Source organism: Pogoniulus pusillus, chromosome 12 (assembly GCF_015220805.1).
Source record: "Pogoniulus pusillus isolate bPogPus1 chromosome 12, bPogPus1.pri, whole genome shotgun sequence".
Classification (NCBI taxonomy): Eukaryota; Metazoa; Chordata; class Aves; order Piciformes; family Lybiidae; genus Pogoniulus; species Pogoniulus pusillus.
Window position 1 is genome coordinate 15,420,122 of NC_087275.1, and position 144,179 is coordinate 15,564,300.

Consider the following 144,179-nt stretch of genomic DNA (forward strand, 5'->3'; position numbering starts at 1 on the left):
GTACATTTTACACTAGACAACTGCCAGACGTTTATTTCTGTTAATGACATATCTATCTAGTAATTGCTTATTGTTTGAAACGCTTGTTTGTTTCTGTTAACATCAGATAGCTGTAAACAGCAGAAGTTACATCACAGCTAGAATAAATGGCTTTTCTGGAATGCATCCACATCAATTGTGAGAGGTTCAGTAGCGCCCTACCTACATGGCAGCCCTATGCATTCCTCCCTTGCACTCTGCTGGGAGCTACAACTGCATCAGCAAGAATCTCTCTAGCACAGGTTCGCTGCATCCCTTGTCCACTCCTTCTCCGAAGGCTGCACTGCTTTTCTCAAAGGCAATAAATGTATTCCATAACTTGATTCAGAGCCTCTCATACCTGGTTAAGGCTAGAATAGGAGTAAGCTGCTCACACCAGTTTATCTAGTGTTGAGAGCCCAGAAGAAAGCAAGGAGGATCATCCTGTCTACAGCCATCACTTTTTACACTTTTTGTTTGCATCTTGTTTGTGAAATTTCTACCAGCATCATTAAGGCATTTGAATGGCTGCCATTTTAGGAAGTGTGTGTGTGAGAGATGTTTTGTCAGATACCTTTCTGTGGTCAGTTGTCAGTGTGGCCCTTCTCAAATTATAGATGTCCTCATGCACAAAACCTGTACTCAGGAAAGCAATGCTAGATGTTTGGGCTTTTTTCAGGCAGCAAATTGTAGCAGAGCAGGTTAAATCCTAACAGCAAAATGGGTCTCTCTTCTTGCTATCCTATCCATTCCAAGTTATTAATTTGTCTGAATTATGCGTGGCTTTTGGTTGCATAATGCATCTTTTCAGTTATGTTTATGGTACATTTTGTTTATGCCTCTAGTATAGCATTTCTGAAGTACCATTCTCTTTCCACTGGGTACATTCAAAACAGGGCATTGTTATATACAAGTTTTCTGGATCCTTGTTACATTGATCATAACAAATATCACTGTGAATTAACTGGATTGGAGGAAGGTTGTTTGTTTGTTGTGAGTTTTTTCACTTCTCAGGAAGCAAATATATTATAGATGTTTATGAAAAGTATGAACCAGAGCATACCAAGGATGGTTCTGACTGCTTGTTACAGTTTAAATTGAGGGAAAGGACATGATAAAAATGCAAATTATTCCCTCATATATGTACACCTGCATAGAAATGCTGCTTCTCAAACCCTGACTGGCACACAGTATCTGTACACAGGACCCAGTGATTTTACCAGTCTTCACAGACCCAGCCTAAATTTTTCTGTTGTTCAGAGCATGCCTCAGACACATTCACTTACGGCTTTGAATCAGCTAAGAAAAGATTATGGTTGTGGGTTTCTGAAGTTGCTTTCTCCATGAGATACTAATGATGGGCTATTTGCTCTGCCCTTTTATTTTGAGCAGCTTATGTGAATTGTCATGCACTTTCTTGATGCTGCACAGCTCTACAAAAATATGAAATCCTAACTCAAAGGAGATTAAATGAGATTTGAGAGATGAGAACTCCCCCAGAAAAGAAAAGAAAACAAAACCCCTAATCAGTGTATTGTGATCATGGAAGTAAGTCTAAAGATATTTAACACCATGTAATACATATTTAAAAGGCAGCTTTTTACAGGCATACATTTTTTCCTGTTTGCTTATGCATGGTAACAAGTAGCACTGAGACGCAAAATGCATTAGAAGCCACTGCACAGCACAGCCACTTGCAAAAATGGCAAGTTAATTTAGCATCAGCTTCTTGTGGTTTTAGACAGAGATGCAAATGGCAGATCCTAGTAATAGCAGCCTGATGCAGCTGGTTGCCCTGTATCTTTTCTCTTATTCCATTGAGAAATCACCCTTGCAGCTGCTCTGCTTGGTTGTCACACTGATGCATTACTTAGCTATCTGAACTTTTCTTTCTTTATGCTGAGAAAATAACTGTTGTTATAGAACCTGTATTCTGAGATAAGCCGACCATTGGGATGTGAAGGTAGTTTCTTCCATGACTCGGGGAACTCTTTCAGTTCATGGCTAAGAGAGGACTGGACCAAGAGTTAGACCAACTGAAGGATGCTGGCAAAAGAATTTTGCTGTGGCTGACCTGGTCTCACAGGTGTCTGCCTTGGTCAATGACCTCACAGCCCACAATGAGTCAGAGGAGCATCCTCCTATTCAGCCTCAGAGAAAGAAGTACATTGCACTTGGATCTGTGGACATGCTTCCTAACAAAGGGTCAGGCTTAGCACTATGATGCATTCCAGGATTGCAACTAAGGTACTTGATAGATGTTCATCAGTTCATGGGGCCTGAATCAAATTAACCTGGTGTAGCCCTTCCAAGATGCACAGCACCAAGTGTTTTCAGTTGCACATCTGTTTCCACTGGACCACAATACTCGGTCATGATAATTCAAGTTGTTCAGGCACATTATCCTCCCTCTAAGATTCAGAAACTCTCAGATCCTGCTAGGGCATAGATCCCTCCAGGCAGGTTTGCCCTGGCTCTCCTCCTCCTCCTCCTCCTGTCATGCTGGGGTCCGGGAGTGAGCAGATGAGCAAAGCCTTAAGGCAGGGGTCCTCAAACTTTTTAAACAGGGGGCTATTGTTTGTCGGGGGCCGGACTATAGTTTGGTTCCAGCCCAGTGCCGGCGAGTGCTTGGGGGCTGCGGAGGCCGGCGAGCGGATTCAGAGGCAGGAAGGGGCTGCTTGGCCCGGCGGGGGGTTCCGCGGGCCGTAGTCTGAGGACCCCTGCCTTAAGCCTTAGCACCTCGTGTCAGGTGTCTTGTGCTGCCCTCACCGTGCCTGCGTGGCCGGCATGAAGCTTTGAATTCCTTGGCCAGAGCAGTGGTGCTAGCGGCTATGGGCTAGTTTGATTTTCAAATCAAGTATATAACGGGGGGTGATTCTGCACATTCCCCACCTCCCCTGTATTTAGCGTTTGTGCACCCTGCCTTGCTGCACTCAGCACGGAGCCTGCCCGTCTCTCCTCGGCTGCAGCTCGTTAAGGGCCGGCACGTGTTGCAGCTGGGGCCGGCCGGTGCGGCAGCCTCCGTTCCCTCTGCCTCAAATACCCGTGTTTCACCCTGGGGTCATCGCGAGTGTGAAAGCGGCTTCCACAGAGGACACTTGCTCCGGGACCAGAGAGTCGTGAGTACATATGTTTATTCACTCCAGCACAGTTAGAATTTTTCCTGTTCTCGCGGTACTGTTTTCCAAGTTCTGACTGTTCGAAGTGTTTAATTCTGTGCAATTGCTTCCCGCCAACCGAAAATCCAAACAACCTCAGGGAATTTTCCCGCCTTGTGGATATTAATAATAATGTTCACACTGAAATTTATAGTCATAATTCATAAATGTTATTGATTTCTGATACACCTGCCCCCATGGTGACCTTTACATGTTATCACTGGCATAGAGATGGGAAACAGATGGAAATTTTACACCATCTTTATCCTAAACACCCCATTGAAAGGACTGGTACACAGAAATGTCTGTCTCCTCTCAAAAGATGAGCAAGGGTTTTTAAGAATTATTTTTATCGATTTGTGGATCTGCTTCCATTACGATAGTCCCTTCTCTCTCCAAAATGAGCTTTCCCTTCTGTTTCTTAGTATCACTGCTTCACGTTAAGTTCTGGGAGATGTTAAAACTCTCAAGCACAAGAGCATTCCGCTCACAGTAAACAGTATGTCCAGAGGAAGTTCAGCCTGTTTCCAAACCTGGGCTTGAATAGGATGGAAGTTTATACATTGAATTGCAGTGTATTCTGCCTGTGCAGAGGTTTGCCTCAAAATGGGTAAAAGACTATGCTAGAAAGCAGTTACAGTCTTGTACATTCACTGTCAGTAAGAGCCATGAAAGTCACGGTTTTGCAATTTTGAGGACTTCTATCAAATCACTTACCGCTGCCAAATGCAACTTTATTAACATTTAAACAAAGCAAACAAAAAAAAGGGCACATCATATGCGATCAGGATCCTATTACGGCAAGAGGAAGCCATTGCTCCAGTGACCTTACACCCTTGAGAAGAAGGCACAAAATGGTTTCTGCAGGTAGATGGAAAAAGTCTCTTTAATGAGTCGCTTTTTGACCATAAAGAACGAAACCTATCTGGATTTCAAGAATACTGATTTTTCTTTTAAAAGTGGTTTAGTTTAAGACTTACACACGTTTCACATCGTAGCTTGTGAAAGCAACAGACTGGAGCTGAACAACTAGGTGTGGCAGTACATCCAGAGCCCCTCCTCACTCTGCAGAACTGGCATGGGGGGCGGTGGAGAAGCTGGGACAGAGGGAGCCGGGGGGGAACTCCACGGGCCCTTCCCCCAAGCCGTGTGCCCTGGCAGGCGCGGTGAGACACAGAGCCCATGCTGGGGCAAGTCTGGGCAAAGAACAGATGTTTGTATGTGTGGTAGTTTCAGGAGTTCTAGGTCCCCCTTAAGGAAGCCATTAGGGATGCAAGCCTATGCCGGGGGGATGGGCCTGGTCGTCCTAGGGTATTGTAATATTGTTACTCTGTTCCATCTTCCAGTATCGTAGCTTACAGGGCAGAGCCTGGCTGATAGTCTTTTCCGTCTCCTCCCTGCCTCTTCTCCCGTCTTTGCTTTGGGAGCAGCGTTCGTTCCTCCTTACGGGTTGTGGGGGAGTTGGCTGCTAGCGGGCAGGGAATTAGGAGCTGCGTCATGCTGCCTGCTGAGGCCTCCGCTGCGCGGGGCGGTTTTAGCCTGCCCTCAGGCGGACTGCGGAGGAAAGAGGTGGAAGATTCTAGAAGGCCTGTTTAGGCCCGATGGGGTTTGGTCTGGTGGACATGGCCGAGCTTGTGAATGTGCCTATTCTGTTCGATTGTATATGTGCTATTGGAAACAGAATCTCTCTTTAAACTTCCAGTCGGTGTGCAGTATCCTCATTCTTAGTCTTGGAATGGGGTTAAGAGCCCTCTAATCCCAGGTAGCTCTTGGCTTGAAATTGAGACAGTCTGTTCCTGGTGCCCACTGCTATTGTCTGTGCTTTGAACATGCTCTCCTGGTGACATGTGACAAAAAATTAGACGTGCTTTCATAAAACCGGGTCAGTTGCATAGCAAGAGAACTCTTTCCCTCGGGTTTTCCCTCACCACACTAGTGGAGTGAGCTGCAGCAGCTTAGGAGAATTCTCCAATAAAAAGAGATGCTCAGAAGAGCTGCCACGGTCAGCAAACAGCTTTGTGAGTATCTCATATATTCCTAAAGTCTGGGAGGTTTCTTGCCTTTGTAAGTAGAGTAATGGTACTGCTTTTGGATCTATCTTTTCCAAATACTACTCTCAAACTACCTGCAAACGTTCCTATTGTGATGCTGACCCCCAGATGAACTTGTGAACCTTTATGAGGGAGGCAGAGACAACCAAATTAATTTTCAATTCTCACCATGTTCCCCCTTATTTACCACTAGCCTACTGTTACGAATAAGGTTCTGCAACACCTGTCCTGGCTAATTTCAAGAAGACTTGGCTTTTTTTGTTACAGAGAGACTGCAGCCAGAATAGACTGTTACATTTTACTCTGAAAATGTAAAAGGGCAATAAATCAGAAGATGTGTCATCAGATATTAAATCAGATTTCATCAAGCAAATTATTAGCCTTAGTTATTCACTTAAGAACCCCTCAGTAAATGTGTTGATGTGAAAATACAAAACCCAGACATTTTATTAGCTGTTAAGGTATGAGATAAATCTTTCTATTTATCCTTAACTAAAGCAAGAACTGCTTCAGTATGTGTTGGCTTTGTCTCTTGTCCTGTTTTATATGTCTGTGTTGCATGGAGGAAACAGTGTGGCAAGCTGAGCTCGTAACAGTGCTCTTGTTCCCTGTTTAAACTCTGGTTTTCCTTTCCTTGTGGACTGACAATATGCACAGCAATAAGTAAAATCAATGATTTCTGAAGAATCATCACATCCATCTGCCTGTCTTAACAGTTTCCTCAGCCCCTCCTAAACAAGTGCTAGTTCTTAGCCGATTGCAATGACAAGTCTCAGGAGGAGCATCTGAGGAAGCTAGGTTTGTTTGGAGAAAAGAAGGCTGAACAGAGAGACCTTGTCTCTCTCCACAACTATCTGAAACCTTATAGCAAGGCAGGTGTTGCTTTCTTCTCCACAGTAAAAAATGACAAGACGAGAAAATAGCTTCAAGTTGCGCCAACAGATGTTTATATAGTACAGTGGGAAAATTTTCTTCACTAAAAGTTGTCAAGCTCATCCCTGGAGGTATTTAAAAGTGGTGTAGATAAGGCATTCAGGGACATGGTGTAGTTAGTGGTGGACTTGACAGTGTTAGGTTAATGGTTGGACTTGATGGTCGTAAAGGTATTTTCCAACTTCAACAGTTCTATGATTCTGCAGAGAACAGAGGTTATTGTTGCAAGGAAAGGTCTTAAGGACACAAACCTACAAGAAACGTTATTAATGGAGCTGGAGTTCTGCAACTCATGGGACAACCTCCCTCTCATTTAGGTGGTGGCTGCAGCTAAAAGCCCCTTTTCTGTACTAGACTCCAATTTCTCAGCATTGTACAAATAGAGGATACAAAGACAGTCTCTCCTTCCTCCTGCCAAATCCTTACTCATTCTTGTGACACTTTCTCTCTCTTGATTGTGTGTTAAAAAAACCCCAACAATAAAGACAACAAATTGGGGAATATAAGATAAAGTGATAGGGCAGATGCATATTAAAAATAGGTAAAGTGGCCAGACTGTTGCTAGCGTAAAGTCTTGAGTATGATTAGTAACTTGGTACACGTCACTAGATTTACTTTGTGTCTTCACTGTGCGTGCTGCTGACGATACCTTTCAGAGGGCCTCACTTCTGAGGTGTAGTTTTTCAGTTCTGTGAAATAAAGTAAAATCTCTGTTTGGGGTTCATGCAGCTGCTGATCCAATGTGAATGGCTGAATTTATTGTTCCCACAGCCAGAAGTTCCCTCCTCGTAGCTGAGAGAACTGCCCATATGCATGCTCTAAACCTGTTATGTGAAATAGAATAGGTAGCTTTTATCACACTTGATCTATTTCTGGCTCTAGTAAATGAAAATAAGTCTGTCCTGTCACCTTAGTAGGCATGACTTGCCCTCTCTCTCATGGACACTAAGAGCTTTTGACAAGAAAAATACCTTTTATATGAAGAAACAAGGGGGAAGCAAAAATAAACATAATGCAATGTCTCAAAAAATCAGTCAGCTGTGCAATTCCAAATTAACCAGGGAGCAGCAAAGCCCTTCACCCCTAGCCAACTCAAAATCCTTCCCAGGGCTTTGTGAAACACAGGGAAACCAGAAGGGTGCCGACATGATGAGTTACCTCCATCCAGCTTACATCACTCTAGGTGGCCATCCAAGCTTGGCAAATTTTTCACCTCTCTAAACCTAACCATGATTCTTCTCAAAGTCAGTCTGATACTGTTTTTGCCTCCAGCCCCACCTGGTCTGTGCTAGCCCAGTTCCAAGAGAGACTCCCAGAGATCACCAAAATCCCTTGTTAGGTGCTGGGCAGATTTCTCTCTTCAAAGCACCCCACAAACTGAAGACAGCCTGCATAAGATAGGTCCCCTCCTGCCTGATTTCTGTACAGCTGGAGCTGAATGAAAGAGGAAGCCACACAGGCATTAAAAACAACAGAAGGCTCTGGGTGAAGTACTGGAAACCTTTTCAAAGGACTACAGCAGCTCACTACTGGATAACTTCAGCTGTTTCTGATACGAAATACAACCAATTCCAAAGAATTAACAACAAAACCAAAAAAAGCACTGGATAAAGAAGGCTGTGTTTCACATAAAATAAATTAAGGTCATGAAAGCTGGGTCCCCTCAAATTATTCCATAATAAAATTGAGAAAGTAATCTGCAAATCCAGTGGTTACAGGGTTTTCAGTTACACAGACTAATCTGGTCTCAGAGAATGAAACTCCTCCAAAAGTGCTTTCTTGGGTTTTAATTTTTCTACCTCCTTTTTCTGTTCTCTGGGTTCAAGCTATCACATAGGAAGTAAGATAAAGCTCTATTTTACAGCAGGCTAAATTTACAAGCATATATACAAAATATATTTACATGTATTTACAGCTATATATCCTTTAGAAATAATACAAAAATCAGTTCTTCCCCCACCCCCGGACAAATAAAGCCCAGAAGGGGCCAACACCACCTTCTCCCAGATAGAAAACCAGCAAGATCTCACATGTTAACTAGTCAGTCAAGGTCAGTATTCAGCCATGCATGGAGGAGCAGTGGAGGAGGTGGAAAGCAGGAGGCAAAAGGAGCAAAGAGTGAGAAATTGTTTATACATTGCCATTTTATCCCTCTTAGCAAACCAATGAGTGATACAGACTTTATTTTCCTTTTACATCCAATGCTCTAATTTATTTACATTCTGCACTGAACTTCTGGGAAAGTCACTATTTCTCTTAATGGAATTTTTCCAAGCCTTAAACTACAGCACCTATCCACAAATAAAATGAGAACGACTTTGAGATATCTTTGACCTCTCTGCTAAGGAAGAGCATTGTCTTCATCAAGTCATACAGTGGCGTCATGCCAATGACTCTCTTTTAAGGAAGAAGAAAATTTCATAATCCTGGTCTTATTCACAGTTTCTGCCAAAACTATTTGAAGGCTCTTTTTGTGGTGAAAATGAAGAATGCTTTCATCTACATGTGGTTACTTTGGCTTAATTTCCTTCAATTCATTCTATCAGCTGCTATAATTATTTCTCTTCACAGGAACCCTTTGCTGTCAGTTATCAAATTCCCCGCACTGTGTGGCCAAGTACCCGTAGCAATATTTACCACCAGTGTCAGTGCTGGAGCTGAGTGTTTCTTCTTCTGAAGGGCAGATTAGTAAATGAGCTCTGTTTATATCTGACAGTTCCACTCCCCTGAGCAATAGCACAAATGAGTCTGACTGGAAAACAAAGGAAACACCACTCACGCATGTACGCTTTATTTTGAAAGGAATTTTCAGGGGGAAAAAATTAAAAATTAAAAAAAAAGAAAGGGAAGAAAAGACATCCAGTACAGAGGAAAAGAAACAGGAGTTCCCACCACTCGCTTTTGGCTGCAAAAACATCTTCTGTTACTGCATTTATCCAGTGTACTATTCTGCTATTCTGGGGTGTATTAGAAGGGGTATGGCTAGCAGGTCGAGGGAGGTCCTCCTGCCCCTCTCCTCTGCCCTGATGAGGCCACATCTGGAGTACTGTGTTCAGTTCTGGGCCCCCAGTTCAAGAGGGACATGGAACTGCTTGAGGTAGTCCAGCGCAGAGCCACAAAGATGATTAAGGGAATGGAACATCTCTTTTACAAGGAGAGACTGAGGGAGCTGAGGCTCTTTAGCCTGGAGGAGACTGAGAGAAGACTTCATCAATGTTTATAAGTAGGTAAAGGGTGAGTGCCAGGATGATGAAGCCAGGCTCTTCTCGGTGATGCCTGATGACAGGACAAGGGGTGGAAGCTGAGGTGTAGGAAGTTTTGTGTAAACATGAGGAGGATTTTTTTCCCTGTGAGGGTGGCGGAACACTGGAACAGGCTGCCCAGGGGAGCTGTGGAGTCTCCTTCTCTGGAAATATTCAGAACCCACCTGGATGCATTCCTCTGTGATCCAGTATAGGTGATCCTGCTCTGGCAGCCGGGGGCTGGACTAGATGATCTTTTGAGGTCACTTCCAGCCCCTGACATTCTGTGATTCTGTGATTTTCAAATTAGTAATGTCACATGTTGTGGCAACGTACATCAAGTAGCAGAAAATACTTGGTTAATGCAAGTCAGCCCATTATCAGCCTTAGTCATCTGTCTGGCAGTTGATCCAACTACTGCAGGACTGGAGCACTGCAGCTGTGTCAGAAACCACACTCTCTCCAGAAAGATAAACTCCATTTCACATTATTTCTGTGACTTCCATCTTTTTGTATGTCTGAATATGTGTGATTCTTTCGGTCAGTGCTGGTTCACTGTCATACACCCACAGAGAACCTTTTCTACTGCAGCTCCCTTACAGCTTCACTACATGGCCCAATTAATGAGTTACTTTTTACCCCCATCTGGCAGCTGTTTTTGCTTTGAATGCTCAGCTTCTGAGACAGTTCACCTACTTAACAAGGTTTGTTTGCATTGATGCAGCACGTTCTCCAACAACGATACCATTCCTCAGCAGGTAGTCTGAACTAGCTCAGGAGCAGCCAGCAGCAGGCCGTTTGGCCTCTCGTGCAGCTGCATTTACATTGTTTGTACACAAGGTGTTTAGGGACTACTGCAAAACTGTTCTGCACTACCTAGTTTCCTTTAAAGGAAACTGAACTCTAACAAGTTTTATGCATAAAGAAAAATAAGATACTCAATTTCTTAGCATTTCAAGATATTAACTTAGATCTGATCAAATGGACAATGGCTTTTTGCTTTCTCTTTTTTTTTTCTTTCACCTTTATGTCTCTGTCTTTTTCTTATCTTTTCTTCCCTTTGTGTTCTTCCCTTGCATTTGGCTTCCTTGGTCCTGCATGTTACTGATGCCTGCCACCAGCCTGGTTCCATTAAGAGCCTGGAGCTGACAGGAGCCCAGAACTGTGCCAGAAGAGTTCAGGGCGGGGCAAAGTTGGCACAGACAGGCAGTGCCCTGCATTGCTTAGCTCATAAACACAACTCATCCTCATCTTGGCCATAAGTGAAAAGTCTGAGGAGTGCTACCTAAAAGGCTACAGCCTGTCTGATTTTTGTATAGGCAGGTTTCATGTCCTGCCCCTGAAGAAATCCTCTTCATTGCACATATTGTGCTTCTCAGATGGATTCTGCAGGGTGTTCACCACCAACAAAGTCTACTGTTCTCTGCGCTAGGGACATACAGAAAGGTGGCCTGCAGCAGCAAGGCTGCTGTTGGCTCAGACTAAGTGCTTCTCTGCTCATAAATCCTTACTGTAGGCAGGTCTGACAAGTTTCTGGGAAGAGATTTCACCTTTGCAAGCAGAGGTCTGTGAGAGCATATGGTCTTTATCAGCAGCACCTTGCTCATCATAAAAAGCCACAGGAACTGTAAAACTTAATACAATTTTTGTGTACTTCTTATGAGCACTAATGCCTCTGGGCTATTGACTCTTTGTTTTCTTTCATGTTCTCTTTTACACTAGTGGCCTTTTATCAGCTTGATAACTCAGCTATATAAGAATCCCCTGGTATCAGCATTAGCTTTGTCAAACTGTGTGAAAATAGATAGGCATTTTGTTGAAACAATAAATCCATTATGTCAACACAATTAATTCTGTTCACTGACTAAAACATTGTCAAGGAACAAAAAGCATTAACCTAATATCTTTATCTAGTTGACAAAACCCAAATTAGTGCTGAGTCTTTGATGTCATTGTGGTTTACACCAAGTAAAATCCTTGTCGACATACCATTTTATCATCATTTTGAGAGGAGCTGGGGCACATGGGTTTTACCAGGGCTCTGCCAAGTGACACAGAGAAAGTTACTGCAGCTGCTTGTGCCTGTCATTCCCTCTCTCTCTCTGGACCAAAGTTTCTGTAGAAAACTATTTTCCATTATGGGCTTGTACCATGGCATTTTGTTTCTTGGGTCAGAGACCACTGTTTCTCTGTGTGCTTATTTTTATGACACAGAAAGGACTGGGTTCCCTCTGTGCTCTTGCAGCACCAACAGTAAGCGCTTGATTTCTCTTGGCACTTGTTAATGCTATTATAGACCAATTCACTTTCAAAGTCACTGGTGAACACAAGGGGTTTCGTAGCTCCACGTTTCTAAATGAGATCAGCTATCCATGCATGCCTCCGAGTGCCTTAAGGAAAGTCCCCCTCTTCCCACATGCATGTTGTTTTTCCTGCAGTCACTGAAAGTTAGAGGTTTAAAATTCACGAGTTTTTTTCTTCAGGGAATTATTTCATTACAGAGTCCTCAGGTTTCACTGAAGCCTTTAATAGTGGGCTGCATATGCACAGAAGAAAGAAGCTTTACACTGGGGTAAAGTTATTTTTCTCCCTCCTTCTCCTCAAATGAGATCAATAACATTGAAAGATGAGTTTTTAAATCAACAAAGTAGTCAGTCCTGCCTCCTTGGAAGCCAAGGTATAGCAGCAGTTTCCCTCGGCTCCTCCTTGCGCTGTGGTGGCTCCCCTAAAGCATGCCTGAGACTGGAAAGTATGAAAGCAAACCATGCAGAAATCCCCAGTCAGTTATAGAGGAGGGCTTCCATGTGCCCAGACAGGGCAGGACCACCACTGACACCACCTCACCAATTCTTTTATGAGTGTATATATGAGGACAACAGCCCTTCTGGCCACAGGAGCAACCCGTGTGCAGAAGTTCAGATTTGCTTTTCCATGGGCACAGGATTTGTTCAGCATCTTCAGCATCCCATTCAGCCATGATGGATAAAATCAGGGTCTCCTCTGATCTTATTACTGTCTACAACTACCTGAAGGGACATTGTAGCCAGGTGGGGGGTGGCCTCTTCTCCCAGGCAACCAGCAATAGAACAAGGGGACACAGTCTCAAGTTGTGCCGGGGTAGGTATAGGCTGGATGTTAGGAGGAAGTTCTTCACAGAGAGAGTGATTTCCCATTGGAATGGGCTGCCCAGGGAGGTGGTGGAGGCACCGTCCCTGGAGGTCTTCAAGAAAAGACTGGATGAGGCACTTAGTGCCATGGTCTAGTTGACTGGATAGAGCTGGGTGATGGGTTGGACTGGATGATCTTGGAGGTCTCTTCCAACCTGGTTGATTCTATGATTCTTTGTGGAAGGTCTTCCTTTAAAGATGCCTGGTTTATTTTGTGCTCACAGCACTATACACAAGCATGCAGATCAGCACTGTCTTTTTGCTGAGTGTAAAGGCTGTTATGGAAAGGATTCTGGTTGAGATTTATCAGATCTAAGGTTTATTGAATCAAAGTTAAATCTCTGCTCTGCCAGAGAAAACCTGTACGTTCTAGGTTTCTTTTTCTTCAGTGTCCATCTGGAAATGGCCATAGAGGCACTTCCTCTGCTCACAGTGACAATAAAGATATCCCCTGAAGGCAAAGAGCGTTGAGGAGTGCTGCTGCATGCAGTAATCCTAGTTAGAACTGAGCACAAATACACTTTTAGAAGACAGACATTACACAGTGACCACTTGTAAGCCTGTTTAAGCTTCCTTCTGTAACAAGAAAGTAGCAGGAAGTCATCAGTATTTGAAGTATGGTAGGTCCCACACACAAGACTTCAAACACAGGACAGGGCATGGGGCTGCATGAGATTCATCACAGCTCCCTGCTTACTAGGAAGCTATACTTGCCATATCTGTGGGACTAACATTTAGCAGCAGATTTAAGAGGTTCATTTTAAAAGGAAAAAGGAAATCAATCAAACAAACCCAGAAATAATTAAAACAGACATCCAAGAAAAATCCTTAAATTACACCTCCTCATATCTACATTCCTCTCAGATGACTTGCCTGCATTTCTTCTTTGAGCTCCCAGTAGCTAGGTCTCTGTGTTTACATTTTCTAAAAGGCACTGCAGATAGAATGATTGTGAACTGAGTGGTTATCAATGGACTCCTGATTAGCAGTTTTTTTCTTCCATATGTGCCTGCAGCAATTAAGAAGTAGCCAGCTCCTTCTTTCACTTTTTAGGAAAACTTTATTTCTATTTCTGTTCTGCTGGGAAGTAGTGTTTCGGTTGATCTGTGATTTGGCCCTCTGCTATGGTCATACATTATTTTAGAGTAGCTTATGAGCCACAGTTGTGAGCTGAATGTCTAATGTACTTACGCATATACTTACCTTTAAGCTGACAAGTGATCCTTGCAAGATCAATAATGCTGTGTTTAAGCACACGCTCAGCGGCTTTGCTGGACTGAGTTTGAAGTGTTCAAAAGCCACGGTGCTGAATTCCTGCTGGATAACTGCTGTAACCTTCAGATTTGTTACAGTTTCAATTTAACAACAACGAGTTTTTCATTTATTAGGTAGCCTCTGTCCCCTGAGCATATTTGCTGTGACTTTTTTTGAGCGATCATTTCAATGTTCCCACACCCCTCATCTGATGTATCAGCTAAGGTAGTCTGCTCTCTGAACATCATAGGTAGTACAGACGTTATCAGGAGGATCAAATATGTGATAGCTGTTTTGCTAATGTGGTTAATGAGATGCTTTTCCAGTGTGAGGCAGATGTTGCCTATACACACAGGCATAGAGAGAAAACTAGATCTCTGGAAACAGAACTAGTGCCTTCAGGAAATGTTCTGGCCAGCATGCTTGCAAATGCTAGTGGGAAGGCTTCCTGTTTTACTTAGCTGAACTAAGATAACTGACCAGGGATTTTCTGTCTCTAGTTTTAAACTTTTCAAGTATTACCTCTCATGCTTCAATAAACAGTCTCTAAGGTTTTGCTGTGTCTTCTAAGCTATGCTTACTGAAATCAGCTGAAAAGGTATATTAAAACATGGCTTGAAACAGTTTCATGGTCAAAGCCAATCTGTCTAATGGACTGTCATAATGTTTAAGATAGCATCTGATTAGAGGTTCCTTAAAAAGAAATGGTCCTAATTGCATATTGGTGCTCTGCTAGGCTGTTCCATTTATTTACTCAGTGTATTAAATCTGTGACACACAAACATTCTTCCTAAACACTTCTTGCTTTGATGCAAATGAAATCTTAGAACATATCACAGAAGTTTGCAAATACTTACACTCTGGTAGGACTTGCTATTTATGTGTGGCTCTGGGAGAAGTACAGATTCATGGCATCACAGGCTGGAAGGGACCTCTGGAGACCGGCTAGTCCAACCCCCTGCTCAGAGCAAGGTCACACACAGCACTGTGTCCATCTGGGGTTTGATTATAGAATCATAGAATCATTTCAATTGGAACAGACCTTTAAAATCATTGAGTCCAACCATTGAAGGACTTCATACCTCTGAGAATGGAGACTACACAACCTTGCTGGGTTCCAGCACTGATCAACCCTAAAGTATAAAAAGAATCTTCCTGTTTTCTAAACAGAAATCTAGTTGCAGTCTTTCACAGAGGGCAATCAGAATTGCCCCCAGACCACAACCAAGCTGTAACTGCAGTGTCAAAAAAGGGTGACACTGACATCAGAGTAAAAGATACCCAAAAATTATAGTGAAATAAGATGGTGTTAGTAATTATTTTGATGTAGCTAAACACAATCACAGACACAAGCTACTGCCTTAGTATTAGTGCATGGCTCTGCTTCAGGTTCCCCTAGGCTCTGGCAGACCAGTTCTGGGAAAAAATCCTATCAGTAAATTAAGGTGCTCCTATGTGGCTTACACTAGAATGAATGGAGGAATGGCCTCAGACAAATACCCCCACTGCTGATTCTTTAGTGGTAGATGCAGCTGCTCATAGGAAGGAAGACCAAAGGGCTGACAACCAGTTATATTTGAAAGCCATTTAGCAAATATGATAAGGGCTTGCCTGTCAGCTCCCATATTTAAAAATGGCATCACAGATGAAAAATTACACAGTGAAGTCTCTGTAGGCTTCATGTAAGATAAGAAGTGGAAGAGCACTTGTGAAGTAAAAGTTTGGGGTTGGCAAGAGGTGCTGCTCCATATAAATGCATAATGTCAGGGAGAATGGAAAGAGGAATTGCTGACTGATGAGTGGTGCTGCAGGGCCAAGTCCCCAAACTCCCTTGCAACTCCAGTTTTGGTCACCAGCCCTATACATATCTCCTTGAGGTATAGGGCAGGTGTGCTAGTTTGAGGCTAATTGGAATATTTTAATGAGAAAATTAGATTATAGTCTGTGAAAAGAAAACAGTGGTGATGTCTACTTCACCCATAGGCTTGCTGAGATGTATAAAAGCAAGAACACAAACATAGGTAAGACAGTGAATCTCTATCTGTCAGAGCCAGTGCCTGTGTATTCTCCCTGGGCTTTTGTGGCTGTGTAACCCAACTAATCCTTCTAACGCCCCTTGCCAGTCCTCCAAACTCACCTTGCATGTAAGACAAACTGTGGGATAAGGTAGAGGGGTGGAAAGAAAATGGAAGAGTAGTTGTGAGCCCCTCCTGGAGACTCTGATTTCTGGGAGGGGTGTTGTGTTTCTGTATTACCTTTATCTTGTATATTTCTGTATATAGCTGTATAGAGTTGCAATGTATATATATATATATGCTTGTATACTGTGCTAAGCTGTGAATACAAAGCTTCATTCCTTAATCTCTAGATGGCTGAGTCTAGCCTGGGTGATTTTGTAAGAGTGGGAGGGCAGGTAACTCCCAAACCATCGCAGCAGGCTTAGTGGCTTACACATGGATAGGGCAGACACATCAGGATAGCCCATCAAGTAGCCTATCGCTGGTCTTTATGGGTGTTTTGATGGCTCAGAAGGAAAAAAGAGCAACGTTTGTTTGGGGGATCCTTGCACTGCCCTTTCAGTCAGGATAAAAAAGTTTGCCTTGGTTGATGAGAACTGGGTTAGAGATCAGTTAAGCAATCTGGACATCCATAAATCTATGGTTGTGGATGGAATACAACTGTGGGTGCTGGAGGAGCTAGTGGAAGTCATTGCTAGGCCATTTACCATCATCTTTGGTAAGTTGTGAGGAACAGGAGAGGTGCCTGAAGACTGAAGCAAAACAAATGTCACTCCAGTCTTCAGAAAGGGCAAGAAGGAGGACCTGGGTAACTATAGGTCGGTCAGCCTCACCTCCATCCCTGGAAGGGCGATGGATGAACTTAATCCTCTATGCTGTCTCTAGGCATATCAAGGATTACAAGGCCATTGGAAGCAGTCAACATGGTTTTACCAAAGGGAAGTCAAGTTTAACCAATGTGATAGCATTTTATAAGAGCATAACCAGGTGGATTTCCCTAATCCATTACACAGGTCACATGGTCATAGAAGGCGATGTGAGTAGTCAAGCAGGACCTACCTTTTATGAACGCATGTTGGCTGAGCCTAATCCTACCATTATCCTCTCACCTTGTAAGCACACCCAAGATGAACCACTCTGTAATCTTCCCCAGTACCAAGGTCAGGCTGACAGGCCTGTAGTTCCTTTTTGTAGATGGGTGCCATGTTGACAAGCCTCTAATCATCTGACACCTCCCCTGTTAACCAGGACTGCTGTTAGATAATGGACAGCAGCTTGGCAAGCTCCTCCACCAGCTTCCTCAATACACTTGGTTGAATCCCACCTGGCCTCATAGACTTGTGAATGTCCAGGTTGTTAACTGCTTCCTCCTGGATTATGGGGAGTTGATGTTGCTCTCCATCCCTATCAGGAGGCTGAATACCCTGAGGATAATGGATCTGACTATTAAAGACTGAGGCAAAGAAGTCATTAAATTTCTCAGCCTTTTCTCATCCTCTGTACCAAGGTTTCCCCCCCTACATGCACTAAAGGGTGCACATTTTCCTTGGCTTTCCTTTCATTGTTAATGTATTTGTAAAAACCTTTTTTGTTATACCTCAAGGCAGCAGCTAGGTTGAGTTCCAGCATATCTTACTGCTAAGGGCCTGTTGCCATATATCCTTGGAATAGGCTCTTCAGCTTCCTGTGGAAATAGAGAGTTGAGTCCCACAGCTCCAACTTGCCTGTATATATCATCCTGGGGTGAAGCTTCCCTGACCCAGCCACTGTTTTCAGAGAACATTAGCTGTGCAGTTTTTATCCCAGTACCCTCAGTTTTACTTTAGTTTTAACAACTCCTTAATTTACTTTTTAAAGGAAAGGCAGAGGAAAAAAAAGGGTCTTAAAAAAAAAATCACTTAAATATGAGCTGCTCATTTTCTCATGCTTTGTCAGGTTTCGAGGGGGCAGAGGAATGGATTTTCTTATCTTTTTAAGTTACTTTTTTTTTTTTTTCTGTCTTTATCTTCTTTTCCTGAAGTATTCCGTTGTGTAATTCTACTAATAGCTTGCTATAGCAGTGACCTCGGAGAAAGCTGACACTCTTCCTCTAGTTGGGTCTTTGAGTTTCGTACTGAAGATCTAAAGAGCCTTTTTAAATGCTGTGTAAGGAACTTGAGTAAAAGGATGGAGTAAATTGTTCTGGACTGCTTTTCTAACAAAGCAGGAAGACTCTAGGTACCAATGTGCAAATGGTCTTGGTGAATGGCTGCTGGCTCCCAAACTGCCTCGCAGATCCTGCAAAAGCAGCAGGAGAGGTGGGATCTGCACTTTGCAGACTTGAAAGCACAAAATCTGTTTATCCTTTATGCAATATTTTCCTAACACCTAAAGCACCAACATATGCCTCCTGACGGTGTTGAGCAGCTGGCCATGCATGACGCTTTTTCCCTGCTAGGAGTTGTTATACCCATCCCATCCCTCCTTCCTAAATTTCCTGTCGGGACACTTTGGGTCTCTTGGGAGAGCGAATACAAAACACCAGACGGAATTCAGGGAGAATGCACCCACTGATCAGGAGCGTTAGTCTCAGCATTATGAGTGCTTGAACAACTATGAAATACTAAACACTCTAGTACCCAGTGAGGAGTTAATTGAAGGGGTTTAATCTCCACTGAGAAGTGAATCTGAATCTGTCCCTGGAAATTACTTTCGCTAATGAGAAGCCATAAAAACTAGGTGGCATGCCACACCCGGTCGATGGCCGCCTCCCTAGCACGCCTGCCTCAAATCGATCTCCGGTTTGCTGGATTTCGCAGCCCGGCGCCGGGTTTTCAAGGAGCGGAGCAAGCAGGGCGCTGGGAAGCGAGCGGCACTGCCGCATTCGTGGGAGAAGAGTGACCCCCGCTGGCCGCCGCCCGAAAGGAGCCTACGTCCTGCCTGGCTCCGCTCCCGGAGAAGGGCAGCCCGACCCGAAGCTGTGCGAAGGAGGATGAGGAGGAAGACCGCCGTGTGGCGTAGCAGAGGCCTGCTCGGCTCTCTCCTCACGCTCCCTTACAGCAGCCGGGATTGCTGCCGTTCTGCGTCTGTCTGCGCGGCGACCCCATGTTCCACGGGCAGAGCAGTCCCGCCCGGGGTGGCCCCAGGGACTTTGGTCAGCAGTGAGCCCAGGAGTTTTACCCTGGCCATGCACTGAGTCTGCTGGTGCCTTTGCATCGTCCACAGAAGCTCCTCTCCAGGCCCTGCGCTTCCCTGCGGAGCGTGAGTAGCCCAGCAGACAGCAGCCCCTGCTGCCTGGGGCTCCGGCTCCACCGGAGCTGATGTGGCAATGAACTGCCTCCAGCCACTAAGCTCTGACTACCAGCCACAGACGAGGTCCCAAGCGCAGCAGTCACTCCAGCAAGCAGGCCATGGGCTCCTGCGCAGTCCCTGACTCTGTGATGCAGAGGGACGTGGTTTACTGGCAGTAGGGGTCGTATTGGAAGCTCTGAGTAGCTGCATTTGATGATCTCAAAGGCGTCTTCCAGTCTCAACAGTTCATTATTCTATGACTGTCATCCTGACTTCTCACAAGCTGCCTATCATGAAACATTTGAAGCATTGTTGGAAATTAAAATCTAATATTGTAGAACATTAGATTTAATTTTGTTATCACTTAAAATTGCAGTTGTTTTACTTTGAGATTTACTGACGCTGTAGGCCACAAGCAGTAAACTTAGGCTGAACTTATACACTGGGATGCCTTGATGACTGCCTTCTGAGAAGAATGAGGTAGCCCATCCATCAGCTGAATCCTGTGAAAAATAAGGTAGCCCCATTCTCAGCAGAAGGTGCATCCTCAAGATAAGAGAAAGAATGACCAGCCTGGAGACAGCAAAAAGATCTGGTGAAGAACAAGAAGACCTCAGATATAAATATTATTATTAGACCAAACTGTCACGTGAGGGGAGGGAAACTTAAAATGTAAGGACATAATTGCCCAGGGATTCTGCCGTTTTGAAGTCTTAGCTTCAGCTGAAATAAACTAACTCTGTGGCAGAACCTAGGATCTGAACTCTTCTTTGCCGTTGAGGGCTAAGGCTGGGATTCAGCTGCCCCTGGACTCCTCTTTGAGAGGATGTTTAGAAAGCAGGGGCATCCAGTCTGAACCTCATCACTTGATGGAAGGATCTTCTTGGACTCTCAAGCATGTGAGGCATGGCAGACATATCTAAGCTGAAAAAACGCCCTGGAGGACCAAGCAGGTCTGTGTAGCCTGAGTGGGGCAAAGCCTTCAGCAAGTCTGGAGAAATTACAAAGGGCTGCCTCCTTGCAGTGGAAGGAAAAGCTCCAAGCTCATTGTGAAAACCTGAGGAGTAATGACTCCTGACTCCCTGCTGGACTAACCCAGCAACTGTCCAAAGGTGTTTTTTTATTAGAATTTGAAGGAAAGCTACTGAACCTATGGCTGTGTGATGAGATTTTTAATGCAGCACCAGCACCTACGCTCTGATATGGACAACAGCTGCTGCAGAAGAGCCCTCATCTGTGCTATGGAGCTATCTGATTTTCCCTGGCACCGCGACCACAGGCAAAATGTTCCTGTGGCCACGTGCTACCCTGTGAATTAATTAGCATGGGGAAGCCTAGAGGGCCTGAGAAGGAGGAGAGCAAAGGACTTGGGAGTACTGATGGATGAGAAGCTGGATATGAGCAGACAGTGTGAGCTTGAGCCCAGATTACCCAATGCATCCTGGGCAACATCAAAAGCAGTGTTGCCAGCAGATCCAGAGAGATGATTCTGGCACTTTCCTCTGTTAAGACCTCACATGGAGCACTGTGGCCAGGTCTGGAGTCCTCAATATAGGAAGGACATGGACCTGATGGAGTGGGTCCAGAGGAGGGCCATGAAAATGATCAGAGGATTGGAACACCTCTGCTGTGATAACAGGCTAAGGGAGCTGGGGTTGTTCAGCCTGGAGAAGAGGAGGCTCCAGTGAGGCCTAATAATGACCTTCCAGTACCTGAAGAAGGTTTACAAGAAGGATGGAGAGAGATTGTTTACAACAGCCTGTAGCAACAGGCCAAGGGGCAATGGCTTCAAACTTTTAGATTGAATGTTAGGAACAAGTTCTTTACTGTGAGGGTGTTGGAGGACTGCAACAGGTTGCCCAGGGAGGTAGTTGAGGCCTCATCTCTGTGGAGATATTCAAGGTGAGGCTTGACAACCTTATCTACTCGAGAATGTCCCTGCTTACTGTAAAGGGGGTTGGACTAGATGACCTTTTGGAGGTCCCCTCCAATCCAAGCCATTCTATGATACTATGATTCATCTGGTGCAAGACAGTACCTAGAGCCAGTCTTGTAGGTACTGTGAGTGCAAAGGGTCATTCAGTGCTGCTTTAAAAACGGAGCTGCATGCTGGCCCTTGGTCATGATGCTAGGTTTTTCACTTGTAGCACATACTTAGTAATCTATTCATGCTTGTCTGCAGCTTTATTAATCTCAGTTTCTGGCTTTGATTCAGTTCCTGCAACATTAATTCATTTTCCCTCTTTTTAAAATATGCCATTTCTAATTATGTCTTACTTTGTCAGGTTACCTGTTTCAGACCATTTCCCTCTCCCCCAGGCAGATTCCTTGGCCACTGCAACACTGTGTGATTGTGTACAGGTGGCCAATTGCATAGATGTGACACAGGCATCCAGCACACCTCTCTAGCACTGTCTGATGGAGGCTATCCTAGCACTCAAAACCACCACTGGTATTTAATTCTCCAAACTGCACAAGGAACTGCAGGAGAAACTGTAGGAAGGAGTTTCCCTGTCTTCCTCTGTGCCAGAGATGGCTGGCTCGCAGCAGCAGAGAGTTTTGAAGCCAAAGAAGTGGGAAGGGTTTCAGATTTGGTATGCAGAAACGCACAGCAAGCTGGCATGCGCGAGCGATGCTTGCCACCACTTGTGTGCATGCTCTTCTACGTATGTACTGCTTTCTGCCCTCTTTCGCTACTTCAGACTTCCTCAAAGTTTTGGATCAGTCTGGCACTGCTCAGAGCTGAAAATAATCCTGTCTTAAGTAGCAAAATTTAACTTGCTGCAAGAGATTGCACTTCTGTAGGAGATGCTGCACATACCATACTCCATTTCCATGCCGTTTCCTTTCTGTGCTTTCTTTGTTACCCTCTCAAGAAACAGGGCGCTGTGCAAAGTTTAATCATTCTAGAAATCTCTGTTGGGCTTGCTGGCTACCTTCAAGATGTTTAATTTCTACTTCCTTTTCTTGTTGTACGTTCATAACTTTTAATTATCTTCTGGGGATGGGGAAAAAGTTCTGTGGCGTTAGTGAGTTGGATTAATTGCTCTCTGAGTACCTGAAAGCATTCAGTCTAGAAAAAAAACTACCATCTGGCTATGAGGAATGTGACAGGTTTCTAAAGTTATGGATGATGTGGAGAAAGGAAGTTGAGATTGACTCATTTGTAGTTTCTTCCAATGTAAAAAGTTAGCAGGTGTCAAATGAAACTAATGGAATCAAATTTCAGAATGAGACAAAAAAGGTGGCACATCGCTGACCTTTGAGATTCTTTGTTTAAGAATGCCTGGATGCAAAAAGTGTACTTGGATTCAAGGCACATTAGATAGCCTCCTGGAGCAAAGGCCCAGAAAAGCTACCAAACTCAGTGTGAGATTCAGTGACGTCCAGTGACAGCTGAGCTGCCCCAGCATTACCCACTGTACTCCGGCTGCTCTTCCAGGACAGCATAGCTCATCTGAAACACCTCTGTACTCTTGCACTCTTACACAGATAGATGTCTTGGACCTCTTAGACCACCTCTGAAGTGTGAGTACTGACTATATGTGGGCAGCTGAACTGATCTTGGGATCTTCTGAAGTGCCTTGAGATACTACACCATGAATCAGCACTAGGTGCCTGTGTTTAGGAACTGGGAGCATAGAAGTCAAAGTATCACAAATGTTTGAACTATTCTCCTTTCTCAGACATACACCTGTGAGTCTGTTTTAGGCAGAGCACTGAGCATGGCTGTAAGGGAGCCCCGAGGGATACCTTAATCTCCGCTGCCCCTTGCAGTCAAGCTTTTCCCAAGAGGTCCCTTCTTCGAAATAGCCTCATCTTGAATAGAATGCTGATGTCAAACACCTACTGAGCTCTCAGGGGAGAGGGAGTAGTACCTTTGCTTCTGATATGCCAAAGGAGTGACAAGGGGAGAGTTTTTCATTTCAAATGCTGTGCTTCAGCTGGGAAAAGATGCAGTTTTGATGGAAGTCTAGTGATGTTTTTGCAGCAAGGCCCCAAGGATTAGCACCAACCAGGCACTGTGGCTATTTACTGTGCTTAGTAGACCTGGGGTAGGAAATCATCTACATCTGCACCAAACACTTCTCCCTGGGAATGACAGGATCAGGTGAAGGTGACATACGGCCTCTTCAGTTGTCCTACTAGCACAGGAAATCTGTGCTCCTGCAATTTCCTTTGGCAGATTGTCACCAACCTTTATTTCCTGAGAGTTTGTCTCTGTGGTTCCATTGCAATATTTTCATCTTTTGATAAAAAATTCAGGATAAATTTTACAGTTTGTTCCTGACTGGAGGAAAAACAAACAACAGACCAAACTAGAACTTAACCTTTGTGACCAGGTATGGAGGGGTGTGGAGGTGGAGTCACAGCACCACAAGATAATGCAGGTGTGACAGCCCCTCAGAAAGGTCTCTGTTCTGACCTCTCTGTTCTGACCTCTTGCCCATAGAAAGACCCACTCCAGGATCAGACCTGTGGACTTTCTCCACATGGTTTCTGGAATGGGTTGGTGCCTAAACAAGCTGTTTTTCCAGGCACACTAAGGTGTATTCCACTGAGGTTCTGTGCTGTCAACATTACCTGTAAGATCAGTGCAAGGAGGGGAACAGCTACAGAAATGGTGGCTTTGTTTTGAAGGTCACATGGAAAGTACTTATACTCTCAGAATGTATAGGGTTGGAAGTGACTCTCTAAGGGACTAGATGAGGTTGCTCAGGGCCCCATCAAGTTTGACCTTGAATGTTTCCAGTGATGAGGCTTCCACCACATTTCTCAACAACCTGTTCCACTATTTCATTACCCTCATTGTGAAGAACTTCCTCCTAATGTCCAACTAAATCTACCCTGCTCCACTTCAACACCATTGCCTCTTATCCTGTCGCTACATAGCCACCTAAACAGGCCCTCCTGCTGCTCCCCTTCAGATACTGAAATTTTGCTTTAAGGCCTCCCTGGAGCCTTCTCTTCTCTCAGTGGTTCTCTTATTCCCTGACTCATCATCATCCCTGCTTCTCTTATTAAATGGATTGTAAACACAGAATTGAAAGGAGAACTGGGTAGCACAGATAGCACAGCTGCATGTAATGGACAAACAAATCCCCATTGCCTAGGCAGTCTGTATGATTTTTCTGATCACTTTATTACCCTGCCACAAGAAAGGATTCCTTACTATGGCTAATTACTTCTTTACAGCAACAGAAAGGAACCATTGTCCAGACTAATGGCTAAACAGCCTTCTGTAAGCTTTTCACCAGTATCACAGGCTCACTGCCTGACCTTGTGTGTACTTCTCCACCTGTCTTCATTTGTCAAGCTTAAAATGGGAACAGTTTACCCAGACCCTGAGGCTGTTATAACATTTCCCACTGCAGAAATCTACCCAAGCTCATGCCCATGTACAACACAGAGGGAGTATATGGTATTAACAGGATGTGGCTGAAAGAAAGAATAAACAGAGGAAATAATTTTTCAAAGGCTTTCTTTTCCCTTGACTTGCCCCCAGAATAAGGGAGAAACACAGCAAGCTTCCAGCATGCTGGACTGGATTCATTTGGTAAGCCTGACACACTGGCAGTCTTCAGTCAGCACACATGACAGGTCTTGTGATTGGAAGGATTTTTTAGACGTCCAGTGTTCAGCAGCAGTGCCTCAGCAACTGTGGAGAATAAAATTAACAGGAAAGCAAGTTGCTGAAGGCTCCAGGAGTGGGAGCATGAGCTGTGGGAAGCACTGTTTGCTGTCTCCACAATTATCAGGCCACATTTAAAATAGCTGCACACACGAGCGGGATCACATTCTAGATTTTGTTATTTGCAGAGACAATTGCCTCTGAAACAAAGTATTTCCTGTGTTGTCCTGAAGCTGTTGCAAGCGAAAAAGATCTGCTAGAGAAAACACAACAACAATAATAATAACAATGTCTTCCCGGTAAAACAAGAGTTAAGAAAAGCAATTTATAAGCCTCAATGCTACAGGGTGCCTGTGCAGAAGACAACTGCTATTCTGCTGCAGGCAAGACCAAGAGGCTAAGTAAGGCTCTTTTCATAGTTCTGGCCATAAATACCTTGCTTTCCAATAGTTCCCATATGTCCACCAGTTCACTTTTTAGGGACAAGCTACCAAAATCCACACATAGAATCCATCTGCCCCTGCATCACTAGTCCCAGTATCACTAGTCCTAGTTCCACTAAACAAAACTGGTACAGTCTCAAAGTGCTGGCCAGGAAAGCTCCTACTTGGGCTGCAAAACACCAGCCCACATTCCTTACACTTGGACTAAAATTCAGCATCCCAAAGGCAGGGAGTTTGGACAAATAACCAGCCATGGCAAGACCAGTGTTGGAATTCTTCTGGTCCTTGCTATTTTTTTCCCCTCTCTCTTTTGAAAATGCACATCTAAGGTTCCACATGACCAGCACAGAAAAAGAGAAACAGGCATTCCTAGTCACGGATGTAGTAAGGATAATGGCAACTCTCACTTCTGCAAAATAAGAGCTGAGCCTTACCCCGAGAGCTCTTTCCTAAGCTACAGTGGCAGATAGGTGAGAATAAAATAACTGCTCCATAGCTGGACACTTTCCAGCTGTCACAGCTTCTGTGTAAGGCTCAATATGTGATCAATGAGCTAGATAATGATTTTTTTAATACAAGCCATGATGTTATTGCAGTAGGACAAGCTCTTTAAGAAGCTTCATACAATCTGAAAATCGAAGCCAGGTGCCTGAAACATTGCAGTAGGTAGTGAAAACTAAACTCTAGAGAAGACAAACACATGCACCCATCTAAAGAAAGACTGTGGCATTTAAAATAGTTCTTACTTGTTCTAATTTGCTCTCTGCTGAACACACAAGCAAGTACTAACATGCTTTGTACTCGTGTTTCAGTAGAGGTTGATGCAATTTCAGGAATGTGGGGAACAGTGTTGCTGGTTACAGACCTGACCAAGCCATTTTGAAGTTAGTGGTTGCACCAAAAGAAAGCTTCAGTTCGTGCCAAGGTGCATGCCAAACAGGCACACTGGACAAATAGTGTTTGATCTCCTGTCTGTCTTGTTTTTCATTCTGTAACAGGCAAGGCTTCAGTCTTGGGCCTAAAAATGAGGTTTTAACAGGAGAGAAATGAGGTAAAAAATCTTGCCCCAGCCTCTCATGTAGAACAAGCTGAAGCTCAGCACATGCTAGCCAAGGCAGACATTCACCTCAGAGCTCAGACTTCACCAAAAAGTAGAGCCAAGACAGTCTGAACTCATTCTAAGAGAGTATCTGCATGTGATACAGGGCATACACTGCTAAGGGTGGAAACCTTGCTAATAAGACTCCTTAAGTTATGAGAGTGATTCCAACAGCTAGGAATTGTGCTGCGGTACTTGCTTCCTTGCTTACCTCTGCTGCCTGAGGTCCCTGTCTTGGAGCATAGGTACATACACCACTCTTGCATTATTTTTTTCCCAGTACTTTATTTCTGACAGGCATTTACAACGTTCCATTCATAGAACTAAAAACATAAAAATAGACCTTCTTTCAGCTTATAAAAGAAATATATAAGAACCTTTGACATAGACATGTCATGACATTATGTACAAGAACAATGGTACCTTCCCAGTACCAGCCTTCCAGAATTTCAGCGCTGACTGTATTCCGCTGGGTACAGCATAGGACAGCTAAAACCTCCACTTCTCTAATACGCTGGGACACAACTGACACGTAGATGATATAAAACAATGATGTGATAATACAAAGGGTATAGAAACCTTTCTAAAGCTTTTACGAAAAGAAATCGGAAGATAGCAAAAAGTTAATAGAGAAAGCTTTCATAAGATCAAGTATAGTGCACCAGAAACCAGAGAGGGGTGGGGGCAAGGGGAGAATGCTAGCTGAGACACAAAGACAGTGATGGATTTGGCGAGGGGGAATATTTTTTGTTATGTTTTAAAATATAGTCAGAGTGGATTTTATAAAATATAATCCTAAAGCTATTATAAAATTTCAGGTTTTCAGGGTACCTACTAATGTGTCAAACATCAATAGGTACCAACAAACAAACAAAAAAAACAAACCCCCAAACATTTCATAGTATTTTCTTTTTTTCCTTATAGGCAATATTGAAATGGGAAAAGGTATATAAATTAAAAAAAAAGTGCTATTCTGTGTTTTGTTTTTGGAAGTCTACTTAAAAATGACAAAATTTTAGCCATATTTTACCCTGTTTTAGGTGTTGAAAGTGTTAAAGAGGTTTGCTTGTGTAGACCTTGTTCATGCTCTATTGCAGTGGAAAAGCTTTAATAAAGGAATTAAAATACACTAGTTTCACCCACAGCAGGAGAGTGGATGAGGTCAGTTTTTGGCCATGATTTCCCTGTCCCCAAGCCCAAACTTTGTTAGACAGAGTGGACCAAAGGGATCCTGTGATGTTGCTGCACTGGCTCCAGCAAGGTTACACCATGAATCAGTTTGGTCCACTCCAATTCAGTCATGTCATTTTATTTTATTACTTTTATTATCTAACTAAACTCCAGTCTCAAACATATACAATAATCCTTTTCCTGAAGAAAGTTATACCTAAATAAGTTTCCAGTTTATACTTTAATATAAACACACCATTCCTAACCCTCTGCAAAAAGCTAGCCTCGTATCCTAGACGTGGAGCTATGCTAATGCTGCAAAATTCTTATCCCTTTGTGCCCCTGCATCTCAGGTAAAATACAAAAAAATATTTCTTCAAGTGTTAAATTTGGATCTCTTTTATGAGAGTTTGGCATCTTTATAATATTATGTAAAACTAGAGCTTCCAACATTGACATTAAATTAGACCAGCCACAGACCAAAAGGACGTAACACAACAAAAAATCCCAAACCTTTCCTCACACGTTCCTAAAATACATGTATATTCTCTTACATTTAAAGAGAGAAAAGTAATAAGAATACTGCAACTGTACATGTTAAAAAGGCAGTTTTCTCGTGAAGGAGATGAACCTACGACTGATGTTTTACGGCTATAAAACCCTCTGTTCGTTGTGCTATTGTTTTAAGCTAGTTTGCTGCACATAGGTTAAGACATCCAGAGTAATTTGATTTCCAGTGATGATATTTTCCCCATACTTAATCTCAGCCCCTGATTATTTTAGAATAAATAAAATAGTGTGAAAGCCCTTGGTAACATAAGACAGGACCTTAAGCTTATTCTGTTCCAGGTTTTCAGCGGTTTACAGTTGCCTAAAGTGTGGCCGCATGGCTTTGGACCAATTCAGCTGCCGAAATGGTGTGTGCAAGTGTGCAATCTATCTGGATCTGCTCTCCACAGTGTGTGGGGCCAGGAGGAAGGGACGGAGGGTGGGACGGGGAGATCTGCGCATCCATGTGGGGAAGGGGACCGGTTTAGAGCTCTGTGTTCAGTTTCCTGCTGGGGACAAAGTCTTCCCGTCTAACCCAGATGATCTCCTCACCGTGGCCCTCCACATCGCCATTGATGCCAGGGAAGGCTGCCTGCTTCTTCAGCTGGGTCATCCTGGAGGCGTGTGTGTCCATGGCCGGGCGCGGGCGGTCTCCTCGGCATGGCTGGCTGCTCGTGATGGAGGCCGCTTGCAGTCGCTCCTGCAGATCTCGGTCAGCCATGGCGCCTCTCATGGCCTCGCAGTACTCATCATCATCGCTGAGGATGTCCGTTTCCTTGATGTCCTCCTGCTCCTCATACTGAGCAAGGTCAAACTGTTCCTCTACCCAGCGGTCAGTGTCCCCACTGTGTGTGGGCTGCTGGGGCTCTTTTTCAGGGCTGCTTGTGTAGACGGCATCTGAGTCAATGGTAAACCTGTTTCGGGCCAGTCGCCGCCTCCTCCTCCCAAGAGACTTGCTTGGGGCTGACACTGCACACACACAAAGATAAAATCCCACAGGCTTTTTACACATGGTACAACTCTCTTTGAAAAGTTAAGTCTTCCAGAGGCCCTTTATTTAACGCTACTAGGCACAAAGCAGACAGACTCCCACAAATGACCTGGTCATTCCGCATCCTGCCTGCTGGCAAGTCACACTTCACTCAGCTCCTCAGTACAGGTCTCTCTCCAGATGAAAAAGGACTTTCTGCTACTAAGATCCACAGTTGGAATAATGGCCCACTATTAGTGTTCCTCCTAAGCGGTAGGCAGGCAGCCAGCCAGCACAAAGTGCATCTGCTCAGCTCAGCTTCTCACAGGTAGTGACCTGCTGTCAGCACACCATGAAAACCAACTGGCCTTACACCTCAGTACGGGAAATCGCTCTGTCTCAGGGAAGAGCAAAACTACAGCTTTCCTTACTGCTGAAGATGTTGCAACTGTTGTGTTATTTCTGGGTAGATAAGTTCCCTGACTAGGTTTTGCTATTCCCTTCCCCACTCCCACACTACTGGAGGCAAGAAGAAAATCCCCAAACCAGACAAACTTGCAGAAGTTCCTTACTCATCATCAGCTGGTCTAATAGCTTTTGCAACTGGCCCAATTAGCAAATTCACATCTTCTCTGTTGGAACTTCTTCATAAGAGGCTTGTGAGGCAAAGCATGGGACGAATCCTGCAGCTGAAGGATCTGCAGGCACTCCAGCGCTTTACGTGCACACAGGTAGGTCCATGGCAAGCAGGTGAACTCCGAGGTTACACTGTGTCCCCCTCTACTAAGCAGGACCTTAGCACTTGCAGTATGAATTTATTAAACTCGGCCTTAGGGGGAGGGTTACATTTTAATATCCCTGAGCCTCAAAACATGCATCAAGTGCAACAGCTCAGCAGTTGCAAATTTTAACAGTAGTGAGAGGTCTGGACTCTAAGTGGAGATTTTCAATCTCTGCAGAATTCACCATGCAAATGCATCAGTGAACCAAACTGAAAGGTTTGGCACCTATAGCAGGTTAGCCCCACAGGCTGACTGAAGCAGCCCTGTGATAAAAGAGTTGCATTTTGGCTCTCCTGTGACTCTTTTCCTTATGATTTTAAGTGTGTCTGAGGCAGATGGCTAGCAACACCCCAGGTGAGAAGCCATGCTGCAAATGTTACTTGGTCTGGCCTGCCCAGTACAGAAGAGGAACAGAAAGCCTGGTAGCCTGGTTGTCTACATTGCTGGATCTAGTGAGCAGAAAAAAAAAAAAAGGAAAGAAAACCAGACCAGAACAAAACATGCAGCAATTCTGTGTACTCTTAAGTAGAAAGCAGATGGTTCTTTGCTCCATCATCTCTTGTTCTGAAAATGAAAACCTGCTTTTCCCTTACATTTTCTCATTGCCCTTTTTTTTTTTTTTTTCCTGAAGCCAACTGAAAATAAAAATCCATGGCTTAGGACAGGCCATCACAAAAGCAAGTGTATCAAGTGCACGCCTCTCAAAATATGAGAAGTAGAAGTAGTGTCCATTATTCAGCAACAGAGCTGAAAAGGCTAAAATGGAGCACACAGAAAGCTGTCTCTTCAAACCTAAGCTGCTCGCTCGGGGGAGCAGATTTTTCTTGCCCATTTTAGTTTTAAAAGTGCTAGGGTTAGCTGGGAATTCTCTACAGGCTTTTAAGAAGTATGCAGCAGGCTTCGGCTTTGATCAGCTGAAACCCATTTTCAGGTAAAAGTGCACAGCCAATCGGCATTGATGGGAATCCCATTTCTTCCTTCCATGCCAGAAGGACCACTCTGAAGCTGAGCCTTGAGTGCAAAGCAAGGTAAATAGAGGCAATTTAAGGCTCTCAAGGAGGTGAAGCATGGAAAATCAGCAGTTTTTACATACACAGGAGAGAATGCTAATCCTAATATACAAGTAACAGACACCACCACATGTCCTACAACGGTGCTGGAGTTACTGGGATCTTGAAAGTCTGTAGCCCTACAGTACCTGCCCTGTTCATGGCTGGCCTTGCACCTTTTAGAGCACACAGTCTTTTTCCACCAAAAGGAACATATTGCTGGGATGAGGGCAAACTTTCGGTTTTAAGAAGCTGTCTTCTGTGTTTATCCCGCAGAATTGAGTGCACTGCCTTCAGAAAATCCTTCCTGTGCTCTGGTGAACTGAAAAATAGGCAAGAATACAAAAGGTGGTGTCATCTGGGAACTAGTAAAAGCTCGCTGTAAATAAGATAAATAATGCCCAGTTCTGTAGTCAGTGCAAACCAACTGGCAGGCATTTCCCCCCAGAGAAGGCTCAATCTAATAGTCTTTTCAAAACAAAGCTGTAGTTGTTGCAATGGACATCCAAGAAAACAAATACACTGTTCATTAACAACACATTTAGCCATTCACCTCTCTCGAGGCTTCCTTTCCTTCCAATACCAACCGTGCACTTCACTTTATCTGACACACATTAAGCTGACCTGTGGTGCCTAATTAATTCTCAGTTTGTCTCCTATAAACACCAAGCAGAAGTTCTGTAACTCTCTACTGCCTCATAGTAGTAATTGGCTTGGTACAAGCTGTGTTGGACTGTGATGAATTTGTGTATTAAACTTTTATTTGAACATCACAATGAAGACAGACATGGCTTACTTAAGGAACGGGCAATGCCCTAACGACAGAAGTTGGTACTTGGCGAAATGAAAAGTACCAGTTGAACATGTCGCAGTAGCAGCTATCTGGCATAAGGACCCAATGCTGGAATTTAACTGGATGTAATTTGTGAAAGACAAAATGTAGTAAGGACATTCCCATAAAGGTGCAAGACAGATCAAATATATGCCTTTATTTTAATCCATTTTACTTCTGAAAGGCAGGATTTTGTAAGGTTTTAACACCCTTTCCCCACTTTCCCTACTGGCTTGTTCCCAGACTGCCCTAAAGGAAGGACATAGGCAGGCTGGGATCCAGAGATGCAGCTGCCACTGAAAATACAGAAACACACTTACCTACAGCAAAGGTGAAAAGTTCTTTCTGGCCTGCCTTCAGACTCGGATTTAACATGGACAATCTCACATACAGAATTGGTCTCTGCATCTAAAGTGAAAAACAAGCAGAACTTCACATAACAGTGTCTCAAATTTAACCTGAATTAGAGAATCAAAGAATTGTTTTGGTTGAAAGAGACTTTTAAGATCATCAAGTTGACTGTTAACCCAGCACTACCAGATTTACCAATAAACCATGTCCTTAAACACCACATCTACACATCTCTGAAATACCTCCCAGCACAGTGATTCCATCACTTCTGTGGGCAGCATGTTCCAGTGCTCCACTTTTGGTGAAGGATTTTCTCCTAATATCCAGCCTAAACCTCCCCTGGTGCAACCTGAGGCCATTTCCTCTTGTCCTATCACCTGCTACTTCGAAGAAGAGACCGACAGCCACCTCGCTCTATTCAGGCAGTTTATTCTGTAATCCTGAAGAAATAGTTTAAGACCATCCAGGACAACAGATATAATACACTAGAAATAATATTAACTCATGGCCACAGCTGTGGGCAAGTGACTAATGAAACAACACTCTTAAACTTGGCAAAGTCTAGAAGTATTTCATATGCACTCAGTCCCATAAAAACATGAAAAAAAACCCCAACCCAACCCAACTCAGTTTTTCAGGTGTCCCATACAGCATCATTAACATTTTACAGCTGCCTCCTCTGGTCTTTCAACTTACGCATTAGGAAGGGAATAAAATGCTTAACACTTTGAATTTTTAAATAAAATAAGCCTCACATCAGGTTCTCAACCAAGCAATGTCTCTGCTTTGTTTTTCCAGAACCAAGCCTGGTTTCAGAAGACTACTGACAAGCTGGAGATACACAACTGAACATTCTGCCCCTTCATCTCTCTCCAGAGCTATTATGGATATTGAGGTTGTGTGTTCCTCTTTCAGGACTGCAAAACTGCGTAATACACATAACATACAAATACCGGTGAGTGAATCCCCCACCCCCACCCTGAGCAAACACATTACCTGCACTTGCCAGCGCCCGAACCTGTAGTGCTTCTAAAGGTATCATGTGGCGAAAGCGGAACGGATCCCAGTCTTCATAAATTGAAGCTCTATGTGATCCTCCCTGGAAGAAGTTCAAAGTACTGTTACGGAATAAGACACCTTGGGAGACAAAAGTATCCTGTGCTTTGCCCTGAGAATGTCCAGCTAGAGACTTGCTGCAATTCTTATTTTCACACTACAGCATCTTAGTAACCACTGAAGTGCTTATTTATGAAGATCTTGCTAAAACCTACACAAAGGCAACTGTTAGGCCAATCAATTCCTATCAATGCCTTCAGAAGCCACTGCAGACTAATGCTGCATTCTCTTCTTCAAGTGCACTTACACTTACCAACATTAGTTTTGCTTTAGTCACTCTAAAGTTATGTTGTGGCCAGTTGACCTCAACCTTACAAACATTTCAAATCACATTTTGGTTTACCCATGTATGTTTTCTTTAACACTGTAAACACTGTTCCCTATTATAGCAAGGCATGTGTTTGTTGTCAGTCTTAATCCCAAACTCCAGTAGGATCCTCTGATATGTACTGCAGGCACACCTAATTTAGCCAAGAGCAGCCAGCACTTGCTCGGTGGCATACAACAGCCAGAACAAGGGTGCTGTGTTTCACTAAGTAAGTTGACAGGTATCAGCTCTCATATTTGATTACAATCTCTTATACAGACCAAAGAGTCAAACACAAGACAGATGTTCCAAGTGACACCTTGTTTCATGACAGTCCAGTCCACAGTGTGGATGTGGCAGGTAACATGAATGACTGGCCTAGCAGACAGCAAAGAGTAAACTAAATTCTTGCAGCCTGCTGCACCCAGGCTGAACAACAGGCCACTCTGCACCACCCAGAACCTCAGCTGTGTGGCAGAGAACAAGGATCATATATGCAAAACACACACTCTAGCACAGAGGAAATCTGGATCATAACACCATAGATGCATATAGCATCATGCAACTTACAAGCTTCTTCTTCTGTTTGGAACCATCTTTGTACACAAGGACCACAGCAGTTTTGAACACTACAGAAGGAAGTTAGAAACAAAAGTCATGTAGTCAGTAAGGTTGGGAATGGTTCTCCTCTATGCCCAAGCACACAGACCTTTCAGCTCCTCTGACAGCCCTCACCTGAGCTGGGGAGGGAAGGTAGAAGTAAATCTGCCAGCCCTCTTGCATATTCCTCCCCCCCAAACCCAAGCTCAGCAGCTTTTACCATACCAAACCAGGCTACTTCAAAGTACTTGGAAATAAGTTGCCAGTTATCACACCAACTATTCAAATAGCAACAGTCCTATACAAAAAAAAAACAGAATACTTCAGTCTCCTTGGCTAATTTCACCTCAGGCATTTGAGCAGCATCCAGCTGCATGTGTCCACTCAGCAGATGGGACTCTGCTTGGACAGAATATCCACCCCTCCTAGGTGGGACACTGATCTATACTGAATTAAGAAGTTAACACCACTGACATGTAAACTTGTCATTTGATTACTCTTTCACCACATCTGCAGGAAGCTGGAACTTGTCTTTCAAGACCACTTTCCCTTGTGATCGCTTTCTTCAAGCCTCAAGCACAGTATGGTTTGCAGCCAAACTCGGTCACATTCAGCAAATATTTGCCAAGGCACAGTGGACAGTCATTTAGGCTTCCAAAATAAAATTACTAGGTACAAACCAAATGCTGCCAGCTCAGGTTCCTTCTTCCATTTACCCAGTGAAGAAGGAGGATTCAGCCATATCACTGTATTATGCAAAAGCAAGTCCCCCATTGACAGGTCTGCAACCTGCCAACACAAAGACAATGTGTAACAGTTCAAGAAAGATCACTTCAATTTCCCGTTCAAGAAAGCTTGCTGGAAGCTTATTCCTAAACAAGCACAAAATGCCCCACAAGTAAACTTCTTGAATGTTTTGACAGAAGACTGCACGTGTGTGTGAACAAACTAACAGCAATAGGTGCAGCTAAATTCTTAACTGGTGAGCATAAACGCCAAATCAGACTCAGAGGCCAGCTCTGTAATTTGATGGGAAGTAAGGACAAAATCCAGATTTATTTTTTTTTTTCCTTCCATGTCCATCTTTCTCCCTACCATTTTTTCTGTTGTGTTTGTAAGTAGTCCATATCAGATGCACAGTTTGGGGTAAAGCTTAGAGACTGCATGATGTGAAGCAGTCAAATCACTTCCTCCCCATAGCTGCCTTTTCATTTCACCCAGAGGCTGATCTGTGGAAACCACAGTTCTAGAAATGAACTAATAAAAGGAGTTCATAACAACTGTTGGGAGATGCTAGGATGTGCAAGACTGGATGTTTCACTTTGACTTACAGTCTTCCAGAGTGACAAACCCGAGGTCTAACCCCAGTCAAGGGGCTATGTTACCCCATTCCTCCACCCCTCTCTCTGTGAAGTCTGACTTTTGCCGAAAGACACCATAAATACCATCAGAACAACAACCTGAATTCTCCCCGAGAACAAAATCAACAGTAAGATATGTGTTTGTTGTCTCCTCTGCCAGGTTAACATCAAACCATGACTGTGCTCCTTGCTCTCTCAGGCCACTGCTGCTTGCTGTTACCAGCCCTACTCTCAGTCCTCTAGTCATCGTCTGATCCTCCCTCCCCATTGCTGCTGTCCAGCTCTCGCCCAAAGCTTCCCTAACACTGCTCTATTCCAGATTTTCTTTGCTTTATAGCCCAAGACCTCTTATATTTGTTCTTCATCTGGCTGCTGGCAAAATCTCATTAGCATGGTCAGCCTTCACCCACATCACTGCTCCCATCAACCCTTTAATATTTATGAGTCCCTCTAGACCTTATTCTATTCACCCCACTGCTTATTCTCCCTCGGATTAGGTCACTGCAAACTTCAGGCTCAAAAGGGCTCTGAGAAACCTGATCTAGTGGAGGATGTCCCTGCTCACTGCAGGGGGGTTGGACTAAATGACCTTTGGAGGTCCCTTCCAACTCTATTCTATGATTCTATAAAACCCTACATTTTATGGGTAAATGGAGAGTCCAGGTCTCAGTCTGAAACTTCAAGATTCCTTCCACAGGTTTCTGACATGGTCAGCCAGGCCTGAGCCACACTGGATCATCACATGTCTACATCTGCACCATATGAGATACCTAGACTAAAGCCTCAAGGGTCTCCCATGTTATCAAGCCCACTAACAGACTTTCTAGAAGAGAAAGTGCTGTTTTTCACACAGTGCAGCTCACCTTTTGATTTTCTAAAACCAGTGCAAGAGCTAACAGACTTGCATCAGCCTGCTAGTCCACTCAGACTGCTGGGCCAAAATTATTTATATGGACATTCAGCTTGGGGTATGATTTTGACCCAAGCCCAACAGTGAAGGTGAATTAACCCACTACTTCTTTACATTGGTCCCACTGATTGAGCCACACATGAAAAGTGGTTCTTGGACTGTGATTTATCTGTTTTCACCGGGATCCATTTAAATGACACTACATGCAAGGTAAATATTTGGTACAAACACCAAAATGAACAGCCTTTTTCTCTTATGTTTGATCATCTGTTACCTCTTTTTTCTCCCCTGTTTGTTCTGCTATGAGCTGGTCAAACACTGCCCCATATTCTTCATGGATTTTCTGCATTTCATTAATGTGGCTGGCAACTTTGTTCATGGTTTTTATGGCCACTAGAAGAAAGAGAGATAGGGGAAGAGGCAATTGGTATTTGTAAGGCTCTGAGCAGAAAGAGGGGGAGGAGGGTTCCAGATCAGAGGTTAAACAGGGAAGAGTAATGTAGGTCAGCTCCATACCATCAAGGTGATAATGTTCTTCACTGTCTACATCAGTCAGAGCAAAGAGCTCCTTCAGCAGGAGAGGGTACTTTAGTATCCGCTGGATAGGTTTGATGAGGTAAGACTCCAGTGTGGAGGAGTGCTGCCGTCGGGGATTCTGAGCATCCAGAAATGCTTTGAAAGCAGCGTCTGTCTTGGCTGGAACATTAAAATCAAGCAATTGGATTACATAAAAATCATAATGGCTGTTCTAATGAAGTGACTTTTCCAGATTTAACTTAATTTATCCAGAGACATTTTGTAAGGAAACGCATAGAGCAGCCAGGCAGAAAGAGACCTGAGGGTACCGGTAGATAGTAGCTGAACATGAGCCAGCAGTGTGCCCAGGTGGCCAAGAGAGCCAGTGGCATCCTGGCCTAGATCAGAAACAGTGTGGCCAGTAGGATAAGGGAGGTTATTCTGCCCCTGTATTCAGCACTGGTCAGGCCACACCTTGAGTACTGTGTCCAGTTCTGGGCCTCTCAATTCAAGAGAGGTGTTGAAGTCCTGAAATGTGTCCAGAGGAGGGTAACAAAGCTGGTGAGGGGCCTGGAGCACAGCCCTGTGAGGAGAGGCTGAGGGATCTGGGGTTGCTTAGTCTGGAAAAGAGGAGGTTCAGGGGTGACCTCATTGCTGTCCACAACTACTTGAAGGGACACTGTAGCCAGATGGGGGTCAGTCTCTTCTCCCAGGCAACCAGCAAGAGAACAAGGGGACACAGTCTCAAGTTGTGCCGGGGAGGTATAGGCTGGATGTTAGGGGGAAGTTCTTCACAGGGAGTGATTTGCCATTGGAATGGGCTGCCCAGGGAGGTAATGGAGGCACCGTCCCTGGAGGTGTTCAAGAAAAGACTGGATGGAGCACTTAGTACCATGGTCTAGTTGACTGGATAAGGCTGAATGATAGGTTGGGCTGGGTGATAGGTTGAACTAGGTGATCTTGGAGGTCTCTTCCAACCTAGTTGATTCTATGATTCTATTGTATTTAGACACTTCATGACTTCAGTCACTGATTCTTTTGTCACAGATGTGCTATTTATGATTCAGTAACAGGCATCCACCTACCCTACCAATATATGTATGTTTAATTTCACTATCTACAGTATTTCTGGCCTTGCAACTCTTAGAGTAGCATAACTATCTGTTTCCTTAGGAAAAGGCTCAGACTGGCTATTTGTTATAAGCTACTATTCACAAGTCTCATCTGACAGGCACACTTGTGTTATTGGCCAGTCTGGTTATTGTTAACTCATTAACCTTTAAAATGCAGTACTCAACAGCAACAACAATTAAGATCCATCAAAGAGGCAGGAAGCTGTAAACTTAAGACAGTACACCAGCTCTTGAGAGTACAGGCAGACTACACACCTGACTGCTACTCAATTTGAAAAGTTACCATTTTCTCTCATTTCCTCTACTAGAACATAGAGTCATACAGGGAGGGAGGTATGGGGAAGGTGCCATTTTTAGAGGCAGAAGTTTCTCAGTGCAGGAACAATTCCATATTTCCACACAATTGCTTTTATTAGAGTCATGTCCCTCACCAGGGTTGGGTGGGTTTTTTGCAGACTGTCACCTGACTTCAATAAAGCAACTTCAGTTTCAAATCCAAAAGCCTCAGCTGAGGGCATCAAACTACATTTGAAATACACTCTCAGGTTTTAAAGAGATGTCTCACTGGAATGAAATTTTGAATTCTGTTTGTGCCATAACTCAGGGACAACCACTTCTCATTTATAAATACAGGCATCAATGAAAAAAGCAGAACAAAACAATCAGATCTACCTAGTCTTTGGCCTTAACATTAAGGTCTAACAAAAATGGTACTAAGAGATAGCTTAAATGTGACTAACAACAAGCCCTTTATTCATGTATTCCACAGAGCTGCTAGGTATTCTTTGCAGCATGCTAAATAAGGAATTGCAAGTAGAAATGGATAAAAATGTACATAGAAAAAAAAAATCACAAAAATAAACAACAACCAAAAAAACCCAAACCAACCAACCAAAACAATACACAACAAATGTCCAAAACCAACAAACTCAAATCAACCAAGAAACAAAAACCTTCTGATTGCCAGGCATCCAAATATTGATTCTGTGGAAAATAACAGCTCCTCCCATAATGGCATTGCCTCCTACAACTGGAACCATTTGTTTATTTACTGTCTTTGCCAACAATTAATTGGATGAGGCACTGCTAACTCTTAAGAGATTAACACTTTCACTGGGGAAAAATCATTGCTCCAAGGCAAGGAGGCCCATAAGCATTTGTGGCCGTTTGAGCTGATTTTTCTAGCTCAGACATAGGAGAGAGGTGCACGTTCCAGGGATAGGCCATTTAATGGCAACAATAGATAAGTTAATATAATTTCACTGGAGCATCAAGAGCTTAATGTCTAGAAGCACAGTTTGTTCTCCCCCTTTTGCTGGCTTCTGCTGCTTGAGCTGTGCCTGCCTGTCTTCCCCAGCTGCTGTTTTGGCTGCTGCTCTTTTGCTGCTTCACCACCACTTGACCCCTCCCCCATCTCCCTTAAGGTTATTATATTTTGTTTTCTTCTCTACTAGTTTATCTCTCTTTATACTGTTATACCTACACTATAAGAAATACAATTTCATCTTTCCCTGACTTTCAACAAGAATCTGTGTTGTGGTGAGTTTATCCTCCTGGGGGGAGGGATCCACCCTAACTTGGGATAGCATTTATAAGATAGACCACAGTTCATTTATCTCCATCTCAGCAAGCCAAAGCTGATTAAGAATTCATACATGGAAGGTTCTCAGGCAAGTTGGAATGAAGGTGAGAGGAAGGAGAGAGAGAGAGGAAACAGCACAGTGAAGTTAAAATATTTAGACAGCTTCCATAAAACATTGTCCCAGGCTTGATTCCTTCCTTGTGGCTGTCGGTGTTCAACCACATTGGCCAGAGCTTCAGTGGGACTGTCACTAGCAAGGATTCACAGCACAAGCTCTAGAAGGATCCAGAGGTCATTACTGGCATCACCAGTATTTCCCAAGTACGCAGTGATCCATCAGCACACACCGCATCACCCAATTATGAAATCTTTCCATTCCCCACATGATTACAAAGAAACTCAGCATCTCAGGGAGAATAAATTGTGTGTGAACTACATGTGGGGTTAACCAATGCTTGTAATGAGCTCCTCGGGTATCATTACATTGATGGTGGTCCAAAAATATCCATGGCAGAGCTGTTTGTGAGCCTCTCAGGCCAGGCAAACTTTTCTACTGTCAATGCTCCTGCAAAGCCACCAGGCACATGTGTGCCTCTGTTCCTCCTACACAACATGCTCTGCTTCAGGGATCACCTCTCAGCATCCACAAAGACACCCTGTGCCAGCCCAAACCAATGTGTCACTGCAACATCTCTTCCCCTGCATGCCCAGGTTTGTTTGTCCAGCACACGGTTCTTACCTTTCACCAGCACTTTGGGGACTTTTGTGTGGCTGGCACAGAAGGCACTGTACAGCTTGAATCGGTCAGCGTAGTAAAGAAAGGATCCACCCAAGGAAAACAATACTTTCTATGGTTAAAAAAAAAAGGCATTAGAAAAAGCAGGCATGTGAAAGCCAGCTAGTTATTTCCCCTTCTGTCTGAACTGAACTTCACATTGTCTTGTGGACAGTGGGAGAGGGGAGGTAGGTAAGACAACACATAGGCAGCTCTAGAGTCTGCAGAGGGAAGCGAACTGCAGAACTGAAACCCCGAAGCAAAAAAAAGTGCTGAAGTCTCATTTTACATGCTGCTTTCAAATTATGCCTATAGGACAGAACTGAAAGTGAAGCTGATGCACATTTTATGTGAAGAGGAGTGGTCTCTATAAGGAGGTTTCTTCTGCACTCCTCAAAGTGTAGAGTATGCAGTGGTCACAGAGGCTTCGTCCACTAAAAAAGTGTCTGTGCTTTCCACTAAGGGCACATTTCCTACAAAACAAATCTGTGTTCTGGTTGTGTGAGGGCAGTGTTCACAACTGATGCTTATTCCAAATCCAGCCATATATGCACAAAAGACAAATTCTTTCAGTAGTACTTCCAGGGCTGTATGTTAGCTGAAGAGAAATCCCAGTGAAATTGTTATTATTCATCAAGACATCCTGTCCTCTATCAAGGTGAGGGAATTGCTTAAAGCAAGAGTAAAATTCCCCAAAGACAAAACATTGTATTAGCTACTTGCCATGTATCCAGTCAATGACTGCTTTTGAAATAAAACAGGATTTCTGTTTCCACATTTTTCCTTTTTAATGAAGTTTTAATATCTTCATTTTACCTTTCTGCCTTTGAGGCACATCTGCTGATAGCTGGATGTATTTACCATATAGCTCTGCTATGCACCAAAAGTAGAATTTAATACAGAATTTCATTTATAGTTTTAGTCTTTAGCCCTAGTAGGCTTCTGAACTACTGCATCAGGCTTGTCAGAACAAAGATTTTATGTAACTTTCCATTTCTAGCTTCTCCCAACAGCCTGAGACAACAAATCTGGCAGAAGTGCAAGAACAGCATCTAGAAGAACGTGGCGTTATAGATCTACAGTGCTCTATATGGCTAAATGTAGCATAAAGTGCAACTGCAGAAGGATGTTTTTCAAACCACTCTAGTGCTAGCTAAAAATTAATCTCAAGTGTAAGTAGATGAAGGTTTTTACTTGAACATTGACAGTAGTCAGACAAATCTGATGAAGAGTGTTAAAGGATAGTGAACTGATTGAGAGTCCATTGCACAGCCACAAAGATGACTAAGGGACTGGAACATCTCCCTTCTGAGGAAAGGCTGAGGGACCTTTAGATTGGAATAGATGAGACTGAAGGATGACCTCATTAATTGTTTATAAGTATGTGAAGGGGAAGTGTCAGGAAGACAGAGCCAGGCTCCTCTCAGTGATGTCCAAAGACAAGACAAGGGGCAGTGGGTGCAAGCTGGAGCATAGGCTCCATGCAAACACTAGGAAACACTTTTTTGCTGTGAGGGTGACAGAACAGTGGAACAGGCTGCCTAGAGAGGTTATGGAGTCTCTGTCTCTGAAGACATTCAAAATGCACCTGGATGTGTTCCTGTGTGACCTACTTTATGTGATCCTGCTCTGGCAGGGGAGTTGGACTAGGTGATCTTTGGAGATCCTTTCCAACTCCTAACCATCTGTGATTCTGTGACTACTCAGAACATAAGCAATGAGATTACCTTAAATTGCTCGACTTTTTCAAGCTTTTCCAGGTCTGGAACCAGCCTTACACCATCTTCCAGAGTTTTCAGGAACTCTACCTGGAATGCTACCATTTCGGTCAGATTCCCAAAAAGAACATCCAGCTAGTAAGAGAAAAAAATCCAAGATGCTGAAAATATTTCTTTGCAGAATTCCAGTATTTCTCAGCCCAATTGTATAATCAGTGTGATGACATGAAAAAATAGCCTATATGCTATTGAGTCACACCTTTATAATCTACTCAACCCATTCAAGGCATATAATTCAAAATTACTCTGCAGCTCTTGCTCAGACAAGCAAGTCAAGGAGGGGTGGGGCAGGTAGGGGAGGATACAGAGGAAGAGTGTTCATAAGCTATTTAGCAAAAAAGATAAACAAGATTTAACATACCTCATCTGGTGTGAGGAATGTTTCTTTTTGTAGAGGCTTCAGATATCTCTCCATTAGACAATTCAAGTCCTAGAAATTCAGAAAAAGATCACACGTTGGTTCCTCAAACTGCCTCTGAGTATTTCCTGAGGTGCCAAAGATCACCATTTACTCAGTCTATGAATTCTCCCCTTTCACACGTAGGACAAAACAGTTGGATTTACAGAATATAAGACAGAAGAAGGAAACGTACACAGTTTTACTTACAACATCAACACTAGATCTCATTAAGCAATGTTCCTCTGTGCACCAGCTAAGTAATTTCAAAATGACAGCACAAGAATTTGGAAAGCCTACTTACTTTAGAGGTTTCAGTTACTGCTCTGGGGACAGATCAGAGACTTGAATGTAAGTTAACTATGGGATACATGCAGGAAGCATAATTCTTTGAAGTATTAGTGAAGAAACTAACAAATCTTTCCAGAAGGAGGAGAAATATTTGTCCACTGAAACAACACATCAAGACCTCTTACTTTGACATAGGTGCGTTCTGTCTCCAGAAGTTCACAAATAACCTTTCGCAGTTTATCTGCATCTGTGAGCTGTCTCATTGTGGCCAGCTGGGGTCCTGTAAATTCCTGAGGATGAGCACTTGAATCAGAAGGGTTCATTTCATGCAGACTGCGACAGAAAGCAGCGACCTGCTCTGTACTCTTTAAAAAGAAGAGGAAAGACGAGTGGCAACGTTTTCAACAAGAGCTCCAAAATGATGCAGCTAAGCAGCCGTTGCAGTTAAGCAGCTCTAGCTTGGGTTCTTTTTCAACAAACACTAGCAACCAGAAGTGCACACACCATTTTATAAATCTGCCTACCCCTACCTCTCACTGGCCAGGAAAAAAAGCATTTGCACAATTCAACTGAATTGATGTTCTGTTCAGTAATTTTCCTGGTTTCAGATAAGCATGGACACTAATTAAATGGGCTTGTCCAGCGCTTCAGATTAAAAAACAAAGAAACAAAAAGGCCCAAGAATGATTGCACAAACATAAGAGACACCCCCAACTCTCTGCCAGTTCCCTAACCTAGTTTGCAGCCCTGTGAATAGCTGTGTCAACACAGCTAAAAAGACAATGTAGAGACAGAAACTGTTTAAGCTGTTTTTCAGGGAAATAAAGCCTCTCAGGGCTTCAAATACAAGCTCTCTGGAGACGTTAACTGCATAACTGCATATAGAAACATGCCTTGTTCCTCATAACTCAAGTTTTTCAAAGCTGGTTAATGTTTAATCAGCTATCTCTGTATAAAGACAGAGATATATCTGTCTTTATATATATATATCTCTGTATATGCTCTTCACCTCCTCATGCTAGATCATCCTCTTGCACCATTTCTTACACTGAAAAGTTTGGAGCAGGTATAGTCTGGTGTCAGTGATGACAGCCCAAGGCTTCTAGGTTACCAAAGCAGCATCGTGCCCTGTCTCCATCCCTCCCAGAGTCCTGGAGGAATCAAGGGAGGGAAAAGAGCTGCTGCACTTGATCACACCTCTAACCTCTGCGTCTAATCCTGCCATGGTATCTTAATCCAGATTTAGCGACTTTGCAGAACTACCTCTGCTGCCTTCCAGTTGATACTGAAACAATCAACCCAAAATTAGCCTGTTCAAACAGGCAAAATGCAAAGAGAAGAAGAAAAAAATAAAAAGGAGAAAAGCACATCACCAGCTTGCACTCTGGAGACAATACCCTGCGTCCCTAAGGAGATCACTTCACCCCTACCAGCTGGCAGCAACAACCTGATTGAGAGCCTGCACTACTCCACAGTGTCATGATGAGCCAGTGCTGAAAAAAATCTCTATTTTTTAAGTCAAGTAGTCTGCTCAAGACAGCTACTTTTTCCCTCTCAGTGCAACTACAATGCCATAAAGCCAAAAAAAGAGTATTATCCATGCTAGTAAATCCCAAGCAAGGGATTTCCTGCCATAATATGGTTTTCCTTAAAGGTATCTCATGACTGTAAATGCTCTCCTGAGTGTACCACTGCAAGGCATATTAGGTAAGATGCCTATTATGCAAAGGATCATTTTTGTCAGGACACAGGTGTAAGCAATGAACTAATTATAACTGACAGTCTATATAAAAATGCCTCTTGGACACAGTCTATTTCAGGAAAAATACTAATCTTCAGAATCTGAGGTTTAACTCTGATGAGGAAAAAAGGAAAAACATTGTTAAGTTGGGGTCAGGAGAAAGCAGTGAGTTGAACTAGTCTACTTCCAACTAACTCAGCTTCTGGTAATGACACATGTCACAGAGGGTTAAGGTTTATTAGTCCAAGAAATTCCTTTTATTTCTCAGTAAGGCTGTATCTATACTGACTGCACTCCTAAGTATAAAGCACACACACACTTTTTTCTCTAAGTTTGCATTAAGATTTCAATAGGCACAGTCTTGATCCCAACAGCTCCAAATCCACAAAGCACAGTAGGTGGAAGCTTGGCTTCAGTGTAGATGAAAAAAAAAACCAAAACAACCTGTCCAAGTTCTCTGCTCTGCTGGAAAAGGAGAATGAACTGGCCAATCAATGTCAGTCTGAGCCTGAAGAGACCCTGGGTACACATGGCTTTACTCTGAAATATTTAGCTAAGACTGTTTTGTGAAAGGATATTTGAGGAAGACATATTCAGTGGCATTTTGTTTCAAGAGCCAAATGTACAAATTAGTTACAACATATAAAATGACAGTATGTAATCAAACTCCAAAAATAAACTAAGTGTTTTCAGCAGTTCATTCTTGATACCCTGCAGACAGTGCACCATCCTGTGCATGCAAGTGCAGTAAGTTGCTGGAAAAGATGGGTCACTGAGAAAGAGCAAAAAAATCCACTTACACCATGAAACACCAGCTAAACACTAACAAGTAGTTGAAAATTGGATAACTGTCATACAGGCACACAGCCTGCTCCAGAAGGAATAGTTACACTCATATGCCAAAAAGGAAGTCTAAAAGACTTTTAAAAGCCTTATGTCTACTTGTGCACCCTTAGTAAACCCCTAACTGACTTCAGCCATGCCCAGCTTCAGCCAGCAGGAGCCAAGCTCTGCTTTGCCAATTCCCTGCCGCACATATTTTCAAGCATTTCCCAAGTATCACTCATCAATATTCCTTGAACAAACAAAGTCTCGAGCACAATAACGTTCACAAACCTTTTCTCTAGCCTGTTTGTTGAACAAACTGTTCAGTGAATGTAACCCTGTCTCCTTTACATTTACTTCACAAAAATCAATTTCTAGACAGAAAGCCGATGCACATTGCACCCAAGGAAGGTCAGAACACAGCTATTTTCCTGCAAACACTCCAACAGTATTAACTAAAGCATCTCTGTCCTGATTTTCTGAAAGTGGATAGAGTATGGAAGACCTGAAATGGAAACAGATCCTTTTATCTCTCAGTACCAGCTCTGCTCACCAGCTGTGACAGTGATAACAATGAATCAGGATTTCTCTAAGAGAATTATGGAATCACTCTTCAGGCACAATTCTATGAAGAATCCTATGTAGCAACCTTAAAACAAGATGAAGAGCTGGCACAACTGGGCTGTAAAGTTTACACTGCAAGTACATTAAACTCCCCTCTGCAGGGGGCTCAGCAGAGGAGCTAAACATCCTTCCTATGTGGAAGGAGCAAGTCCTTAGACTCATCAAGCATGTTAATGCTGCCCACCGTGGGGAGTTTTAGCTGCCTGCCTTACTGTTTTGAAATCAGAGTGCCATTTCCTCTTGCACTTACTGTATAAAGACATATGGATGCCTGGGCATCAAGAAAATTACCTCATTGAACACTACGCAGCTGTTCCACCACAGATGGCAAACTCTAAAGTAGTTTTGCTCTCCCAAACAAAATTCAGGCAAATCGCATCCTTCTGTGCATTGCCAAGCCTGCTAACAATACTGCACAACAATCAAAAGCCTCTACAGAGTATATACATTGCAGCTCAGCACCAAATTTGTAACCTGAAAATTAAACCAGCACGAAAATTCATTTGATTGCTTCCTACTTAGCCTAGTTGAGTTGCACAGGAGATCTGCTCACCAAATACAGCATACGGTACAGAGAGTCACCAGCTCGCCCAGCGCCTTCGCTCTTGAGTTTACGGTTAACTCTCCGAAGAGCCGACATCACTGCAAAGAGCTGTCACTCATCTAGGAGGAAAATCCCAGGTCTCCACATACTCAGCTGCTCCAAAAGGCTTTCCCACTCCAGACAGATACTATGTGCTGCTTATCTGGCATGCAACACAGAAGATGGCTGCATTTTAATAGGGCAGGGCAGTGACCATATTTCTCTAAGCAAGCCCTTGTGCATATGCCATTTGCAGTCAGTCTCCTTCGCTTACCACATCAGCTGGAGTTAAGAGCCTGCTACTAGTCAAAGCTGAGAATTCAATGCTGCTTTTTATAGATTGGTTAAGAGGAAAACTTCAGCAGAGAGGCTGAAATGCAGCAAAGCGGAGGTGAAGGCAGCCCAGGAATATAAATGTCTGTTGCCTGTGGCTGAGCAGGAGCCGATTGGCTATGGACTGCACTGCTGAAGAATATTAAACATCTGAAGGGGCAGAGGCACAGAATTAAAAGAACTTTAAAAAGCCAGTTACGCTACTGCAAAACCTACTCCTCAAATCCCCATTTTAATCCTTTCACACCTACTGCAACATGTTGAAGGTTTTGAGACTTAATTCTGATCTTGAATAATGCTGCAGAGAGAAGATGACCTATTTTCTCTGAAAAAAATACCTCTAAATGGTATAGGCACGTACACGCACGGCACATTACAGCACACTCCCCCAGGCACAAGTGCTGCAAGGTGATGAGCTTTCATTTCAAGGGGCAGATGCCTTTAATTACAAGCAGGGATAAATGAGTGTCCTGCAGTATTTAAATTGATGGCAGTTTTAAAAACACATCCTCAATTAAGTTCAGAGGACCATTACAGGAAAAAATATCCACAGAGACTGATCTTGAGATGCAATAGCACTTATCTGCACCACAGCACCTATCTCAGCCTTTGGTAACCTGTGACATGAACAAGTCACACATATACTCAGTTTTGAAGTTACTTTCTTTGCACTTCAATTTATTCTACAGCATTTAAAAGGCCAAAACAGTCGTGTCACCACAGGGACAAGTAATCATTTAAGAAATTCATCTGGTATGAAATATTCTGGATATTCCACTGAACTGGAGACTGACAGAGGGTTTCATAAACAGCCTGAAATTTGTTCATATGCTAGATAAAAACGAGCCTGAAGAGGTGGCAGAGAGCAGCTTTCCTTTCCCCCACTCTTCTCCCTCACAGTTCTCTTCTACTCTCAGCACCCACATGAAATATGGAGACAAATGAAAGGCAGAAGCCCACCCTGGAGCAGAAGCAACTGGGAGCACAACTCAGGACACTGCATGGCTTAAAGGAAAAGAGTTGCATCCAGAAAGTGTACCTGGTTGCTACAGTTTACAGATTTTAATCCGAGAGGGCTGGTTGACAGAGGGAAGGTATAATGAAATGAGACAGGGAGCAAGTCCAGACAACAACTGCTATCCCATACTACTGCACTATTAACACCTCAGCTCACTCTGGAAATGGGTTTCTGGTATTTCATCAGCATCATTTTATAAACATCTCATTTTTGCTTATTATTATAATGATTCATTTGACAATAGTGATGGAGAAGGAAACATGTTATCAGGTCTTTCAGACATACAGGAGAAAAGACTTTCAGAAAAGGGAGCAAACCTCAAATCCTTCACCACCACCAACACCTTGAAGGCTTTTGCAGATTAAGAAACAAATGCACCACTACTAAGGAAACACACACCCACACGCACACATGCTGGGCTGGGGGAAGGGGAAAAGACAGCTGGGAGGGAGGAGGAGAAGGAAAGACACATTCAAGCATCTCCTACGTTATACGTCCACCTCTCACCTACACAAGAAAGTTAGCAGTTAATCAGAAATCACCCAAGCCCAGTTTTTGGTAAGATTTTACACATCTTACCTTCATAAAAAGCCTACCTGGGCTGCGCAACAAGAGCGGATGAAGAAGAGCTGCAGCACTGCGTTCCTCTCCTTTTCCCATGAATTATTAACTCTCCCCTGGGATCGCTTTGCTGGCTGGAGAGCCAGCGAGTTTCCTCAAAGAACTAGGGGCTCTCCTTTTCTGCAGTGCTCTGTGAGCATCAGCAGACCCCCAGCACCACAGTGCAGAGCAGCAGTGTCGGCAGGATTAATCCCTGCCTCGGGATTGTGCTATTGCAAGTCAAAAGACAACCCAAACGCTATTTTCGGATCTTCAGCTGCTAACACTGCATCTGTGCTGAAAGAAGGGGAACTCGGCTTTAGATGGGAGGCTCCAGCATAGTTAAAATGGATTTCTTCTGCTGCTCAGTGGTGAATGGATAAGAGTACTCCTGCCCTTCGTATGCCAAGAAGGGCAGAAAATAGAATGTCTTCCCTGAACTCCACCATCTGAGTGAAACTGGAAGCTGTGGCAGTAATGGCAATACAAGGGAACATGCCCCTCGTGGTGGTGGAAAGGCAAAGTGTTTCACTTCCCACGTACAAAAATAACCTGTAAAAAAGAGAGCTGGGGACATCAGCTTAATCTTCTGTGCCATAATCCTAGGAGCATGGAAAGGTATGGCAGTGCATGGGCAGGAAAGCACCTTTGATTTTTAATCTCACTGCACCAGCTGAGAGGTGACTTCCCATGGAAAAACATACATTGCAGTCTCTTTACTCTCCACACAGCTTTTCCAAGCACACAAAAAGCAAAGCGATTAGGAAAACCTTCCTTTTGACTGAGGCTTTTTCCCCTCCCCTCTCCATCTACTGCATCCCCTCATCCATTCTCTGTAGGCACTGCAAAATACCACAAAGAAAGTTCCCTTAGTGCAGAACTTCTATCTGAAAGGGACAGCAGCATTCATGAATTCACCAGACTGAGCATGTTCTGCATATACTCTATGTACACATTGCTTTTTGTGGAAGCCCACTTCAAACACTGCAAAGTAAAACACCTCACTCTCCTCTGTATCACACAAACAAATCAAGACATATTTCTGAATTCCAGAAGGAAACACACACAGGTGTCAACATTTCATTTATGCAGGACTGACATTCCTCTCATTGGAAACTGAGACTTGAAAGAGTTACAAATTACTCTTTCACTACAGAAATATTATGCGTTAGAGCTGTTAATGCACATTTCTCAGTTTAACTAAATCTGCTGAGCCACAGGGCTAATCACGTAATCCTTACCCCTGCTTCAGGCAATTATGGATCTGAAGATCCAGGAAGAAAGATGCAAAATGGAACCCCACAGCCTGTCACACAGTTCAGAAATAGAAAGCAATGGAAAACAGAGAGAGAACATTTATTCCCCAAGCAGCTATGTGTTATGCTTGGTGTTCTTTCACAGCCTCAGCGTTTAACAGAAAAGAATCTTTTCAGGGCACACAAAAATCCCACATATTTACAGCTAAAAATCCCAAAGTATCAACAAACACTTCCACTTACTGAAAAAGAAATTCTATGTATGTAGATGAAAAAGTTCCATAATAAAACCTAGAAACAAACTGCACAAATAATCACCTTCTCTGCATATGTTTCATGCACAGGAATGTTTTCGCTTATCTGACTTCCATTGTCTGGCTGTCAAAGGCAAAACTACAGGCCAGTGTGACTTAAGAAATCAGGAAACAAGAGGCCAAGGTGCTTTCCTTCCTTTCACTACAATGACGAGTAGAATAGCACAGGGACCAGCTCAGAGCTCACTCTTAACAGATTTTATTTAAAATAAGAGCTGAGAAAAAACATGCCTGTACCTTAAGTACTTAACTGAGTGAGATCTGATTCTTATTAGATCATTAGTTCTGTAGAAAACAACTGTAAACTCTCACCATCACCTATGTATTAAACACCTAAAAGCAATCAGTGTCTTTAAAACAATCTCACTTGAATCTGCCTCAAAAAACACTAATCATCATGTCTAATGTTGTGTAAAGCTCCTCAGCACTAGAACAAGTGCAAACTACCAACCACTGTGAAACCCATCCCTTAATAGATGGCAATTAGAAATCCATTTGCACAACCTCTTAGCTATAATTGGGGAGTTTTGCTTCATTCTAAGGTAGATTTGCTATAATTAGTTTGCATTTAAAAACTAGCATGTGTGCTCTGCTATTGATTTAAGGAAAGACTCATGGTTTCTAGGCATAGGAGGAACATAAAAGAATAAGAAATCATAATACTCCACCTGATCTTTTGGTTTAGTTGACCTGCTCTGGTGAAGAAGATGGTAAACAACCCCATTTAAACCTATGTAGGAAGACTATCACAAGATACTGAAGATGTGAACCAACTCTGGAAAAAAGGCTTGCTTAAAAAGCACTACAATCAAAACTGTAATTTGTTCCGTTCATAGAATCCATAAACACCTTAGAAAGTAACATTAATATTTCCCCAGGAAAGACACTGTAGTTGTGTGCAGCTGTCAAGTCAGCACATCAGTTGTGACTGTACCCTGCTTTTGCACCTTGCCATGTGAAAAGGAACCTTTCTCACCTTGCTCATCTTATCGGCCTCATCAGATGACTCCAAGTCTTGCGCTTCTGCCTCCTCGGGAGCGGTCTCAACAGAGCTGTCCGGGTCGTCGCAAAGCAGGTGCCCTGCTGAAAACAAGAAGTACATGAAAACCCAGCCCAAACTCCCACAGATTCAAAGAGCTGGACACAACAGACGTGGAGCTCCCATAGAGGACTAGGCTCCATCCTGCACACAAGCACATGCCAGAAAGACGTTATGCCAGAGGCACTTAATGACCTCAAATGGCCACTTCAGTGTGCAGGAGGGACCATGTTTAACTGCAGCTGTAAAAATAAACAGGTTATGGCCAGACACACCATTTACTTGGAAACTGTGAGAGCTGATTCAGAGGTAAGGTTCAAATGCCACAATGAAATTCTTAAGTTTAGTGTTAACTTCTTGGCTGGCAAGCAATTGCCTACCTTTTATAGTTCAATGGTTCCAAATGGAAACTGTAGCGTGTGAATGGGCAGGCTGTGCCAGTAAACAAGTCCTGGTCAGCCCTTCCTCTCAGCAAATGATTTTAAATTGTTTGCAGCTTTGGTCTAACACACTCAAGTTTTAATCTTGATTTTTAAGGAAACAAATCCAGGTTTAGTAGTTTTTATGAGTTTATTAAATTAACTGAAACCTAAATTTCCATCAGTACATAGCAACAACTATGCATCCCTGTGCCTGAGCACTTTTCTGGAGACTGGATTGTTGATAGAGCTAACAGCTCCTTTGAAATTTCTCATAAGTAAATGGTGACACCGGCAAGTGGCAAAAAAAAAGAACTAATCCCAGCCTGAGAGCTCTGCACACTAATAACGTTTGAGGGGAACTCATCCTTTGATTCAAATAGCTGTCAGAAGCACTGGTAATAAACCGTAGTCAGTCTTCCCAGAAATCCAGATTTCATATGCATTTAATTTCCAGCTAGAGCAAACTGTAATGAGCAGGGATGGACTGAGCTCTGCCAAGTGCTGCAAGTGGCCTTCAAGCCAGCAAAAGAGATACTTTACAGCAGCAGTCAAGACACTGTTAACTTTTCCCTCTCCTCCTCTCAGCCTCGTAAAGAAAGGTTTTTTCTTTGCTGCCACTCTGGAGCTGGATGAGGAAGGGTGGCTTCTGAGTATGCCTCCCTCAAGAATCACAGAGTTATTGAGGCTGGAATAGACAATGAGATCCTTGAGTCCTGCCTGTGATGTAACACCACCACATCAACTAGACCATGTCACTTAGTGCCACATCCAATCCTTCCTTAAACACCTCTGGGGATGGTGACTCCACCACCCCCCTGGGCCAGTGAGAAAGTGCTTTCTAACATCCAACCTAAGCCTCCCCCTGGCCTGCAGCTTCAGCCCATGCCCTCTCACCTTGTCACAAGTTGCCTGAGAGAAGAGCCCAGGCCCTGCCTTACTCCAACTTCCCTTCAGGTAGCTGTGGAGTGTGATAAGGACTCCCCTCACTCTCCTTCAGAGTAAGCAACCCCAGCTCTCTCAGCCCCTCCTCAGAAGACTTTCCCCTCCAGCCCCTTCCCCAGTCTTGTTGCTCTCTCCTGGGCCCTCTCCAGCACCTCAGTGTCTTTCTCGCAGTGAGTGGCCCAGAACTGCACACAGTGCTGGAGGCGAGGCCTCGCCAGTGCTGAGCACAGGGGCAGAATGGCATCCCTGAGCCTGCTGGCCACACCATGCCCGATACAAGCCAGGATGCCATTGGCCTTCCGTGCCACCTGGGCACACTGCTGGCTCACGTTCAGTCAGCCAGCACTGCCAGGTGCCTCTCTGCCGGGCTGCTCTCCAGCCACTCACGCTCAGTCTGCATGGGGTCATTGTGGCCAAAGCGCAGGCCCTGCACTCAGCCTTGTTAAACCCCACCCTGTTGGCCTTGGCCCACTGACCCAGCCTGTCCAGCTCTCTCTGAAGTGTCTCTACCTTCCAGCATCAACAGCACACTAAATGTTCCCCTGAGGATTACACCTTTAATTCCATTACATTTTCTCTTTGGGCAATGCAGAAAAGCCTAATCAAAGCTCAAGGATGCAGCAGCAAAGAAAATTCCTGCTTTGTGAAGTCTAAGATCCAACAGAATACATTAACATCATTTGGGTTTGTGCTGTTAGCATGCAGCAGTCAAATAATTTGGTGAGAAAATGATGCTTGTCTACAGCAGAATACCATTCCTTTCAAAAGGTCTGTGTTTTTTGTCTGATAGCACTTGCAAACAGAAGGGGCCCAATAACACACTCTTGTACTACCAGTGCCATCCCCTCCTATTTACTGCTAGGGTGTAACATGGGTATTTTACCAACATTAGCAGTGACTGAGCACATCAGATGCAACACTATTTCTGTGTGGGTCCCATGCTGACTCTCATGTTACTTGCAATTTTTCAATTAGACATGTCCATTTAGGTAAGTCAGACACATATTTGTCTGTAAGGAGCAATGCTGTGCCCAAAAAGGCCACAGTGACGATAACACACATCTGGTATACTGACATACGTCAGTAAACACTGTGGGGTTTGGCCAAAAAGGCCATATAACAGCATGGGTGGGCTTTCTAATTCAGATAAAATGACAAGCTGCTTTAAAATTGCAGAATCATAGAATTATACAATGGCAGCAGCTGGAAATGACCTCCAGATGTTACTAAATTCAAGCCCCTTGCCAAAGCAGGATCATCTATAAGTCACTCAGGAACATGTCCATGCAGGTTTTGAAGATGTCTAGAGAAGGAGGCTCCACAACCACTCTGGCAGCCCATTCCAGCACTCCATCACCCTCACAGTAAAGAAGGTTTTCCTCATGTTGAGGTGGAACTTCCTGGTTCAAATTTGTGTCCATTGCCCCTTGTTCCATCACAGGGCACTGCTGAAAAGAGACTGGCCCCTTCTTGACACCTACCCTTCCAATATTTACAAACATTAACAAGATCCTCTCTCAGTCTTTTCCACACTAAACATCCTCAAGTCTTCAGCCTTTCCTCCTAAGACAGGTGTTCCAGTCCCTTAATCATCCTCATAGCCCTCCGCTGGATCCTCTCTGGTATTTCCCTGACGCAATACACAGTAATCCAAATGTGGTCTGACTAAGGCAAAGCAAAGGGGGAGGAGAACCTCTCTCAACCAGTTGGACACACTCTTCTTAATGCACCCCCGGATACCACTGGCCTTCTTGGCCACGAGGGCACATCGCTGTCCCGTGGATAGCTTAGTAAAACCAAGAGATTTTGAAAGAACAAACCCTGACTACACACACATGGAGTATATTTCCTCATGTTAATACTTCCACTGAAATGAATTATACTTCACTATATAGAAATGATAGCCTCTAAAAACTATGCTTCCTGAGTGACTGACAAAAACTATTCTGCCCCTTTGCTGCAAGTGAAAAGCCACTGCTCTTCTTCCAAGAAGTTTTATGTTAACGTACAATGTTGGTTTACAAACATATCCTAAGTAAAACTGAAGGCAGAGATCCAGGTCTGGCTTCCTTGGTACCCAGCTTTCAGTGGCTTTTCTTGCAAGCTTTCAACCATCATGGATGACGCACTTAGTGCCATGGTCTAGTTGACTGGATAGGGCTGAGTGCTAGGTTGGACTGGATGATCTTGGAGGTCTCTTCCAACCTGGTTGATTCTATGATTTCCAAACACTGTTTGCATGATTGTACAAGATTGTCACTGTGTGAAGTCTGGAAATAGTTCAGAAAATGTGGAATAGAGAAATCTGGAAATAAATTCAGGACATACTCTGCATACTGAGATTGGACATCAAACAAAATCAGAAGTTCATAGCTAAGCTTCTGGAAGACATAACTGTCTGCTGAAAAGATTTTGTGTCCTTTTAAAAAGACACAAAATCTATTTGAATAATTGTCTTTTTCTATAAGAAGTTAGGTTTTCTGAGCCTAATCCAGATTTTATCATTTTGGACTATCTGATTTTTGGTCACTCTGTTAAGGCATGTAAAAAAAACCCTTAAAACCTTTATGCTATCCATCAGCAACAAAAACCCAATCAAACAAACAAAAAAAGCTAGGTGTCATAATTTGTTTTGGACAGTCCATGTTTTTCACCGCAGTTCATTTCCTATTACAAGCTGTGTGAAGTAGAACTTAAAGCTGTTTCTCACCCCAGCCAAGGCAAATAATTTCTTTGGTGGTTTTGCATTTGCTTTTAAACTACCACTTTTTCTTTTCCTGTGTATGAAAACACTACTTAATCTGTTTCCTGCAGGATAAACAATTTTACCCAGCAGACAGCAATCTTTCACTTACGGCTTAATGAGCAGTCACACAGTACATGTGCTCAGGGTATTTCTAATGTCTTAAGCTGCCAAAGCCAATGTCAACTTTAGCAGGTTTATCTGCTCGTTGTTAAATGTGGGCAATCAGTTCAGTAATGTCGCACGTTCCTGCCTTTTAATACCTCCCAGTTACTGTCCCATTTCTGTCAGGTTCATTACATCACTTTATTTTTGCCCTGTAAATCTTCATTTAGCTCTGCAAGGAGCTCTGAGGACAATGTGCTCATTTCCTTCTGCAACACCTGAGCATTGCTCAGACGCCACCACTTGCTAGGGATGACAGTGCACAGGCATTACTTGATGTAAAGGAATTAAAATGGGAAATCTAAAAAGCAGCAAGAAAAGGGGGTCCAATCCATGTGGCCATCGGCAAGATGGAGGTCACAAGAGCTTCCAAGTTGCCTCTGCAGTGAAATATCTGTGACATTATGACTAATGCCCATTAAATAACTCTACTTATGGCTAGAACTAACAAAATAAAAGGAACCCTTATATCACAGAAGCAAAGGTGCTGGAGAATCACATAAAGCTTAAGCATCATACCAACACTTGGCTAAAATTTTCCATGGTTGCTGCTTCCACTTTGCAGAGTTGCTGCCACTCAGGATTTTAATAAGACTTCCACAATATTTGGCACTGCTCTTAAAGTCTGTTTCTTGGTGCCAGATCCTTTTTTTTTCCTTTTCTAATGCAGCAGAAATAAATATTCTTAGCCAAGCTCTGTCAGCTGCAGAGCAAAGCTCAGAAGTGTACATCCTACTAACAGAAAGCAGCACACAAATCAGAAGACCTTGCATCTTATTTCTGAGTAAGTGGAATGGGTGGGTAATGCTGAATTTAGCCCTCTCAGTGGCAGCAATGGGAAGTGCTGGCAAGGGCAGCCATCTGGCAGCATCTGACATGCTGTGGACCAGAAGCAACAACCGGCTTGGATGGTTGAAAACTTCCGTTTGTAACTTTAAGGTGCTTTAGTCTCCCAGGCAGGTTGGTTTACACATCTCACTGCTGCAAACGCCACCTTGCTGTGTGACTGAAAGATCTGGGACTGCTGCAGCCAGCCAGCAGGTGTCAGGGAACAAGGAGCTCAGTTTGGTGTCCTTCCCTGTCAGTCTGCCACCACTTGCTCCCTGCAAAAGGTGTGTCATGCTCCTCCATATTTCTTTGATCAATGAAACTCATCAATACCAGAAGTCGAATATAATGACTGCTTAATCACTTTCATCAGGAAATAAGAAGTGACCCCATCCAAGTCTGTACTGCAGTCCTGGTTTGAGTTATAACAGAAGTAATTCTGTTTGGTGATGTTATTTTCAGCTCAGTCTCTTCTAAGTAACTGCACTTCTGAAGTTAACAACATATTTTTGCAGTGTCTGCTTTTAGAAGTGATAACACTTGGTGTTTAAAGTTACTACTAAGAACTGGTAAGCAGGAAGGCTCTTGCTTATACTTGCTGTTATGAAGACCAAGGTCACTGCTAAATCTTGTGTATTCCTTTGTGGGTACAGAAAGTAAAGGCCATACCTTCATGGAGAAGCAGGCAGGAGACTCTTCAATATATTCATGAGTGACCTGGATGAGGGCACAGAGTGCACTGTCAGCAAGCTTGCTGATGACACAAAACTGGATGCAGTGACTGGTTGTGCTGCCATTCAGCAAGACTTAGCCAGGGGGGAGAGTTGGGCAGGGAGAAACTCAATGAAGTTCAAGAAGGGCAAGTGTAGAGCCTTGCTCCTGGGAAAGAACAGCCCCAGGTATCAGTGTAGGCTGACCTGTTGGAGAGCAGTGAAGGAGAGAAGGACTTGGGGGTCCTAGTGGATGGAAGGATGACCATGAGCCATCTTGGGCTTGGTGATCACAAAATGACAGAAAACTCAATTCTTTGTGAAGTAAGCAGAGTAAAACCACCACCATGGACTTCTAAAGGGCAGACTTCAGACTGTTCAGGACATTGCTTGAGAGTGTCCCTTGGGAGACAGTCCTGAGGAGCAAAGAGGTCGAGGAAGGCTGAATGTTCTTCAAGAAGCAAGCCTTAGAGGAGCAGGAGCAGGCACCTCCCTGGGCAGCCCATTCCAATGCCAATCACTCTTTCCATGTAGAACTTCTTCCTAACATCCAGTGTAAACCTGCCACAGTGCAGTTTGAGACTGTGCCCTCTTGTTCTGTCACTTGGTGCCTGGGTGAAGACACCAACCCCTGCCTGGCTACAGCCTCCTTTCAGGTAGGTGCGAGAGCAATAAGGTCTCCCCTGAGCCTGCTCTTCTCCAGGCTAAACAACCCCAGCTCTCTCAGCCGCTCCTGGTAGGTCTGTGCTCCAGCCCCCTCACCAGCCTTGTTGTCCTTCTCTGGACATGTTCAAGCACCTCAACATCTTTCTTAAATTGAGGGGCACAGAACTAGACTCAGTACTCAAGGTGTGGCCTGACCAGTGCTGAGTACGGAGGCAGAATGACCTCCCTGGTCCTGCTGGCCACACTATTCCTGATACAGGCCAGGATGCCATTTGCCTTCTTGGCCACCTGGGCACACTGCTGGTTCATGTGACCTGCTTAATGGATGAGGTAAAGGCTGTGGACATTGTTTTCCAGGACTGCAATAAAGCCTTTAACACAATCTCTCACAGCATTCTGCTTGAGAAATCTGCAGCCCAAGGCATACCCAGGTAGACTCTTTGCTGGATTAAAAACTGTCTGCACAGCTGAGACCAAAGAATTGTGATAAATGGAGTTAAATCCAGCTGGCTGCTGGTCACAAGCACTGTCCCACAGCACTCAGTACTGGTGCCAGTTCTGTCTACTGTCTTTGTTAATGATTTGTATGAGAGGATCGAGTGCATCATCAGCAAGTTTGCAGATGACACTAAATTGAGCAGGAGCATTGATCTGCCCAAGGGTAGGAAGGCAGTGCAGAGAGATCTAGAAAGGCTGAATTGATGGGCTGAGATCAACAGAACGAGGTTTAACAAGCCCAAGTGCTGGGTCCTGCACTGTGGTCATAACAATCCCAGGCAATGCTACATGCTTGGGGAATAGTGCCTGGAAAGCAGCTTGGTGCAAAAGGATCTGGGGCTGCTGACAGACAGCCAGCTGAACATGAGCCAGCAGTGTGACCAGGTGGCCCATAAGGCCAAGGGCATCCTGGCCTGTATCAAAAACATTGTGTCCAGAAGTAGAGAAATGAGTATGTCCCTGTACCCAGCCCTGGTAATGCCACAGCTTGAGTACTGTGTCCCATTCTGGGTGCTGCCACCATACAGAAAAGACATTGAGATCCTGGAGCACATCCAGAGAAGAGGAATGAGGCTGGTGAGTGGTTTGGTAGGCATATCATATGATGAGTGGCTGAGCGAGCTGGAGAAGAGAAAGCTGAGATCTTATTGCTCTGTACAACTACCTGAAAGAAGGTCATAGTGAGGCTGATGTTGGTCTCTTCTTCCAAATAACTAGTGATAGGATGAGAAGAAAAACTTCATTACTGAGAAAGTGGTGAGGCATTGGAACAGGCTGCCCCAGGAGGTGGTGGAGTCACCGTGCCTGGAAGTTTTCAAGAAGCACGTAGATGCAACACTTCAGGATACAGTTGAGTGGTCATGGTAGCTGAGTTACAGTTGGATTCCATGATCTTAAAGTCTTTTCCAACTTCAATGATTCTATGAGACCCTAAAGTGGCCAACAAGAGATTCCATTCCATATGCATAACATCCGGTATAAAGCTGAGGGATCGCAAGGGTCAATCTGTTTTCTTCACTTGTCAGTTTCTGAGGAGGACTTTGTCTGTTCTGCCTTTGATCTCAATCCATGTGTTCCTGAATCTAGTTCCTGAATTGAGCTGAGTCTAGTTTCTGTCTGCCTCTGAGTCCAGTCTGGGATTTTCTCAGTGCCTGCCCACAGCATCAATGATGATGTAACTGCCATTACCAGAGTTGGGTTCAATATTGGCTTTGCATATAGTTATATATATTTAATTTAATTGTTATTATTTTCATAAAGGCTGTGTTAGTTTTCTTTTTCAATCCCTCAGTCTCTCTTCCTTATTCCCTTTCTCTTTCCCTTTGTACAGGGAGAGGGGTTAATAGAGAGACGTCCAGGGGGCGGCCCAGTCCTAATCCCTGACAGCTTGTAATAGGCTTGAGCAGTCCCTCCGGAATAAAAAGGAGTTCTCATAAGTGTAAAAAGGAGGCATACGCCGAGGGTCCGTGGAAATGAGGGACACCGAGGTCAAGACCAAGCGGCTGCGAGCAGTGAGCTGGCGGTGCCGGCAGGGGGCGCGGCAGCCCCGCGGCAAGAGGCGAGCGCAGCTGGGAGGGCAGGGCGCAGGGACGGGCGCTGCGAGCGCGGCCCGACGGCACGGCGCGGGAGCCCAGCGCTGCGCTGCGCTGCGGGCACCCGGGGCCGCCAGGTGCCAACAGCTGCCGCCAGCCACGCTGCTCTCTCAGCAGCAGCTCAGTCCGCCTGCGGAAAAGTCCGGAATGAGCCCTCTGAAGGCGGTTCTCACTGAGGCCACCTCCTTGCACTTTGGCTTTTAAGCGTCAGAAAACCAATCTTGTGAACAACAGTTCTGCATATCTCTGATTAATTATTAATTGCTTGCAAGACCCTCAGACTGCTGCTGCAGCAAATGCTCCCAAAATTGTTAAATCAAGCACTGATTGATGGCAGTATCTTTTAGTGTGCTACAAAAGGTATGAAATTAGTTGTCTGCCTCAGGAAAATAACCCCAAAGAAATTAAGGTTGCTGCTAGTCTCAGGTTGTTCTGAAATGCCAATTACTTAGCCTAAGGGGACCCATGAGAGACAAGGATGGAATAAAAAATAGCGGCCATTCTTTTAGTGCAGTCAAAGTTGGTTTCAGTTTTATACCACAGTCTTTAGAGCACACACTGACTTCAGCCTCTGGTTCTCCCGATGAGAAAATGACAAAATAACAGGCTCCTCAGAAATAGCTAGCTGCTTCATGTCTAGAAGATTAATACACTCATTCAAAACAGGGGTATACTTTCTTCTTTTATCATTTGTACCTTCTGCATAGTGATTTACACGGCTTACAGTTATGCCTGCAAAGTCAGCCCTTATGCTAGAGGTCTCTGAAACACAGAAGCATGCAAAGACTAAACCTCAGAAACTCTACCATGGAATAAAGGTAGTGACTTGTAGGGAAACCACAAGCAAATAAGGATACTACTTCCATAGCCAAATCCCCTTCTAAAACCAAAGTTTTTTGGCGAGATGCAATGCTGCATTTCCAGCTTTCAGCTTCTCATTCCCCAGATTGAGTGGAGCAGAATGGGGAGACAAAGCACTTCTCATGGGGAAGGTAGACAGCTCTTACTGGTCCTTTCAGGCAATAAAGAAAGACAATGTGGCAGGGCTCTAGACAGAATGAGAGCTAGTCCTCCTCAACCAGACTTATCTAGACTGCTTTAGCAGGAAAGAAGAGTGAAAAGCAGGATAAAAAATAGACAAAATGAACAAAACTTGTGGCTCAGCAAGCCTGCTGCAGTGCTAATTCCTAGGGGCAAGTATATATCATACCCAAGATTATATTTTCCATATCAATTAGAGATACAAAATCCAAAGTAATTTCATGAATAGCCTGTTAGGTAAACGCAATGAAGTAATCATTGCCGCCAGGGAGCTGATCTGCAGCTCTAGCCCCAACCTAAGTACACACAAAGCAGTTCCAGATATTGAGCCAGCTCTGAGAGACGGCATATTTAACAGGAACACTGGCAGTCTGAGGTGGAATCCCAGAAACTCAGCCTGGCTTTGCTGTTGATAGACCTCACACTGAACAAGGTGTGAGGGAAGCTTCCTTAAAAAAAAAAATAACACAGCATCTTTCTGTTGAAAACAGGCAACATGATTTGCCTCACACAAAGAAATCTACCCTTAGCTGCCTTCACAGTCCATCAACGAAGAAAAGCTATTGAAAAAGATAATGATAGGACATCAGCATGATCTATCGACCAGACCCTGGATTTCTGGAGAAGGGATGTGCTTACAGGTGATTTATACCTCCTGGCATTCTGGCCCAGCAGCATTTCACCCTACTGCAATGGGGTGGCTACACTACTTCAGGACTGAAGAAAAAAATCTGCATGCTATAAATAAAGCATGAAACAGAAATCACTGAGCTGATTTGCCTAGCTAGCCAAACTTGCTGGTAATCAACAAGGACATAAATAAGTGGGTCAGTGGGTATTTCATACGTGACTGCTTTCTACAAGAAGCTGTGGAGCTGCATCTAAGATGCAGCCACAATCTCCCAAATAAAAGCATGTACTCCTTTTTAAAATTTCATGTGGATGCCAAATTAGGTAGCAAAACCCTGAAAATGCACAGGGCCAGGAGAAGAAAGGCTTCAGAAAAACTCTTGTGTTTTACAAACACCTAAATTGAGAGAAATTTACAGGGAAGATCAAATAACTTGCCTCTTAATTCACACACTTGGGTGCAGATCCTTGATTTCACTCCCACCTCGGGCTAAGTCATCCCAAACTAGAGCATCATCATTGTTTAGCTTTAAACACAGTATTAATGTTGTTCTTCATAAGGCAACTACAGGCACTTTCAGAAGCTGCCAGAGACACCTGCACATCTGTTGACGAGCTACTGTGCTGCTTCTGTTGGTTAAAGAAGTATTCCTTGCCCTTCGAGGAGGAATGAAGGCAATTCCCATCTGAATGTTTGCTCCATTTTGAGGGAAAGCAAATGTGAAGAGACAGGTTTGTTGCCTGAGAGAGAGAGGGAGTGAAGGAGCTGACTAGAGCATACCAAGTGTGAAGGGCAGCTGTACCAAGAGAAATCTGAAAGGAATAGGAAGCCATGAAGCTTAGCCCCCATCTGGGAGAGCTATTTAAGGAGGTGCTTTTGCCCACTCTATAGTTCACTTATTCACCACAGGGCATAGAAAATTAAGCAGCTGTTCCACACCTCTGTGGATAACCACAAAAAACAATCTCTGGAGAAGCTTAAAAAGAAGGACAGATGTGACTTGAGTTGAAAGCAGCACAAAGTTGTGTCTACAAAGCAGCACAGGTGGGAGGTCTGATTTTGCTTTGACAAGTCCATCAGCCATGGCCCATGTCTTCATTTCATATGGGGCATGGAGGCTTACTACTGGACAATTTTGAAAGGCAAATGCTAGACTCTTCAAACACGTTTGGCAAACCACATGCTATCTCATCTTCTGCAAGGAAAATGTCCCCTCAAAATAATGCTGCAGAGAGATGACGGTGGGAGAGAAACTGCTTGTTGATATCAACTGTTGAGACCCTGTGTTATGAAATGTTATCACTCTGCTTTAGAGATCACTATGTTGCATAAATACCAAAGTCCTAGTTCCCTTTTTTTTGCACTTAGGATGCACATTCCAGTGAAAAGCTGTAGGATGAGGACTGAACACTTCAGGTTTCAGTGAAAAAGCACAGGCAAGGAGCAAAGGCAGGGGCCTGCAAGGAGCAAAGGCAGGGGCCTGCAAGGAGCAAAGGCAGGGGCCTGCAAGGAGCAAAGGCAGGGGCCTGCAAGGAGCAAAGGCAGGGGCCTGCAAGGAGCAAAGGCAGGGGCCTGCAAGGAGCAAAGGCAGGGGCCTGCAAGGAGCAAAGGCAGGGGCCTGCAAGGAGCAAAGGCAGGGGCCTGCAAGGAGCAAAGGCAGGGGCCTGCAAGGAGCAAAGGCAGGGGCCTGCAAGGAGCAAAGGCAGGGGCCTGCAAGGAGCAAAGGCAGGGGCCTGCAAGGAGCAAAGGCAGGGAGCTGCATTAGCTTGCGTTAGGTGGGAAATGGCGACATCTTGTGGCCTGCTACGAAAATGCACAAGACGAGCTCGATTTTTCACCACAAAAGCCCGTCTGTGAAAAGCTGAATTAAAATGGGAAAACGTCATGAAAATGTTTAATTTTAACTGCCTTTGGGAGTTTATCCCATATCTTACATGAACTTGCTTTTATCAGTCCCCTCCGAGGGGGACTTTTGTAGGCTTTCCTCTTCATGCTGTTGCATTTCCCTTGAGCATCACACTCCCCAAAGTCAGACTAGGGGTCTGGCTTCACCTTTCCCCACTACACGTTCCCATCACCTGAACAACAGCATTTTTGGTAGATCACTTGAAGAAAATATTATAAGCAGAGCCTGACCAGCATCCAGATATGCTTAAAGGTGGATTGTACCTCCCTGACCCTTTGCAGGCAGACCTGAGTCATCTTGGTCCTGAGCCCAAGCAAAACTGTCTTTCACTGTATCTCTTTTCCTCCAGCTCAGCATCATGCTAATGTGCTCCCACTGCTCCTGGGTTAGCTCCAGTTTGCACAGACTCATCCCAGAAGCCCCTCGTGATTGCAGCAATCAGGTAGATGTGCTGAGAGAAGGCTGACTTCAACACTGGTGAAGTGCATTAATGACCTTTCTCCTACTCCAGCTTCTTATTCCAAGGGCCCCAAACAAAACCACTTCACAGCTGTGAAAACAACTATTTCGACATTTCTGAAACCTTGCTTTGAGGAGAAAACAAAGTATTTTGACATATTCAGACACCATTTGCTTTTAACTGAAAGTCAAAAACTATCTCATCTCTTGAATAGTTTTGATTTTCTAGAAACTACTTTTTTGCCATTCCATTAAATTTTTCCTGTATTTTATATTATTCAAAAAAACCTAAAGCAAGCAGGTACATCCAGTATCCTCTTCCATTTTTCAGTACAGGAGGGTACTTAGAAGCTGGCAAGTAACACTTGACTAAGTAGACAAGTAAGGGAGACATGGTGCAGGAGTTTTCCTGCTATCTCAGTGCAATTCCCAATTTCACTGTCTTACAGAGGTAAGTAATGGCTAACAGCCACCAAGGTCCTGCTCTTTGCAGCCATTTTTGTTTTCCCAGTATGGATGCTTGTCCTAGGCTGGTTCACGGACCAAAACTACTGGCAAACAATTCACATTTGCTAGGGGTTAATTTTCTGCTAGTTCAGTCCTTTGAACAGGGCAGTGTGGTGGGCAGCAACGCCCCTTCTCACCGCAGTGTGCTGTAGGACTGCCTTGTTACATATGACATAATGTCAGTCCCTACCCTCAGGGGTTTTGGATTGTCCTCATGAGTTTTTTATGCGTCTTCTCAGACACACAGGGCTCCTGTGCTCCTGGCTAATCCCAGAGAGGATGAATGCTTATTCCCTCTTCATTCCTTGCCATGCAGATATCCTATAGGCAAATTCGGAGGTAGAGGCACCTCCTGAGCAGCCCAGAAGTGTGGAATTAGTTGTGCGACTCACTGTAGGCACAGTGAGATGATGTGACATGCACTTGGTGAAGACACACGTTTCACAGCCTAAATGCACACAGCCAGCCTGCATTGCTACCGGAGATTACACGTTACAGCTTCCAGAGCTTCCACCTATTATCTGCCCAGTGCACTCAGACTGTAATTCCTCTCACTTCCAGCATGGAAGTTACATGCAGGGAGCACTGGGATTATACCACTACGTTTTAAGCATGAATGCCTCCACCTGGTAATTTCTACATTGAACTCAATACCTTGGTTGCTTCCAGTAAATGCCAACGTGCTGTCACTCAAATCAGATGGGTTTTCTAAGCGACGTGGTGGTGGCTGCGTCAGTTTCTGCCCTTCCTCTATCTCAGGATAGGTGCGCACAGTAAGACACAGTGAAGGTTGAACAAGGGCATCTTTCAGCAAAGCTGAATCCAGATCCTCAGCAGCTTTCTTGTTAATCTCCACAATTTCATCACCAGCTTTCAAGCCTACAACGCAGAAAGGAACAGGTAAGACTTGCATAGTAACGTTTCTGTTACCCACAGACATCAAGGAGCTCAGTGGGTGTTTATGAAGTGCCAGACAATGTTATGTCTAGACACAAAGTAAACATTTATGACTGCAAATGGCACTGAAATTTGATGGACTTTTACAAGATCTGCTGTCAGGGTGATACTTCAGTACCATTCTGAAGAGCATGGGGCTCTGGAAGTCCCTCACAGCATACTAGCAACAAGACAGTCCCCTTTTTCTTCACATCACTGCAAAGTAACAGCAGCTCTACAGAATGCCACATTACACAGCATGCTGCCTCTAAATAAAGGGCAGAGTTGGACTTCTGAGCTGATGCACACAGGACAGGGGAAGGATGGAGCAGAGTAACTGGGATGACTTGAACTCTGCTTTTAACTTGCCATACCAGTGAATGCTTTTATTGGAAGTGGTCACTTACTCATACACCTAGAAGGAAAGAAAATATTTCCCACTCAGCCAGGGCACATGATGTAGGACTTCAGATGGTCTCCTCTCTGTCCCTGTCTGAATCACATCTTAGCATAAAGATCTTCAAAAGGCAAATTTTAGCTCTTGGTAAATTAGCCATGGGTTTTCTTCAATCTGATCTCAGGAGCTATTTATAGCACCAATGCCCAAGGGAAAAGGGGATCTTCAGAAGAAACATCTGACTCCTACTCACTTCGGGGGCTATACAGCGATGCTGGCAGATGATGTGCAGCCCTGCCCTCTGAGGTGCTGCAGGAAGCTTGACCTTCCCCTCAGCCAGTCAGGCCCACTCTCCAACTAACAACAGCAAGCAAGGGCTTAATTCCAAATGATCTTTAGGGTCAGGCAGGCAGTGGCATGCCAGGGCACACCAGTGCTGGCAGCCCTATCATTGAAGCTTCTCCTGCTGCTGCAGCTTTTGTCTCCACTTGAAGCTGACACTGGCAGACCCTCGCAGGCATCCTGCCAGAAGCCAGCCTGATGGGCTTGGCTGGTGGGGATGCATAATCTACAATGGCCACCAACCCACCAACAGGACTGACATGGCATCCCAGTCACAATCCTGGCATTTACAGAGATGAAAGCTTGAATTTACAGGGTCAAAAGAGATGCTTTGTGGAAGTGACCTGCTCTGATGCCACAAAATCCTGTGGCTGGGCAATGAAGCAAAAGACCAGTCTTCCCACCACTAAAGCCCAGATGAAAGACCTGACTTGGTGAGCCTAAGTTGCAAGCAGAGCTCAGATGCCTCCCTCAGGAGAAGATTACCTGCCTGCACTGAAGAAATAAACATGGAAGGGCTGAGGCTAAAGAGCTTCAGAGTTCTTTAGGAATAAACTGAGATCTGTCTAAATGCACGTAATTATGCCCAGAAACTGTAGCATGGCATGCAGGTTTGGTGAGAGAATAAACAGAACTAGATGGAATGGCTACAAAGTAAATAGACTGTAAAATCATATTTGAAACAAGGACAAAACAAGTCAAGCATTTCACATTATTTCATTTATCCTACTTAGTGATGCCATGTCACAATAGTATCACATTAATATGTCTGCAACTATAAACATCATATCAGGGGCTTCATTTACTCTTGGCTTTGAATCATTTGGGATAAAACATCATCTCTGTCTCAGTACAATCAAGCACCTCATATTGCAACAATCAACTAACTAATACAGATCAATAGGAAAAATAAATCAAACATTAGTAGGAGAAAATAACATTTTAATGTTCTAATTGGAGAAAAGATTAAAAATTAAATACTACATCTCATCTGGTTAGACTTACTACAGGAAGTGAGGTCAAAAGCAAACATGCATGTAAATAAACAGAGGAAGCTAAAGTTTTCCCCCTTTGCTTTCTGCTAACTCGTCAGAATATCTTCTCAAGTACTGTTCATACAGAAGTGGCTTTTCACATCAGTTAGGAAGAGCAACATACCAGTGAAGCATGTTTTAGTGTTTCAGCCCCAAAGAAGGCAGCCTATGTTCATGCATTTGTTGAAGTTGTTGTTCAAAAATTAACTAAAAGCAAAACACAGAAGCCCTGCTGAAATCCTCCCACTCTCACCTTCATACTGCCTTTGCTCCTCACAGGAAATCAGAGGGGTTTACTTCCCTATGGGAAACTAGCAGAGAGCTACTCCTAGCCCTTGTTCAGGGCATTTGGCAAAATACCCAATCCTGTCAATCCTATGTGGCTGAAGAAGAGTAAGGAGGGGCAGGAAACAGAAAGATGAGCTTTTCAAGCTACACTGACATACTCAGCAGCCTCCAGAATCACTTCTCTGGTTTTCTTAAGTTAAGGTTAGATGCTATGGCTAAGCGAAACTCCGGGCTCCCGGCCCTCCAACCCTTCCTTGTCCCTGCTTCCTCCTTCCCACTGTCTGTGCCGTCCTGCCCCTCTGCCGTGCCACTTCTGGCACTTGCTTCAATGTAACACAAGCCAACTCCATTTGCTGCTGGGTCAGGCACACATTTCTGCCATGACGATTTTCTGTCAAAATAGTGATCTGAGTTGGACCAGCAGAGTGCCAGAGTCAGCACCAGGCAAAGGGCTACAGCACTTTGGGAAGACCAACACTCACTGCTTCTGGCAGCAGCTCTGTTAGGCCATGTAACCACTTTGCCAAGAGAACTCTGAAGGTGTTTTTGAGAGCTCTGTATACACTGATGAGTTATGAAGAGATGAGTCTTCTCACTTTTCATGCTCCCCATGCTATACTTCAAAATACATTTAGGCTTCAGCTGACCAGCTCCCTGAACAGTCCATCCTATGACTCCATGAGCAGCAGTGCCAGGATACTGGGAAGGGTAATGACTGGGAAAAGCAGCAAGGGCATGGCACAATACCAAAAACACTTTTGAAAGTCTTTTACCTTTCTTGAAAGCTAGGCCTGTCTCTTTGACGCTGTTCACGTACAGGCGGCGAATCCCTTCTTCTTCCACAGATGACAGAGAGAAACCTGGGGAGATATCCAGTGAGATGGTCATAGAGAGCTAACCATTTCCAGCATGTCCTAAACACTGCATGCACTACAGGTAAGGCTGGGCTGTCTCTACTGCAAGCAGTAAGGAATTCCTTCCTTCTCTTTTCCCATAAACCTGTACAAACGCAAGGGGAAAGCTGAAAAACAAAACTGGCTTTAATGAAAACCCTGAACTGAATTTTTGAGTTTACATATAAATTATCTACAGCTTTTAGGATACCACAGCTGCAAAATGCTGGAACAGACTTTCAATTCTCTTGCCACAAAAGGTCACTTCAAGAAGTTTTGCTGTTTGCAGACAAAAGCTGCACAGAGATGTGGTTTGTGACCCAAACTGACAAAAGGCAGGAAATGGAGAGCTATGGCTGACATGACATCCTGAAATCAGACAAGGCACAACAGTGCCTGCTGAAAGAGAATGCCAGCTTTTACTTGTTTTTTTATTTCCTGGACTGGATGAGTTTGTAAAAACCCCTCCTTTCTATTCTCAGCTGTTCCTGGAATGACCTATTTTTTCTAAGTCTCAGCTCAGTGAACATTTTATAGCTGTGTTAGGGACCCATAGACTACCCTTAGCATGGATGAATCTACACAGTAATTTAAACAGTGCAAATAGTACTGTTAATGTTTGGGTTTGGTGATTTTCCTGCCATTTGTGTTTGACACTGTGTAAGATAACAATGTGTAAAGGAAATAGAGTGTGGTTAGTTAAATAGGGTTTATTTATTTATTGTCAAGAGTTATCTAAAGCAGAACATTTGCCTTTCTGAAACTTCATTACTCCCTAAATGAGTGCAGGCAACCATTTGCCCTCTTTTTCCAACTAGAAAAATATTTACAAACCTCTAGGGGGAGATGCTTGTTTGAAATGGAATCAGCCACCAGCCAAGAGGAAGCAGATGTGCTGGGAGCTTGTTCCAACTTTAGGACTACCTTCAAGTTGGTGCTTATGGATGAGAAGTTGTTTTTCCATCAATCATTTACAAAAAAAAAAAAAAGAAAGAAGAAGAAAGAATGCAGTAGGCTAGAGGAGAGAAGCATATGGCCCTTCACGACTTACTGAGTTATTTGGAATCTCTATGTGAGCTCCTCAGCCTGGATAAAATGAAAGCTGTGAAGCTCATTCAACACACCAACTCTCAAAAGCTCAACTAACAAAATCATCAGCTGTGAGAAAGTAGTAGGTATTTGCTATCATCACTGCAAAGCTTATCTGGAAAACCCTTTATCAGAAGCAGAGTGGATCATGTCTAAGACTGTAGCTTGAGTCCATACAAATTATCAGTTATTAATATCATCGCCCCTTTGCAACTGAAATGGTGTTTTTTCAGCCAGCTACCATACAGTTAAAACAAGGCTGAGTTGCATCTTAAGTTCTACTTGAGGCCAGCTGTGAAGAGATTAGCACGTCCAAGCAGTCCCAAGGTCCCATTCTGCTCTACGAGACCTCACCTCTTTCAACCTGTGAGGGCTAAGGGCAGGAGTAGTTGTTTTTTAATTCAGCTTTCATTGAAGAAGAAACCCAGACCAGAACAGCTGTAGGGAGTATTACCAGTGTTCACTAAAAACCAGCTAGCCCTGCCCTTAGCCCTCACATCATGAAGAAGACAGAGGTCTTCTCATAAAGCAGAACAGGACCTGGGGACTGCTTGGACATGCAGAGATGAGAAACGGGCAACTAGCAACAGCCTCACAATGGTCGTGTCACAAACACACTGAGTGCCTCTGCAGACTGGGTATGTGACCACAGCCCGGGTTTTATTTCCACAGCTGTGATGGAGCTGGGTCTGGTGAACAATCTGAGGCAGCATTTCTGTCCTGCTCTGTGCTGCTGCCAATGCTTTCACTGCCATGCAGAGCAGGGAATTCATCCAGATGGGAAATGCCTCAGTCACATGGGGGTGTGAGGGTGTCTACAGATACAGGTATAAATATAAACTTGCAGATACATACATGTTTGCATATATGCATAAAGGTGTGTGTAGCTTCTATATACACAACTATAGTATGAATGCACAGCATCCAACAGGCTGAGTTCTGCAGGTGCTCCACAGGAGCACGTGAACTAGCACTGCATGAGAGAATGGGCAGGAGTGGGTGGAAGCAACAGCAATTGCATAAGCTGGCATCACTGCCAAAAAGATTATTATCAAACTGTGCATGGACTCTGAAGCACAGGTGTGGAGAGACGGGTGGTGACCTGCCAGAGCCTTTCCTTCGCTGCAAAGTTTTGATGACAGGAGGACAAAAGTCTGTGTCTGAGTGCACATAGCCTCGCTGAACCAGCAGAATATCAAAAAAAAACACCTGCAGAAAATTACCTCAGTCCTCTGAGAGAGATTGTCATTCACAGAAATGCCAACATGTTCCCAGTACATACAGAAGCTGCAAGTAAAAAACATTATTGCTGGAGTGCCCTGATTTCTGCCCATACAAATGTTGGTACCAGTGAAAGAGGGATGGATGTATGTGCCCAGCCATCAGCAACAGCATCACACTGACAGAATTAATTTTACCAAGGTCCAACACACTGGAGACACTCCAGGAGTACCTCTTACCAGAGGCATGCTGGTGGGAGCAGAAACACCAAGTGATCTTCCCTTAACAACACTCGCTTTCATCCTCTTTATGTCACCTGAACCCATGATGTGCTCTGGTACAAAGCTGAAGCTGCTCCAGAGGCCTGCTAATGCCTGAAAGGGCAGCTCTGCCCCCTCCCCAGCACCAGGATCTCTTAGCTTGCCCAGACCAGCTTGCAAAGACAGTAAGACGGTAGATAGCTATTCACTTCTTTTATTATCTTTATGCCAGGCTAGTAAGCTGAACTGACCTGACATAAGTGCACCTTTAGTGTAAGTATTTAATCTTCCTATCTTTGATACCATGTCTGTTAAATGGAGATAAGAGCACTAAGTCTACTCTGTCAGGATTAATAAATAGCTGCTTGTGAAGTATCTTGAACATTCAAGGTGATTTACAAGTATTATTATTGCTGTAGCTGGAGTACTAGCGACAGCAACGAGTGATGTTACCAGTGCATTTCATAATCTCATCCATTTTCAAAATGAAGACTTTTCTCATTCTGAAGAAATCAAGGCACAGGAAAACTGGACATATGTTTTTTGAATGGGCAAGAAGGCTGACTCCTGTCTGTTCTCAGCACTTGTTGAAGTGTGAGGGGCTGAGCCTCCAGCACTGCCCAGGTGACTGAGAACCATTCTCAAAGGCAGCCAAGCTCAACACAGAGGCTTACACTGATGCTTAGATGCTTGGAGACTGTGTGGTCATGATTTAGGTTCTTTCCAAAACAAACTCAGTAGCAAGAACCCGTAAGACACCTTGTTAAAAAGAAGCTATGTTAAAACTTGTAAGCTCTGATCTTCGTGTTGCTATAGCTTGTGGATGTGCTGTGCCTTTCTCTCTAGATTGTAAAAGTCCATATTGATGATGCTATTTCTGTACAGAGATCAAAAGAACTAAAAACTCCAATGTATCTAACATGTACAGTAGGAAAGGATCTCTAACCCTCCCCAGCACCAAGACCTCTCCCTATGAAGACAGGCTGAGGGAGCTGGGGTTGTTCAGCCTGGAGAAGAGAAGGCTCCCAGGAGACCTAATAATGACCTTCCAATACCTGAAGGGGACCTACAAGAAGGATGGAGAGAGACTGCATACAAAGGCCTGTAGAGATACAATGAGGGCAAATGGTTTCAAACTAGGGAAGAGTAGATTTAGATTGGATGTTAGGAACAAGTTCTTTACTATGAGGAACACTCGTAGTTGAGGCAAGGCTCCACAGGGCTCTGGGAAACCTGATCTAGTAGAGGATGTCCCTGCTTACTGCAGAGTGGTTGGACTGGATGACCTTTAGAAGTCCCTTCCAACCCAAACCATGCTAAGATTCTGTGATTCTATCAACATTTCTTCACACACATGTATTTCACACACTTGTCACTGTACAAGCACATAGTAGTGTTTCTACAAGCCACATGGAGACTACAAACATTCCAATATCAATTAGAGCCATTTCATCTCAATGAAAACAAGGTTAGCTCTTTTGGGGTGCACTTAGCATTCACTCCCTGCAGGGTCAGAGCCACTTAACAAATACCTCCCGTGTCTCACACAACTGATCTCACTTTGCAAGACATGACAGTGCATTTCATAGTCTTTCCCATCTATCACTTAAACAGAAGGAAAACAAATAAAGAGGAAAACCCACAATACTCCTGACTCTTGCAGTGCTTTCAGGCACAGCATAATTACTGCACCTAGGGCCATTGCTGCACTGGTTAGTATCTCTTTCCTAGGCCTTCAATATTCAAACCGCAGTCAACACCACCACTGCTTTGTAGCAGAACTCAAATGGCCTGCAGCTGTATGACAAGCAGTTTGGGGATTCAGAGTTATTCTAGTCATTAAAACAGAATATGCAGATAAACAGTGAAAAGATGCAGATTGGCTTCCTGCAGGGCAGGTTGCACAAGTAACTTTAAAATACACTACAGAACTGTAATTGTCAGGCTAAAGGGTAAACTCACCAGGCTGGAGGCCTGTGACTTGAAATACTTGAAATCTAAGAAGTATGACCACCCCCCATGCAAACATTAGGGATTTTGTTGAAATTACACAGGGAGGACTTCCCCTGCTTTATGTTTTATGCACACATCTCTATGACGTACCAGATTCTAGCTCCAGGAGTCCATGGGGCATCCTCAAGGGCTGGGTGTGCACTGGGGCCTGGTTCCCTCAAAAATGGTAAGGTGAGACAGGGACCCACCCTGTGTGTCCCAGTAGGAGGGGAAAGAGATCAAGCAGCCTAGCTGCAGAGCTCAAGATGCCTCCCACTCCTAGCCATGCTCCTGACTGCATCCCTGCCATCATGTTTGGTGGAAAGAGTGAAGAGAGGAAAAGCCTTCTAAGCCTCCTGTCAGCAGCAAGCTACAGCAGCAGCCTTCTCGAAGCCCCAGTGCAGGGCCTCCACAAATGCCACGATGTAAGATGTGACAACTGCCAAAGGATCCTGTTTTCCACCAATGCTCAGCTGCACAACCTTTGTCGGTGGTGTTCTGGGAAACTACAAGACCAGGAAAAGATTTGTCCTTTCTGCCATCACAGCTCTCATCACAGACCTGCACATCCTACAGCTTAAGCACCCGGAAAAACGGCATTCAGTGCGTTACAAATAAAACTATCCTGCTTCGGAGCAAGGGAGCAAGCTTTCTGTGTGTGGCAGAGGAATCAGATGTGCTTTTCTATTTGATTTCAACAGGCCTTTCAGGTATACCAGATGAACAGCAAGCAAGAACCTGCTCACAGTAGAATTGACTTGGCGGAAAAATGGAAGCAAATCAATGAGAAACTCACCATAAATATCCAAGGATGCATCACTCTTCTCTATTTGAATGTGCTGCGTAATTTTCTGACAGATTTCTATTTCTTTGTACAGCTGAAGAGAAAACAAGAACCCACAGAAATATGTTACTGTCAGAGGATACATTCAGTGTCAGCACTGTCAATGGATTACTTGTTAAGTTTTCATTGTGGGCAGAAGAACTGGGCTGTGGTTACTACTTATCGAATAGTTTCTCTGTGTGTGAGATGCATTAGCAGTGTCACAAAGATTTACTAGTAGAACACAGTTAAAGAGGAGGCCTCTGTGTGTGTGTGAGATGCATTAGCAGTGTCACAAAGATTTACTAGTAGAACACAGTTAAAGAGGAGGAAGCAGTGTTTTACCACTGTCACTATAAAAAGCAAGGATACATCTATTTTCGCTCAGTCAATACCATTTTGAGTGCACAAGAAACAGAATTTTTACTCTTGCTTTCCTATCTGACAGGTAGCCATCATTTAAAGCTTTTACATTGTTTTGTGTACAGCATTGCAAGAATTCTATTATTCAATGCTATTAAAATAACAAGGAGGGATTTTGTTTATTACAAACACCTCTTAATTGTGAGAAGACTATCAGATTTTATACATAGCTCTTTCTAAGCATGAAGTTTCACTTTTAACGTGTTTATTTGTACCAAGAAAAGTCTTTGAAATGGTCATTAACATCCTTCCTGGGAGACCAGCACATATTCACACCTAGGTGACAACCCAGAAGCCTACACACGCAGGTGCAATTCACTCCGCCTTTCAGGAGCCAAGTGTCCCCTCAGCAGGGCCACACCACTCCACCACAGCTCACACACTTTGGGCTTCTAAATCCCCTACTGGACTCTCTTGTGTGGCTCACTGCTGAACCCAGGCACTGTCCTGAGCCCCAAACAACAGAGCTTTTACTGTTCCACCTGAGGCAGGGATATCCCACTTTTCCACACAAAGTCAGATATTGAGTGACTCTGGGAGTCAGCCCTAACTTATTTCTTCTGTTTTCTGTATCAGGACAGCTTTAACACGCTGTAAACTTCTTGCTCAGGAAAGGTTTGAAGATGTTTTTACCATAGCACGGGCTAGCACTTAAGTAACAAACCATCCTTTTGGGCTTTGGAAAAAATCATACCCATAGGTGAATGAGAGCCCATAGGTAAATATTAATAAAAATCTCAGCTAGGGTTTTTGAAAGATAAGGAAAAAATAAAAAGAGGGAAAATATCAGTATTTTCAGAACTAAACTTGTGTCTTATCCCTGCAGTCATCTAAATTGAGAATGGAAGACCTGAACCACAGAGAACAGCTGTCAAACTCTTGCATGGACACAGGAGCCACTTGCTGCTTGCATCCCAAGGTTCTGTTTCCGAGCAAAAATCTCTGTCAAAAGGGAGGCAAATAACTGGGACACAGGGACTGCAGCGGAGCTGCTTAAACCAGAGAGCCTGTCTGGCAGCAGCCCCGAGGTGCTGCTTTCATTTCTGTGCCTTGTGGATCTGTCATCCAACACCGAAGGCAGGCAGCATATTTGGGTTGTGGTGGCTCTCACTATGAAGCTGCCAGCTGGAGCCATGGGCTCCTGGGGTAAAACCCCTCTGGATCCAGTGTGGAGCCCAGGTCTCTGAACAGAGATATCTGATAACAATACCAGCGTCTCAGGGAGTGCCTGGGGCCAGGACTTCTTCCTGACATTGCCCCTTTGTGCCACTTCAGTCTCTCACAGTGTTTCTTTTAGAAGACTTGGAGTTTTAGTTCTTCCCAACTACATTTCACTTCCCAGTCTTAGTACTCCACTAACACTTTCTTACTGCCCACCCCCCCATATTTATTTTTTTAGGGGGTTGATAGCATTAGTGGCAAGTCTCAGGACTTCTTTTTTCTAAATTATCAGAAGCATCCATAACTTTCAAAGTTCTACTATTTACAAATAAAACAGCCACCAATGCAAAGGCTTTTAACAAGCTTTAGAGCACGTTTGTGTAAATTCACAGAATTAAAGCATGACAGTAACTCTGTTTGGTCTTTTTTTTTAATCTCTCATTTCAAAATTCCTTTGAAGTCTGCTTCTGAGATGAATGATATTAAAAAAAAAAAAAAAAAAAAAGGATCCAACTAAAGCAATTAGGGAAGTGTAGTCTCACACACAGCTCCAGAGCTTTTTAACCTCAATGTTTATGCTCCCATACGGGTTAAAAAAACACACACACACAAAAGACCCCAAAAACAAACAGAAAAAAAGCAACAAAGCAAAACAAAACTCAAGAAAACCAAAAACCAAACAACAACAGAAAAAAGCCAACTACTTGTGTATTTTCCCCTCTTTAAAAATCAGGCAAAGTGATCCAAAGAAGAAGTTCTCAAGATTGTACTTAAAACCACCACCAACAACACAAATAACAGGAAAAGATGACCTTGAGAGAGGCTATGCTTAAATGCATGTTATGGTCACTTTCACACATCTGCTGTGGAAGTTCCTTCTCTGTCTCTTCCACAGAGGCACAGGTGTGCACAAACACAACACTGGACACCAACTCTCTCATCAAGATGAAATGTTTGGAGAGGTTACTTTACGGTAGGCCAATTTGTTATGGTCTGCAAAGCACCGTAATTGCAAGTTAGAAAGCATAACTCTGAATATTATACATGTCAGATAAACACTAATTAACAGTGTCCTACCAAGTGTCATTTAATTTTGCCTAGTAGGTAGCATTACCAGTTCATAGATATCCTCTTCTGGCTTTGGTACATAAAATTGGATCTGGTTTTCAATCAGGAATTTAAGACGCAGGTAGTGAGCAGAATAATCCAGCTGATGTGTCTGAAAGAAACAAAGAAGAGGCTTTAGAACAAAAATGCAATGGCTCACATCACCTATACTTACAGAACACCCTGACACAGGAAGAAAAATTCCCCATCATAAGAGGCCCATGGTCATCTCCTAACCTAAGCAAGAACCTGAGTCTCCTCTTCCCCAGGAATAAGAATTCATGTAACAACTACTGACCAGCATGTCAGGAGCAGTGCTCTTTGGTTCTGCTTACCCAGTTCTGTTCCCTCCCATGCTATTGCACAAATCAGCAAACGCTATTAGAGGAGAACTCAGAGCATACCTGTTATACAGAAGGGATATTTAAAATCGTGAGAAGGGAAATAAATGTTCTGCTAGCAGAGAAAAACATAACAGGAAGGCTTTTTTCTGTCTGTTTTAGGGTATTCAACATATTCATAACTGGGGGGGTAAGTATGATGTGGTCAATTGCAAGCAAGGTTAATATATATATATAAAAAAGTATGTCCTCTAAATTCCAAGCACTGCAGGATGCACTGGCTTTATAAGGGTAAAAAGAAGCCAAGAACTGCATACTGGATTACATCCCAGTAGAAACAGGTCATACCATTTCAGTAATTAGCTGAGGATACAACATTTGGTCTGGGAGACGTTAATGACCTTTTCTCAGCACGATTAATAAGCCTGACTTAAGCAGAGGTTAATACAGTGTGTAATCAAAATGCATTGGAATTATGATAAATGCAAAGGATGTCATTCAGAAGTTGCTTTCAAACTGTTGGCTAAATCTAATGAAAAACTCCAACGTGATTCATAAATACAGCAGGCAAATTCTCCCCAGTGCCACTTTTGAAATCCCATAATTAAATGTTTTTTACCTTGGCCTTTTCATTTTAGACAAGAAAATTCCCAAGGTCTCCTGGGTGGTACCTAAAACAATGGCTTGTCTGAAAACTCATGCAAGAATGTCATTACTGCCTATTTATTATGTTTTTTAAAGCCTTCCTTATCCACTTCAAGCCAAAAAGATGATGATACACCAGGACTCAGCTGACTGATCACACTGTAGAGATGATGAGCAACGTATACCAAGTGACCTCTGGAAAAGATCACACACTGATTCCTCATCAAATACTCAGAAAACAGTGAATGTTCCTCTAAGTCTAGATTAGCCCATGAACAAAGAAGAGCTACCAAGTATGAAGAAAATAACAGAAAGACAAATCTATTGCTGCACTCTACATTAGTGCTACATTCATACATATCCAATCCAAAAACCAAATTATCCTTATAAGAAATTGAGTATCTGAAATGGAATAACCTCCACAATCCAGTCAAATACCTGGTTAATTAAACAAAGAACTTTAAGCCTATCAAGGGCCAAAAGAGGTGAATGTAGGAGATCCTTGCCCTCTCCCCATTTTTCTTTTTTGATAAGCTTTTTGCACACTTTGCTTGTTGTTTACTGACTGCTTTCATTACTTCTCTCTCTCACAGGCAGACACATACAAACATCCCAAAAATTAAAGGGATGCAGAACTGGCTTTAATGGCTCAGAAACCATACAGAGGAGTCCTAGATTAGCTTCTGGCCAGATTAGTTTACTGTCCCTAGACATAAACCAAAGAGCACCTTGCACACCAATTAAACAAAAACACAGACTGCATATCCCACATCCAGAGGGAAAAGTCTGTGGTAAGACTCTCTGTAAGTCCATGAAATGTTTCAGCCATTTGCATCACTTCTATGTGGAAAAAAAACTAAGGAGGTAGGCAACCTGGTAGCTTTCTCCTGCAACCATGATGTATATTCTCATGGTCTCCTCAGGCAAAGTTCTCATACATGTGCTGTGTTTCATGCAACACAAGGTCATGCTGGTCATCCAGACCTATACTGACAAGCTGTATGTCACTACCTAAAGGTCAAGGATTGGAAGAGAGCCCTCGTCCACAGCTGGTTATTTGCGTTGCTTCCAACAATGACTTTGAAAATCCTCCTTTTGTAGAGGAGACCCAAAGGGACACTTTCCAGACTGCCCCAGGCCAGCAGAAATCACAACCTATTGTAGAAGGACATGAAAGTATCCAGTCTGGGGCCTGCAGCTGTTGGGCGTAGGCTAAGAGCTGCCTCAGCTGCAGCAGTGGGGCAGGGAGCCTAAGATGAGCCACCCTGGGCTCCCTGCGGAGCCAGGGCCATCCCACCACTATCAGTTGAGAGCCACTGCCTGCCCTGGGGCAGGGGCAGGGTGCACTCACACCTGCCTGCAACGCACTCTACAGCCTGAACCCTGATAGCATCTTAAAAGAGCAACCTTCCCCGAAGCGAAGGCGGCAGTTTGATCTTCCACCCCAAACATCAATGACAGGGCTTCTGCCTGCTTTGATATGGGCACGGCTTCAGGTGCGGCTATGACCACCAATGCCTCCACTTTCGCACATCTTTGCAGGGACATAGGAGAAAACCCTCTATGCCGGCTGTTTCAGAGAGCAGAAGGAAGCCAAATGCAAGGTGACCAACGCTGCACTGAAGCCCGCACTTTGCCAGAGCACAGCATCAGCTAAAGAGGTCACTAGACAAAAGTCACATGTATATTTAGCCACTGATTTCTTCCAAGAAACACTGTCAGCCAGGATGGATGCCATTTATCCACTACGTTACAATCCCATCCAAGTCAGGTAACAAGAATCATCACCATGAAAGCACAGGGTGTCATCCCCAGTGGCACAGGATGTCAGCTACCCCATGGCTTTGTCTACCTTCAATTTTTACACTGGCTATACTGTTTCAAATAGGGGCATGATTTTCTACTGGAGTGAAAGGAAAAGGTCCTCTTAACGTGGACACAGCCAGTCTGCCTTAAAAGCCATGCCATTAACCCACCGGTTTTTTTGTTGCTGCTCTAGCTGCATCCATATGCAGGAAGGCAAGAGCAGAAAGAGGGCAGCTTTAATTATATTAATATCCGTTTGAGACCACCCATATAACTTTTTTTTTTGCTAAAAGGCATTTTAGCAAATTTAGCAGTCCAAATAAGCTTCTTGGTTTACTTATTTCTCTCCTAATAACTCTGGCTATATCTGGCCTAAATCAAGCATCTAAACCAATTTAAAGCATAACATGACAGCTTAACCAGCATGCTCCTGAAGAATTTACAGCCTGGGGTGTGATCGGATTCAACAGGCTTTCCACGGTGTAGTGAGTCAGTGCACAACTCGTACTACTCATCCATTTTAGTTTCCTTTTCTATTTAAAGCAAGGGACAGACATATTCTTTCAGCTTGGCAGGGGAGAACCTCATTAGTGCTAAAATGACAGCATGATGGAAACACGCTAGCTGTCCCACCCTATTATTCCAGCTTCACATTTGTGTGGCCCAAACTTTTCAGTGCGGTCAACACCGGCTCAAAATCAAAGTAAGCCCCCAGAGCATCAGGTTTAAGTAACTCCTCAGAAACTCTGAGCACAGACCAAACAGACCTAAGGGAAATTTGCTTCTTTCCTCTCACAAAATGTATTTCAAAAATGCAAATAATGAGAAGACAAAGCTTTTAAAAATTATAAAATCATAGAATCATAGAACGGTTTGGGTTGGAAAGGACCTCCAAAGGCCAACCAAGTCTAGTTGAGAGGCATCCCTGCCCATGGCAGGGGGGTTGGAATAGATGATCTCTGAGGTCACTTCCAACCTAAGCCATTCTGTGATTCTAATCCAATCCCCTCTGCAGTCAGCAAGGACATCCTCTATGACATCAAGTTACTTACAGCAATGCTGAGCCTGACCTTGAATATCTCAAGGGATGGGGCTTCAACTATTCCCTGAGCAACCTGTTCCAGTGTTTTTCACCACTCTCATAGTAAAGAACCTCTTCCTAACATCCAATCTAAATCTGATCATCTCTAGTTTGAAGCTACTACCCCTTGTCCTATCACCACAGGCCTTTGTAAGCAGTCTCTCTCCATCCTTCTTGTGGACCCCCTTCAGGTACTGGAAGGCTGCTATTAGGTCTCCTGGGAGCCTCATCTTCTCCAGGCTGAACAACCCCAGCTCCCTCAGCCTGTTATCATAGCAGAGGTGCTTTAACACCCTGGTAATTTTCATGGCCCTTCTCTGGACCCACTCCACCAGCTCTGTGTCCTTCCTGTGTTGAGGGCTCCAGAGCCAGAGGCAGTACTCCAGGTGAGATCTTACCAGAGCAAAGTGGCATAATCACCCCTCTCCACTATGTAGTTTCTATGCTTGATTTCTGATGTTCTTCTCTCCATAGTGGCCCTGCCTAAATCCACATGCAGTCTGTGTGTTTCTACTCAGTTTTTAGACATACCATTATGCACATGTTAGCAATGTGTATACACATGTTCACACTGATCAGCATTATCCATAGGAAACAATTTGATGCATATACACTGACTTTTCCCTACCTTCCAAGTAATGTTAATTAGTTAAATCTTACGAGAAAACTTTGAGAAACTGCTTTAAAATATGCTTTAAACTTTCCTTCCCTCAATCTTAAACCATAAAAGTGTCACAAAGCAGCCTCCAAAACCTGACTTGCTGTATGATAACGAGCAGCAATGTCAGTAAAATAACACATTTTCTGCAATGATATGAGTGCATTTAATGTTCTCCAGCACAACAACCAAGCTCAGTTTGATAGCACAGACAGACTTTACCACATCTAAAAACATGAAGAGGTTTATATGAAATGTAGATCTTGAAATGTTTACTATACCAGAACTTGACTGGTTCTCAGATGGCAGATGGCAAACTGATGTGAAATGATGTGGATCAGATATTAAAGGGGAAAAATGAGCTGAATGCAAGAGACAGAAGAAAGAGATTGATTATTAAATGCTACAGAAAAGAAGATATGCATCAGTGATACCAATCAGACTGAAAATTCTCACAGAAAGGAAAGAAACAGCTAACAGCTCTTCAGAAAACAAACACTCACCCACCTCCCCTGCTGTTCATACCCCACCACCCACAGCAATCACATAGTGAGAGACCAGCAGGCACCTGCTGAAACCAGTGGAGCTACACCAGTTTACTCCATCTAAGGATCTGGCCCACTGAATTAATCACCCTTATGCAAAGGAAAATATAAATCCTTACAAATAATGTATCATCCAGCTCCCCTGTTACGCCTCTCTCAAAAAATGTCATCTTTTCCTAAATACAGTGGAGAACTTTCACAAGCTACAGCACTCTTTAACAGTGCACCTGGCAGACAGATGAGCTGACTGTATAATTATTGCAAACAAATGCTTTTCTCTCACCCTCTCTCTCTCTGGAAGCACGTGTAACATGTTCTAAAAGTCCCTAAAGTTAAGGTCTCAATAGTAATAACTGTTTTATTTAATTTTGTGGTGGTTGTTGCACAAGACTCGCTTTTCAGAACAGCACATGACACCAGTTTGGTCTAGCTTGCAGGCAGCCAGTTAGCAGAAAACATACATTATGCAGCTGCCAGAACTAAAAGCTTGTATTTAATTTGTCAAAGATTTCAACTTCACTGCTGAGATGTAGCTCTTTTTAATGGCCAGATGTCTCTGATACTTCATCTTTAAAAGAAATCCAGGTGGTTTTTCTCCCACTCCCCCAAATGTACATAAAAGCTTTCCTCTCCTGCCACCTACACAAGGTGAGTCTGACTACAGAATACAGATAGCAAACACAGGCACCTTCTCCTGATACTGCTGTTTATTCCATGCCTTCCTCCTCCACACCAGCTGGGGAAGGAAGGAGGAATGAGACCTGGAAACAGGACAATCTGGCACCTGGGAAAGAGTGAGATCACCCCACTTGCCTGGTAGAGGAGGGAATGGACCATGGAAGGGCTTGGGAGAGGTTTGGCCTGGACAGGGTGACTGCACTACCATGCTATGGAACATACAGTGAAAGGAAGCAAGCTGGAAGCCAGGATATTGGAAGGCAAGAGAATGGTCCTGCACACAGCTTAGTCTCCAGTGGGGGGGAAATGGGTGGGTGGGTGAGTGAGCTCGTGAGAGGTGGCAGCAGAGGCAGAGTCAGGGTGTGAAGGCACTTCAGAGGCTCATGCACAGTGGACAGAGTGGAAAAGGCAAGAATTAGTCTGCTTTCTTCTCCCTGCACCATGCCAAATTTAGCTCCAGCTCTAGGAACTCTTCTTGTGTGGTGCTAGCATGAAACTTTCAGGGCTCTGGGTTGCAGACACTTCTGCCTCCTCTCTGGGTCACGCTGGCAGCTGTTACCTTGCAAATCATTTCCAGGACGTCTCGTGTGGTGTCCCCAGGACGGATGACTGTCAGAGCAGGCTGGTTGTTCGGCAGGCAGAACCAAGACGGCGTAAAATACTCGTGAACCCAAATATCACAGTCGGGATTGTGCTGATGGACACTGCTCAGTGCCACTTCTTTTTCCCTCTAAACAGACAAAATCCATTATGGCTCTACCAGCCCTTCATCAGTAGCAAGAGAAAGGAATTTTATATGCTGTATCAAAAAGCCCTCTTACAGAAAAGACATTTTATTCATAAGTCCAGACTGAAGGCTTGTCTAGGCATGAAACTTTCCAGTGTTACCTGAGCAGTATAAAGTGTGCTTTCCCATGCCACCCACACAGCTACACTGCTGCAGTGCACTTTTCCTAGGATTTCACCCTATGGCTGTTGGGAAAGCTAGGAATTCAACAAAAAATAATAGTGATAAAAAATAGACTTTCAATTAAATGCACTGTGTTTCTGGGTAAACTAATCCAAGCCCAACAGAACTGTGGTAGATGATACAATTCCTATACCTAGAAATGTTAAAATAGCACATCTTAGCACTTAATTTGAACTTCCAGTCTTTTATACATCTGAGCTGTGTTCCAAGCTTTAAATCCCCAGGCAGTGATGGAGCTGCAGAATCCATGTTTGCTCCAAGTGGGCTCACACAGCAAATGCCATATTCACTACACCAAGAATGTGTCTCTTAGCACTGTCTTAATGCTGTTTCATAGCTAACTTTCTCTGGGGAAAGAGAAGGCAGCTGTAATTATGGCTGCAGATGCAAAAGCTCACAGATGCACATGAGCACAAACAGAGAAAGTCCTCTGCTTCATAGTTGTGCCAACTCTCAATTATGAAAATCCCACGTTGCTGCCACAAGGAGACATCTTCCAGAACCAGTAGCCTCCAGATTCTCCTGTGGGCAGGCATTTCCCTGGCATGCAGTGCTAACACCCCTCTGGGTCTGGCACCCCCAGATGCCAGAACACAGTGAACCCTTTTTGATCACAGGCAGTCAGCTCAAACCCTCCCAGAGGGGCTGCAACCTCTCCTCCCCCAGAGGCTCCACATACCCTCTTGCATCCCAGAGTCAATGCTGCATTTAGCCTGGCTGCAAATAGGGGGTGAAGGAGAGCTGGTGTTTTACCTTGCCATCCGGGACTGTATCATCAAAGATTCCTTCGAGAGACTTCTTTACTGAATCAGCTCCTTCACCAAATACCTGAGGAGAAACAGAGTGACTCTGCACCGCCTGCAGCACACACTAAGGAGAGAACTAACACCTAGCAAGCAAGTCAAACTGAAAACTATAAACATTCATCTCAAACACAGACAAAGAAAATATCAGCTTGTTAAAAGGGAAGATGGGGTGAAAGACAAGCTGGTGATGCTGTACCATGCTGAACAATTAGAAGCCAATTCTGCTTAGTGGTCTGTTACTGACTTAGTAGAGCTGGACAAATTTTATCTTCTTTTGTGCTGCTTCCACACCTGTAAGCTGCGGGAAATGAACACTTCTCTGCCTCTCCTAAAGCTGAGAAATCAGAAGAAGGGCTTGACTTCTGGCTGCTTTTGTAATAGAGCAGATTTCAAAAAGTACCTAGCAAACATTTCAGTACTACAAGTTAGTGTAACCCCTCTCTAACTAAGAGTCTCAGCATGTGCCAGAGAGCCAAAACAGCAGGAATCTGTGCAGAAGGAACGACAGAGTGAGAATTGAGATTATTTACAGTATCCACCCCAGGTCTGTACAGGACTGCATCAGACAGTCAAATGGTTGTTAGTGAGGCAGAAGCTTATGACTGACACTGTAAAGTTCTGTTTTATAGTTACGCATCAGCAAAGCTTTATGATCGAGTTGCTGGGTTTGGCTGTTAACTATTCTGTACCTAAAATGAAGCAGGGACAATGCAGGATAGGAAAAGGTCACTGACCTTCTATGGATTTATAGTTTACTGCTTCAATTTGACAATACTTTGCATGCTACTACACAGGGGAACTGTGTTCAGGCACTACAGTTAGACATTCTGCTACTCTCTTAAAACTTTTCTTGTTCTTTGTCTGTTTCCGGTATGATTTTTCTTTAACCTTGAACAAAATCTTTTTTCGAGCCTCTTATTGAGGAGTGAGGTGGCTAGGGGTGGGGAAAGCCTGAAGATGCATTTATCCCCACTGAAAAGAGAAGAAATAAAAAAAAGGAGTGAGTTCAGGAAAAGAAAATCCTGCATGGGCAGGACCCTAGCTCAGGACAAGGGACTGTGTGTGATTTGAGGTACATAAGTACAGAGCTTTTAATGTCTCATTAAAAACAAACTAATCAAATTTTCAACATTCATCCTCTGCTAAACAAAACAAACACCCACTGCTGCTTCAACAGAAGGAAGAAAAAAAAATCACAGGGCAAGGAACAACATGTGTCCCAATCCTTTCTCCCCTCAAAAAGTGAAAGAAGAGAAAGAAAATAAAAGCCTACATTTCCTGCAATTAGATGAGGTATGACTCTCAAAAACTGAAAGCCATAATTAGGGATGTTTGGAAAGAACAACAAGGGAAGCACCTTCCTACCATATTAAAACACATTCTGTAGAGAAAGATCTGGGCAGTGACTGGTTTGAAACAGTTCAGTTTTTGCTGTTTAAAAATCTGAAGCAAAGCATGGAATTTTCCCACTAAATGAGAAGCTCTTTCGTTACTTTAGCAAGTTTTCCCCTAACTCAGCTATATTTAAAGTATTCTACAAACTCATAATTTTAAGGAAAGAAACAAGTCTGAACTTCCCCCAACTCCCTTCAAAAGTTGCATTTATTTTACAGTTCTGCTTTGTTAGTCCTGAGTTTAAGGAAAATGACTCCAGCAAAAGGAGAAGCAGCAGAAATCCAGCAACAGTAGAAATCAAATCAATTCAGCTAAAGAAGGTGCAAATCCCAAACCTTGTTTGATAGGAGCTGCTGTATATTTATCTGTCATTACAGTCACTGATTTTTGAAGAGGATGCAGAATGAGATTACTACAGGCTGTGAAAGACTAAACAGACAAGGTGAAGGTTAGATGTGTAAGTGCTTGATGCAAGTGACTCTGAATGAGCTGCATTCTGCATGCTAACAAACAGACCTTGAAAATATCAGTATCACAAACTTCCACACACTTACCTGATTAATGCTTGGCCTCCCTTGCTTTTTCTTTGAGGTAGTATCCAGCCCCCAAAGAGAAGAAAACCTGCTTCTCCGTTTACTGGCAGATCTGGACATGGCCTGTGTCCTTCTCCTCACTCCAGACTCCCCTGTGCGAGCTGCCACCTGTAAATGCCACATGGTTTCACAATGAATGTTTGCAGCATCCCACTGCCCCGTGGCTTACAAAGTCTAACAAACACAAAAATCTGCTTTGAAAACAAAAAGGCAAATACTACAGCAACGACTTGTACTTACAGCAGGGGCAGTGGTGAGGCTGCCAGGCTGCTTCCTTCTCACTGCCACTTAATTCTCTTTCAACACCAAACATCAAAAATTAAATGGATAGCACCACTCCCCCATTCTTTGCCATTTAATCTGAGACATTTTGAAGCAGCCTGATCATCACAGAGTAAAGCCTCAGCACCAGCAACAGGTTTGGGTTTTTTTTTTTCCTAACAGTGTTTCAAAGCTGGACACACGAAACATAAGACTTCTGAACTTGTATGTTGCCTCTGAAATGCCTGCTTTCTCTCTTTGCTGTTTCCTGTGGAAGCACTCTGGACATCCTGGAACTGATCTGTAATTGCTACAGGGTTGGATAAAGGCTTATAAGTAGTTCAAGGTATTTAAAGCCTGCACTTTCTTCAAGACTGCAACATTCGAAGGAGAGAGCAAAACACATGGGAGTTTTAATGACCCTTTCGATTAGAGCAGTGTTAACTGCCTGGGTACTTAAAAAACGGCCTGTGGTCACCCCTTTGGAACCTGAAAATATTTGCCTTTACTAAGACCAAATATTTGGTGAGTGTTTTCAAAATGAGAACCTCTGGTTGAAATCAGTCAGAGGTGAAGTGTTTAAGCCAAAGTTGATTTCCCTCGTGGAGGTGGCCTTAGGAGAGTAAGCTCCTCTCCTGCAAAAAAGGGAGTGGCAGGAGATGGCAGGTAGGAACGTCAGCGCCAGGTGAGGCCAGACAGACATACAGACAGCCCCACCCTACCGACTTGGCTGTACGCTTCCTGGAACACCTTTGTACTGGATTCCCACAACTGAAACTAGCAAAATGTGACTGTTGTTTGGCAACCCCAGCGGGAACACCTGAATCTCTGAGTGATGCCCCAAGCTAGAGAGCTGAGAAACTGGTTGTTTAGGTGCAGCAGATAAAAACACTCATATAAAGACAGGACGAACAGAAGGCTGGCTGGTGTACCCGCAACCGCTGCTGTACAAGTAACAGCGATCCTCCTGGGGAAACAGGGAGAAACCCAGGGAAAGGAGAACTTCAACGCTACTGCAAGCATCTCCACTTCCACAGCCCAGACTTGTGAGACATTTCGTAGCTGTGCCTGGGACATTTGTGCAGAGGCACTTGGGATACTTAGCACATACTGAGCAACATCTGCAGGAGAGCTAGAGATGCCATGCTACCCCCTTACAGTGCGCAGCTTGAGTCTGAGACTTACTGCACCATCTCCATGCTACTGAGGGCAAAGGAGGACACGGCAGTTTGCTTAAAAGAGAAGAAAGCACGTGTCTTTTCCAACCCAACATATTCAAAACGCTGTTGTTTTTTCTTCATTTGGCTCTCAAGAGACACTAGCATGAAGAGGCAGACTGTTTTTCAGGCCAACGCTCAGTGCTTTGCTAGATGCAAAAAAAGAAGCACAAATGCAAATGACAGCCTGGCACTTAAAAAAAAAAATACATAAATCTAGCAGCAATTATCAGGATGATGACGCTAATCTTTTCAAATATAAAAGAATAAAAGCGCCCCTGACTGAACTACAGCTCTGGATCCAACCAAAGGGTACAGCTGACATCTACAAGACAGCAGTGCAGCGCAGCTATTTCTGTGAAGCTTCAGGAGTCCAAGCAGAAGCTACAAGAACTTGATTTACATTCATTAAAAAACTCTTTGCAATACATTTCCTTGGATTTTAAGAACTGGGTTGTCACATAAACTTAAACAATCCTTTTAAACATTATTTGCCACACTGTAAGTAGCAGAGAAGAACATTTCCCCTCCCTTGTGGAACATCAGGTGCTGACTACAGGAGACTGGATGTTAGTTCAATAGTTTAACCCACAGGTAGAAAGCAAGCCATGCTCAAGAAGATCTAGGCCAACACATGCTGAGGGCACTGTAGTAACTCCCATCAACTTCACAGGACTTTTGGCCAAATCCATGAACACAAATATTAGAGATGAGACTGCTCTCGTAACAGGAACATCTGTTTATAGAGAGAATGTTTAATAGTGTAGACCTGGAAACTTTAAAAAAACATGTTTAGGAGAAACATGGTGGTTCCACTTCTATAAGGCCACAGCTAGCAAGTGTCTGCCTTTTAATCCATATGCAAGACACACACCTCTTTTGGGAAGCAGAATGTTCTGCACACTAAGGTAAGTGCTCACTTCCCAGGCACAGACTGCTGTTTGTCCACACGATCTCTGCATCAGACACATGAAGCCATTTGCAGGTTGGCAAAGAGGACCCCTGGCCTCTGTTCAAACTTACCAGTGCATGAAACGACGAGACTGAAAAGATTCCAAGCCGTCCCATTGCAACTTTTGTTGGACGGCTGGCAAAAGCAAGCAGCCTTTTAGGGTTTGGAAGCTCCCCTCCTTGGAGACTAGCCAAGTAACAGCGGTACCGAAAGAGGTCCATCTGGAACTGTTCGAGATTTTGTTCCCAAACAAAGATCTGTGTAGAGTGAGGATTGAGACACATGAGAAGTGGAAAGAAATAAAACAGGGAGGTAAATACCTTTAAGAAAATTGTACTGTTTGCAGTGACATATTTTTCACCAATGCTCATCTCACTCAAGAAACTCTTCTTTCCCACTGTCCCCAACCCTCTCAACTTCCAAAAGGATACAAATAGTAAAAAAGTTTTATTCGATGGAAAACAATTTTTGATACTTTCATGGCAGAAGTCTTCTCCTGAGACAATTGCTCCTTTGATACAATGTTAATTAATAGGATTAAAATTTCTTTTTGTCACAGGATTCTCTTCAAAGCAGTCTCTTAAGAGACTTTCTTCATGCATCAAGGGCATCTGAGTAACAAGACCAAACCCTACCACATTCCACATACACAGCACCCCAAACCAGTAACCACAGCAGCAGCACCACTGTAAGCATTAACAGAGCTTGCCATGCTTAAAAAAGAGTAGTACACTGGGGATAATTAATCTTATCAGTGGAAGAATGTTATAATCAGCCTATGTGAGGGCTTTAAATAATTCAAACCGCTAATAGGAAACAGTTTCAAAGTGTTTAGAAAAACTCAATTATATAAAGAGAGAGACTGCTCTGCCTCCTCACTGTGACTGACAGTTTTTGAGTGAAGCCCTTTCAATGGAGGTGAGTATCTCCCCCTCTTTATCCCACTTCTTCACAGGCTTCCAGGGGGTAGTAAATCTCTTTAGATTAGTGCATTATGGCTGCAGCCATTCCTCATGGTTTGCATTACAGGCACATTTGGCAGCCATGGTAAAAGAGCTACAAACTAATGAAGCAGGAGCCATATGTTAGTTTCTTAAAATAAGGTGCTACTGCTGCAGCAGGAGAGACATCTGCTCTGGGCTTTCTGCTTCTAAAATACAACTATGTTGTCCACTTGAAGTCAGAAGGAATGATCTCAAGGGGCTAGGGCTGCAGCCATGAAGTCAGGACAGGCCCTCATAACAGGCAGCTTCTGCATCCCATCTGCCAGCAGAAGAACCAGCCTCTACCATGCCTAAGACAACAGCAAAAGCAGTGTTTGTTGGTCTACAACCAGCTCTTCCCTAAGGCACACTATTGCTGTGGCTTGTAGCCTCTTCACTTCCCTGAAGCCCTCACTCAGCCTTCAAGTGGCTAGACAAATTTCTTGTATGGATGCCAGAAGACAGCCCCCACTCAACCTTGGTTGCACCATTTCTCCACACAGTGTGCAACCAAGGCAAGCCAGCACAGCTCTCCAGCAAACATGTCCTGCCCGCTCTAGGGAGCTCAGCCAGCACACACATAGCACAGTGGGAGGAGACAGGGATACTGTCATTCTGAAGAAGGCCTTAACTATTTGCTGGGTATTTATTTCACATAAGCTAGAGAGATCACCTGATCCAGTATGGTCTTCTTCTTTTTGGAATCTGTAACTGAGGACAGTTGCATTTCACCCATTTTCTTCATCTTTTCATCCATATCAATCTTCTGCTCTAGCTTCTTTATCTCTGTTTTCAGAAGCTTGACAGTGTCCTCTTTGTGATGCTGCCTCGCCACCGCTGTTGCACAAGCCGAATGGATTGCCGTGATCCAGTTCTCCAGTTCAGTCTGGCTAGAGGTCTGAAGAGAGGGAAGGAAGGTGAAAACAAGTCAGGATCCTCTTTAAAATGGATTGGAGATTAACAAATTCCAATGAGTTTCCTTTCCCTTTGATCTTAAGATTCAAAGCCTTAAATCTACTGACGAGAGAAGTAATAAAAACCTCATCATTCTTAAGCAGGCCATTTTTAAGTCAGCACTTAAGCATTCAGCACTTAGGATCACACCTGCATCTGTGCTGTGTTTCACAGAATCACAGAAACATTTAGGTTGGAAAAGACCCCCCAAGATCATCAAGTCCAACTAATATCCCTACTCTACAAGGTTCCCCCTAAACCATATCCCCAAGCACCATATCCAAACAACTTTTAAACACATCCAGGGTTGGTGACTCCACCACCTCCCTGGGCAGCCCATTCCAATGCCTGACCACTCTTGCTCTTTGGGTCCCTTCCAACCCCTAATAACTTATGATCCTGTGAAAATATGTTTCCTAATATCCAGTCTAAACCTACCCAGTTGCAGCTTGAGGCCATTCCCTCTTGTTCTATCACTATTTACCTGTGAGAAGAGACCAGCACCAACCTCTCCACAACATCCTTTCAGGTAGCTGTAGACAGTGACGAGGTCTCCCTTCCACCTCATATTTTTCAAACTAAACAGCCCCAGCTCCCTCAGTCACTCTTCAAAAGATCTATTTCCCAGGCCCTTCACCAGCTTCATTGTCCTCCAATGCAGTCGAACCAGGCAATGTCTTAGGAGTCATCTTCCTTGTTCAGTGCAATGCTGCCACAATTCGTAGCCCAACACTTACTGACATTTTTAGCCTCCCTCTAACCTCAAGTCAAGAAACATACTAGCATCTGTGCTCTTCACAGTACAGAGAGCTTCTTTGGCATGCATTGGTTAGTAATAAACTGATGGCATAAAATGTGACCATGATACTTATGAGTTGCTTTATTATGATGTGTCAACAAACGAGTTTTCCACTTCTGATGGTGCCACAGCACTCTGAACAAAATCTTGCTATCCTAAGGCAGGTTCATTATAGTTTTTACAGCTGTGGTACTGTCCCTTCCCATGCATGTCTGTAACAGTTTGGGAAAAAGGAACACTTCCACTCATGGAATTGTTCAAGGCCGTGTGGCATGAGGCTTTGAGTAATCACTGCCCATGGTACATGGCTTGGAACTGGATGATCTTAAGATTCCTCCCAACCCAAACCATTCTGTGATTTTATGATTCTATGAGAATCATCAAGGCTAGAGCATGGCACATGAGTACATTTTTTCTAGAAGAGCACTATTCCCATTAGAGGTTTTTCACACAGAATAAAGAACGCTTCAAAGTGTTCCTTTTCCAGACTTTCAAAATAAAAAGTAAATCTTGGCTGTCCTATTAAACTTCATTCCTTTTTACAGTAGGTTGTAAAACTAAATTTACAGCCAACTCAGAGTTGTAGCAGACTTTCTCTGAGTGTCAGCCTTTAGAAGTAACCATGCTGGTATTTGCCTTGTGGCTGAAAAAGTAGCAAGGTGCCAAACCACCTTGTTCTAATTAAACTTTCTGATGATACCTGATCTATTAATAGGCAGCACAGTATGACTTCTCCAGTTGCTCATAGATAAAGAAGGTTATCATCACTGCTCTCCTGCTGGTTACAACTAACAGCAGAGGACAGGGCCAAGGAGAGATTCCCACAGAAGCCCAACTCTGGAATTCACATAGACACAGCCTATACACTTATGGCTGATGTTCCCAAAACTTCTGTGGTAGTGAAACAGGTGCAACACGCATGTCCCAGAATGACACCACTTTCCTTAGCTCAGCTTAGAAGTCCTAAACAGAAGATAGGGTCTACACCAGAAAAATCTAGCTCTTTACTCCAAGTGTTCTTGTCCTGAGACTGCACACCTGGTCAGGTTTTTTGCCGCTGTAATAATATTAACAAGCTCTCATTTGTAGAGAGGGTCCTACAGTTCTTAAACTGAAGGAAGATATGCTGAGGCCCTGAAGACATGATGAGGAAGTTCTGACAAAAACAACTGTTTCAGTTGGGACACACATTGCCTACAGTCAGGTCATGAAGCCTATCCCCTAAGAGAGAAGCCAGTAGCACTGGACTTACAACAAGGTGATATGTTTTGCTGATTCTTAGGAAAAAGCATTACAGCAAGAGGTCATATGTTTCTCTTATCAAAGTTTGAAATATTATCTGTATACCATGAGAATCAGCTTCCTTTTCTGTTTAAAAGAGAACCTGGAAAGGATTTTAGGAGCTGAAGGCTCTCCTGATAGATGAGTAGGCATGGGGAATCACTCCACTTCTCAACAGAAAGGACCCCATAAACACGCTGCAAACATCTGATACATAAGTATGTGGTGTCACAAGTTGCTCTGAGCTCCTGGAAAATACATGTGACATCTGAAAGTAATGGATTTGTGTAGGCATGATAAGAACTGACTGAGCAAGGAATCATCGTGTAGGAGGTATGTGATGTCTCTAGGTGCAATGCAGTGGGAAGGCTTGTTACAAGATGTCCAATATCAGTACACATTACAAAGCAACCCTATTTTTCTCCCTAAGTACAGTCTCCATAGGACAGAAATAGTCTTCCACGGGTCTGTGGCTTCTTCTCATCAAAAGCGCTACTACAGCACTGTGTGATGTGTGGATGGATGTGTATGACAGGAGCAGTTAAGCAACACTGCTGCACAGCCATACACATGATGGGCTGCTCTGAGCACAGCAAAGCAAGCCCTACAGTCACTCACACATTAACTTCCACCAGGGCAGCTAGTTTCTCTCCCTTCTCCTCAAACCCATTCCTCCTTCCTCTTCTGCTTCACTAGCAACGTATAGGTTCTCTGTCAGAAGGGAAAATTTCTGCCAGGCAATCTAAAAGATTGCTTTCCAGGGAAAAGTTGCTCGCTTTTTATTTTTCCCACAAAGTTACATGAAAATCTGCCCATGGCATAATGACAGAAGGCTTCTAATGAGTAAGGCCCTGTTTGGCCACAAAAGAAATAATGTACTGAATGTGAACTTTTCAGTATTTAGCCATCTCCTGGTATTATTTTCATGACATTTAAGGTTTTTGCTTAGACAATTGCATGGAAAACACTTTACAGCTCAGATCAGTAGATTAAGAGGAAGTGGTGCTCCACAGCCTTTCAAGCACGAGCACCATGCTTACCACCAGGATGAAAATATAAATGGCAAAATCCAAGTGGCAAAATACATATGTCCTGCTCATTAAACGTGTAAGGTAGAAAGGAACAGTGCAGTTTTACACTGACAGCTGAGGAAGATTCAGACTGAGGTGGCAGATAAGCTAGCCTTCAAAAAAAAACGTTGTGTGGTTTGGTGTTTTTATTCCAACCTGCAATCAGATATTCAGTCTTTTCAAGACTTCCCTGGAGTCAGAATGTCTTTTTTTTTCATTTTGCACTAGTTGTTCAGGACAGCCACAAGGACTTACGAGAAGACAATGTAATTTGAAAGATGTGCTCTGTAGTACAAGGGTACAACGGTACAAGGGTAGTGATGATGTGGGAGTACCTCCTACCAAAGAGTAGTTTCTGGTTTAAGAAGGCAAAACAGTCTGAATACATTGTCCAAGGAAAGGGAAATAAATAAGGGATTCCTCTGGTGAATAAAACTGCATCAAAAGAGGAAGAAATGGCATCACTGGAGCACAGGCTGACAATTACAAATAAAAGTGTGTGACACCTTAGTTAGTGATAACTTGCAGTATGCCAAATCTTAAAAATCACTCAGGGAAACAGTAGTTACCAAAATACAGAAATCTTATTCAGTGAAATGCACCAACTAATGTATGAACGTTGATTAAAGTAGTGGGTTGCCTTTTTTTTTTCAAATGTACCCTGTGAAATTCAGATGTTTCTAATTTTTTTAATTTAAAAAAAAAGAAACATGCACTTTTAGTCTCATCTTGGACAACAGCAAGATGCTGACTAAGGTCTGTATGAATACTGGGAGGGGAAACTGGATTGTGCAGCACCACTGGGAGAGTATCTGGAGATCCTTGCACTTCAAACTCCTCCTGGTCTTCTAAACCCCTCGAACCTCTCCATAAGGTCCCTTCTTTGATATGTCTTTTACAGGACACAGACAGTGTTACAGCACATGTAATGCACTCTTGTATGTTCTATGTGGTAACTGTCCTGGGCTATATGTTATAAGCATGTTGTCAAACCACACAAAATTCTCAGTTTTTATATAGATGTAAGACTCTTTCTTAATTCTTACTTGCTTCCAACCATCTACAAAACCAGGAAGTGGTCAGTCAATAAAAATAGCAGATCTGTCAGTGATTCACATGGGGTGCTGGGTCTCTTAGTGGCATTTACTGGATATATTGTGTCCTTCCACTTGCGCTACCAGAAGAAAATCCCAAACCTAAACCTACTGGAGTTCAAAAGGACTTTCCCACTGATCTGTAGAGGAGATAACATTTCTTCCTTTGCTGGTGGGATGAAGGAGAGAAAAAAAGAATGTTGTAAAACCCTTAATTCAGACTAACCTGAAAGAGGAAAGCATCCCCAAGGGAGTTGCTGAGACAGAAGACAAAGTCCTTCTTGGGGTGTTCAGGCACGGCTTGCACTATGCTGTTTTCCACCCACACTGCATGCTTTGGGATGCTGTTGTGGTCAATGCCAGATCTGCCATCAGTCTCATAAAAAAACAACGTGCATCCTAGAAGAGATGATTGTATATTAGCAGGCAACACATTTAAATGCAGCAGCCTCTGCTCAGTGCTAATGCTATTCATCTATTCAGTGCTAAAACTTGGGACTATAAATCATCCATAACAGCGTCACAGGGATGAGGGAGGATTTGCCAGGGCCTGTTCAGGTTTTCAGCCCCACAGCAGAGCACCAGCAGTGGCTCAGTTGGTCTGACAAGACAGTGATTTCTACACCATGAGGGAATGCCACAAACTGTACGGTGCACCAAGCTGCACGTTAACAGGGCCATTTTATTTGCCTTAAGACTGCTCAAACAGCTGCAGACACAAGCTGAGAAGATCACAGGTGGTAAAATACAGCACTAGATGAGAAATATCACTTTAAATCCCAAAGTGGGGACTAAAAGCCATCTTGTCCCATCGAGGGGACCAAAAAAAAAGACTGGATGAGGCATTTAGTGCCATGGTCTAGTTGACTGGACAGGGTTGGGTGGATAGGTTGGACTGGATGATCTTGGAGGTCTCTTCCAATCTGGCTAATCCTATGAAAAGGGCGACACAGGTATGAGAGCAGTCTCCTCTGGCTATGCCCAGACAGCTGAGAGCTGGTCAGCTGGCACTCTGGAGCAGACAGGCCCCCAGGCAAAACCTCCACCGCCCTGCCTCTGCCTCCTGCAGCTGCTGGTTGCTGCAGTCCCTGCAAGGCAAAGATCGAGTGATTTAATTACTGAATGCAGATGAGTAACTGAAAGAAAAATGGCATGGAATGAGCTGTGCTTGCTGAAAGACGGATGTACCCAAAACCACCAACAAATAAACAAAGAGCATAAACTAAATCCTTGTTCCGCTATTAACATTTCGGCTCTGACTCAGGGGGATGCGGCCAAAACGAAAACTGCACTGTAGCTGAGGACATCAAACAGCCTCCTTGGTTATACAAAGTAACGCTGACAATTTTCTGGGGCCGTAGAGAAAAGCCTGCAATTTGGGACACCCTCAAAAAAAGGGTCTCCTCCTCTCCATTCCACCTTCTCACATTATCTACCGTCGTTTTCAACTAAAACTGGCACATTGTTTCTCTGCCACTGGGAACAGCCCTCTGGGTGCAAGGGGGTGCCCTGTTACCCAGCCTCTCACAAAACTATTTGCAGCCAAACAATAGCAGCTGTTAACTTCAAAGGCTCGTTTAAACACTAACGTTATTAAGGCACTGCAACCTAAGGAGAAAACACTCCACTTGAGTCAAAGCACTTTAAAATAACATTGTCTCTGCGCTCATCCTTCCCCTTTTTCCTCCCAGATGGTCCTTTGTTTGCCTGCTCCTCACAGCAAGACCTTCCTGCCACAGGGCCCCGCTCCCGGGAGATTAGGGCTCCCCCCTGCCCCTGAGCCCTCCCTCTCTCTTTCATTTCCCCAGTCTCTCTAACCGCCCCGAGCAAAAGCTGGCACCTAACTTTGCTGCTGGTTTTAAGGTAGTGCTGCACATTTTTCAAAGCCTGCTCTGCAGGCAAAATAGGACTGCAACCGTACTTCTGTAACCGTACTTCAGTAACCGCACCTACAGCAGGGGACATGGCTTTGCTGCTTCGGGCTCGTAGGCAGAGCCACTTGCAGTGGTAGAGAGCAAGGCCAGTCCTAAAACCTGGAAGCATTGCTTCCATTTTGCTGCTAATGCAACTCCATGAAGGTTAGTTATTGGCCACTTTCAGGAGGCCAGCTCCTGAGTTTCACTGCTCCAGTAACATTTATGTGCATTCAGAAGCACTCAGATGCCAGTCAGGGCTGGAACATGCTTCTGGTAGGAACTGCAAAAACTCTAAAGAGAAAAAAGTCTGTGGCACAGGCAGCCAGCAGGGCAGCCAAATGCCGAGGGGCTGCCTGCCACAAGATGAGTGATGCAGCCAGAGCCAGCGTCTCCCAACTCACAAGCCAGCATCAATGACCAAACCATGTCTCTGTCCACACCGCCAATGTGTCACAACTCTCAGGGTTTTCCAACTCATGAAGCATATCTTGAAGAAGGAGAGGCCAAGGTGCTAAGCATGAGAAGAACGCATTGCTTGACTGCAAGCCAGCAGCCAACATCAGCACTAGCAAAATCTCACTCCAAGCAGGGTATGACCTCACTTCAGTGCAACACAGTTAGGTGTCTTGGACTACGTGCCTGTCAAAATGCTAGCATGTCAAAATGTTAGCATGACAACAAATATCAAGCAAAAGCCACCTTTGAAAACCATCAGGAGGACTTCCTCATACTTGATCTTAACTTTACTGAAGTTCATAGCAACTTTTGCTGAGAGTCTATCCTATTGCTTTCTCCATCTGCAGTAATACACAAGCCACAGGACACTGAGGGCACTCATCTGGCTAAAGCCTTGCACGTTTGCTCCGTACCTTTCAAGGACACCCAGTAGTGCTTCCATTTCCTGCGTGTCGCCGACTCCACTTTCTTGTTTTTCTTGTGCACCAAGAAGTTTTTCACTGCCAGAGCCCCAGCCTTCCGTACTGTGCCCTGAGCAGCCGTCAGGAGGATGTCTGACTGCCCTGGGGAGCTAAGGGTGCCACTGCTCTGCTCATCACTGAGAGCAGAGCCAGCCTCCTCCAGGTTCTCGCTGTTGGCGGTGCTCATCTCGAGCTCCCGGCGGAAGTTCTCGTACACCCCCTGGCGAATCCCATCACCAGTTGAGCTGCTCCCACTGTCGCTGCCGATGAAAGCCCGACTGGCCGTTGGGGAGTAGCTTGAGTTGGTAGCATTGGAGCGTCTAGAAAGCAGGTCAGTGTCAGTGGCTGCTCCCTCGATACCACTGTCAGTGAACTCGCTCCCCTCACCGGTGTTGACATCCTAGTTGCAAGAGAGACAGACAGAACATGAGATGAAGAGCTTGGCTGTGCCTGGCTTTCTGGGATCACCAACAGAACATGAAATACCTAGGCAGCAACAAGTTTCTTCACACACCCCCATTTTGTCTGACATTGGAAATCCCTCATCTCTTCTTCTGAAGACAAACAACTGGAAGAAAAGGTACAGTAGGCAGAACTTTGAGCTCAGTTTAAGAAAGACCAGTCACATGTGACTTCAGGTGGTGCCTCTACAGCCTTAGCATTTTGGAATAGGAGATCCAACATCATCTGTTTACATTAAGCTAACTGAACAGTGCTAAAGGTTTTGCAAAAGGAGAACATATGGTAGCAAAAACTGGCAGTGTCAAGAAAAGCAGCAATCAACCTACGCATTCTGAAAAGCAAACATTGATATTGTACATTCACACCTACAGCTGAAGAGACATTTCAGACATCCCAAGATTGGCATTGGCAGATTACATAACTAAAGAGACACTTTATTTTTCTCCCAAGAAGTTAATGTATTTGAGATTATTTCTGTTTCGTGTCACTCCTGCATCACAAAACTAATGACAGACCATGTGATATCGCTTGCTGAATCCCACAGTGGTAGACCCTGCCAAAACAACACCATGGAAGGCCTTTCCTGGTCCCCAAGAACTTGCAGTTGAAGGATCAGAAGAGACAAGAATATGGCCAGCTTGAGCAAAACAGGAAAAATGATGAATTCAGGTTTCAAAGGCTTAGAAGCTTCACCCTGTCCCCTGCAACAAAGCTAGTGTTGAAAAGGGGCTAACCGCTACCATTCCAGCATCTAAAGTCATCTGCGGCAGTTTTTGCAGGAGGGCAAAAAAAGGTCAAGCCCTGTAAGTGGAGACCTTATGTTAAATACACGGGGAAAGAGAGCCAGGGCAGAAGATGCAAAGAGGAATATGGCCAAAACAACAGGGATTTCAGCCCCTCCTTCTCCCGCAAGAGCAGCTGGTGCTCGATTAACAAGTCTTTTAAAAAAATAAATAAAGGGGAGTCTCTGAGCAGAGGTGGCAGAATGTGGTATTTATTTGGAGAGAAAACAAGATTCTAGGTATTGGTTCAAGCATCAGTTTTCTATGCAGCCAAGAGCAGCTCCGAGGAAACTAGGAAACCCTCCACCAAGCTGTTTGAAACCTCCCTCCTGTGGAGCAAGAGCTGGATGAGAAAACCTTCAGGGGAGGGATGTTGCTGAATTTGACTAACTTTTAAGGCATTAATTTGTAACGGATGGGCTCGTTCTTTATAAATGCTATCTCTCAAGGGAGACATGGAGTCCAGCTGGAAGAATAAGCATTTTCCTTCCCCACTCAGTGAGCACAGTTGTCCTAGCCAGTCTGATTACTTAATGCAACACATAGTGATAGACAAGCTGTTCTGGACAGGTCAGTGTCCCTCTATTCCCACTGCATGTGAGGAAGCTGAGCAGGCTTCCTGTAAATGTAATCATCTGCCTGTACAGAGCGGTTTTTGCAACCACACTTTTTTTTCTGCTGTTCCAATACACTTGTTTTTTGGAAGCCAATTACCTTCCCATTCTTATGGCACTGCAAAAGAGGACTATCTGGAGAGAGGAAGTGGTGCTGCTCAGAAACCAATGTTTACAAAACACTGCCATGAGTGAGCTCTTGCACTCCATCACGAAAAGCTGGATAGTGCAATTTTTGATGACAGCACTCCATCTGAAACCCTGTGTGCATCAGGGAGCCAGGGCTGTCATGGCTGCTCGATGCTCACAGGCCCAAGGCACTGCCTCTCTGCCAACACTGCTGCATCAGTGTAAAACCAGAGCACCAAAGAACTGAACCTGAGATCTCACGTTCAGTGGGATGATTATTCCCATGGAATGATTTGGGTCTGTGTCTGTTATCTGGGCCCTTCCTCCTCTCTAACTATTTTAAGGGGCAAAAGTGTGCCACTCATGCAGCACAAACAAACTCTTCAGGAAGCACTGCCTAACAGTGGCCACAGAGATTACTTGAAGGTTTCAGATTTTTATTTTAGGTTGACCATTTAATAAATATGTCTCACAATTCTTTTATCCAAAAAGCATTTCCAAAGTTTTATGCTGATGGAACTTTATGAAGCACATTCATGCTTTAACTAGAATCAGTCAACTTAAAGAAATAAAGAGCTACTAAAACAGACCAGCAGCCTGGTGGAGATAGGATTTGTAATTCGGCCAACCAGTGTACACACAAAATTTTCTTGGTGCTTTTTAGCAGATGGAGTACTTTTTTCAAAACCAGAAGTGCAAACAGAGATGTTCAAGCACAGCACTGCAGTGCAGACTCTCAAGTTTCCTCATGCCCAGTGTGACATAGCTGTCTTGTGTAACCTTGATCAGCCACATTGCCTCAGTTTCCCTGTCCTTAAATTGGGATTGTACTCTGCAACTGATAAAAAACTGAAAGGATGGAAAACTCAGAGTGAATGTTACACATGTTCATGATCTTAAATCATAACACATTTTGTAAACACCTTTATAATATTTTCCACATCACAAGTGATAGGTTAGATGGTCAAATGATCTTTTCTGTATAATGCTGCAGCCCTGCTCCTGAGCCCTTTGCTTCCTGTACTCCTTTTTTGCTCTTAAATAGGCCCTATCAAAGCCTAGTTCTAGCCAGCCAATTCAAGCCCTTTGGTAGTAGAAGGGTCTGAGCATACAAAGATAAGAACAGTTCAAAACCTACAGCCTGCAAATATTGTTTGTGCTCATGAATTATGAAACGTAGCACTGAGTGAGTGTAGCACTATTGGAAGTCTGCTGTATGAGAAGATTGGTCTTGGGGGTTAGTAGGGTTAAGAGCTCCTGCTGCAATGTCAGCTCATTCACATCAGAGGGTATGAAAAGCTCTCAAGAAGCAGCCAGCATCTGCTCTGGCCATCTCACAGTGCTATCATCTGCACACTGAAAGGCATTCAATTAAGAGTTCACCAGAAAGTATAAAGGTTTCACACTGTGCTTCTGCAGAAATGTGCCAGGGCCAAAGGGGCAACACTCTCGAGCCAGATAACAAACCCTAGCTTTGATGAAGGCATCACTAGGGGCACAAAAACACTCCTGGAAACTTTCAAATGAGGATGCTTAAAATTAAGCATCCCAACTCATGCTGTGAGCAGCACAGCTCTTCACTGATGAGATCAACGTGGATACACAGGCCTCTAGCTTTGGTGTCCAGGTTCAAAGTACCTATGGACACAGCCACCACAGGCTGCTGTGCAGAAGCGAACCAAACACTGAGTAACCTTCATAAGGGTGATTGAAAATTTACTCATGTTTCCTGCTCAGGTTCTCAAAAAGCCTCATGGGTGGCAGCAACATCTCTCTCCTCCGAGGAAGATTTATTATCATCCCAGGTCTATGTCGGGAAGTGCCACAGGGGCTTGCTAAGAAAACAGGCGTTTGTCTCCTTGTCAGGAGTTCCTAGGCAAAGACTCCTGAGGCCAAGGATGAACTACAGACACAGCTCCACTTCACTACAGAGTGAAGGCTCTCCATCACAATACCGATGGTATGCACCAGGCACACTGCAGGAGCTCGGAGACAGCTGAAGATTGTTTTCTTTCATTGGTTAAAACCCCCAAAATTTTCATTCAGCTCATGTAAGATCTAGGACACCACAACGGATATTCTGCACCTCACCAGTGATCTCGTGTTTTCTATTTTCAGGCTGACAAACAGCTGCCTCCACACAGAGGAATATATTTGCCTGGAGAGACCATGCCAGGAATCAAAGGCAAGACTGGAACTAAAATCTATTCTGCCCCACTTAGCCTTCCCATTGATGTTTACCTAGCTTTGGGCCTGGGAGGACAAGGGGGAAACACAAGTGGGAGGTGGAAATCATTAAATTGGTCACACCAAGTAGAAAGCCTGTAGCAAAAAAAAAAAAGAAAGCATATTTCCTCTAAGACAGAGAAATGGGGGAGGTCATGAGAATCAGTTCTTGGCATTCTGCAAACACAACAGGTCTTTAGTCCATAGAGACAGCAAGCAGAATACACAAGGGGCTTTGTCCCTTTGATTTAAGACTGCTCTGCGGAAAGCAGGTAGAAAGTTGCATAAAGACCACTGCCTAAGAAGGGAAGTAAACAGGCTCTAGTGACTGTGTTGCACTGTGTGCCTTGATGGAGAGGTGGTAATAGCACAGCTTCCTCCAGGATCTGGGATTCCTGCTGCTGTGGAAGATAATGGAGGCGCAGTGGCATTCCTTGCACCGTCAGTGCTACAATATCAATTTCTAAACACCCACAGTTTATGAAAGGACATTCGGCAGACTAGTGGAGGGAAAGATGAGACGTCCAACACCAGATTGACTCACCACAGAATGAGAAGCCAGGGACAGACTGAATGGTGCCATTGTTACCAACAAGGACACCGTGAAGCCCAGCTAGCAGGCCACGTGCCCAGATAGCTACAACAGCATTCAAGCATAATGAAGTGGAATTATCACAGCCCCATCAAACGCAGAGAACAATTTAACCGATGAAACCATTTGGGGAAGGTATTAGTGAAAGAATTAGCAACCCACTTAAATATAGGTGTTTTTTTCCTTACATGAATGCTGTGTTTCACACAAAGCAAGCCCAGTGGACTGTAATGCAAGCTGCATCCAGCTAATGTAACTGGGTGCTGCTGGTTTTGCATAGTCATGTGATACTCACACATGCATATGTCTGCCACTTGTTACAGTTTTCTTGCTAGGTTTAGAAGATACAAAGAAAAGATTCAGAAGAAATGTCTACCTTCAGCTAGAAAAATCAGGAGAAAAATTTGGTGCAGGTTCCAAGTGTCTTTGTCCCTTTGTTGAACATATTTGGTAGTGGCCTCTGCTAGCAAGAGGCCACTGGATGGGATAAACCTCACCCAACTCCCCAGCTTGTAACTTGACACATTCAGAACACTTGCAATAATGATGCATTTACCAAACCGTCCACCAACAGCCGTGCTACAGACACTATTAAAATGGCTTCGTGAATCACTTTCTCCCCCTTGACTGACAGTAATGATTCATTGGCACTCTAGGCACATGCAACTGATTTAGCAGAAAAATGCTGACTTCTCTAATATAAACAGATCCTTATATGGTTAATACTTCTTTCTAAATTAGCCATTAGATTAAAAGCACTCATTAGTAGAAGGCAACCGACTAGAGTTTTTTTCTTGGAAGGGGCTTCCTCCAAGGGAATGCAAATCCTCTGTTCTCCATCCTGTTTAGCAACAGAGCAATAAGATGTTCATATTCAGCAGCACCCTAAAATTGCACATAACCTGTCTGGTTGCTAGTTAGACAAGCATCATGGAATATATTTTAAATAGATGGATAAGAAGCCTGATGGTTTGCATGCTTTTATGTGCCTGGTGTCTCTTTGAAGCTCCTATGTAGAAAAAGATTGGCCTGATAAAGGTTTTTACTTTCTTTTCAGTACCAACTTTACCATCACTTGATTGTCAAGGTGGTCAGTTAAGGCAGAATTTGCTCCAAATCAAACTGAAATCCTCAGAGTTACTTGAACACCTGGTAATTAATGCATTAGATTTATCTGTCTTGAAAAGAGTCAAAACACTTAAAGAAGCAAAGATAAATCATAAATTGCAATTGAAACCTGAGTGGAAGAAATGGTTTTAAGGCTGCCATGCAGACACAGAAAAGCAACCTCATAGCTTGTTCTGTCTGGGAGGACTATGGTTCAGAAAACTGTGGCAATCAAACAGAACCACATTCACACAACTCACTGTAAAGTCAGAGGGATTAATGACTTGAAGGATATCTCCTACCACAGCAATGAACAAAGTCCCTCAGGGGGAGCTGATATTAAAGAAAGTTTTGAAGATATCTACAGGCCTGCATGCAACAGGACAGTACTATCTGAGAACTAGCCACAATGCACTGATTTGGAGAACTAAACTGACAGCCACAAACCAACACAGACCAACTGCAGCTTTCTGTTGAATCAGCTGGGTTTTGTTTACATCTCCTAGGAGGGCTCACAAGCCCAGTGAGGTAGAGTTACAAGCCAACTCCAATATGCATGTGGATACCATAGTGAGATTCTGGATTTGCTACCTTTGGGAACTCAAAGAGATCAAATACTTATATGTGTAAGCAACTTTGGTTCCTACATCTGTGCACTCACCATGCTGACGCAACAGTTCCTCTGATGTCTGCAAAGAATCAAAATTTGAAAAAGAAAAAAACAAATCAGATTTTACATCTGTTATTAATGTTGCTCAGAGTAGTTTAATAAACAAGCAGGTTTTGGCCACAGCTTTCTGAAATCAAATTCACTCTTGACAAAAAAGGTACTAGCCCAGACCTCTAGGTATTTCTCCTAGTAGTAAGCTTCACTCTTACTATGAAAGGATGAATCACAGTCACAGGTTTCTGGGAAAGTCTTAAGACATAGATTTTGGTTCCAGGATTCCTTTATGAACCTGTCTAGGTGAATGCTGTACAGTGTAATTTGGTACCTTGAAAAGACAGACAAGGCACTGGGTGCCAGGCATCCAGAACATACTAAAGTATGGGAAGGAGATGTTTGTGCATCCACTTTGCTTCTGTGAAACAGACAGGTATTAAACTCCAATATGTCAAGCATCTATCAACTTGTTTCCTCTGCAAGCAACTCAGATTTATATGGTATTACACTTGATGTTAAGGTACCACATTAGCTTGGTGCCTCTAATGCAGAGGCTGGAAGTATTTTTTGGTTCACTGACACTGCAGACATTTCCCAGCTAATATGTAGGCCCTTCTTTTCCCTGCAGCCCTCAGGAAAGCACAGCTCTGGAGGATTTGTCAGCTGTGAGGCAGAAAATACTGAAAATTAAACCATCCCCATAAAGCTGGAGGAAAATATATGGGACAGCTTTACCCATCTCTCCAAGGCACTGTGTGGAGCTCTCCACTCTCAAGCTGTGGCATCAGTTTTAAAACTGCTCATGTTCAGAAAGTTAGTTTACCTTCCTTAAGAGCTGAAATATCTGTTAAAGGGAAGGAGGATGATTGTTTTTATTTTGCTTTTGAATAACATGAGAGAAATCCAAACCTGTGAGAGAACACATAAATGGCAACAGGGCCCTTAGCAAGAAACAGCACAAAGCACTACCATGGAACCTGAGCACACTGGCTCTTCCCTGGCTTTAGCACTGACTTTTAAGGGGTGCTAAAGCACATAGTATTCACGAACAAGAATCAATCCATAATCCAGTAAAGCTTTCTGCAGTGTGGTCCCTGCACACAGCTTCTGAAACTTGCAGAGATCTGGGGTGGACACCTACTTTCCATCATCAGCAGTGGGAAGAAATCTCAGGTCTTGAATGCAGATGTTTAATCCCTCTGTTCTCAAAACACATGAGGAGGAGTCTTCAAAATTGGCTTTGCTTTCATCCCAATGGACCACCCAGCTGAAGGAAGTTTCTAGAGGGATTGAGCTAACCATAAACTAATGCAAGCAGCCTAACTGTGCTTGAGTGAAGTAAATGGCAACATGCCTAACCAAAATCCCTGAAATAAAATACAAAGTTAGGTTACTTTTTCTTCGTTCAGTGCCAAAAAGAAGCAATTCTTACTGAGAAACATAATAAAGAATGAAGAAGCGAGAGATGAGGAAAACTGCTAGAAGAGTAACTTGAAATCAAAATGTCATCTGAGAGGTGTTCACCTGAACTATCACCTAACTTAAGGTAACAGGGAGATGTCTGCCATCTGGGATTATGACTAGTCACAGGATCACATGCTGAAGCTCTCTGAAAAGAAACTTTTCACTGGAGCACTTCACTGCAAAGTTATCACTACTGCAAACTAAGTAAGCACAACCCAGCAAACAAGCAGTTGCAGCAACCTGTATGTGATTTTTAAGTGGAAAGTACCTGAACCTAAAACCATGCAGTGTATATAGCTTTACAGAGAAGAAAATTATTGCCAAAGGTACAAAAACTTCAGAAGCATAAATTACAAAGTCCTACTGTTTGAAAAAAACATGCCTGAATGGAGGTAGATCAGATATCAGGGCTGCTGATTTGCTTTCCACTGGCTTCGGCCCAAGAGCGAAGGAAGAAAAACAAATTAGGATCTTGAATAAGTATCAAAATATTTTCCAGTAAAGAGCAAAGCACTCATTTTCACATGCTCTTTTTCCTGAAAACAGGGGGCAGAGCTGTGTGCTCTTCTGAAGGGAGCGACTGCTATTTGCTTTAAAATGTCCTGAGTAAGCAATATGTGATTTAATCTCATCCATCTGAGAAGGGCAGCCTAGTGACAGAGTAGCGAAGACTTCTGAGTTTATGTCTGGAGCCCTCTATTTATTTGAGCTTTCCTTCAGGCTCATACTGAATCCATTTCCAGATAGCCAGACCATAGATAGCTCTTCAGATCTACCCATTAAATGGGTCTGGTCATTTAGACCCACAGAAAACTGCCACACCAGCAGCCAACAGTATGTGGATTTGCAAGCAGTTTATGCTGGTGCAAGATTAAGCTGCAACCAAAACAAATGGCTACCCCTTCCCCTGCAAGCCCATTTCCACCTCTTTAACTTGCTGCCCTGTAGATGAGAACAGACATTTTCGATCTTAATAGGGCTGTTTGGCTAGAGGCTCAGCAAAGTGCTCAGCTGGCCAGTGCTCTCCAGCAGGATTCAGCCCCTTGAGTCACTCAAGCCAAACCATCAAATCGAGAATGTCCAGCTTTGGGAGACTTGGAGTGCATACCTCTCAGGCTGTATCTGAAGACCTTGGGAACAACCTCTGTCTGTAAGACATTACAGGACTACATGAAGAGGGGCTCAAATCAGTGGGATGCACACCACAGCTGCAAACCACGAACATGTTACCTCTAGGTACTTACTAAACTACGTGTCATTTAATTATAATTTAATGATACACGACCTTGTCTTCATTTCTTTCCTCAATTCATCTGGAGTCAAACAACTAAAATTAAAGATCTGGGTCAATCTGATTAAGAATCCTATTGAGGCCAAAAATAGCTATGTTTTCCAGACTACAGACTGAGATGTACAGCATTACTTTAATAGGAGCATAACTTCAGATGCTGAAGATACTCTGCCTGTAAAGGCAATAACCAAGGAGAGCTGTAAGAGCAGGCTGTAAGGTCACAAGTATTATGCAGGAGAGTGAACAGGATGCAGGAGAAGCCAAAGGCAGAACATTATTTCAGAAAAGAGAATTCATGTGGGACAGGCCAACCCAACAGTCTTGGACATGTTCCTCACTTAGGAAGACTCAAATCACTAATCTTCCGGCATCAAGGATTCCCTGAAGGAAAATTCACCTCATACTCTCCTAGTTTCTTTCTTTCTTTTTCTGAGCACTTGGTATTTGGGGAACAAGGTATAGGGCCAGATGGTGCTTTTCTGTGACTGACCCAGTGCGCTTCTTTTGTTTTGATGTTGTATTCTCTACGCCACAAAACCATTGGTGAAAAAGTGGTACACAACCTAAAACCAAGGATCAGCTCTCTGGAGTTTAGCCATCCAAAGGAATGCAATAAAGCACTATAATCTGTTACAAAACTCCCTGAGATAGTAAAAAAAAGTAATACGGACTGGAAAGACATTCTAATTTTAGACTGGTTTCTCTGTAAGTCTTGATCTAATTCCCACAAAAACTTTGGTTTCATCTCCTGCATATGCTGCAATTTTTTTTAATATAGAACTTCTTTTAAAGGGTTGAGATCCCAAATTCCTTCAGGCTACCTACAGAGGCCTAAAAATAGTAGTAAACTTGAAAATCAGACAAAAGAGGATTTAATGCATCGAGGATAGTCTGGAGCTGGTGCTGAACGAAGTGCAGTTTCCAAGGCAGTTGGGCTTGAAGTTTGTTAACTCTCCCCCTGCTCAGTTACACAACAAACACTGGACCAAAGACACTGTCAAATAAGATTTGTTTTTGCTGTAGAGTTGAGGGACATCTTCTTGCTGTTCCTCCTCTCAGAAGTTATATAAAGGATTTGGAATGCACCATTTTAATGCTAATGATGGAACTGAGCTTTCTCGAGGAAATCACAAACTGTGATACAAAGCTCAGAGAGAAATAAGCAATCTTCGTTGTATGAGAGTGATTAACAATGCAGAAATGCTTGGGCCACAGTCTCCTCTGGGGTTTTAATGCAACCAGGAGTCACACTATGCTCCAAGTACTGCTTGTAAAACACCATGAATCCTCTAGAAAAGACAGCCCACCCATGGCTTCACACCTACTAGGAAGTCCTCCTAATGTCTTTCCCCATGAAGACATGGGGACTGGAAGCCTGTGGAGGTCTCTGGCTTCAATGGCTAGTGCCATCACCACCTCAACCATCACAAGGAACAGCAGAGCAGAAGTGAAACCTGCAGTGCATTAGCTAGCATTAGGTAAGGCTAGATCATTCCAATCTGCAGCAGATACCCATGAACAGACACACTGCTAGCACCACAGCAGGGCAGGCAGATTTTGCTATACAACTAGAACATCTTCTGCATATGCAAGATGTGTCTACTTGACTGTCCTTATAGTATGAAATATCAAAAGAGGTTCATGTTCTATGTGAGGCTGTATCCTCACAGTTGATACTTCAAGGAAAGCAGCAGTGAGAAATTATCCACAGAGGAGAAATACAGAATAAGGAAGCAGTAAGATAGGCTTGGAAGTGGCACAAAACCCTATCTCAAGGTTTCCATTCCTCTTCTGAAATTTCAGTTAGGGCTCTTAACAGCAGGGGAGCATGTGGTGCCTTTGAACATCTACCAGCAGGAGGAGAAGAAAGTCATTCACAGGCAGGTGTTTAGCCACAAAAAGGACACAAAATCGTATCCCAACAAGCAGGTTCTAGGATCCTGGGGATCCCACAATCCACAGTCAGAACAAGTTGTATCCAACCAGGCCTTGTCTCCCTTGCAGCTAAAATGGGTGAAAATGTCAGCCAATTAAGCTTTATTCGCCTACATCACACTAGCTCAAAAAGCCAAAGAGGATCCCAGCAGAGCTCTCTGGGAAGTCTCACTTCAGCAGATCTGAACCCTTAGTGTTAAAACGTTACAAAAAACAGAACCACTGCGTGGGTGCCCCAAAGCCACCCTGTGAATATTAATCACTTGTGCATATTGAATATAATTGTCTCTCCAGTATTAAAAAAGCTCCCTTTCCTAATTATTGGAAAGTGACTCCCACGGTTCAATTTAAAGTTTAAATTTGGAAGGGACAGATTTGATTTTCTTTTCTTTTCTTTTTTTTTTTTTCTTTCTTTCTTTAATGTAAACCACATCCTTGTAAAGAACTCATGGATAAGGTAACAAAACACATACAGCTGTGATTGCAGCATCTCATTTCTGTGATACATTCGAGGATGTGTTTTTCTTCAGTAACAGTGGTCAGCACACCACAAAAATTAGTTACTGACAACTACTAAGTTTAGACTGTACAGAAAAGATGATGCACATATAGTTGAACATGCATGTAAGAATGGCTGGATTTAGGAATCAAACAAGGGCACAAGTCAGTGGCCACAGACTCACTTACCCTGCACTTGGTGACTCTTGCTTTTAAAGACCAACTTGGGACCCAAACTACTCAAAATCTACCTACAAGTGGCCATCAGGACTTTTCAGTATTTCTAGCAGAAGGGTATGTAAGACTAAAAAAACATGAAAATATCCCAGTTATGACTTTCCAAAAGCTGAAAAAAAAACCTCAAAGGCAAATACGAAACCAAATTCTTGTGAGGATGAGCAACAGTAATCTAAGCAGAAACCTCTCTCCTGGCTATAAGGTTCATTTGGATCACTTTGAACAAGGGAGCTACCTCTGTGCTGGTAAAGAACAAAGGACAGTGACAGGTCACTAGCCTGGAGATAAAGAGGTAAAACTATGTCCAACACTATATTACACTTGGCCCTGGGTCATCTTTGTGTAGTGTTGCTGTGGCCCAAAGGCATAACTATAATTTTGTGGGATCAGAGTAGGAGAAGGCAGTTCAAAAGGCTGGAAAAAACATGAAACATGCCTCAGACCACTACATTGTTTTTGTAGCATAAACTGTTTTACAGCACTCTGGGACACGGGACTACATCCATAGTGGTGTTAGGTGGTTGGACTCAATGACCTTAGAGGCCTTTTCCAATCAAAATAATTCTATAATCCTACACTATAAGGCTGCATTGGCAGGTGATGCTAAAGGTGGTCATCAAAAGGGTGAAGCTCATTGAGACAGTGTTGAAAGACTGAGAAGGGCAGGAGATAAAATTACCTAAACTGTTACCACGTACCAGCTGGCACAGGCCAACACAGTGCTAACAAGCACATTAAGAGGAAAGCAGTAAGACCATCACCTCTACATCTCAGCTGCCACCATCTCAGGCAGGGTAGCCACCATGCTCTATTTCACATCAGAAGTGTCAAGCAAAGATGAGCAAAGTGCTAAGACATTGCGGGACTGAGGACCTGGTACAGACACAGGTTCAAAGGATGACAGGATGTTAGGGATTGGAAGGGACCCAAGTTGATCATCGACTCCAATCCCCCCGCCAGAGCAGAACCACACAATCTAGCACAGATCGCAGAGGAACACATCCAGACAGGCCATGAAAGTCTCCAGAGAAGAAGAGAGGTTGGTAGCTTTCATCCTCTCACCCCATTCAAAGCTACCTAATCAGGTTTCACAAAGAAACCAGTGAATACTCTGTGTGCAAATCTGGACTTCCTTTTTGCCCCATCTATCAAAAAGATAATGACAGTCATTTCCCTAAGCTTGCTAAAGGTAAGCTTGGACTAACATGACATTATTGCTGACAAGTATCTTATACTTAGTGTATGCTGCTAGGATTAAAGACTTGGAAGGAATTTTGACCTTTCCAAAGCTTTAATTTTGTTGAATTTATATGTGGTAATAATCACTGCTGAGACTCCTTATAGCCCCTGCCTCCAAGCTCAGGAGAAGCATCTAGTGAAACCAGCACCATAGAGTGATGTCCTTGGGTATGGCTGAGTCCTCACAAATTCATGACTTTCACTAAGTGCCTCAGAGGAGTCTCAATGCCAAGACACAGGCACCAAGAAGAAAAGCTCACCGGCGACATTGTTCTCTTTTTCTTAAATGCACTTGAAAGAGGGCTGGAGGCAGCAGTTGCACCTAACAATCTCCATGAAAGCTGTTACGTTCAAGGCTGCCAAACAACATCCTTTCTTTTTTTTTCTTCACTGCTTGCTGTTGTTCTTTTGCTTTTTATCCTGCCCTGCCTTGATGGAGCACCAAAGGGGATTTGCGTTTGCACTGTAAAAGTATCTCCAAAAATAAAGAGCTGGTTTTGAAGTCTAAAGCCACTGTTGTGGGACAATGCGGCATCTGCCTTAGCATGTCATTTTCAGATTTAGAAGCAGCAGATCTTCACAGATCGAGCACAGCCAGGAAGTCACTCGGCAATCCCTTCCCTTTAGGACTTACAAGCCAGTGGCAGTCACGGAGGGGGACATGCTCTTCTCACCCTCTAACAGCCCTCCACACCTCTGCAGCCCCACACCTCTGCAGCTCCACACCTCTGCAGCTCCACACCTCTGCTGCAGCATGCTGCAGTCTGCCCGATTCACGCTGCCCAGCCTGATGTCTCCAGTGCTGGTGTCCTGCCAGCAGCTCAGCCTGGCAGCAGGACATGAGCCTGCCGGCCTCTGACCTTGATGCAACGTGCAGCTTTCTTCTTTTTCTGGGTCAGGCAGCATGGTGAGTGTACACTGCATGGCGTATGTAGGAGAAACTATGCAATAAAATCGGGGGAGCTGCTGAAGCATACAATCTGGTGCACATCTCTGACCCACGCCATTAGATTGTTCTGTCTGTGTCCCCTGGCCATGTTTATGCCCAAAGCCAGAAAATAGTGGATACTAAAACACCAGAGCTAGCCTCTTCCATTAGATGGCTGGGCCACTGATCTGAGGAGACCCAGCAAGACACATAAACGAACTTTAACTGACAGCAATGTGTTCACCATGTGTATGCCACACGTGGCTTGTACAGGACTTGCAGCTCCTCTTTCCCCTCGCTAAGAGCAGCCTGCTACTCAGCTGTAAGCAGAATTGCAGTATGCAGCACAAGGCGGTGCTGTGTAACTCGATCAAGCAAAACACGGCCAATAAAAGCAGGGCTAAACATAATAAAGACCTAACAGCAGCCATCAAAACAAAGATCACAGGATTGGTGTTTGGGATACTTGAAAGACACCAGATAGAGAAGTTCATCTTGGCTCTGTGTTTTCTGTTGAAAGAATGAAGGATGAAGGGTATGACATCTTCCTTGGCTAGGAGAGGCAGCATCTTCTTTATACCCCTATATCTCTCACCATTTTCCAATTTACAGGGGGTTGAGTACTATAACCTTACAGGACTGGCAGCCTCCTGCAAGGGGACAGCTCTGTTTCTGGGTGACATTTTGCATAAATGAGAATATCAGCTCATAAGAGTGAAATTTCAGTCCAGAGAATGTTTACCCTGGAGAGGAGGAGAAACATTTGCAGGTTTCCTCTTTGCTCATAGCCACAAGAGCCGAGGAGAGCTTACACATGTGCAGGCAGGGGAGGGTGACAAGGCAGGGCAGAGGGGAGACACAACCAAAACACACAAGCTCCCTGAGGGATCAGTTCTGGCAGCTACCCTGGAAAAAGAAAAGCACTCTCAGCATTGCAGAACATGCAGGAAAATCTTTAGCTGGCAAATGCAGATTTATTTTTTCCAGAGGCAATGAAGAGTAGAAAAGCCCCAGAGCTGCAGATAAGGAAGGGAGCAGTGAGGGGATCAAGCCAGCTCCAGAGACCAATTAGTTCAGCTCTCTCCTGAATAGAGTCCCCTCTGCAGAAAGGGAACCTGAAACATCTTAATGTACAGACAGAGCTCAGCAAAAGCCACACACTTCTGTTTTAGGCGGAGGCAAATTGCCTTCCTTACCTGAGTAGTTTTCGCCCTTCTGCCTTGCATGCTGTTACTGTGGCTGATCTGTGGGTTGGTGGCCCCTTCAGAGAGGCAGTGGGATTTCCTACAGGGCAGCGTATTGTAATTGCTGTAGGAAGGTGTGTCCTCAGCAGTAACTGATGCCAGCTTATGGCTTCCGATATCTGGGATGTCGGACACTAGATTCCGGCAGTACCCTCCAAAGGCATTTCGTGGGCCTCCGTTGATGGTAGCACTTGGAGGCTTGGGGGAATACAAGTCGCTCATAGAGTTAGCACGCTGGCAGGTGACCAGTGCCTGGGGGCTGCCACCGGCCTCCGTCCCCTGAGTGGCCCCAGCATCCTTCTCCTCAGCCAAGCCCAGGATTTCCTCATTGCTTGTTAAATGCTCCTGGCTGAGGTCGGATAGGGAAAACTCCAGGCTGTCCTCACGCCAGATGTCAGCTGATTTGGAGCGCTTCTTCTTGAAGCTGGCTGTCTCCATGAAGTTTGTCCCATTGGCCGCGTATCGATGTGACCTCCTGTCGCCCTCCACCAGGAACGGCGGATCATCCCCATAGAGTCTGCCCTCCTCTGAATCAGGCATGCTCTGGACAGAGGCAGCGGTGAGGACAGTGCTGCTGTCCACGCTCGGGGTGATGGAAGAGTCAGTGTGGTAGGAAACAGGACGCAATCCCATGTCCACACGGTCCACCCAGATTGGGCTTCCAAAGTCCTCTAGATTGGCCTCTTGGGCAAAGGGCTCCAGGCCGTTCTCTGCCAGGGACTGGGGGATGCTGGGGGTGCTGCTGGAGCGGGTACTCACTTCTGAGTTCCGATGGACGATTTTCCCGGAAGAAGCGTGGCGTGTCCGGCGAGAGGCTTTATTGGAGAGGCGAAGAGAGCGGGAAGTGTGCTTGCGGCCCAGGCTGGTGTGCTTGTCTCCATAGAAGGCATGCTCCACACTCTGGCTCTCTGCGTTTCCCATGGCGTCACAGTCTGCAAGAGGAGAGAGTGGGGGAACGGTAAATGCAGTAACCTAAAATGAAGGCAAGAAGGTATCTGGATGCCTCCAAGCACCCAAAAGAGCTGCCTTTTTTATATTTTTCAATGAGCTTGCTCTAACACCTGCATCATAGCTTCTACTGGGTCTCATGGGACGTGCTTTGAACAGCATCAACTATTGTACAGAATGAACTGAGTCCGTGACCATTTTCAGCAAACTTACAGATACAAGCCAGGTAAATCAGTACATAGGAAAAATTCAGATTATAGCCATGCTGGTGTAAATGAAGAGTGTAGAAAAGGACTGAACTGCGTAGCTTGCTGTGAACTGGACCCAGTTTACCACCAAAGTGAAGTGGAAATCTCAGCTTTGTGCACATTCACTTGACTTTCAGCGTTACTTTCTCAACCTGAAAAATCAACAGCTTGTTCATTGCTTATCTGCATGCAACAAGATGCCAAAAAGTAGACGGATATACACCTTTATCTGACATTTCACTTGGTTTGTTGTTTTACTAGGAACTGTGAATTGAAGCACCAAATAGCAAAGTACAAATTCAACTGTTGGCAGCAAGCTAATGATAGGTTCGGTTCCTGAACAAAACACAGTACAACATTAAGCACAGGTACAGAGAGACCCACACAAGAAAGCTGCATTATGAAAAATAAATTAGCATGAGTGACTCAGACTGTACAAAAATAACCTTTCCTTCCTACTCACTCTGAAGTGGATAGCTAGATGTAAGTGCTTTGATCTAGCAAAGGTAAAACTGAGCTGGTGAATAGGACTGGGTTTCAGTCCCCATCTTCATACCTAGCCTCCTGAATTATTCAGTTGCACACGTGCTGCTGTGAAACACGTTTCCCATTTAGAAGATGGGAGTGAGGATCTGGATTCAGCCTTGGAAAACACTTAGGTCTGTGATCTCACTCAACAAATGTCAGGAATATTTTATCAGTAGTATTGTCTCCTTTGTGCTACAGAGCAAGCAGAACAAGAAAAGTAAATGTTAAAGTATGTGGCCACTTCAAATTAAATAGGAGATCCCAAATCACACATAACACAATTATACATAGACAAATAGTCCATAAATCTTGAACAGAAATTCCAAGACAAAATGTCCTTATTTTGAGGTATTTCTATTAGTCTTGGTTGGAAAAAAAAAGGTGCCCTGTCAGTAAAACAATTTAGAGGTTTTCATTCCTTGGAGCAATTTCCTCTCCTTTAACAGGATGTGCCAACAGGTACTGAGGCAGATGCTGGCAGAATTAACGGGATCATCTATTTCCCCTTGCTACCTAAATATTCACTATCACTGCTGCACAGAACTGAATTAGCCCCCTATAAATTACATAAGAAAGTGAGGAAACAATTGTGCTAAACACAGGCACAGCAGTTCTGGCATAGGCTGCCCTCAGCACAATAGTAGGCCTGAACTTCTGCAGTGGTACTTCTGACCACAGCCAGAGGAGTGAGCTTCCCTACTCATCTACCCAGCAAAGTATGTCATGTCTGAGGACAAAGATCTGTTCAGTGCAACAGACACCTCCATAAATTTCTGGACATTTCTGTCTCTAAAACATGTATAATTGCATGGGAAGTAAACTATGCCAGGAAATACCCTATGTCTACTGAAATTAGTGGCTGAACTCCCATGAAATTTGGTTATCATGTGTTGTTTATAACAATAAATGCACTGAAGAGAGGTCAGGTTTTAATCTTTAAAAAATGGCAGCACTATAAATCCCTAGAGAGGCTTTATTATTCCTTAAAAGCTACAGCCCTTTGCCAACAAATGTTGGCTAGCTTTTGCTTTTAAAACATTTAAAAGTACAAAACTGTATTTTGTCTTCCACACTGATGTCTAAAACCAGATCTCAACACTCCCCACCTTGCAAAAGAAGCCCACTCAGGATAGCACTTTTAACTGCTAAGCCTGAGAATGATGCTAGCCACACTCATTCAACAGGATTTCCACTGCCTGCGAAGTCCATCAGAGAACACAGCCACGTATCGCCAGTCTCCAGCAATGCAGCCATCACTTCAGTACCTAAGGAGAAACAGTAGCGTTAAAAGTCCTTTTGAAACCCTGAATGGACCAAGAGTGGCTCTTTACCTTCAGAAAAAGAGCTGCTGAAGGGCAGGAGCATCCCACACACACCACACACTGAGGAACAGTTGATGATGAAAACGCTGAGCAACACAGCTATGGAAAGCAGTCCTGTGCCACCACCTCGACGGAGTCTCCATGCAGACTGGGCAGTATTTCACCCGCCAGCAAGTAACAGAACCGCAAGGGGCTCGGCAAGGAAAGGAGCGGCAGCTCAGCCCGCATCCCGAGGGGAAATAAGGGCAGTCTCACGGAAGAAGGAAAGTCTTTTCTCTGCAGACGGCGCAGGAATGTTTACTGAGTGATTTCACACAACGAGAAGTATCTGCTAGATACCGGCAAGAAGTGTCAGACTTCAAAGTAAAGCGCTGTCCCTTTCTAATTCCGTGGATTGGCACTTTCAGTGAGGAGGCATTTGCAAAGCCCGCAGACGACTATCTATCCTGCCATCAGCCCATACCTCACTCTTGCATCCAGGAAGAGTCACAGGATCACAGGATGTCAGCGGTTGGAAGGGACCCAAAGAGATCCTTGCTCTAATCCCACTGATTTCCCGGGCATTACGTTCCAGGTTTGCGCGAATGCTGCGTGCTGTGAGCAAGTGGTCTGCAGGCAAGCATAGTGCAGCTGACTCAGCTGCAGCAGTGCAAGACAGTGCTACCCTCATGGTTTGTCACCATCTTCCAACAGTGAAACACACTCAGTCAAGCTGAGGGTAACCATTTGTGGATCACTGACTCCTCCTGGAATGGACTTCCATCCTTCTCATCCTCATTTTTACCTTCCCTCTGCACTCCTAGTTGAGTATTTCTACCAGTTACCCTGAACCCAATTCAGGTGCTCATGCAGCTGAGCCCAGTAAAACAGCAAACAAACAAACAAAACAAGAAAACCAAAACGAAAACAGGGGGGAAAAAGGCAACACATTTTAATTTATTTCTGCTGAGATAGTGAGTTCAACTAGCATGTGCTGGAGGCAGCACAAGGGTGCCGATGTGGAGGGACAGCGAGGTGAAGATGGGACAGCATGGCTGGAGAGCAATGCAGGAGCCAGAGAAGAGGGGGCAGCAAGTGGCACCTCCACTATTTTTTGCCAGCCATGAGCTGTTAGGAGATGTGGGAAGGCAGCCCTGAAACGGGAATTCACACTGAAGCAGGTGCTAACATCCTCAGCTAGACGCAGCAGGCACTGGGCAGGGGAGGGAAAACCCAGCCTTCCTCTCCCAGGGGCAGCGCAGATGCCCTGGGGCAGAAACACCTTAAACTGCTCAAGATATGACTGCCAGATGCTGCCTGTCTACAGCTTAACTGAATTTAGCACACTCAACGAAAAAAAAATCTGTATCAAATTAAGAAAACGAGTAATGTTAATGGGAGCTGCATGGAAATGCTGGTAGGACAAAGGCTCCCCTTGTTAGCTCACTCACCGAATCCGAAGGTGACCATTAAAGACCTATCAAGGTACCACCAGGATACAACATAAATCAAGTATGACACATCTTGATGCTTTAAACAGGTCTGTCGTGCTCAACCAAGGACTATGAAGTGTCAAAAATCTGTTTTAAATTATTCTCTAAAGCCAGCAGAGATTAGCACACACAGACCATGCACTGCAAGCAGAACGAGTTGGACATTTTTCAGCAGAAAAACGTTGATTCATCAAAACCCAAACTTTTCAAGGGAGTAGACTGCTTTTGATAAAAGGCTCCTCTGCTCCAAGAGGGAGAGATTTGAAAACCGAAGCAGGGACAAGCACGTCTCCTGGAAGAGGCACCAGCTCAGTGACTCAGTTGCTTGCTGAAGATGCAGAAGATTGAGATTCAAATCTGCAGCCCAAGACAGGCAAACAAGGGGCGGCAACTTGTTCCTCCACATCATCAAGAGACAGCCTGACCATCAAGTTACTAGCTGTTCTGGGAAAGGGCTCTCCTGGAAGATCTGCTTCTTACTGGTTCGGATCAGGGAAAACATCAAAATTGTAGAAGCCTTTAAGGGGCCAGGAAAATCACCATTTATCCAGCTTGCATGTCAGGAGACAGTAAAGGGGTTTGACTTGTTGAGGTTTTTCAAAGCTAAGACTGATACCAACATTAGGATACCAGCACAGAGAACACAAATCCTGGAAAAAAACAGTATTCCCTACATCAGCTCCCCTAAGCAGGCAGACTGACCTCTAGATGAACCACTGCATTTTTGCTGGATGAGTCTTATACAAAATAGTTACACATGAAGATGATCACATTTTAGATGATCAGTGATGACAGCACCCTCAAAGAATATAATTTTCTCAGTAATTTTCCCCCAATATTAACTATTTCTTAAAATAATTACAAAACCAAAACACTAATTTCAATTAATTCTCAAATTTGTATAAAGTTGGGCCCTTAGATTGCAGGAGAGAATCTGAAATATATTAACTTTCCAACCAAATCTGACACACCTCGCAAGACAACAGATTGCAAATTTAAAATTAGATTCTAGTGGGAGGCCCTGGTGACAAATCTGTATTTTTCTCCTGGAGCAGAGCTTGAAGGCTGTGAGAACCAGAACAATGACTAAATCCACAGCGAGCAATGAGCCTATAGAAATAAACTTCTGCTAAAATCTGCCAGCCAACAACAAAGATTTTTACTGAACTCACAAGAGCCACACAAATAAACGTATAAGACTAATAACTAAGTGTGAATATACACATTTTATTGTAATTAAAATGTGCTTTTTTCAGAAGGGCAAGAAAGAGGCTGAAATTCCACACTAAGCCTTTGAGTTTCTCAGAAACTCCAGCTGCATATTTGTTTTCAAATTAGAACATTTTAACCAACCACTTCTTTTTTGTAAGCCACACACACTCACATATGCTAAAGCAAGGGATGGACTCCAAAAAGGCCCTGCAGGCAATTCAAATAAGAGGAGGAGAGAGGGAGGAAGGGATGTCATCAGTAGCTGCTTGATAGTCATTCGAATGCTTTTGTATTGCTAAACGATGTAACCATAAACCACATGCAGCTTATCCATTTTCTCCCCTCCTGTGAATCATTATACAACATGGCAAACTCCTTTAAAAAAAAAGATATAAATATATATATATGGACACACATGTACCTTCCAAGGCAGTACTGGTATCCAGCGCAACCTTCCCCAAGAGAGCTGTGGCATTTAGAGGTATAGAATTGCAAATTACACCAAAATGAACAGTTACTGGGCCTGCAGAAGCTGTCAGCACCTGCCACTCAGCGACTCCATTACTCTCCCGTCAGAGTCTATGACTATATGCCAAAAACCTGGGGAGAAAGAGGGGAGAGAGAAAAAAAAAATCAGACAAAGGTTTATCAGGAACGGCTGTACAGGAGGACGCCTTCTGCCAGGTGCTGTTACCATCACTTACCTAGGAAACACCGTGCGATACAGCATGCAAATGCTGTGCCTAAATTTGAACGGTGAAATCTGATGGAGGCAGAGTAAGTGAAAAACCCAAACTGCAGAGCATGGAGACTTCCTCTTCCCACCACTTTGTCTAACACAAATCCCCACAGACATCAACATGGCAGTGCTGAGGACAGCCTGCTCTGGCAGGGCTGGAAAACCTCGGCTCCAAAAACCACCTGCGTCCAAAGATGAACACCAGGAAAGGCGGCAAGAAAGGACCCAACGCTCAGGGAACAGGCCCAACACTGGAAGACCTCAGAGGTGATTCCTCTGTGAAGACTGTCTAATTTACACAAAGGGTGGTTACCCAAGCAGGGATTTCATGCACATTTTTCAAGGGCAAATCAGACATGCAGGGCAGAGCACTTGCAAGCATTTTGTGCACAGTGGAAGGATCATGGGGTTAATTGCATTCAGTAAGGCACGAACACAGGAGGCCAAGCTGCTCTTCTCTGTACCTAAGTCATAACAACAGTCAGGTTGTGCACAACAGATCCCAGCCCTTTCTTGGCCTTCCTTGCAAGTGCATCAGCTCCAATTCAGTCCTGTAAGACACCAAATCCCACAAACTCACCAGAGGACTGAGTGCAATGCCCAGGCAATCTCTCAAGTCACCCAACACCCCCTTCTCCCAGCCAAACACCGGCAGTGAAACATCAACTCAACATTGTATGCAGAGTTTTCAGAGTTATAAACTTTTTTAGAAGTCTCAAGTAACAAAAACCTTGGCAGAGACTACCAATGGCCTTCCTGTGATTAGAGCTGCTTGGTGGGGAAATGGTGATCCTCGCTCTTGGCCGGGTTCTGAAAAGACACAAGAGTCACCAGCTCCTATCTAAGTGACAGCTACTTTCATTTTCTTTCTTCACCTTCATGTTCTCCTCTCTGCTCCCCACCTCCTACTCATCCCCCAAGCTGGTGGCAGAGATCTGAAAAGCAGTTCACAAATTGTTCAGAAGCTGGCAGAAATTAATAAAATGAAACTCTTTTTTCTTGAAATGGACTCATTACCATGCCAGCTGCCAATGATCTGCAAGATGGGACTCTCACTGATAAGCAGGGTCCTACAGGCAAAAGTCTTTCCACCTGCATCCTCCACGCGACAAGCAACTCTACAATGCGTATTCCTCACCTCCCAAGAAAAAGGCACTGTGCCTATCTTATTGCAGATCTGCCAGCTGCTGCCACACAAAACTTGTCCAAAAGAGGGGAAAAAAAACCCAGATATGGCTGAGTATTTTATCAACCTTTCCACCTTGCAGGGGCTTGTGAGGAGTGTGGAACTCCAGGCTAAAGCAAACTCTGCATAGTTCTTTGAGAAACCAACTACAAAGCCACCTCTTCTCCACACTGCCTATGATCCTCCGACAAAAATCATTCTTTCTCTTGTGTTTGTTTGTTAAAAAGGTAGGAGGATCCAAAGTGAATGTTTGCAACTGGATACTTGGATTATCCAAACACTCACCATACTCCAGTACAGAGAGGCTAGCAATATCCTTTACTGTGAACACACAAGTGCTATGCACACACAGCTCCTCCAGAAGAGAAGGAGTTATCATTACCAGCAGATTCCTTCCTGAAAAGGTTTGTTTCTATCAACTTTTACAACTTGGAGAGTGTTACCCAAATGAAATGAAGACATACTTTACAAGAAGAACATAATTTTTCATACTTCCTTTCATCTTCCATTAATACACTCTGGAACAGTCCTCGCTCCCATGTTTCCCAGTTCAGTCTGACAGCCCAAGCTCTGCCATAGCAGAAATTCTAAGGGTCTGAACAGTCCTGAAGCAGCTTGGACGTCTCTCTGACATGGTTTTTGCAAAAGGGGGTGCCTGTGCTCCTCCATCAGGAAGAAAGGCAGAAGAAAACATGAGAACAGCTCCATGGCTTGCCTCCCAGCACAGAACTCTTCCCTGTGCAGGACATATTTGCTCCTGTGGATGCACACTCTGACCAAGGAAGAAGCTGACCATGTGTGTTCAGACCACTGGTAACTCACCAGTAAATGCTCTAGGGAACATGGACAACACTCACATACAGAACAGCTCATCTTGGTAAAAGATAAACATCAGGTAAAAATGTTCTATTCTCAACAAAATGTTCAGTCTTAGAGCTGACTCCTACAAACGTGGACACGGACACACATACATACATACATGCACACACATAGCCATGTATCCATGTATGTATGCCAATGTCTACAAACATCAATGCAACTCCTCTTGCTCTTTGAAGGTTTGGAAGTAGCACAGATGTATTTATTTCACAGCCACAAAACAGTGCCTTGAAAAATCAGGCCAAGGAGTTCCCACAGGGCTCATCACACAGCAACTTAAGTCAATCCAAACTGAGGAAGCTCAAAGCAAACCGCCATGAACAGATTAAATTAATGCATAGTAGGGAAGCAGAATATATTAAAGGAGCACCTTTTTATTCATCACATCTACTACCTGAAATTCTAGGTATAGCAAAGAAAGGTTAGACTTTCACTTGCTGAGAGTAGTTTGCAGTATCAAGAGATTAGGGAAAAAACAGCACAGCAGCTTTCTTTTTGCTTGTGGACACCTGACACTAATATCAATGCATGAAAAAGATGGTAGTCATGTCTTCTAAAAGCCTCCTTTCCAAAGCAGAAGCTTTCCTTTAGTATGCACGTATATGTCTTTGTCCAGTGGACATGAAAAGTTGGCTAGAAGAAATACATCTCTCTTTCAACTCTATTTTTATTTTTGGATTTTATGATGCATCCTGTTTCTCAGATTCCAATTCCAACTGCAGATGTGAGATCAGTTGGTGATTAAGCAAATGTTCACCCAGCTCTGAGAAGTCCTTGGCAATTTTATCACAAACCGTCAGGATGTATATTTCATACAGTAGTCATTTCACAGAGAAATATTTAATATTTATCAGTGCCTCTGGGCTGTATTCCCCAGCCTTGATCCCAGTCCCACACCACTGTAACTCTGGTGTTCGGCTTTGTCTCCTGAAATGGAGAATCAGGTCCCTTATTTGTAACTGGAGGCCACATTTTGTTAGCCTTTATTACCTCTAGTTAATATGAATTGCTGCTGGAATCAATCTATCAAATTACCTACCTTGAGAAGAAGGTGCTCTGACAACTCTGGCTTTCCCCATCCCACACTCTAGGGCTGCCCTCCACAAAATGCAACACTGCAACCCACAGAACAGGGATGGATAGAGAGAGAGAGGAAGAGAAGGAGTAAGGGTGTTCTATGTACAGATCTTTGTCATGAGAGGGCTGGGTGAACACATGGGTTCAGAAGCGCAATTCAGAAATGCTCAAAGCATGCCTGTTCTCAGTGTAGAGACTGAAACTATGGAGGGCACCAAGGTCCAGGACCAACTTAGAAACTGCATGACTTTTGAACCAGTGAGAATATGTTACAAACATGCTTCTTCTTGTGTTTTCTTTCTGTAACATATAAAACATCATAGAAACCTTTCATTTGTGAGAAGAATGTATTTTAAAGCAATCAAGCTTTACACTACCTGCCAAAGCGAACAGCTGCTCCTGAAACTGGAGTCTAATGATGATGACCAAAAGACACGGCTGGGGGGAGTACCTGCACATCTGCAAGAATTGGCCAGCTGAACTAGAATTGCAAAACCCCTTTGCAACCATCTCACTAACACACAATCTTGGTGTCTGCCACAGTAAGGACACAGTGGGTGATCACTCCAGCTGAAGAGGAGGTGAAAAAAAAATAAACCTACATATTCTTTGTGGAGAAGCCATAAAGGGAAGGTGTGGGATGCCTTGTTCCTCTAGCTGTAGCACCACAGCTCTGAGAATTTTTCAGGGGATTTAAGAAGAGGCAGAAAGGGAGGAAGGTCTGTCAGGAGAGTTAAAACTTCTGTATAGCTGACAGTCATCCCCAAATCTCAGCTACAGAAAACAAAACCAGATAGATGGCACTGACAAAGCACTGTGGGGCCCTGGTAATAAATTAATGGAGGAGAAGGGTAGGTAGCCTGAGGGAAAGCCTCCTCTTTGGGGTTTCTATATTTATACGAGGCAATGTGAATAATTGACACAGTTGCAGGTTTGTTTAGTTTTTAATAATTTTTACAAGTACCTGAACATGTTTTAAGTCTTTCTTCTTCCTTTTCCTCTTATTTTTAATGGAGGGAAAATCCCCCCTTCTTCCCTAAGGAAAATGTGCAAGGTTTTTACACGTTTACTGAGAAGGGCAAATCAGGGGAAGGATTCTAATTTCAGATCATCAGACATAAGCAAATGTACGGGAAGCCACGAGGGCAACTCCCTGGAGTCTGTGGGGCAGACAAACAGCAGCTTGCATGCTGCATCCTGGGAAGCGGAGGGGGTTTATATCCCACTCTGTGGAGCTGCAGCCAGCACTGAGGCACGAGGGAGTTGCCAGGAGAAGTCCCCTTGGCCTCCATGGAGGACAGGAGTGGGAAAGGTAGCTCTAAGGACTGTGTATGCATTTATGTATCCCTTTGAAGAACAAAAATAATGGCCGAAATACTGCTGAAATAAAACTGAGGTGTGTTCTGTTTATTTACCTTTAGGTCATACGCTGTTATTAAAACTTTGCTGGAAAACAATTTTCTCCTTGTGACAAATGAGCAGAGAACTGCTGATATATAATGAGGATGGAAGGTGCCAAATGCATTAAAAAACCTCTTCATACAGAAGTGATAAAAAGACCAGGACACAGAGCCCTGAATGGATCTGTCAGAGTGATCACTGTGCAGCTGAGGATGGGTAGCTGTAGGATGAAGGAGGGAGAAGCAAAGTGGGACATGGTAGGCTGTGCACACAGAGAAGAAACAGTGCCACAGTCTCCAGCAATATAAACTGAAACCTTTGTCTTGAGTGACCAGGGATGTGAAGGGTAAAAACACTAAAAAAAATATATTAAGACGAATAATTGAGGGAGGGGGACTTGGAGAGGAAGCATGTAGTTTATATTCTCATGTAAGCCCAGAGGTAAGCAATCTGATTTTCAAGCAATGCCAAAGACCTCACACAGATCATTAAGATGGTGCCTGAGATATGAACTATCTAATTTTAGACACCCTGACTTAGGTAATGGGGAGAGATTCCAGAGGTCTGTAGGAATAGAGGCAGCAAATTAAACTTGGGCAAATGCAGAGAGTAGCTTTCACTTTTGGTCTCTCTCTGACAAAGAATGAGGTACCACCTCACTGAGGTACATTACAAGGTATACTCTTTAGCTAGCAGAAAGGATGTAAAAGTAACAACAACTTCCGCAATAATGCCATAAGGGAAGCATAATAAAGGAAAGCATTGAAGCAGAGGATGTCCTTTTTAAGTTTATAGCATGCCCTGATGAAGTTTTCGTACCAGTAACTCTTCTTGAGCTCCTACTTTTAAATCGGGGCCTCACAAGATTCATCCTTCCCTGAAATTGTTTGTCAGGGACTGTGTGCTGGGGATAGGAGGGAGAGACCAGCAGCTAGAGCAGGGCTCACTCCCTGCCCGGCGCTCTGCCTCCTGCAGGCTCTGCACAAGTACGGGAGACTCCTCTAATCTTTTTCTCCTCCATGAAGCACTCTAATGAACAGCAGAAAGACCCAAGATGACCGCATTCCCAATTTAAAAGGGCACTGAGTGATTCCAAGAAGGAAAGCCACATTCAGCCAGCAGAAAGCAGGTGTTAAACATCCTACGCTTCCTGAAAGTAAGAAAGTTTACTGCTGGATGCGTCGGCAGCTCTGCTCTTGAGTTGCTCTGGTGGCACTGGCCAGGTGGAGATACTTGGGACATCAACTCACCCAAGCCAAAAGGTAGGACTACTGGTTCAATGTCCACTGAGGGCTCATGCCAGGACTACCGGAGAGGATGGGAGAAAAAGTAAAAAAGAGCCTCGGGTGAAGAGGCAGCCCTGCTTCACAAAATCCAACACTGGGAATTGTAACTACTGTTTAATCAGAGTCCAGAAGGAGAGGCAAGTGAGCATATGACCAACAGCTGCCATTTTCACCTAGTGTGATGATACCGACTGCAACAAAGCAGGTTTCTCAGCCTGGCATTATCATAGCCCTCGTTACACTTCTTCAGCACACAGAAAGAAAGAAAGGATTCATGCAAAACTCAGCTCGTCTGTACCAGCTTGGCACTGTCAAAGTTAAATTAAGCATTCAGATTTCATCTTGCACGTCCTGACAGAACCTGATCACTCAAACATCGTCACAGAGATGTATGCACACCGCAGTGAAGTTTATCTGGGTTTACCAGTTTTAGTCACAGCTCGTACATCACATCTCCTGACACAGCTCTGCTGATAGCTCTTCCCCGAGGGAGAAACATACAACACCAAAGGCCGCATGTTGGGTGTTGTTTCTTTTAATTAAAAGGGGGCAAAATCCACAGGAGATGGTGAACCCAGGGGAAGACACCTTCGGGGCTCAGTGGGTGAGCAGGCAGGAGCTCCGAGCCCTGCCACGGAGCAGGGAAATGGACCAATCAGTAAATGTATTTCAGAGCGAAAAGTCAAAACCACAAAAGTCAGGTTATGCTTGCTTTGTGATGGAAAGCTTCAACTCTCCAGCTTTGAGTGTGGATTCAAAATAAAAGGAACATGTTGCCTTCATTTTCAGTAAGGGCACAGGGGAGCCAGGCACGTGAATCACCACATCTGAGCCATTTGAGAAGCAAAATTCAAAGAGCTTAAAATGTGCCAGTCAGCAGGAGTTTGGAATCTGCATCCCAAAACTATGACACAAGCAGTGCAAGCAACTCACAGGGAAATGGACAAGAATTCTGACATTAAAACTGATGGATCAGAATCCCACCTGGGATTGGAGAACAACTGGTCCCAGCAATGACATACTCATCTACCTGGCTTCAATGGCACACAAGGCTGCAGAGCACATCTGAGAGATGGAATGGAGAACAACATGGAAAGAAATGAGAAATTAAATAAAATGCAATATGGATTGTGGCACTCTGATGGCTTTCGCCAACAAGATGACCCATTTTCCAGGGGAGGAAAGGCCAGAAGACATCTTTCCAGGAAACTACCAGTGAAGCTGAAGATTATGAAAACTGCCATAGTAATTATGATACGCAGAAAAAAAAATTGCTAAGAGGTTATGCCAAAAGGAAAAATGATCTGGCTCAAGGGATCAGGTTTTCTAATGTTTTTAATGATGACATGCAAAGAAAAAAAAAGTACCAGTGACTTGTGCTGATGACAAAAACCTAGAGGAAATCACAATACAGAGGAGTCCTTTTGTCTAGTATTGATCCCAGGAAACCGTAAGCTCTGGATGTGAAAAAAAGTGACAAAAAAGCAAATGTAATCAAAAGATGCATCAAGTGAGGTCTGTCCAGCAGAAACAGGAGTAAATGCTGCCACAGAAGACATTGACCTCATCTGGAATAACATGTGCAATCTTTGCCATCCATAGCAAAGGTTAATGCAGGCCAGGCTACCTTCAAGAAAAAAAAAAGGCAGACACAAGGATGCACAGAGATCCACTCTCAAAGGCAAAAAACCATGAGACTGTCTCATATGGCAAAACGAGAGGCTGCAAAAGGACATGATTTATGCTCATGGGCAGAAAAGGGTAGGTTAAAAAAAATCATAAATTCAAATAGTTGTACTTATAGTGATTTCATCCTGACAAAAGAAGCAAAGCAAGATTAAAACAGATTGTGCCTTCCTCTCCCCTTCACAAATGACCTCTAGACAAGCAGCAGTCCCCAATACTCAGCTCAAGTAGAGATCAACCTAAAAGCAGCCAGCACCCAACACGTGCACAGAATCTCACAGGCCAAAGAGGTGCACAGCAGGCAGCTCTTCACCACCCCAGTATGACTGGTGCTGGCCCTGGGAGCTGCCGGTGCAAGTTTAGGTGACATCTCTCGCGGACACATTGCAACGGAGCAGGATTGAAGACTATACAGGTTTTGCAAAATTATTTCTCTTTAGGCAGATTAAACCTTGCCTCTAGAATAACAAAACTGCAGTCAAATGGGCAACAAGTGTACAGCAAGGAGGCAGCTTTGTGCACCAAGCAACTTCGGTGGATCCAGCTGGCTTGTTCATACGACTGCTGCCCTCGATTTCCTGAATAGACCAACCTTGGTAGGATACTATGGGTAACAGCTGCGTCAAGGGAGGGTGCTCGTCCTTTCAGTGGATGTGAAACTCAAGCTAATACTGAGCAATAAGAAAAAATAATGTATTGATGCTGCTGAGCTACTCCTCCAGAGTCTGGCAGGCACAGTGGCGCAAGTTTCCCTCTGGCTTTGCAATCCACGGTCAATAAAGGTAAAATGCTGTTGCTGGCACACATAAGACAGCTGTAATTAGTGAAAAACCAACACTGCCCGACAGCTAGTGGTGGGTCTTGGACCCTTGAGCTCCTAACATCCTATAGAGCACACTGTCAAAAAAAGCTTCAGTCTTCTTCTTCTGAAAATTATTCAAAAGGTATCACTAGAGAAGGACTAAGGAGATGTGTTCCAAATCCAAGGTGGGAATTTTCCAGCACCGGATTCTCACTTTCTCTTACTCCCCCAATAATTAAATATCATATGAAAAGTATAAGCAACTAATCATAAGACAAACTGAGTACAACTGTTCCAGGATGATCTAATAATGTAGTAAATCAAGAAAACCTTCTATGAAGGTGCCTCCCACAGGAGAGGTAGAAAATGGAGATTTCAGGCACAACAGATAGAGAACTTCCAGCTGGACTTCCCTAGTTTTGGAAGAGGGACATCCTCTCAGGTATAGGATAGAAAGCAGCAAGTGCATGCACATGTGCAGGAGAGAGGGTGCAGAAGCCACTCTGTTAGTCTGCCTGGAAAATTAAGTTTTCAATTGAAAACATTAAGTTTAAGTCAGATCCATAGTTGTAGTGATCACCTGGAACCTCATGCATTTGCTAATGCCACCTGGGAGCTCCAACAACATAGTATCACTGGACTGCACCCCTCCAAAGCTTATAACCAGCTCCAGAGTTTCTTAGCTGTCCCAGACTCTCAAACCACATTTCAGTGAATAAATCATTCACCAGAAAAGAAAAATTGATCACCTAGCCTGAAGTGAAACATTACTGGAAGGTCACCCAGCAGATCTATTTATTAGAGAGAGAGTGCTACAGACGCTGCCGGACTGGAGCACAACCAGAGCAGTGGTGAAAAACTGCTTACTGTCAGCTCTGGTTCAATGCCTTTTTTATAAAAGAAGGTCACTAATAAAATGTCCTGCCTTAATATTTACCAAAAAAAAGAGTATTTTTCGTACCTCTAGCAGTTACTGCAAGGTATAGTCACCTAAATGAAACACTATCCAGTGTTAAAGCAATAAGTGTTTTTTTTAGGAATGCAAACCTCTCATGAAACAATAGCTGCACCTCTTAAATAATGCCTTGTTAGTGAAACATCAGCCACACCATCAAACGAAGGCACAATACATCTACACAGCACCTGATATTTTCAGTAGTAGTAAGTGTCATTTCTCCATTTCAATGCTACAAGTTGATATGTGGACCAAAATAGCCCTAAAAGAAAATAACCGTTTTCCTCTTTAAATTTAAAGAGTGGTAGATGATTTTAGTAGCTGAGAAAGCTACTGGTATTTTCTATGGCATCATTCCCAGCCCAAATGAAAATACAAGTTGCAGTAAATGTACACACAGTGTACTTGCAGACACACTGACCACATTCACCTATGCCCACATGACAAGTGAATTATTCAGCCCACCTGAGCTCACAACAGTTCCTGAATTCATGTGACTGGCATCTGTCCAACAAATGGAGTGATCTCCAAGCTTCAGGAAAGATCATACTTTCCCAATAATTTCCCAGTACTGCTTTTGTCTGTATGTGCACAGCCTCACTGTGTCACCAGCTGAAGTAATTTTCACTCAAATAGGTGTTGAAAATACTACTAGGGAGCCTTAATTTCAGCCCTCCTCAAAGCCACAATTCCTCTCTCCTGTGCCAAAGCCACCAGGGGAGGTGACTTTATTGCGCCTTCCACTCCACCAGCAGCCAAGGCTTCAACATATCTCCACAATGATCCTACAGATCTAGAGCAGAAGGAGTAACTGACTTTCAGCAGCAAATGGATACATGTCAAAGACAAAGAAGAGACTATTGCCATTTTAAGGAGAATTTTGAAGGGAAGCTCTTTAAAGAGATGCAAAGAACACCCTCACAATTGAGATAAACAAAGACTTCCTGATTATGCTCTCCAGTACCAGCCTTTGCACAGCATTTTAGAAGGCAATGTTCTTTGTGCTGCCTCACAGGTCTTACTGTTGAAGTTTCCAGATTGCTAGTAGTGAGTTTGCCCTACTGATGCTCTGGTGATCTCTGGATGTTTTGCCATCAGACAGTGTTGCCATGTTAAAAGATCACCCTATCACTCAGCACTGGTGGGCTGCACATCCCTTCAAGTAACTCCAGAGTGAAATACAAATATTTCAAATGCAATTCTCCCTTCCACTTGTTTGCTTGGTTTTTTTCCCATCACTTTTCAGTTATCTCATCCACATGAAAAGGAGGGGAAGAAAAATTCCAGCATTTTGCACTTCATCATTTACAGTTTTCAACCAGCTCCTATTAATCTTTTTCAAAAAGGTATCCCCCATAGGTTAAAGGAGCTCTGTTAAGTGCATGAATTTAAGCACAGTCTTAAAATTGAGGCCAGACCTACATTACAATTATTTGCCAGCACCGCTATGTCAGTCACAAATTTGATGGAGCATAACTTCTGATTATACATGCACAAGCCACTGAAATACAATTTTAGGGCTAAAACTGTAACAGGACATGTAACATGAGTTGCTGTTTTTTCCACAGAGAAAGATAAGCTTAGAATAAGTTCTTCCAGCAAATGTGCTGGTTTCATGGCATAAGAGCCAGCCACCTGAAGAAGGCTTTGCACTGCTGCAAGGAGGCTGTACTGGTACACCACACCAGCGATGTGCTAACACATATCTGACCTTGCTGCACCCCACTACTGCACCTGCTCTCAGCAAGGCAATGCCTTTCTTCAATCCTCCAGCAGCCCTGTTGCTTTCAGCTTGCTAAGAGGGGAAGGCAATTCTTTTCTTTCTGGCTCCTTCTTGTGCAAAACTTGGGCTGCTCCAAGCAGCCTCCAGTCGTTGCTACACGCAGCAACACAAACGCTCCTCTTCTTGTGATACTGCAGCTGATTGTTTCTCGTCTGTGAGGCTGCCAGCTTCTGGCTGTGCCAAGGGTGGGCTGAAACCTCAGGTCTGTCAGGGGAAGAAGTGTCTCCCTCCACAGTGCTGACACCATCCATTTCTTCAAAAGGATACTGTCAAGCTTATGCATATCAGTTGCACTTGGAACAAGTCACCACATGAGCAATCCAGCAAGCCTCCCACCTGCAGGATAACAGCTCTCTTGAACACCCTGCCCAAAAGCCTTAGTGAAAGCAGCAGAAAAGTAATGCAATGGCCTCTGAATCAGGCCCTCAAAGAAGTAATGATGGTTGAAGAGTTGCATACAAAACCAAAAAGCTTAGCCTGGCTTCTGCTGTGTCAGAATTGCAATGGGAAATTCTTCCTCACTTCATGCACATAACTTTCACACCAAAACAGAGAAGTCAAAAGGAGGCAAGGAGCAGCAGAAAAAAAATCTCTCTGAAACAAGGTGCTATTTCTCCAACATTTGTAAAGATCATTTCCTCAGCAGCCATTTTCAACACCCTTTTCTTTGGCCCACAGTCACCTCACCAGCTGGGCTGTGCCTGAGCCTTGAAAGCTGGCTCCACACTACACTGAAGACTTCTCATCCTCCCCTTCTCCTCACTGTGGCCCAGGACACTGGGCAGCCCCATGAGGAGGAGAAAGAAGCAAAGGCAGTGAGAGGCAACGCTGCTGCTCTCCCAGACGCCAGCTCCTAGCATTGCCACAGGTAGCAGTCCCAGGCTAGCACATCTCACTTTTCCATAAAAAAAAAAACAGAACAAAATGAACCAAGGTGTCCCTCAAAAGAAACTCACAGTAAGTATTTTGAAAACACCTCTGTTAACATCTTATATACCTGAAGTTTCCACAGCGGCTGTATTCAGGCAGGATACCCAAAAAGCAACCAAACCCTTATTCCTCTGCCAAAAAACATCCATTGCTTTAAACTTCTGTGTGTGAAACTAAGACAGCACAAGCTGGAGAAAATTCATCTCTTCTTTCAGCCCATCTCACAGGCTGCAGCATCCAAAAACCACCCTCCTGGCAGCATCCATAAGGTTACAATTAGCTGCCAGTATTTATGTAATCTTATACAGTGCAGCAAACAGTAAGTTCATTAACTGTGACATACTTGTGGAATTTCTGTCGATTTCTTTGCTCCAGAGGCTTATATTTATAAAAGATACAGAAACCTTTGTCTGCTTCCTTTGTGTGCAGTCTTTCAGACAGATTCACCATCTTCCAGGGTTTATTCCAGGTTTAATTCTTAAATTATGTATACAAGCAGTAAATCCCTTTTAGAGATAATGAAAACATTTGAAGTGTAACTTAATGTTTAAAAGAAGAGTGACACTCCTCCAAGCATCACCCAAAACCCCATGGCACCGGTTAATATGTGGGATGGACATTGTTTAGCCCGACCACTTACTGCACAGCAGGTCGCAAGGGAGAAGTAATTTAAACCAGCTGTGTCTCCAACGGCTTTGAAATGAAACAAATAAACTACTACAGCAACAGCTGGAAACGTGGTTTGAGGCCAGTTTTATACCATCCCCATTCACCACCGTGAGCTCTGCTTTCATCTGAAAAGTCCGAGTGATCTCACCAGACAGAGGAACGGGGAGAAAAACGCAGCTTTTGGGCCAGATCTCATTCCCTGCAATGGGCTGTCTGGGCAGGGAAGGAGCTCTGTGCATTGCCAGCCTGGCGTTTAAGAGGTCAACGGCAAGCACTACGACAAGACCTCTAGGGACAGCAATAGGCAGTCTCTGCTGATGAATAACAGTGGTGTTTGTGTGCCAGGGCCCGAGGGAAAGAGGCAAACTGTCCCTCCACCACTTCACCCCTCTCCATCTCAGAGGGCACAGAGCAGACCCCGCAGGAGAGGACTGTGTACAAAGGCAGCCAGACGTGAGGTCTGGTGCATTGTATCTACGCCCAGCTGTGGGAAACAAGGGAGGTGCTCGATTATCGTTTCGCACACAGGTTGTAACATGCCTGAACATAGTTCTGCCTCTTCACAAAAAGCCAAACAAACAAACAAAAAGCCCATGAAAGGGAATACGTAACCATTTTTGCAGAGTACCTTCTTTCTGCTCCAGCCTGCAGTCCGTCCCTCCACTTATCTTCCCAGTGCAACCTTACTTGTGAAACATTTTACTCAATGAGCACCTCCTGCTTTCCAGGGAATAAACTTCTCCAGCACCACTGGAAGCTTAGGCAGAGGCCTCTGCCGATGGCTCCTATACCAGGGGGGAAAAATGATGAAATTTGAACAGAGAGGTCAAATTAACATAAATGTTTGCTTACAGAGGAGACGCAGGAAGCTGGGGCTGAATGTGCATCCAAGTGCAGCCCAAGCTGCTGGGTTCAGGCCTTCGGTCAAACAATTCTTGCAGCACCGAGAAGAGGCATACAGACAACGTGCTGCAACCACTTTTTAGCATCTACTGAAACGCCAGAAAAGTCTGTCTGGATGGCTCTAACAGGTGCGCACACTGGCAGGGAAAAGTCTTCACCAGAATAGCTTAGCTGTTTGCAGAAAGCCAAGCTTTTGGGAGCCATTCATAAAACATGCTGCTTAATTTGGGGCATGAAGCATTGAGGAAAACCCAGACCATGAGGCAGCTAACAAGACCTAGAATACTGGAATGAGAGGGGAAGGGACTGCAGTCAATCTTCCTAACGAGCCAAAAGGCTGGGAAAACTCTAGGAAGGTTTTGTGTGGGGATTTACGTGCTCTCGCAGCAGCTCGGCAAGGTTAATAACCTGTGCTTCTTACAATGCTGCACGTAAATACACCATTTCAGGGCACAGGGCCAACTTTCTGAGTTTATGCTCAATAGTTCCATTTTGATCTTCATCCTTAAAGCTTGACTTCCAAGCACGTTTTGAAAAGGAAACGAGTCCCATACTTGTCTTAACAAGCAGGCAACACCTGCTCTGGCGCTTTTGGTTTTACTGTATTGTTTGGGGGTTGACTCTTGTTTTCTAACAGGCTTATAGAGAAGGGGAAAAAAAGCCCAGAACCAGTTTGAGGAAGAGTGAAACAGACTTCACTGATTCACTCCTTTGTCTTCAGGAAGCCTACCCTGACATTTCTTTGTTAATACATCATGAAAAATGCAGAAAATGCAAACACAGGTGGGATGACTCTTCAGAGAGAAAAGGTGGGGCTTTGCCTTGGCTCCCAGTTTCTTCTGACCAAGCCTGCCTTCTGGAATATTTCTTTGTCTGTTAACTGGAACTTTTAACGAGCAGGGGAAAAACAGAAGCATCCTGCTTGTCAGGTGTAATTGGTTTATGCAGTATTTCCAGGATCCATCCCCTTTTTCCTCACAGCAACCTGATGTCCACTCACAAGGAAGGCAAGTAAAAATTGTAATACAAGACCCCAGCAGAGCTCATTGCTGCTGTAATGGAAGTTGGCTCCCACCAATGGTTTTTTTAATATAAACACTCACATGATTGAAGTTAAGCATTGTCCCACAATGCTCCACCAAGGTCATTATTTCACTTATCACTCTGACAAGTAACTTTAATGAAAGAAACACTATTTTGAAATTATGCAGAATTCCAGACAGAATTATCCCATAACTCAGGCGAGCAGCTTGAAGCGTGGATCAGTGTGAAACAAGGGTTGCTAACACACCTACAGGCAATGAAGCCATCCTCAGGCTAGTATTTTTTCCAAGGGACTCTAGACAAAGATTAATGGAGACATAAGGATAGTTCTCAGTTTAACCTGTCAGCCAGTGACTTTGCCCTAAATTGAATTATGAATTGTTGATACCATAAGAACAGCAGTTAGATGTTTTCTTGCAGTGCACATTGCTTAGGGCACTATTCATCAAAATTAAACAGCAAATAATGTTTTGCCTGCCCCGGGTGATTTTGCCCAATTAATCCATTAATGGACTTTGAGGGAAATACTCTGAAGAAATCCACATGGTGCAAACAGATAAGTAAGATATCCCATTGTACATATTTTCTGACTTAGCTTGTATTTAAGGCAAGCATTAAATAACAAAACTGAACAAATGAACACAATTGTTAACATTAACATAAAAGTAAAAACCAAACATTTGTTAATTTTGTTGACTCTTTTGCTGTGCAAAGTCTAACAGGTTGATAAATTCCTCCAGAAATTCTGTGGTTCACAAGGACCAGTCCTGCACTTCCTGGAGGCAGGCAAATGAGAATTTGAAACACTGAAGTCAGCCTAGCCCATGGCACAAGGCTGATATCTCAAGGCTGGGTGTTCAAATACCAAGGCAGTCTGTCCTGGGGGTCTTGAGCTGCAGCAGCCCATGGGCACCCAGAGGGTGGGGAGAGCATAGCTACAGCAGTTACAGTGTACAGCATGCTGCCCACAGGCTGCTTCTAAGGAATTCATACCTCTGCTGGAATAGTTTTTAGGGATCTACTGACCAAAAGATGTTGAAAGCCACTGCACAAAGTCCATGCTATGCACACAGGAATGGGTTTGCATTTACATACAGAGTAGAATAAATCAGGTTGATGGAGTTGGGGCTGTGCAGCCTGGAGAAGAGGAGGCTCAGGGGTGACCTCAGTGCTGCTAACAACTACCTGAAGGGACATTGTAGCCAGGTGGGGGTTGGCCTCTTCTCCCAGGCAACCAGCAACAGAACAAGGGGACACAGCCTCAAGTTGTGCTGGGGGAGGTATAGGCTTGATATTAGGAAGAAGTTTTCACAGAGAGAGTGATTTGCCATTGGAATGGGCTGCCCAGGGAGGTGGTGGAGTCGCCGTCCCTGAGGAAGTGTTCAAGAAAAGACTGGATGAGGCACTTAGTGCCATGGTCTAGTTGGTTCGATAGGGCTGAGTGCTAGGTTGGACTGGCTGATCTTGGAGGTCTCTTCCAACCTGCTTGATTCTATGATTCCATTTTTAATCATGGAAAATGAAAAAATAATTAAAAACTGTTGTGGAAACCTAGATGAACCATTTGTTGATTTTAAGAAATAGTCTTATGTTGTACTAGCAATGAATTATAATATTTTCAATGTTCAGATTAGTCTGCTGCAAAGAAAAACACTGTAGTGTGAAATTCATGAAGTATATCTAAAACAACTTCACCACATCACTCAAGTAGAGTTCAAAGCACTACGAATACAAAAGCTTACTAGTATAAAATTAAGATAATACAGTATTTTCTTTCCCCCTTTTTTTTTATTTCATTGCATTGTCTGAATCTTCTCACCTATTAGCAAAGAGTCAATCATAAATACCAACAGGAGGGCATGTTAGGGTGCAGCGACTAAACCTATCCCCATGGGTGTACCCATGTGCATTGTTCCGATTTTAACTGGGGCACACAGGTTGAGCCAAAGGGCTTAATGCTGTATTTCACCACTGCTGCTGTAGGGGTGGTAACTTCCAATGGAGAACCAGTACGGACGGCTGCGGGCAGTCATTGACTCAGAGCCCAGTTTAATTTGCTATTACAGAAGACAACACCCTTAGCTACCTTTTCTTCTGTGCTTTCAGGACTGAGCATTCCATATATGGCTGATGCCTCAGCCAGAGCCTATGGCCTTGTGGTGGCTCCAGTGCACACTCCAAGCTCTTGTCAGCTAGTCAAAGCTTTAGAGATATTAAGAAACCTACACTCTGGTACCCACACAACATTTTTGGTAACAAAACCAAAGCCAGTTCTACTGTGACTTTGCAGAGAGAGAGGTGCAGTGGTATCGATGTACAGGTGAACTCTAACTACACCTGAATCCCCTTTGCACCAGAAAATCAACTCTACTGGTGTCCTTGGTATCACTAAAACAATCATGCTGAAGAAGGTAAGCAAGGAAACTCTTATCTGGAGAGCCTACAGTCCTCCATGTATTTACACATGGACACAGCATTGGGTTAGCCCTCTGAGCATCCTCGCAACTTCAGGAGCTGTCTGCCCAACTCCAGAGGCACAGTCCAATATACATACACACCCCTGACAGCAGCCCCCTGGTCTGTGAGAAGCTGGAAGCATAAATGGTTGCTTAATCAAAAAACTTCCCTCAGTTTCTCTATGAAATCACTATAACCCAGCCCAGGCATGTGATTCGTATGCCTCACACTCTTAGGGATCCAGCTTCTCACATACATTTATGTTTAATCTTTTGAGCATTATTACAACGTCACAATGAAAATAAAATAACAGCTTTCAAGCACAGCTATTGAGCTAATCATATTCATCCAGAAACAATCAGAAAGCTCAAGTCTTCATATCCACGACTTACAATGAAACAACTAATGCTAGCACGCAGCATTTTAGATCCCACTCTGTACTGCTGAATAAATTTGATAATGTTATTGAATGCTGTCCCTTTGGGTAGACCTATTTTCTGGTATTAGTCTGATGAAATAACCTGCAGTACTTGCATCAGGCATGTTCGTGTTCCTGTTGTTTTCTTCACTCCTAGCACTGTCGTCTATTTTCTCATATTCAACAAGATTTTAGGAGAACAGTCACATAAACCATGTGAGGGGTGTTTTTCAAAGAAGGGCATGTGCCTTTAGAGCTGAAGCCCTCCCCCCCCCCCCCTTTTTTTTTTCCTACATTTTTTTAATTCTAGATGATTCTGTTCACTTGCAAACCAAGAACTTCAGCATGCAGCACCCAGGCATTCTGACAGATTTATTAGTTTATTCAGTTGTGAAGCTTAAAGTGAAGGCTGAACCTTACAGCAAAGGTACTAAATTAGGGCTCCACTCTCAAACTTAATTCCACAGATCCACTGGCATGTATCTTAAATCTCCCTGTATCTCAAATCTCCTTTTACAGATGGAGAAATTACTTTTCTCCATCACTGAAATAAAGTCAGAATAAATCTATTTATGTAGGTGAGCTGCTCAAGTAGGTGACGTGGTGGTGACGAATATCAAGTTTGAAGGGACTGTGCTCAACACTGCATAATTTCATCAGAGCATCAAAATGCACAATGTCACTCAACTTCAAGTAAAAATGTTCTCTAAAATGAAGTGAAAGGAATCATATGCATCTCCTTAAGATGACCAGAATTATTCTGATATACAAACTTGTAGGACTCGCTCAATTACTTTGAGATAATATTGCAATAAATTGTAGGCCAGGCATGGTGGAATATGAATCCCTGGCCTTTGCTATTCATCTATTAGGTTTAAAAAGAGAGGTCAGAAGAAGATAATCCTCTTATTGCTCTATCAGTTTTACCAGTCGAGACTCTAAATGTGAAATTTGGTCCAGCTTTAGCAACAGAAAAACCCTCTGGCTCTCAAGAGCTCCATCTGGGAGCCTCAGTGACCTTAAGGAGCACCCGCAGCACCACAGAGGCAGAGGTGGGGTATGTCCTGCCTTGAGCATACACCAGCTCAACCCAGCCAACCCTTCCAGCTTTTGAAAGCCCTTCAAGGGGGCAGCTGAGAAAGCAGACAAGCGGAGAGGATGGACAGGCCTCCGCACAAACATATTCATCTCTGAGACCTCCAGAGAATAAAAACCCTGCGGCAACAAGGTACCTTCTGGTGTGAAGAGGGTAGTGAAAAAGCACCATCAGGAAAGGCATGAAGCTGACGTCTCTCCCTTCTGTATCAAATTCTGAGCAACACTAAGACATGACTAACACCTTTCTGCAGATTTACAGCAAGGCAATTTAGAGAATGAATCAGTAGATCTGGGAAGAAGAAAACCTTCAAAAGGCTTTTATCTTCCCATACTTTTTTAAAAGAATGTGATAAATTAGAACTTTAAATACCCACTGAAAATGCTTTAATCCTTAATTCCTTCTCATCAATATTATATGATGCCAAAACCTATCCTCTGCTGTATTTGTTTTACTTCTCTCTCTGAATAAGCATGTTACAGAAGAGGACCGAAGCATGTTACAGAAAAGTCAATGGAAGCAACAGGTGGGCAAAGGTTTTAAAAATCTTATGCCACTCCCTTAAGTGACTCATTTTGGGGTTCAGTGAGCAAAGAAGTGCATTAAACTTTAAAGAGATTCCTGTACAGAAACAGCTCTCCACAGCTGGCTGGTCTCAGTAAGTTTAAAGTGAGATGCACACTCTGATGAGCAAGTTTGAGATTGCTCTTTAAAAGCTGGCTATCCCACAGTTTGCCTCTAATCTTGTCTAAATTACAGACAAGCTAAGAATGGCCAGCTGTGCTTCTCCTAAACCCACTATGTGGAGGAAAATCCCAGTCAGATGGGAGATATCCAGCCATCTCAGGCCACACAGGCTGGGGAACTGTTTCAAAAATAGGATGATCAACCCTCAGGCTTGTGATAAGCACAGCAAAATCAGAGCAGATTCTGGTGGCAAGCAGGATCCAGCCTCTCTGACCCCGGGAAACCCTGGAGCTCTGAGTAGGACCCTATTCCAGTTCAATAGTGCACAAATTTACCCAGGCTGGCAGGCAGGTCTTGGACACATGGTCAGCTGAACAAACACTGTCTCCAAAGGCAATTCCTCAGACTTCTTGTTCCTCTTGTACACAACAGCTGTAGGCTCAAACAATTGAGGGCAAATTGGAAATGTGCAATATTCAACAAACATTAGAAAAAAATCATAAATGTTCCTTAAACCTCAGAAACTGTGTGTGAGGAGTCATCTTCCCCAACAAAGGCACTGAGGCTGGGTTTGTTCAGTGCTGAGAGGAGAAGGCTTAAGGGAGACTTCATAACCATGTACAAGCACATAAAGGGTGGCTATCACGAGGAGGGAGATTCCCTTTTTACTAAGTGTAACACGGTAAAGACAAGGGGTAGTGGGCACAAGTTGCCACTGGGGAGATTTGGACTGGATGCCAGAAAAGAAAAATTCACCATTCAATTAGACATCAGAATAAACTGCCAAGGGAGGTGGTAGATTCCCCTACATTAAACAGTTTCAAGGCCCAGCTTGACAGAGTGCTGGGCCACTATCTCATTTAAACTAGACTGGACTAGATGATCCTTTCCACGAATCTGGCAAAGCCATGCATGCAGATCCGGAACCTGCAGATTCATTTGCATAACATCACTCAGTACATTTATGTTCTTGTCTCAAGAACAGATGGCTCTGCCTCCCCAAACAACACTACAGTTAAAATGCAACCTCCTCAAAACTTGACCAAACAACAGCCACCAGCATGTCTCTGGAAGGAAAGGCAGTGTCTGAGGGATGAGAAGCCATTCTTTGACAGCAAAGCCATAGCTCTTGGCTAGTCTACATCAACCACATACTACAATGTCCTCAGTCTTTTACTACTGTGCCATCTCTATAGCGCTGTACATTTTAGTATAGAGGATGTTACTCTCTCAACAGAGTGATTTGCAGTTTTGCCTGCCTGACTGCTGACATACTTCCTACACATTTTGCAAGTTGTTGTATCTCTGTTTTACACAGGCAAGGGCCATGTTATTTTGAAATGCTTTTCTTCTGAGACACCATCCACCACAACCACCCCCTGAGATGTGGTCATGGATCCTACTGTATTTATACTGAGTGCAGTTGCAGCTGAAAGCTTGCTCCAATGTAGACTGAAAATGGAGCTTCCAGTTACTTCACAGTCACACAAGGATACATGATCCTTGCTCCAGGAGCTCACAGAAAACTGCCTGTTTTCTACTTCGTCATAGACTCAGACTTGTCACTTGCTTTGTTGCCATTTACTTGGTGCTGTCAGGGGAAGCTATACCATGCCTTACGCAAAAGGAGCAGTCCTAACTCCCCCTTCACCTCATACTTTGAGGGAGCCAGCCAAATGGTGTTGACAACAGAGATGAGCCTATCAGCAGGTGTAAAGTGGTTCAGCCTCTTGTTTTCCAGGAAGACTAAACAACATACACCTGATGGGGCTCCAGCACCTACATGCTGTCAGTATGCCAAATTTGGAGAGGCTAACCCCTATTTCTATCTCTCTCTCCTCCAGCCCCATTTCACATACTTGCCCTTTTCCACAGTCTGTTTTGCTGCCAGCTTCTCCCTGTCCCCCTACTAAATATCTTTCCCTGGCAAAGGAGATCCCAATGAAGACAGAGGTAAGGTCCTTGGAAACATGAGATTTCTTCATTAGCTATGAGGCTCCATGACTCCCAAATGAGGCTTCGGGTAGGACTTGCCCACAAAGCCTCAATTTCCATATCATCCTGCTCTCAGCTCCCAGAGATGCAGCTCCAGCACCTCCAGCCCTCAGGATGTTTTTACTCTCAAAACCATACTCCCAAAAAATCCTCAATTTCTTTCTTTTTGCTTGCCCAGAAGCATCAATCAAAAGCTGACTGCGGTAGGTACTGTGATTTTCTCATGCTCACAGACAGCTGTGTTCTGCTTATTCCGCACATTACTTCATTTCAAAATACATGCTCCAGCTGCTTGAGCACCTACATGGATGTGCCACTTAGACCTCCTCTGGCCTCTCCCCTTTGCTGCAAAAAGGCTGGAGGCCACACTTCAACAGAGAGGCATTGAGTGTCTTCCAGCCAGGAGGAGCAGCTTGCACTGCTGGCAAGGAACGGCTCGCAGGGACATTGCCAAGAGGTCCAAAATCTTCCTGTAGCTCTTCCTATTTATAATAGAATCATAGAGCAGTCTGGGTTGGAAGGGACCTCCAAAGGTCATCTAGTCCAACCCCTCCGCAGCAAGCAGGGGCATCCTCAATTAGATCAGGTTGCCCAGAGCCCTGATGAGCCTCACCTTGAATAGCCCCTTAGGATGAGGCCTCAACTACCTTCCCTGGGCAACCTTTTGCACTGCCTTCATGCCCGAGAATTTGTACGGGTTTGCTTAGTCTAAGTGGCCCAAAACAATTGACTGCATCTACTTCTCCTCAAAAATCTACTCTTCTTTTTCATTTCTCTTTAACAACAACAACAACAACCAACAAAATAAATTCCAAACATGAAGGTATGCTTAGGTAATCACATCAAGCATAAAGACCTGTTTTAAACAGTAAACAGCAGCTGAAATGTCATGCATTCATTCATGTGCCCTCAGAAACGACAGCTTGGAGAAACATATCAAACAGCATGACTTTCCAAATTTCAAAAAAGTCCAGGCTGGTAAATTACAGTGATTTTTCATTCCATAACAAAGCATACACACAAAATAGTGCTTCCCAGAAAAACATTAAGGAGAAATCATCCAGATGTTACTAAAGCACTGAGATTAATTTGCTTAAAAGAAAAATAAAAGTAGCAAGGAAATGACTCCCACTGGCTTTTTTGTCAGAAGTTTCATCCTGCAGCTTCTAAATTAATTGACTTCTGCATTCTGCTTGAAGTCTTAAACCAAGACTATGTGCATTTCTGGCGCCTGCTGCCTGTGCCTGCATCTCAAGGCACCACCTTCCTAACGCCACTCCGGGATGCCCTAAAAGTCTACAAAAATGCAAGTTTCCTTCCACTTAAGGGAGCAAATGAGTAAACAAATAAACAAACAAACCTTTATTATTTTAAATGACTGCAGGTATCCACAAGAAAAAAAAATGGGGGGGTGACACCATTGTTACTGATTTAAAAAAGCACACGGGTCATTTTTCAACAAAACAATCTTTGGTATGTAGCACACATCACTTACAGTAAAAATCATTAGGAGCTTGACAAAGGTTTTTAGTTGTTCCTTTAATTCACTGCATAAACCTGCAGTGACCACTTAATAGTACCACCCCCCACCCCCAGACCAGGAACCCTGGGAGTAGTTAATGCTTCACATCCCAATGCACTTGGTCAACAGGTTCTCTCCAGCAACCCTGGAGCTGCAGCCACATGTGTTGTGCAACACCAGCTCTTCTAGCTGCAGACTGGCTTCATGCGTGGATCTCTCCTCACCAGACAAAGTGGAAAGAGACTCACAAAGGGAGGTTAGCAGCCTTTCTGCAGGCAAGGAGCAGCGGACAACCTCTGCTTTGGGTCCTCCAGGTTTGGCCAGTGTCCATGCAAAACCCGGGCAGAGGCGAGGCCGTGTCTGATCCCTTTGGAGATGAGACACTTGCTGCAAGCGGGGAGCTGGCAAGCAGCAGTCAGACAGCTGCCTTTTTTCAAACTCAGACTGATCACTCGGTGTTCATTAATTTCAAGTTGGGAAGTTTATACCATGCAGCTGATGGCCTTTGACACGCTGAATTTGGGTGCTTGGGCAGTATTTAGCACAATCCCCTGCAGGCTGTTAAAATCGTTTTAGCTTTGTCCAGCTAGGCACATCAGTTAACATGCAAGAAACGTGCCTCTCATAAAGCAGTGCTTCTCAAATTAATTTCGTTTCGCAGTAACCATTAAATACTCCTTCCCCTGCACATCCTAGACCTTGGTCAAAATCCCTCCCTGTCTTGACCAGGATTTGGTCCTCTTTCCTTCCTGGGAGCAGGGAGACGGCTGCGCCCCGCAGCTTCCCACCTCCCTTCCCGTCGGTGGCCTTGCGCAATAGGGAGTCTTTCTCTCCGTTTCGGCGTCTAAGGGCCTGGAGCACACTCTGAATGTACTTTCCCCGCCCAGGTTAATGCAAATGAACAAAAAAGCAATTTTCAGCCTGGAAGCAGACAACAGAAGGCTTATTTGTTTCCCTTTAGGATTAGAGGGACTCAGCTACAGGGCCACAGAGGGCTGTTTGCTCACCTGGGAAAGTAACAATATCCGATTTTCAAAGTGCTGCAGCAGTTTCTAACGTGAGCCATGAGGCCCCTCTCACCAAAAACCCAACAGCTGCTAGGATATTTTCAGCAGCCACAGGGTAAAGCAGTGTGTAAAATGAGTGGTAGACCAACACAAGGAACTCTATGCAACCTCCAAAAATGCTGGAGACAAGTATAATGTAAAATCTACATGCTTTCCTTCTCCTCTCTCCCCTCTGCCATTTCACAGACCTCCAAACACTGCTTTCTGGCTTCAGACAAAGTGCTACAGACAAGGTCTGGCAATTTCCCTGACTCATCCATCTGCAGCTATGACTCACTGGTGCCCTACACTGCCTACTCTGGAGAGCCTTATCTTTGCAGGGGTCACCCTCGGTGCCCAGGGCAACCACCGCACTAACTCAAACACTACCTGAAAAAGACACTTCCCTGTACACACAGGATGGTTTGGTTCCATGAAGCAAGCACAACAGAACCAGTCACCTCTACTAAACAGCTGTCATCATCCTAAGTCCCTGTCTGTCCTGTCTGCAGCTGTGCCCCCCACAGCCATCCCTGTAAACTGAAACGCATTAAACAACAATACCAGTGCTTCAAGAACTGATATGAAGAAGATAAAATGCTGCTTCATAAAGCCAATATTATTCAAGTGCTGTTTCTGCACATACTATCCACCATAAAATTCCCTCAACAAGAGAGACATTTCCTTCCATATGAAACCAAGCCAAATAGTTCCAAACCGTTTGGAAAGTAAAAAAAGAAATAGAAATGCAGAGCAACCTTCATGAGAAAAAAAAAAATGTTCCCACCTCTTCAGAAACAAACACAATCATTTCCACCACTACAGCCATGCCAACACCACCTCAATCCCCTTACATCTTCAGAAAAGCACACCTTCAGTGACCACACATTCCTATGTCCCAAAGTAATCCATATGCCTGATCTTTTGACAGACCTAAACTATTCCTGAAATGTCCCTGCTTGCAAACACTCATGCCACTACAGCAGCGAGTGGTTAGGCTCACGTCAGCTTATGGAGGTACTGCTCATTAGCTGTAACTTGGGTACAACTACAGCAATGTAAGGTAATGCAATTTATCTTGTATCACTTGTGGTGATGTTGCGCCACAGCACATTTGCTGCGCTCCTCCTAACAATATGCACAGTTCCTGCAGTCCAGCTAATGCTTGGTAATTTGTTAAACTCTATTAACATCACTCTGACTGAGAGCTCTTAATTGTCTAAACCAATGTTAGACAACGCTAGAAAATACAAAAGTTAAGCCACTGTTAATATGCTGTATGCTAACCTCCAACCTGCTGTTCTAGCCCTTGCTACTGGGAAGACCACCAAAGGCAACAAGGGAGAGCAGA

The 144,179-nt window shown here is 43.9% G+C and overlaps 1 protein-coding gene and 1 long non-coding RNA gene across 4 annotated transcripts; one reads left to right on the top strand and one right to left on the bottom strand.

Annotated features, from left to right (window-relative positions):
- Nucleotides 1-3,072: 3,072 nt before the first annotated feature.
- Nucleotides 3,073-19,321, top strand: LOC135179985 (uncharacterized). The gene is made up of 2 exons (XR_010304229.1): nt 3,073-3,137; nt 18,640-19,321. It is a non-coding gene; the product is annotated as an uncharacterized LOC135179985 (long non-coding RNA).
- A 7,229-nt stretch (nt 19,322-26,550) lies between these two features.
- Nucleotides 26,551-113,469, bottom strand: TIAM1 (TIAM Rac1 associated GEF 1). Of its 3 annotated transcripts, none has more exons than XM_064152398.1 (25): nt 112,490-113,469; nt 97,078-97,525; nt 94,519-94,691; nt 89,768-89,992; nt 88,183-88,368; nt 85,643-85,789; nt 83,641-83,715; nt 82,477-82,647; nt 76,171-76,275; nt 73,446-73,527; nt 67,968-68,054; nt 64,852-65,076; nt 51,025-51,128; nt 42,940-43,044; nt 42,428-42,496; nt 42,016-42,141; nt 40,253-40,361; nt 36,799-36,978; nt 36,557-36,675; nt 34,692-34,800; nt 33,982-34,040; nt 32,985-33,087; nt 31,958-32,045; nt 30,955-31,127; nt 26,551-28,973 (listed from the first exon to the last, which is right to left on the bottom strand). In XM_064152398.1, exons 1-25 carry the CDS (start codon nt 113,456-113,458, stop codon nt 28,489-28,491), a joined length of 4,722 nt encoding a protein of 1,573 aa, XP_064008468.1. In that variant the 5' UTR covers nt 113,459-113,469; the 3' UTR covers nt 26,551-28,488. The 3 variants fall into 3 exon arrangements, with proteins under 3 accessions (XP_064008468.1, XP_064008467.1, XP_064008466.1); XM_064152397.1 differs by having other exon boundaries at nt 42,940-43,119; XM_064152396.1 differs by lacking the exons at nt 51,025-51,128; nt 64,852-65,076; nt 67,968-68,054; ... (8 more) ...; nt 97,078-97,525; nt 112,490-113,469 and adding an exon at nt 46,498-46,728 and having other exon boundaries at nt 42,940-43,119.
- Between the last annotated feature and the right edge of the window lie 30,710 nt (nt 113,470-144,179).

Bases quoted from the DNA above. Each gene is read 5' to 3' on its own strand.
- TIAM1 (XM_064152397.1), bottom strand. From the start codon at position 113,458: ATGGGAAACGCAGAGAGCCAGAGTGTGGAGCATGCCTTCTATGGAGAC. The intron at 88,369-89,767 runs GTGATCTCTCTA...CACTCTACACAG, and splicing joins AGAAGACCATACTGGATCAG to ATCTTTGTTTGGGAACAAAA. The intron at 51,129-64,851 runs GTATTGAGTTCA...TGTTTTCAGCAG, and splicing joins ATTTACTGGAAGCAACCAAG to GGCACCTGCTTTGCGACGAC.